Source organism: Urocitellus parryii, chromosome Y, assembly GCF_045843805.1.
Source record: "Urocitellus parryii isolate mUroPar1 chromosome Y, mUroPar1.hap1, whole genome shotgun sequence".
NCBI lineage: Eukaryota > Metazoa > Chordata > Mammalia > Rodentia > Sciuridae > Urocitellus > Urocitellus parryii.
The window spans coordinates 24862625-25006803 of record NC_135548.1 but is presented as its reverse complement, the minus strand read 5'-3'; the positions used below and the strand labels follow the sequence as shown (position 1 = coordinate 25006803).

The window sequence follows — 144179 nt, the reverse complement described above, 5'->3', positions numbered from 1 at the left end:
CTTGGAGTTGGGACAGCCCTCTCCAGTGGGTGCGGAGGGGGAGCTCGCCCCCCCCCACACCCAGGTTAGTGGGGCATTCCCTGCGGAGGCGGGAATGCCCTCTACTTGGGTGTGGAGGTGGAGCTCCCACTCCCAGAACACCCAGGTCAGAGGGGCCTCCCTCCTGGAAGGGGGAGTGCCCTCTCCCCTAGGTGCGGGGTGGGTGGTGGGAGCTACCCCCACCTGGACACCCAGCTTGGAGGGGCCTCCTCCACAGGGGTGAGTGCCCTCTCCCCTGGGTGTGGAGATTGGGATCTTCCCCCCAACACCCAGGTTAGAGGGGCCTCGCATCTGGAGGGGGGAGTGCCCTCTCCACTGGGTGCGGAGGTGGGAGCGCCCCCACACACCCAGGTTAGAGGGGCCTCCCCCATGGAGGGGGGAGTGCCCCCTCCCCTGGGTGCGGAGGGGGATCTTCACCCACACACACCCAGGTTAGATGGGCCTCGCCCCTTGAGTTGGGAGAGCCCTCTTCCCTAGGTGTGGAGGGGAGCTTCCCCCCCCCAAACCGAGGTTAGAGGGGCCTCCCCCCCAGGAGGGAATGCCCTCTCTCCTGGGTGCTGAGGTGGAGCTCCCACCCCCTCACACCCAGGTCGGAGGGGCCGCCCCCCTGAGGGTGGAGTGCCCTCTCCCCTAGGTGCGGAGTGGGAACAGGAGCTCCTACACCCAGCTTCCAGGGGCCTCCCCCAGGAGGGTTAAGGTTAGGGTTAGAGTGGGGAGTGCCCCTCTGCCGTGGGTGCACAAGGGAGCTCCCCCGGACACTCAGGTTAGAGGCGCCTCCCCCCTGGAGGGGGGAGTGCCCCTGTGCCCTGGGTGCGCTGGGGAACTCCCCCTGACACCCAGGATAGAGGGGCATCTCCAATAGAGGTGGGTGTGCCCCTCACCCTGGGTATGCTGGAGAGCTCTTCCTGACACCCAGGTTAGAGAGGCCGCATCCCTGGAGGGAGAAGTGCTCTCTATGCTGGGTGCGCTGGGGAGCTCCCCTGGACACCCAGGTTAGAGGGGCCTAGCCCCTGGAGGGGGGAGTGCCCTCTATCCTGGGTGCAGAGGAGGGATCTCTCCCCTACACACAGGTTAGATGGGCCTTGCCCCTGGAGAGGGGAGTGCCCTCTCCCCTGGGTGTGGAGGGGGGGAGCTCCCCTCCAACACCCAAGTTAGAGGGGCCTTCCCCTGGAGTCGGGAGAGCCCTCTCCCCTGGGTGCGGAGGGGGAGCTCCCCCACACACCCAGGTTAGTGGGGCATCCTTTCCAGAGGGGGGAATGCCCTCTACCTGTGTGCTGTGGAGGAGCTCCCACCCCCGCGACACCCAGGACAGAGGGGCCTCCTCCACAGACTGAGGAGTGCCCTCTCCCCTAGGTGCGGGGTGAGGGGCGGGAGCTCCCCCCCACCCTGACACCCAGGTTGTTGGGGCCTCTCCTGCGGAGGGGTGAGTGCCCTCTGCCCTGGGTGTGCGGTGCGGGGGGGGGGGGGGGGCTCACCTCCCCACTTTGACATCCAGTTTCCAGGGGCCTCCCCCAGGAGGGTTAGGGTTAGGGGGGGTGGCCCTCTGCCCTGGGTGCACTGGGGAGCTCCCCCGACCCCCATCTTAGAGGGGCCTCCCCCCTGGAGAACGGAGTGCCCCTCTGCCCTGGGTGCGCTGGGGAGCTACCCCTGACAGCCAGGTTAGAGGGGCCTCCCTCCTGGACGGTTGGGTGCCCTCTCCCCTGGGTGCGGAGGGGGCGAGCTCCCCCACCACACCCAGGTTAGGAGGGTCGCCCCCCTGGAAGGGGGAGTACCCTCTCCCCTGGGTGCAGTGCCAGGGAGTTCCTCCCCCCCGTCACCCAGGTTAGAGGGGCCTCCCCCCTGAAGCGGGGAGAGCCCTCTCCCCTGAGTGCACGGGTGAGCTCCCTCCACAAACCCAGTTAAGAGGGGCCTCCCCCATGGAGGGGGTAGTGCCCTCTCCCCTGTGTGCAGAGGGGAGAGCTTCCCCCCTGACACCCAAGTCAGAGGGGCCTCCCTATAAGGGGGAGTGCCCTCTCCCCTGGGTACCGGGAGGATGAGGAGGGAGTTCCCCTCACTCCGAAATCCAGGTCCCAGGGGCCTCCCCCTGGAAGGGGGAGTGCCTTCTCCCTTGGATATGGGGTGGTGGAGCTCCCCCCCACCCCCAACACCCAGGTCCGAGGGGCCTCCCTGCGGAGGAGGGAGTGCCCTCTCCCCTCTGTGCGAGGGGTGGTGGAGTTCTCGCCACCACCCCGACACCCAGGTCCCAAGGGCCTCAGTGCCCTCTCCCCTGGGGGCGCGGGGCGGGGGGCGGGGGGGAGCTCCCCCCTTCAACCAGACACCCAGGTCTGAGGGCTCTGCAGAGGAATTAGGGCCTGGAAGGTAGTCAACCAAGATGGGCTGTCCTCTCAGGCATTGTGCTGTCCCTGGGCCTGAGGATGGCAGGCTGGGCATGGCAGCAGCAAGTGTCAGGGGAGGCATAGTAGCCACAGTACAAAAGAGGCTGCAGGGCGCTCGGAGCCTTCCTGGCCCATGTTCCTCAGCTCCCACGGGAGGGACGGAAGGTGCTGGGTTGCTGCTGGTTGGAGCCTTCGAGGCCCACCGGGCTTTCCCTTGTTCCTCCTGCAGGCAGAGCTGCAGGCTGAGGCTTCTTGCTGGGAAGTGGCACCCTTCATGCTTGGTAGCAGGAGTCAGGGCACTCAGGCTGGGAAGGTGGGACGGGCCCAGAGCTGAGAGGGAGGCCCCTCCTCAGCCTTCTTCTGAAGTCCTGAGGCAGACTCTGGGGCAGATCTGGAGCTCCACCCCATGGTTGGCAGTGGCCCCTGAGGGGACTTCTACAGGTGAGGCTTTTAGCCCTATGTGGGCTGGGGAGTCCATGGATGTGAGGAATTCACTCTGCTGGACAGACACAGGTTCCAGAGGGCAGGAAACTTTTCTTCCCCTTGTATTCTCTAAAGATGTGTTTGTTGAAATATCATTGACGAATAATAGACTTCACATATTTAGGAGTGCGCAGTTTGGTAAATTTGATATATGTATATAACCATGATTTATTTTGCCACAATCATAGTGAACCCCACTCTTATTATCCCAAATATTTCTCTCCCCTTTCCTAATGCCTTGCTAAGCCCCCACTCCCCAGCCACCCACCCCAAAGCAACCACTGGTCTCTTCTCTGTTGCCATACATTATTTTGTATTTTCTAGTGCTTTACCTAAATGAAAGCCTACACCATGCAGACATTGTGTGTAAATTCTGTAACTTCACATGATAATTATGATATTTTTCCAAGTTGGCCAGCACCACACTCCATATGGTGGGGGTGGGAGCTGTGCTGATGGCTGGGGTTCCTGGAGGGGCCACAGTCTTCTGTCCCAAGGTAGTGAGAACCTGTGTGGTCCCCCTCCACCATCATTTGCACCTGTGGGTTCCCAGGTGGTTTTCAGAGCCCTGATAGCCTCATTCTTGGTGGCAGGTGTTTTAATAAAGTGCCCTGCATTGCAGTCCCCCCAGTCCAAAGCTACATCATGATTTTGTAGCTGGAAGAGCCCAGGATCAACCAGAGTGGAGTCCACTACTTTGCCTGAACGGCTTCTAAATTTCAGAGCTCTTAGGGGTTTTCCTGTTCCCTGAGCTTGGAATCATCAGCACAATCACATGAGAAGGGTAGCTCCTGGGGGATGAATCTGAAGACCCCAGGGTAACAGCCGCTCTGCTTAGGGAGGCCTCCTTACCTTCCTGGACACTCCTTACTGCCGCTGATGTACCCACTTTCTTTCCCTTTGAGGTTTTGGGAGATCCTGTTCCTGAGAGGGCTTCTTCCTTGCCTGGTGTCATCATGCTCTTTGGAAACCAATTCAGGGTCTTTCCACCTTTCCCTGACTGATATGTGGCTATGAGCTATGTCTTTTGGCTCACTCCATAAGAGGACAGTGTTCCTGCTGTTGTTGCCCAGGATTTGTGCTGTGCTACCATTTGTTTGTTTGCTTTGTTTATTTCACACTGGGATCAAACCCAGGGTCCTGTGTGTGCTAAGGGCATGCTCTACCACTGAGCCACACCCTCAGCAGCCCCCAATTCTTTTATTTGACTCTCCCTTACCTCTCTTGCTTTCCTAAAAAGGGGTTTGTGAGCTTGAGCCTGAGGTGGGTGTCCATTAGCTATGACCAGCTTTGGTGGGCCACACAGGCTCCCTGATATCTGAGGCGGTTGCATATGGAGGAGTGAGAGGAACCAAAAACAGAGTAGGAAAGCCTGGAGGTGGACACAGCCCACCTGCAGCAGAAGGGCATTGAAGTGAACCCCTCTGACCTGGGCATGGTTTTCACAGGTGAGAGGCCAGAGCCAGCTGGAGGCCACATGGCTCCCACCATCTGCAAATATGTGGAGAGCCAGCATTGTTGCACAGTGTCCCCCTTCTGAACAAGATGAGGACATGTGGCACTAACTTACAAAGGACTAGCATATGCCCCTAAAACGCCAAGCATGCTGTTTGTTTCCTCAATTGGAAAACCACATGCATTTGTCCTGCTGGCTCAGCAACCCAGGTGCCTACCTTTAGCCACTGGGGCCCTGGCTCTGGCCCCACCCAGCTTCCTAACTTGAGCCACCTGTTATCTTCTTAACCCTGCAGGTGTGGCACCATGGCCAGCTACCAAAAAGTTTTGTAACTCCTGCGCTACTGGAACTGGCATACCTGGTAGTTCATTGACCAACTGGTGGTTCAACTGACCAACTGGTAGTTCATTCTCATCTGCTCTGAGGTAAATGGCTGCTACCTCAGCAATGAACATAAGGAGGAGGTATGTATAGGGCTCCTACCCAGAAGAGCTAGCTGTGGTGGTAACAGAGGGCCCTGTCTCTTGGCCCTGATGTCTGTAGACACACTTTAGCACACTCATCATGGCAAATGAGGCTTACCCCAGGAGTGGTGGCCTTCTTCAGCCTGGCCTGATGTGGATAGACCTGTGCAGTCTGTACTGACAGGTTGGGCTGCTGCTCCATTCCACCATCTGCTGCATTCTGAGTGAGAGCCTGAGGAACCCTGGAGGGAGGTGATAGAGAGCAAGTGTCAGGGAATACCACAGGAAGGGACAAGGTTGTTGCTGAAGTTTTCACACATGAGACACAAGGACACTCTTCTATAAAGAACAGCAGCTGGTTAACTAAAGGATCCTTGTAGTGGTGTCAGGTCACTGGATCTGTTGGCAGTGAAGATGGGTCCTTGGACTGATGCAGGGACCCACCGCACACAGGACTAACAGTGCCCTAGCTGGCAGTGGTCACTGTCAGACCACAGCAGGGAGAGGACCACCCTGCTCTGAAGCCTTCATCAGCATCTTCTGTGGCTTTCTAGTTGCTCAAGGGCTCTGTGGTCTGGAGAATTGGATCCAGGGTTGTTATTAGCAACTGACATTCTTTACCATGAAAGGAAATAAAAGATTTTGAATTGTGTCATCTTTCCAGTTTCTAGGTTTGGGGGTAAGGCAGGGGAAATGTCTAAACCATCCACTTCCCAAGTGACTAGGACCTGAGGTTGCTTTGCCACTCTGCTCTCATGGATGGATTATTTTATAAAGTTAACTATAAAGGAATTATTAGAAAAGTGCTGTTTCTTGGACATGGAACAACATCAGATTTACAGGGGTTTCTAAGTGTTTTCTTTGTTTTGTTTTGTCTTTGTTTGTTTGTTTGTTGTTATTAGAAAAGTTCTGGGCTGGGGATGTGGCTCAAGTGGTCGCGCGCTCACCTGGCATGCATGCGGCCCGGGTTAGATCCTCAGCACCACATACAAACAAAGATGTTGTGTCTGCCGAAAACTAAAAAATAATTATTAAAAAATTCTCTCTCTCTCTCTCTCTCTCTCTCTCTCTCTCTCTCTCTCTCACACACACACACACTCTCTCTTTAAATAAAATAAAAAATAAAAAAATAGAAAAGTGCTGTTTCTTGGACATGGAACAACATCAGATTTACAGTGGTTTCTAACTTCTTACAAGGGCCCAGGGGCTACTCAGACTAGCCTTGTTCACAGCTGCTGATGCCCCTTTTCTCCTCTTGGAAACAGTCAGGATGCTCATCCCTAGTGATCCTTTCTTCCTGTCCACTGCAGGTAACATGATCCATGCTGCCAATCCTGTGGAACTTGCCAGCCACATGGCTGCCCAACCACAGTTTGTTCACCCTAAGCACTGCTTTTTTGTTTACCTGTCAGGCTACAACCTGCTCAGCCCTCAATCATTTACAAGAAGGACTTGGGAGGCACCTAGGTGCAAACATTAAGCATCACACAGAGCTTAGGCAGATATCCCTGTCCCACCTGGCTGGGAGCACAGCAGCACCATTCCCACTCCTCATCACACACACGGAAATGATTGCCTGCCCACAGCCACAGTGACTGAGCAATTTGTGACCATGCAAAGCTGTTCCTGACGCTTTCTAGTCTCTGAGGGTCAGGAGGAGTGTGCCAACCTAGGATAGCCAATGACAGGTGGGAAGCCTCAATCTGGGTGACCTCTCTGCAGCCCTGTTTGTCCTTTTTTCTCCCTTGACAGTCATCCTGAATCCTGTCACCATGGTGATTGTTGTTTGCATCTACTTCATGGTGTTTATGATCATCCTGGGGGTGTTTCAGATCTGGGCTGCACATCAGTGAACCTCATGGGACCAGGACACGTGGAAGGAGAATGAGGTGGATGGCGATGATTCTGCCTTGACCATCACCATGAACTCCAAAAGGAGGTAGGAGCAGAAAAGGCCCCAGGCTTCAGAGCACTGTAGGCCAGGCTCCTCCATGTCCATGTGCCTCCACCTTATGATCACACACCTTGGTGAGCTACGATCCTCAAATCCAGGGGGGTAATCTGAGGCCCAGTGAGGCCTTACTGAAGTTCTTACAACCCAGTAAGTGTTAAGTGCAGAGATGAGCTGGCTTCAGGCTGGTGCTCCTCCCACTCTATGCAGAGACAGTGCTCCAAGGAGGGAACTGAGCATCCCCATCCAGGAGCTCTCTGCATGCCTGGACTCCATGGAGAGGCCACTTCCAGGGAGGCCTAGGCCCCTGTCCCTGGAGAGTCTCCCTCACTGGGGGACAGCTCCCTTCTGCTGCTGCTCCTGGAAGGTGGACTTGACCATGAGCTGGACTCGCAGACCTATCAGTACTAGCACAGTGGTGAGGAGGAGGAGGAGGAAGAGCAGTGTGAGGCTGGAGAGGAGGAGGAGGAAGACATCATTATCGACCAGCGGGAGAGCTGTGAGGAGAAGGAGGGTGGCCCTGGGGAGAGCCAGAACTCCAATCAGCATCAGCAGCTGAAGTGGGAAAGCTCCACACTCAGCTACTGAGTGCAATCTGGACTCTTGCATCCCCACCTCAGAATGCTACCTGTCTCCCAGCCAGCGTGTACTCCATGTAAAAAATCTCTTCAGCCAGCAGGTCTGACGACCCCCATTGCTGATTATCCTTCCATTCCCAGTGTGTGGGACTGTAGGATCCCACCACCTGCCCACCCCTGCTGGATCTCTTTTTCCCAAAAGCCAGGAGCTGACTCTACCTCCCTGCCATGTCCTGCCAGCTTAGGGGCTTCAGCACTCCAGGCTCTTGCCATCCAGTGAGTTGCCCACCTCTTGCACCTCCAGAAAAGTTGCAGTGACTAGACTAGCTGACAAAGAGTAAAAATTGGTAATCGTTTTTTCTTTTTCTTTTTGAAGGTCTTTATTTTTTTTCCAAACTAGTGCTTTTACAAGTGGTAGAAGGGGGTTAATATGTAGATGATCAACTGACTTTTTAATGCTTTGTAAATACATTGTAATTCTGTGTCCTTTGTGCTAGTGTACTCAGGACTAGGATGCCAAATGCAGTGACTGCTTCTGTTCCCTCTCCCTAGGGAAACTAGGAGGAGAGGCCTATTCACTCTGGTCTAGGCATAAGGCTATGTAGATTTGGTGTGCTGTTTGGGAACAGAGTAGTGGTTTGTGTTTGAAGACTGGAAATGGGTCTTCATCTTTGGGGTTCTGCACACTTCTAGCGTCATGTTTGGGATGGGAGCTGTGGGGTCCCTGGCTTCTCGTGCACTCCTCTCAGGACCAGAAGCTTCCTTTTCTGTCACCCAGGCTTTGTGTTCCTGTACTGAGGCTTCATAAATGTACATTTTCCTGCTGGTTCATTGAAACTGAAAGCTGTGGTGCAGATCAGTTGACCACTTGGTTTGGGAGATCGCAGTGGTTTCCTGAGGGATCTGCACTCACAATGGAGGAAGGCAGAGTGCTACAATGTTCCAAAACAGTATGCATCTACCCCACCCCAACCCCTGTGGGTTGCTCCTGCAGAATGACCCTACATTGGGGTCAGATCCTCACTCCAGTAGCCAGGAGTCCTGCTGCTCTGATCCATGGGAAGGTCAAGGAGAGAAAGGAGTTGGGGATAGAGCCACAAAGAACTTTGCTCTTCATGTACATGTCAGATGCTAGACTGTAAACCTGGGGGTCAGCCTGCACACTGCCCCTGTGTCCTCACTGCCAGTCTTAAGGATGGCTGTGCTGTTGTGTGGCTGCCCATCCACATGCAGTCTGTGTGATGCCTTCTAGACAGTGGTAGAAGCTAAAAGAGAGGGATGTCTTTATATAGTCTGTAGTGCCTTGGTGTTCCTGCCCAAATGCATGCATTGATGCTAGGTGGGAAAGTGTGTAGACTACAGTAAAGTTCTGTTTCTAACTCCAGCTGGAGTGATACCTGTTTACTGCCTTTTTTAAACTTTGTTTTCCCTTGATTTCTTTTTTTTAAAGAGAGAGTGAGAGAGGAGAGAGAGAGAGAGAGAGAGAGAGAGAGAGAGAGAGAGAGAGAGAATTTTTAATATTTATTTCTTAGTTCTCAGTGGACACAACATTTTTGTTGGTATGTGGTGCTGAGGATCAAACCTGGGCCGCATGCATGCCAGACGAGCGCGCTACCGCCTGAGCCACATTCCCAGCCCCCCTTGATTTCTTTTTGAGCCAAGAACATAAGACCATAGAAAGGCTTTAATTTCTTTCCACTTGCCTTTCTGTCTTGTGACAAAAGACTGCAGACTCAACATACATCAGTGATATTTAACTTGCAACATGAAATAATTGAAAACAAATAGAAGCTGTACTCACTGGGCAACAGACCATACACCCAGAAATCGCTGAGGTTGTGCAAGGTCTGTAGCCCATGCCTTGAAGCATAATACATAAACATGTGTGTGGTTTTTCCATACTGTAAAGGAGGCAGGTGGCCTGATTAAATTCAGCATTTATTTGGGAACAAAAGTGACATCTCTGGCTACTGCAGATGATACAGGTGCTCTGGTGGCACAACAGCTATTGAAAATGCAGAGAGCTGACATCTGGCATTCCTTTTAAGCTGTGCACCTCTCGTGCTAAGGGCCAGAGTCTGCTGGCTCTGCTGAGTCTTGGGAGACACCTGAGAGATCAGCAGTGAGCCCAGAAGGTCCTGAATGAACTAACTGTGCATCAGGATTATCAGGAGCTTCTTCTTATTTTTTTGTTTACACTGCTAGAGATCAAACCCAGGGCCTCATGCATACTCAGCACATGCTCTATGACTGGGCTCTGGCCCCATCCCACTGTGGGTTTCTAAAAGCCCAAGTCCTAGATGCTTCACTACAGTGGGCTTCAGAAAGCTGAAAGAGTCACATGGTCCTGCAGTAGGGACAGTTTCTCTTGTGTAGCCCTTTGGGATTACTGAGGCTAAACTTGGACCATCTCAGAGTAAGTGCCCTCAGAGAGAAAGACCCTGCCTCACGTGGCCCAAGATTATTCCCAGATGGTTCCTCAAAGGTGAGCCCTGGGGGGACATCAAGCCCCATCCCTCCCTTAAACCTTCCAGAGCAGGCAGCCTATTCACACATCACCACACAGACCCTCTCTGACCTTTCACCAGGAGCTCTGCCAAGCTCATTTTTATACTACACATAGGGGAGGCAGGCTCCTCTGCAGCTGTAGAGGTTCAGTAAATAGAGTGGTATTATTTTCTTACCTGAAGGTGAAAGAGGTGAGGGCATCCTCTACCTGAGAGTCACTTTAGCAGTGAAGAGCAAGCATCCCTGTGGCTATGGGGTGCCCTGGCTTCTTTGGGAGCTTCCCAGGACTTGGTCAATGGAGAACACGCAGGGTGGGCCACACAGGTGGCAGAAGGTGATCTGGGGATTGAGGTGTCCTAAGTGGACAGGAGGCCAAGTAACTGCTAGGTGGAAAGCCTGGGAATAAGGCTTCCCCAAGAGGAAGTGAGTCTTTGCTGGGCAAGATCCACCAGCTGGAAGACCTGGAATGCCCATCCTAAGACAAGAGCAAGGTACAACCTCAAGGTGCCCAACTCACAGTGCTTGGACTCAGTGCAGCACCTGTCCTCTGCATTAGAAAGCATTTGCATTTATGGTATTTGGTTCTTTTTGTTATTTTTTACTTGTAGATGGAAAAATACCTTTATTTTAATTTATTTTTATGTGGTGCTGAAGATTAAAACCAGCGCTTCACACGTGCGAGGCAAGCACTCTAGTACTGAGCTTACAACCCCAGCCCTGGCTGTTTGGTTCTTTATTATAGTTTTTTTATACATGTATGACAGTGGAATATATTATAATTCTTATTACACAAATAAAACACAATTTTTCCTATCTCTTGTTTTATACAAAGTATATTTTCACAAATTTGTGTCTTTGTACATCTACTTTGGATAATAATGTCCATCACATTTCCCCATCATCTTGAAACATTTCCTGTGTGTCTAAATAACTAGTGTAAACAAAATGTAATTGTGTTGTTCTTTCCCATGAGGTGTAGTTCAGGTGTAGGCCCCATCTAGGACAACCAAGGGTAGCTGTCCTCAGACAGGTTTGTCAGCCTGTGGCAGCTCAGAGATGGCCACTATTGCCGGTTGTCTTTGGTCAGGTTGTGTGCCAGCCAGTTCAGTTTGGTCTTCCAGCTCTCCCTCAGGGCTTCATTGAACTTCACCCTGAAGTGCTTCAGCCCCTCCTCCTCCGTCTTCCCCAGCGCCAGGGTGTCCTGGGACAGAATCATCACAACTGCATCAATATTCAGGGATCCTGACCCTGCTGCATCTCAAACCCTTCTGCCTCCCTGTACTCCTGCCACCTTGGGTTGTTGAAATTCCTTCCTAAAAGAACTGCAAGCAGAGGGTCAGGCGGCCTCACCTTAGCTGAGAGAAGGGCAGGAGAAGCTTTAGGGAATACACCCCCTCCCACTCTGCCTCTCACTAACTGAAAAGACAGGAATGCGAAGTGTCTTGCAAACCTACAAGAGACTTTATCTCATGCATGAAAGACACTGAGGACACATGGTATGACCAAACAAGATCACAGTTCACCTGCAACTGGGCCAGAATAGGCCCAGGGAGTGCAATATTCTGGCCACTTCCCACCATACTGCACTGCTGGGCCTGGGATGGCATGAGGGCCGCCATCTGAGAGGTGAATCTCCTAGGTCCCTGAGCTGTTCGGGCAAGATGCACTCTGACCAGGATGAGCTCTGCCAAGCTCATTTTTTATACTATACATAGGGAAGGCAGGCTCCTCCACAGCTATAGACATTCAGGCAGGCCTTGTGAAGTTTGTGGTAGACCCTGGCCTCCAGTCTGGTGTGGTCCTGTGCTGGCATACCTTCAAATAGTGGATGTCTTTGGAGGAGCTTAGCTCAGGCAGGCCTGCTGCCTGCATCAGAGCAAAGAGTTGGAGGAAGAGGAGCCCATGGCGCCGCAGAATGCTGTACGCCTGTTCACAGTAGCCTCGAAACCTGCAGAGGTGGAGGAAATAGATAAATCCCTGGGTCCTCCCTGCCATCCCCAGCCCCAAACAAGCAGGGGTTCTGCATCCAGCCAGCACCTGCCCCTGAGTGTCTGCCCCTGGCCTGGACCTGCTCCTACACCTCCCATGGACCTCCTGTTTGCACTGCCCAACAGGGTACTCTTGGATTGGGGTGCACCTGCAGAGAAGGCAGCACCCCCAGGGTGGAGGCAGGAGTTAGCCTGAGGGCTATGTCCCCATCCCTGCCCCTGGCTGGACACTGTCCCCTCACTGGGGCCCTGGGCACCCTCACCTTTCAAATTTCTCATTATTACTAGTATTGCCCTGCTGAATCACGTGGACAAAGTCATGGGTGAGGATGAATGGGACTCGCTCACGGTTGATTCCAAACTTGGTCTTGAAATTCCCCAGAATGTGGCCAAAGTCAATGTGAAATAGCTGAGGGGAGGGAAGGGCAGGGAGAATAGGCTTCACAAAGAGAGGTTCCAGTTAGAGGAAGTCAGCAGGACTTGGGGCACTCTTCTGGGAGGTGTGGGTAGGTCAGAGAGGCCACTGGGCCAGGGATGTAAGACAAGCTCACTGGGCAGCTGAACACAGTGCCCCTTACCTGACCATTCTCACGGATCATGATGTTGTCACTGTGCTGGTCACCGATGCCCAGCACATATGTAGCCACACAGTAGCCAGCACAAGAGAGGGTGAAATCCTCAATGGCTCGATCCAGGGCTTCTCTGGGTCGGGAAGATTGAAAACCAGGGCTCCTTATATTTTCCATCCTCTTGAATCTGGCCTTGTGTTAATCAACAAGGAGGACATTATTCTGGAGCATAGGTCACCATGCCCAGCTTGAAATTGCCCCCTTCTTCCACACAATACCATTCAGAGAAGCCAAGGTCTATGTATTAGATGAAGAGAGGCTGCATAAAGAGGCACAACTGACAGCCAAGTCCCTAGGTGTGTGACTGGGCCCTTGGTAGAAGCTCTGGGCTCAGGCAATATCACAGATGCTAGCCATAGCACCAGCTATTTCAAACCACAGCAGAACCCACTCAAGCTACATATTTGTGACTAAACACAGTGGTGGTTTTAACGCCCAAAGAGTTGAGTAGCATAACACAGCCATGAAAAATGGACACCCAGGAACAGTCCTACCCAAAATCAGATGTGGGCCAGTGCTCAGCTGAGCCAAGCAGCCATGGAAACTGTCACAGGCCTTCCCTCACCTTTCACTCTATGGAGCCTCTCCCAGGAATAAGAAAGCCTACCTAGGGTTCTTGGACTTGAGCCAGTTGAGCAGGGCATCCTTGTTGAAGGCAGCCATGGCAGCCAGGTTGCTCTGGTTCAGCTGGATGTTGGCAATGGTGTCCGAGTGCTGCACCACCTCAATGAGGCCCATGCAGTCACCAGTGGGAAGGCAGCCATAGGGGGTCATCCTAGCACATGAGAAGAGGCACAGGCAGACACTATGGTTAAGGACATTCTCTGGGGCTACTGGAACCCCCTGGAAATTGAGGCACCCAACAAAACCACAGGGAACACTGCTCAAGTTCCTGAGGATGCCAGACGGGGTGTGGGGCTCTGGGGAAGGTGCCTCAGAGACACAGAACTGGCACCCAAGTTGCAGAGCACACCTTGGCTGGGCTCATGTTTGCTCTGAAGAGAATGAGTCAGCGGGCTTGGAAGAAGGTGGCACTGCTCCCCAAGGGGTAGGAAGCCAGGAAATAGGAGCTGAGCACCAGGAATGGCCTTACCCAAACCCCTCCAGCTCCCCTACCCCTCTTGTAAGAACAGCCGCTCTCACATCCAACAGGGAGGTGTCAGTTTAGACCAGGAACTCCTCCAGGAACAGGCTCTGAGGCCTGTTACAGACCCAAACAAACAGGTGATGGATAGAGGCCCCACCTTAGGTCCAGGCCCTCCTGCTTCCACAGGGCGTCCATGAGCTGGATCATCTGCAGAGTCAGCATGTCCTGGTGGAGGTCTGGAAGGGCAGGAGTTTCTAGTGGGTTATACACCCATGCAAGGCTCAGAGTAGCTCTGTCTTCTCAGGGAACCCCCTGGGGCCCTACCACAGAACAGTATGGGCCTAGGTGAGAAGGCCAAGGCCTCTCCATGTCCCCTGCCCAGCCTGGCTCACCATCCCCGTTCTTAAAGATGATGCCAACGCTGTCACCACTGCCTGCCTCCTCACTGCTGTACATGATCCACAGGGGTTTCATCTTGGAGTCCATGAAGGTGCACCTTTCCACACTGCAGGTAGAGGGCCGTGTTGGCCTGGGCGGTTGGGGGCTTAGGGCTGGGGAGGGGGCTTAGGGCCTGGCTCCAGGTGGGGCTAGGCCTGGGGCTCACCAGACGTCTGCCAGCATCGTGCTGGGGTCCAATGGGGACAGCAAGTGTGAAAGGGCTTCTAGATAAGTATCCTGGCGCATGTAGAAGTGCATCAGCTCCTTAGTTTGGGGCTTGGTGGTCTTCTGGGAGCTCACCTTCACAAAGTCGCTCAGGGCCTTCAGCTTGCTCAGTGCTTCTGCCTGGTGGGCAGAATGGAGTAGCAGCAGTGCACATGAGCCTGAGCCAGAACCAGGAGTATGACTGTGAAGGGGCCTGGAAGGGGAGCCTGCCTCAGGCACAGGCACTCTGAGGCTCACCTGCTTCATCAGCACCTTCATGTGGTGGGTGCTGCCCCTGAAATAGGCCTCCATGATGAGGCCAAAACGCAAGGCCATGGACGGCACATGCATCTCAGAGCTGGAGGGAGAAGATGGGGCTGAGAATGGCCAGGAGTGGCACATAGCCCCTCCCCAGCCCAGTAAACATGAGGTCAGCAGACCAGGAGACCCTCATCCCCCATGGCTTTTCTAGGTTCCCAAGGAATCAGCAGGGGTGCATCCAGCTACCGAAGATGCCAGAATAGGAAGTGGCCAATCTTTCGGTTGGCCAGAGCCCGGTCCAACAAGAATTGGGTCAGTTCGCAGTCCAGGTAGGACTTGTACTTGAGGACCTGCACCAGCTGCAGCAAGCACTGGAGAAGCTCGTCGTCTCTGTAGGGGAGGAAGGCTGGTTGAGTCTGGGGTTCTGAAACTCAGGACAGAGGTCTCCAGCTGGCAGGTGACTGGAAAGAGGGTGAGGCCAGCCTAGGCTCATCTCCACCCAGCACCCACTTCCAGGTTGCCAGGGCAAGATGTCTTAGTGAGGAGCTGGCAGCCTGTGGGCCTCAGTGCCCAGCTGGGACTCACGTCAGTTTCTGCAAGGACCTGATGGCAAAGGAGCCCACGTGGCAGTCAAGGAAGCTGAAGTCCAGCAGCTCCAGGGCATTCAGGACAGGAAGCTTGGGCCAGGAGCACAGCAGGTAGAGCATCTGGAGGACGCTTTGCAGTCAGGTGGTGGGGGGCCCACTGCTATCTCTCTACTCCAGCTGTGCCCCTGGTGCCCCTCTCCACCCACCTGGGCCACATCCTCGTGCTTGTTTCACTTGGTCACGAGCAGCAGGTGGGCCAGAGCCTCTGGGAAGTGCTCCTGCACTTCATGCCGCATCTTCCACACTAGGTCCTTCTCATGCTCATACAGCTCTCCCGACCCCCGCTGCTCCAGGATTCCCTGCAGCTGCAGCTTCTAAGGGGCACAGGCAGACTGAGGCCTCCAGCCCAGCTCCATGCCCCACCAGCACCCAGCTCACCTCCTCCTTGGTGGTAGGCCCATGCTCCCCGTGACGTCCCAGCTCTAGAATCTGCAACAAGTGTACCTGCTGTGAGCTCCCCAGGCCTGGGCCAGCACTGGCAGGGCTCTAGGCAGGGCGTCTGCACCTCAGCACTACTGCCAACCACTATTGCTGGTGGGAGCCCTTCAGTAGCATCTCCAGGCTCAGCCTGCCTCAAGCCAGTAGTACCTCTCCCATTGGCTGTGACAGCAAAATGTCATCAGACATCACCAACATCCCCTGGTGGGCCACATAGCTACTGGAATGCCTCAAATCAGCATGATGACCCAGCCCCCAGCAATGGGCAAAGCCTGGGGTGGCCAGGGACCCCGTCTGAGGAGCTCCAGGAAAGCTCCTGGTTAGCGCTCAGCTTCCAAGAAGGACCTCACTGACCTTCTCCAGGGCAGGGTAGTACACAGGGTGAGGGGCCACCTCGGGCAGGTAGATGACCAGGGTGACAGCACACTCTGTGTTGGGATTGCTATGCACGGTACCCATGGGGTTCAGCAGGTCTCCTTTCTCATCTGAAGGCAGGGAGAGATGTAGTTGTAGGGGAACCAGTTCTGGATGCCTTACCCTCCAAGAGCCTCTCCCTGCTGGGCCTGGGTCCACCTGGGACAGAGGGCCACATGTAGAGGCAGAGCTCTCCAGTCTTGAGCTGGTCCTTGTAGTCAAACAACATGAGATTGGCCCAGGCGATTGGGAAGTCCTGGAGAAGGATACTACAGATCAGAGCGAGCCTGTTGTTGTTCATATGAGAATGGAACCAGTCTCCAGGCCAACCAGGAGAGAAGATCCAGACTGCATGGAAGGTCTCCAAGTTAGACCCAGGAGGAGGGGAAGGATCCGCTACCGCTTTCCTATCAGAGTTTCAGTAATTAAGCCAGCAAGATCCCTTCCTGGCTGACTGCATCTTCACACCCAGCATCTAGAGACACTTGAGTAAGCCCACCAGTCCCATAGGTGGCCCAGGTCAAGGGGCAAGTCACATCCTGGGTCTAGTGACTTGGGGCCCAGCCACACTCTTCCCAGGCAGCCACTCACTCATCATTTCTGTCCCCCTGAGAACACTGTCCTTCCACCAAGGTAGCTGCCTCCAGGACCCCTAAGGACCACAGGTCTGGGCTAGATATTTCAAGTCAGGCAACTCATGAGCTGTTACTCAGGCAGCACAGGAGGCCAGACTAAGGAGCCAGACTAGGGCAGGCAGAGAGACTGGGGTCCGCAGGCTCTCCCAGGAACCTGTTCTCAGGGTGCCTGCCTGTGGGAGCAGGATGGCAAGAGGCCCCAGTAAGGGGTTTCACTGGGTGTCTGAGGCCTGGGCCTCTCCCAATCAGCACAACCCACCACCTTCTTGGGATTTTTCTTGCTAGAGTGCGCCTTCTTGGCCTTCTCCGTCACGGCATAGAGTGCAAAGCAGAGCCGGGCCATGCGCGGCAGGTCACAGATGTGGATGTCAAACTCCAGATGCTGCTTCCACATGGGCTCTGAGCACATGCTCACCTCCAAGCTGGACATCGTCTTGCACAGCATCTCATTGCCATGGAAGAGCCCGGCCTGCACCACCAGCTGGGGAAGGGGTACAGGGCATGGATGAGGGAGTGAAGGCCCCACCCCATCTAAAGTTCCAATCCTCTCCATGAAGGTCCCCATTTACACAGGGGTCCAAATCTACTTCTTGCATTGATGTTATATGAAAAGAAAACTCAAGTATATTCATCTTCTGGGGAAATTTTATACCCTTGCTAAAGATGGGACACTTGGCCAGCTGAGAACTGCCTTGTTCAGGTTGCTCTCTGCAGCAGTCTAGGTGGGTCAGGTGGGTGTGCAGAGCCCCCAGCTGGTCTTCTCTCTGCAGTGCAGATGGGGAGTTTGCGGTGACCCACATGACCAAAGTGCACCTCTTCTCCATGGGCACTGTGCACTGGGTGCCCCCCCCCATTTACAAGAGCTCTTGCAGCATCGACGTCACCTTCTTCCCCTTCCATCAGCAGAATTGTAAGATGAAGTCTGGCTCCTGGACCTATGACAAGGCCAAGATCGACCTGGAACTGATGGAGCAGACAGTGGACCTGAAGGACTACTGGGAGAGTGGCGAGTGGGCCATCATCAATGCCACGGGACCTACAACAGCAAGAAGTATGACTGCTGCGCCGAGATCTACCCTGACGTCACCTATGCCTTTGTCATCCGCCGGCTGCCGCTCTTCTACACCATCAACCTCATCATCCCATGCTTGCTCATCTCCTGCATCACCGTGCTGGTCTTCTACCTGCCCTCCGACTGCGGCGAGAAGGTCACGCTGTCCATCTCTGTGCTGCTCTCGCTGACCATCTTCCTGCTGCTCATCACTGAGATCATCCCATCCTTCTCGCTGGTCATCCCGCTCATCGGAGAGTACCTGCTCTTCACCATGATCTTGGTCACCCTCTCCATCGTCATCACCGTCTTCGTGCTCAACGTGCACCACCGCTCCTCCAGCACCCACAGCATGCCCCGCTGGGTGCTGGTGGCCCTGCTGGGACGTGTGCCCGGGTGGCTGCCAATGAACCAGCCTCCTTTGGAGCCACACGACTCCCCAGGCCTGAAACTCGGCCCATCTTGTTATTGGTTGGAGACCAACATGAATGCAGAGGAGAGAGAGGAGGCAGAGGAGGAGGAGGAAAAAGACAGATGGGTGTGTGAAGGCCTCCCAGCCCCCTCCATGGGTATCAACTATGGCCACAGACGCCTGCACCCACAGGCCTCAGGGCCCAGAGCCGAGGCTCCCTCTGGGGAGCCTGAGATCTTGCTGTCGCCTTGCTGTCGCCTTGCTGTCGCCTTGCATACAGAAAACCCTGGAAGGTGTGAACTATATTTCCGACCACCTTCGGTCTGAGGATGCCGACTCTTCCTGAGTGAGATCTGGGTGAGGGCCTCCCCTGGGTGACCCTACCAGCTTACCAGGGAACCCTCCCACATCAAGGTGGTAGCTAGACCAAGCTGGTCCCCTCCCTGAGGGCTGGCCTCACTCATTCATGGCTCCAAAGAGTCTGGAATCAATTGTGAGAGAACATTTAGCTGGCTCTTGGGACACTTGATGGCAGTAGGTCAAGAATGTCCCTGCTCATCCTAACTGGGAGACAGCGAGCAGAGAAGGGCATGCTTAGATGTGGACTCTGCAGTGCCATGCTTATGCCACTACCTACAGGAGTTGGCAGTGACGGAAGGTGGAGGGGGGCATTAGGAGAGCCTGGTGGCCTAGCCACCTCTGGCAGTGGCCTTCCTCTTTTATGCTAGATGGTCCCCTCTCCTCTTTGCTCATGAGGCCCTCTGTGAAGCTCATGAGTCAACCACAAACCCTGCAGATTCTTGGTTGTACGAGGCTGGGCCTCTCTGCAGCCTCTGCCTTATCTAGCGCTCAGCATCAGCATTCTCTTATCAACTTAGGGAAGGGTGAAAGGCTGGAAAGGATCACTGGATAGCCTTGATGAGTGAATGAGAAAATTAATCGTTAATTTGGGAGCAGCTAGGCATCCATCCCTGGCATGGGCTGGGAGTCCAAGCTGCACAAAGCCCACCCACCCCCTAACCTGCCCTGAGTCACACCTACCCCACCCACTACCTTCTCTGCACTGAAATCACTGCAGCCACTGGGAGTCCATCTCCTTAGATGGTTCCAGCACCTCTCTGTGTCCCTCTAGTCCCTTTGCCTGGAACCTGCTGAGCCCCGGCAGTGTGGACGGTAAGATAGGTGGGACACAGGAGAGGGTGGTATGGGGCTTGGGCCAGCTCTGTTTCTCCCTCCACCCCATCTCTGCACCTGTGCCAGTTTTAGCTTCCCCATTAGGTCTCAGGGGGCAGTTGTGGTTGTCCCTACAGGGTCTAAGCATGAGAGGAACACTTCTTGAGGCCTGGCCTCTGTCACTGTGAGCCGATTTCTCCTGAAGGTGAGAGAAGACTGGAAGTGTGTTGCCATGGTCATCGACAGGATCTTCCTCCGGCTCTTTATCATTGTCCGCTTCCTGGGAACCCTGGGGCTCCTTCTGCCTCCATTCCTGGCTGGAATGATCTGATGTCATGTCCCTTATGTTGGCTCCAAGGCAGTCCTACCAGCCAGCAATGACCACCGTTAACTGCAGCTGCCTCTAGAGTGCCCTCTGGGGCCAGCGCCATCTGCCTGTGATGCTTCTGGGGAGAGCACCAGCTCTGAAGGTCTTCCTGGAGCACTCACTGTGATGCTACTGCACCTAGTACTGGGAATCTACTGGACAGAAAGCCCAGTTTAGGAAGCAGAGGAGCTAGAAAAGGAGGAGGACCCTGCCCTGCAGAGGGGTGGGACTAGCACAAGGAGAAACAATATGGCCTTGAGGGAGGGGCACATGGGGGAAGGGGAGGCTGCCTCAGGGGTGGAGGGTCTATGAGCAATGGTCTAGATTTAAGAATGAGCCCAAAGTTCCTAGGGGAACCCCCAGGCCAGAGTTGGGGAGGCTGGTAGTGCAGGTTGGGCTCTTTAAACCAGGCTGAGAAGTAGTTCAGTGTGAGTTTGCAGGTCTTGGAGGTGTGTGGTGTAGTAGCCGAGGAACAAGGGACTTTACAGAAGGAGCAGGGAGCAAGTGTGGGGGCGCCAGTGGAACGAGGCCTTTCCCTCCATCCAAAGCACCTTCAGCACCCCCTGGGCTTCCCTGAGGCATCATGCCTCCCTCTTCCTTGTAAAGAGGTAGCCAGAACTGAGAGCTGCTGCTGTGGGTGCCGTGTGCCCATGAACCTGCAGTGAACAAACCGGGAAGACCATCCCTAGCTGTTCTTCCACAGTGCCCTGATCCCTGTAGTCTGCGGTCAGCACACCTCTCTAGAGTTGGGGATCTCTGCTTCAAGCTCCTTCAGTTTTGAACTCCTCCCAGCCAGGGACCCTTTAGTTTCTCCTCTCCCTAGGACCTAGCACAGCACAGGTTGAGGGGCACCGGCACTCTATGTTGTGTGTGGTGGAGGGGAAACACTGAACATTTTGGGCTCCATGCCTGCTGGGTGATGCCAGTGCCCTTGGGGTGTCCCTCCAGCCTGCCGTTCCTGTCCTCCCCAGAGCCACACCATGTCTGACCTGCTCTGGGCCATTCTGTGCAGCTTGTTCTTGCTCTGAGGAATGCGGAGCCTGGTGGGTCGAGCCTCTCATGAGCTCTGTCCAGCCCCTGAGGGCAGGACCTCAGTAGCCACCAGAAGTGTACACCAGGCTGTCCAGACAGTGTGGATCCCCAGGCAGGAAGCAGAGTAGGGCAAACTGCTGACTCCCCTCCATCTTGGGGTCCTGTCCTTCTGAACCTCCTCCTCCTCAGCACACAACACTCCTTCACACATCTGGAAAGACCTACCTACCTGTGACCCTGGCCCAGGCCTTACTCCTCAGTTCTCTCCTGAGACCCCCCCCCACTCCATGCCCTCTGGCCTCATTACTCCTCATTCTGTAGCCTCCACCCCCAACCCCCTGTCTCTCTGCCTAACTGAGGCTCCCAGAGTTGATCTCCTGCTGCAGGGACAGCATGGAGATCTGTGTTGTTCAAGTTTCCTGTCCATCCAACTTGCATGTGAGTAAAGTGGTTAAATAAAGCCAAGTCTGCTGCTCCTTCAGCTGTGTGACCCCCCACAGATCACCAGAGCCCAAGTGGTCTAGGTGCAGCTGAAAGAGATGCCACATGGATGAAACTGCCCTGGGTCCCTCCTGGAAAGCAGCCCCTGAGTCAGGTACCCTACTGTGCAGTTGGGACAAAGGGCTGGAGCACACCTGTCCCACTGCCAGGTGCTTTCCTTGGCCACGGCCCAGCGTCAATCAGCCCTTCATCTGCACCCAAAAGAACGCCATCCATCTCTTGCCTGGCTGTGGTTCATGGCCAGCCACCTCCCACAAAGGGCACATCAAGCCAACACCACAGTCCAACAAACCACAAAGCAAATGGTATGAGTTTAATTCAACCACAAATCTGATAGAAAGAAGGTAAAAGAAGGCTCAACACAAACACTTGAGAAAGGAAGGGATCAGATGAGAAAAGGGGGTGGGGAGAAGAGGAGGAGTAAGAAAAGGCAGGGAAGGTAAAGGAAGAAAGAGAGGAGGTTGCCAGGGAGAGAGCAGATTGTGGTCCAAAGTCCAGTCCTGGCCACTGTCTCTCTGCTCCTTCCCCTGATACTTGGTGTGATAACAGCACAGTGTCCTGTGCCAGAATTCCCAATCAGTTTGTTCCTGGACTGTGTCCCAGATTCCCCATCAGGAGGGAACCCAGCTGTCAGTCCAGACCAAACTCACATTAAATAAATTTGAATATACACTGTACAAGAAAGTCAGCCCATCCCCCAACTTACAAGCCTCCTGACCCCCCCCCCCAAATAAATCCCTTCTCTGGCCCCTCTGTGCATCAGGGGATCCCCGAGGGCTGAAGAGGAAGGAGAAGAAATAGCTTGGCTCCCATATGGGCCTACCATGTCCATGCATAAGCCATTTTGGCTGCTAGGGACACTACTGTGACCCCAATGAGGCTCCAGCACCCAGGTTGGGGTGGGAGGGGTAGCTGGCAGCGACAGTGACCTCTGAACCATATGTGTCACACCCACCCTGCATCCATATCCAGAGTCCCCTCCATCCAGCAGCAGCCTGAACAACACAGTCTGGGGTGGGGTGGGGAGGGGGTCCTGCAAAATGGTGAGGGAAGGACCCCTCCCCCAGGCCTTCCCTGAGAAGACCATGTGACCAAAGGCAAGGCAGGGGAGGTGCATGATGGGTGGGGGTGGAAGACACAGGCGGGTGGCCCCTATGCTAGGTCACTCTGCAGGCAGGTGGGCCAGATTGGCTAGGACCTTGGCCTGATCCATGGCATCCAGCGGGTTCTTGGAATCCACAGCCAGAGTGTGGGAGGCCGTGAGCATCTGTCGCTTACACTCCTCACTCAGGGAGGTCACAGCATTCTGCTGCGCCAGCCGCATTTTGTTGATGAGGTCTGCCAGGTCCTTGTTGAGCAGCTTCTGTATCCCCTCAATCTGTAGGGAAAGCACACAGAAAGGCGAGGTGCTTGGCTGTGGGGAAGGGTATTGGCTAAGGTAGTCAGAAATCTCTGGGGACAAGGTGGGTCTAGGCCTGGCTGAATCCAGCCCCCCATACAGATTGGAGTGGGCATCCCAACCCCTAGCCAATCATGTGAGCATGGCCTGACCCCACCCCATATGCCATCAGGTCGCAACAACCATTCACACCACCAGCATTCAGTTGAACGGCCAGGGTCCATGTCCCCATGCCATTTTGTAACTCTCTACTGTCAAATCAAGAGATCTGGGATTTTTTTTTTAACCACCACATGCCCAGAGCCTAGCACACTGAGCACATGAAACACAAGAGATGTTTGTTGAATGAGCGAGTGAGTACATGGTCATCCCTAGGATACAGAGCTATCACATCACACCTGACTTCTCCTCAAGAAATTTTCCCTAAAGCTGTCTAGGTCCCTGGTGGCCATCTCAGCCCTCTGGTGGTACCTGCCTAGATGGGGTGCCTCTGTGGGCTACTGCTGCCACCCAGAGGCAGGTTGAGAAATGTCCCAAGTGTCCCTGCTCTGCCTTGCCTTGAGCAGGCAGATGGTTAGGGTGGTGATGGGATGGGCCACATGCCACATGGATCATGTGGCAGATGGCTGACCATGAGAGGCAGAGAATCCCAGGGCTCCATGGGAGGCCCACATTTGATTTCCAGACAGACAATCAACAAATGTCCAGTGGCCCTGGATCAGCTTCTTACAGCTGCAGTAACAAATGACCACAAACCCAGCAGCTCCGAGCAGCACAGGTCATTCCTTTACAGTTCTGCAGGTCAGACTTCTGAGCGGGCCCAATGAGGCTAACCCCAGGGTGCAGACTGGACTGTGTTCTTTCTAGACGTGGGCAGGGTGTTCCCTGCCTTTCCCTGTGTTGAAGCTGCACCTTCCAGAAGCAGTGTCCCTCTGACTTTAGTTTCTGTCATCACAGCACTTCTCTGACCTTCCTCCCGCTGCCCATTAATAAGGACACAGGCCCACTTGGGTAATCCACATAATCTCCCCCTCTCAAGAGCCTCACACAGATCACATCCCCCCACCCCCTTTAGCCTTGTAAGATAATGAGTTCACAGGTCCCAGGGATCAGGCTAGGTCCCTGGTGGACACCACAGAGCTGTGTCAGCAGGACACTGTGATTCCCAGGGCTTCATTGACGGGATTTCAATGAGACATTCACCTTGACCTTGGTCCAGTGAGTAGATAAAGGATAAAGGATGGGGAGGGGAGGCAGGCGTACCCTCTTGCACATCCGCATTCAATGAGAATACATGGCAATCTGAGACCCGATAGGAAATTCACCCCAGAATCTGGCCAGGCTCCTGGGGGCCTCTCAGCCCTCTGGTTGTTGCTGCCCAGACATGCTGTGCAGTCTCCTGATGGACAGAAATGGGGCTGCCCAGGTGGCCCAGGGGCCTCTGCTAGAAATGCAACTAGGAACAGGTGGAGGTATGGGGAGAAGGGACAGATTCGACACCATCTAGGATAGGACACCTACCTCTGTCCTCGAAGATGATGGCAAGGAGGGCAAGAGATCATCCACACTCCCAATGAGCTTCCTCAGGGTCAGCCCCACGTTCTGAGGGGAGGAAGGCTCAGGGAAGCTGTTTCCACCTGCTGTTTTCTTTTCCAGAAAGCCCTGTTTGCTTTGGCCAGAGCACTTCTTGGGGGTTCCAGGAACCAACTTCCCTTTTACCATGGGTGACAGCCCCACCTCCTCGGGTCCTTTCTGCCTGGACTCTCACCTTCACCACCATCACATAGCCCTCAGGGGGCAGCTGGCAGAGCTCCTTCTTGAGATCCAGCACTGCCCGCACCAGCTCCATGACATTGAGGTACACCAGGTCATCGGTCCAGTCCAGGTTGGCTGTGGGCTGAATAGACTAAGGACAAGAAGCTGAGGGGGCTTGGGGGACCTGGGAGGACCCTGCTACCACTGCTGTTCTTTTGTGGGTAGGCAACTCAGCCACCAGCCCTCCAGGAAGGACTCTTTTGTGGAGAAATAGTGACATTTCCTGGGCCTGTATCCCTCCCTTCTGCCTCCAGGACAATGGCGGTCCAGCCAGGGAGCCTAATCACGTTCTGGTGATGGCCTCACCAGACCCACGGAACCATCACCTAGCCTTGGGGTCCAGGTTGGTCAGTGCCCATCAGGTCATTCTAATGGGCAGTGGACATCGAGAACCACTGTTCTAGAGCAAAGAATACCAGTGGCCACCCAGGCTACTGCAAGGACGGGGTGGAGGGGGTGCCAAAAGCTTAAGGGTGGCTCAAAAGAGACAGGGGCTACTAGTCTTCCCCCAGGGATGCACCTATGAGCTTTCCTCTGGGTCAGGCAGTGGGGACAGGAGCCTGGCTCTACCCCTGTTTCTACATGAACCAACTGAGGTAGCCTGAGGCAAGGTGCTTGTCTTAAAGACCATAGTATTCAGTCCTGGGAATCCCCACTCCAATTCATATCCAGCCTTGGGGGAGCCAACACCTACCTGTGCCCCCAGTCATGGGGGCTTCTCTGCGGGCCCTGTGAACTCCACTGCAACGGGAAGGACAGTGAGTGAGTAAGTGGGTAGAGGGTTCTCAGCAGCTGGTCTGTGCCTTCATACTCACTGATGATCAAGCAAAGCCCTCTCCTCCATTATCAGGAGACTCCACGGGTATTAGGCCCCAATCCCAGGAAGATGGCAGGGGAAGAGCATGCTGGCCTCTGTGGTTTTGTATAGAAAGAAAAAAAATCAAAGTCACAGCAGAGATGGGGTGACCTCATGGGAGTTCCAGCTCTGGCATGCTTCCTCCTTGATGGACACAGGCCCCAGTGACAGCAACACTCTGGCCTTGGCCACCCATGAAAAAGAAGCCTCACTCTCTACAGGCAATGGGGGTCCCTGGAGCCCCCACCCTGGTGTATCAGCTGCTCATGGGTAGATTTGTGGGGATGCTATAGTGATTTTTCTTGAGCATTTGGGGCTCAAGTAAATGAAATTCCAGCAGAGCCTTGCTATTCACGCCCACTTTGATGAACAAAGACACACACAGGCCCTGCGCAGTTGCTGGAAGGGAAAACACAGCATGGAAATCAGAACACCTGGTTCTGCTCACACCTCCGCCACCAAAGAGCCCTGCCACCCAAGACAGCACATCTGTATTCGCCGGTCTCAATTTTCATCTGCAGAATAAGAGGGTTAGCTCTGAAGTCACCTGGAACCAGAGAGCCTAGGCTCACCCCTGAGCCATGCTAATTAGCAGCTGGGTGTCACTGGGCAAGTTATCAACTAGCCGGTGTCTCAGTTGCATCCTTTGTAAAATGGAGACACACTGCCTGTCTCTGAGTTGCTACAATACAAATGAGTTAATATTTGTGACTTGGGCTGGTGCCTGGCTTGTGTTAAGTTCTTTGTGTCCATTGTCCTTGCTCTTATTATCATTATCATCAGCTCCTCCCCCTCCTTTCCCTGACTTCAGCACAAGCTTCGGGAGAGATCTCCTAGGCTTGGTCTCATTCATCCCTTGGGCTTGGAGAAGACCTAAGAAGTGGGGGAGGTGGGTGGAACTACTTAACCTTCCTCCACCACAGTGAGGAGTGCAAAGGCGAGAATCACCCACTATGCCAAATAAAGGCAGGCAGGAGATGGACCGAGAAGAGGATGGAGGAGGTGCGCAGAGCAGGGAGCAGCTCTCCACTGTAAGCTGACCCCCTTTGCACATGCCACATTAAAAACAAGGCAAATAGATGGTTCTTAACATTGCAGGCATAATCTGCTGCCCCCTGAAAGGCAGTAAACAAAGATGGGGTACCACAGAGACCCAGGTGGGGACTCCTCTAGAAAGGGTAGGAACACTCACTGTAGCCCGTCTCCTTCTCTGGGGTCTACAAGGAAAGAAGGAAAGAGAACAGTCACTTCTACAGCTCTGGGACCACCCACTGCCCCACCTCCCTCACCCTGCTCCACAGTGTGATTAGAGACTATGGCCATGGGGTGGGAGGGTCCCAAGATGGGCAGCCCCAAGGAGGAGACAGGCAGGCCCAGGGACTGGTGATTCCTGGGGCAACAAGGCCTTCCCAGGCCGTGGCTCTAAAAAGAGGCCTCTCCAGGTGACTTACCAATGGAGACTTATCATTCATGTAAACCATAGGGTCCTGCAGAGGAGACCAAAGGCAACAACTTAGGGTTCTGGAACTGAACACCAGAATGCACGGCATGTGTTTGTCCCAGTTAGTGGAAGGCAAACAGGGCATGGGGAGAGCAAGGAAACCCCGGGCTCCATGCAGGCTCACCAAGGACTTATCCTCCTGTCTCAGCCACTGGGAATCTTCCAGCCTCTGCTTCTGCTGCTTGTCCAAGATCTGCCACATCTTGATCTTCTCAGCCTCCCACAGCTGCTGGGCCTCTTCTCTGCTGCTGGGTCGGATGAAGTCCTCCTCCTGGGAGGACAGTGAGAGAAAGGAGAGATGCAATGAGCCCTATCCCAGGCTTGGAGGAGGGACGGTCCCCAGAAGAGCCTCAGGGGAACCACAAGCTTCGGCCTTGCAGCCACTTTTTTCTAGCTTGTTCTTAGCCCAGCAGCCCTATATGCAGACAGTTATTATCAGGTGTCAGCCTCACACATGGCCCTGGTGGCAGCAGGAATGATGAACCCAAGCACACACTGCTAAACATGCACCATACTCAAGATGCAACGTGAACTGTCAATGACATTTTAACATTATATTTTCTCGGTTGGCATTGGTGATGTTGCTGTCATTTAATAGATTTAGAAATGCAAAGCCAGCCTCTGGAAGCCCTTTGTTTTTTTTTTTCTCCATCTAAGTGCCATGTGGCAGTCCTGGAAGCTTCATGGGATACAGGTGCGGCCTCCAGCTCTCTGGCATGTAGTCCCACTCAGCTTTGTTAAGGTAGCCACCAGGGTTATCTAACCACAGGCCAGGAGTGCAGGAGCTACGAGGCAAGATGAAGAATGAAATTTTAAAAAGCAAAGCTCTGCAGATCTCAAGGCTGGTGCTTCCTGTCCCCAGCTTTATTAACCTCACCCCATTTTCACTCACCTGTGGGACTGTGGACCTACAGACCGAGCTGCTCAGTGGAAAGTGCAGGTGTTTTCCTATTTTTCCTCCCTCTTTTTATGGTTCGATTGTGTAATTATCTATTTAGTCCCTCCAACTACTCTGTTTTCCTCCTGCTGTACAGTGACCCCCTTAGCATCTGGGATGGAGGGAGAGTGCCAGGGGCATCCTTTTGAGTACTCCCCGGGGAGCCGTTGCCAGTGGCAGGACTCAGCCATGACAAGCACTCAGCCACAGGCACTCTAGCTCCTGCTATAGTCTGAACATGGTCCTCACAGTTCATGTGTTGGCTGTTTAATCTCCTGCACAACAGCGTGGGAGGTGGGGACTTTAAGAGACCACTAGGCCACAAGGGCTCTGCCTTCATGAATGGGTCAGTGCCACCAACGCAGGGGTGGGCTAGTTAGCACAGGAGGGGAGACTGACAGAATCACGAGTTAGGCCTCCTTCCCTCATTTTCCCATACTGTTTTTCATCACATGGGTGATGCCTCTGCCAAGCTATGACACAGCAGGAAAACCCTCACCAGCTGTGGCCCTTGATGTTGGACTTCCTAGCCTCCAGAACTGTAAGAGACGGATCTCTGTTCATCATACATCACCCAGTCTCCAGTGTCCTGTTACAGCAGCACAAAATGAACTAAAACAGTTCCTTTCCTTCAAAGTGGCCAGTGCACACACAAATCATGTAAAGAAAATTCTAGAAAAACTCTATACACTTTTAGAAAACTACAATCCCTACCAAGCCTCTCAAAATAGTTTTCCCAGTACGCCCTATAAAATAAACTTGAATATTACACTATAGTCTAAAAACAGCTGTATTGGAACAGTTTACCTAGAGTTCATTTAGCTTCAGTTACCAATCTTGATTTCTAATAATATCTTCCTTACAAGTTAGCATTTTTGCTAAAATATTCCTTATTCAATGATCTATTCAGTACATACTCATTAAGCAATACTATGAAGCAGGCATAGAACTGGGTTCTGGGAGAATAGTAATTTTAAAATAGGAGATGTTCCTTTTCTCATGGGGATCAGTAAACAACAGTTAGGCCAGTGTTGGGGCCAGACAATCAATCCTTTATTTCAAGGAAATTTCCTTGTAGGATGCAAAGCAGCCTCTGGCCTCCACCCTCTAGGTACCTGCAACCCTCCCCACTGGGACAAACATGTCTCCAGACATTGCCAAGTGTCCCCACAGAAGCAAAACACCTCAGCTGAGGATCACTGAGCTAGACCTTTTTAAAAGAAAACAGATTTCAGAATGTAAGGGTATTTTACAACCCTGAGATTGCTGAATATATGATCTACTTCACAGAGACAGAGTGCTATGGTTTGGGCATTGTTTGCCCCCCCAGAGGTTCATATGCTGGATGGAGGCTGGGTTCCATGTGGCAGTGCCAAGGTGTTGGAACCTCCAAATGAAATGGGGCCAGGTGGGACATAACTAGGCTGCAGTGGTGCCACTCTTACAAATGGTTTAATGCTCACTCATGGGAGTGGGCCAGGTGTGGAAGGAGTGCATTAACTCTTGAGAGAGGGGACTGCTATGAAAAATGTATCCCTCTTGGGATCTTGTTTTCTGTATTGCCATGTGAGCTCTCCTTCCTATATGTGCTCCCACCGAGATGCCATCCATCAGACTGTGATGTAGCCAGAAGGCTTTCACCAGAGCTAAGCACTGGTAAGTGTCTTATTCTTGGATCTCTGAAACTATGAGCTAAACAAACCCCTCTTCTCTATAAAGTATCCAGCCTCGGGCATTTTGTTATAGCCACACAAAAAGGAATAAGTACTCATTAAGTAATTGAAACTTAGATCTGATACTCCAAAATGAACAAATTTTAAGGCCACAAATATCCTTGGTTAAGTGTCAATACCTGTTAACACAATGGTATGGCTGCCCCAGGCTATTGACAAATAGTGATAAAAAGGAACTAAGTGCCTGAGGTTCTATATACAGAGATAAGAATATCTAGGTGTAAGAAAAAAAAAATACATAGACTGAGAAAGATTCAATGCAGAAAATATCATTTACTGGAGTCCAGAAAATACTGTATAATTTTACAAATGCCACCAGTTTCATGCTTTGTATGTTCCAACTTAATCTTAGCAAAAACTTTAACGAACCAATATTAGAAGACTCAACAGAACGAGTCTTTCAATTTCATAGTAGGACCAAAAGAAAAAAAATGAGAGCCTTTACAACCTTGAATCTCTAGGCTGGTTTTTCTGAAATACACTCTAGGTATTCTTCCCAGGTCATGGACAGTTAACACTCCCTTTGTCTTTTAAAATGACATTCATGAGCCACGACACCTGCCAGCCTCGTCCCCCCCCATTATATACCCTTCCCTGCTCAAACACCACCCCACTTTCCCCTGCCTCTTCCATCCCTACATTCCAGGTTCTTCCAGTCCAAATTTTCTCCATCCTTCAGGGCCCAGCTGAAAGCCAGCAGCAGGCAGGAGTCACTCTCCCCTCTGAACACCTGCTTTGTGGCCCCCACAGCTTTCTAGCTCACATTGAGCCTGATCTTGACCTGCTCCTTCTGACTGACTGTAAGCGTCTTGAAAGCAAAAACACGTGTTCCTCCTTCAGCACCCTGGAAAGCGCCCATGAGTGCACAGGCGCACTGTGGCCTGTGGAACTTCAGTACTGACTTGCGAAGACTCCGGGAAGGAGATGCTGCTATCCTGACTCTGCGGCATCCCACAGGCTCCCAGATGAGCCAGGCCATGGGGCCAGTCAGGAGGAAAATTGTTGTTACCATCTCTGAGTGTTCCTTTAATGTTTCCAAATGCCTTGCAGGGACCTCGTCAGCACTTCGCCTGGGGGAGAATTTTCTCAGTGTTTCTGATCTATATTTTTAATTTTTTTTGTTTGATTAAAGAAGTGCTCATTATGTTCTTGCAGACAAATTTTTTCTTGGCAATTACTTCTAAACCTCTGACACAAAAGGTCTTTTTTTCCTGCGGCACAGTCTGTCTTTATGGAACGGAACAAAATCCTCCCAGTGGAGCAGGGCTTAGACAAAGGCCACGCAGCCCCTCACATATACAAAACAGCTTCTTTCTAAAAGCACAATTTTTAAAATAAAGCTCCCTAAAACTTAATTAATTATGGATAGATAGTCGAGGGCAGAAGGGTAGAGAAACTGCATACTGCCTAAATTATAGTACATGCTTAGAACCATAGTTTTATTACTGTTAAGCATATGAAAAGACAGAAATTGTTCAAATTAATGTGAGAGAGAAAAACGAGGTAAGTTGGGGAAAATGTATTTCACAACAGATCTCGCTGTCTGGAATTTGAAGCTACCATGGGCATTCAAATTTTTACTAAACAAAGAATAAGAGTACAGATATATGTCAATATACTTGCCCAAAATTTCCAAATCTGTTATGATAAACACATATTCCCTTGCCCCCAAATTTTTAGAGACATATATCTTGAGCCTGAAATATCAGACATATATACAAGTTAGAGCTCAAATAATGAGTTTAGCCTGTTTTGTAACCCAGTTTGGTAAAATATGTCAAGATTTCATGGCAACAAATGGCAAGAGGTCATTGCATTAAAGGAGTTGATTGGTGGCAAGTGAGCATCTGCTTTCAAGCAAAGATGGTTTTGCTACATAAGATCTGACAATCAACAGATATTCCACAAAGCACTCAGTGTCTCACAGTCACTGATGACATAGGGATCACTGGGGAGGTGGCTTAGCCCCCTCTCTAGCAGTTCATGAGCCTGTAACCACAATACGCCCTAAGCTCCTTCCCACCCAGCAACACCTTTACAAAAGCAGCAGCAGCAGAAGCAGCTGCCAGGAAGCCTTTCTTTACTCTGATGGAGGAGAGATTTAGCAATCAGGCAGGATGGCAGAGTGGGGCAGAACCTCCAGGGTCTTTTATTCTCCAGCACCATCAGGCCTGGCTGCACTCCACCCACCAGCCTCCACAGTACTGCACTGCACCTTGCCTCTGGGGCTCAGAAAAGGAAGAGAATTTTACATCATTTGCCACAGCACCAGTGTGGACAAGGGCAGTTCCAGCTGGTGTCCAGCTGGTGTCCCCTGGAGCAGAGCCTAACTTCATCCCAACTTTGATATATTTGCAAAGGGAAGAGTCACAGAATACCTCGATGACTTGACTGGCACAGAGAAGCATGGAGGGCACCCCCTGAGGCTGAGGATGTGGGGTTCCTAGTATCCCAGGCCACCTCCCTCCAGCAGCCTCCTCAGTCTGGGCTGGGACTCAGCATTCAGTGCTCTCTTATCCACATGCTGTGGCGCTTGAAGACATTGTGCCAGTGGAGAGGTGGGGTATGCAGCAAGTTAACGGGAGCTGGAGAGCGTAGGGGAGCTGGACACAGACCCTTAGGAACCTTTTAAGGAGAAGCAAACAAGCACAAGGCACAGGACAAGGCAAGGGGGTAGACAATCAGCTGCTACAAACAGGAGCACAAAGAAGTGATACAAGACCATCATGGGGGACACAGACTTGCTCTCTCAGAGTTGCTGAAGAATGGGTGTGGCATTTCCTTGGCCCTGTTGGAGACACCTGGTAGAGCATCATGGCCTCTCATCTGCCTAACACTCCCCAAGTGATATTCTGCACACACAGGGTCCATGCAGGCTGCTATTGACTCCTCCCTCGGGCCCTTTTCCAAACAGTTATGTTTCATAGTCATGTTACAAACTGACAGATATGATTAGTCCATAAATAAGTAAATTCTCACACACATAGTTGTCCTTCCATATTCAAGGGGGATTCATTCCCGTACACCCTGTAGGTACCCCAAATCTGCAGATGCTCCAGTTCCTTGAGCAAACTGGCATGGTATTTGCATGTAATGTACATATATCTCCCAGTATGCTTTAAATCATCTCTAGATTGCTTTTGCCATCTAATGTAATGCAAGTGCTACACAAATAGCTGGCATACAGTAATTTTAGGGGAATGGCAAGAAAAAAGTCTGTACATATCCAGTATAGATGAGATTTTTTTCCTATGTTAATATTTTTGATTCCTGGTTGGTTGAATCCATAGATACAGAACACATGAATATGGAAAGCCAACTGTGTGTGTGTATGTGTGTATGTGTAATTTTCAATAATTATATATAGTTATATATAAAATTTAAATAACATCACTATTTTAATTATGTTTAGTTTTTAAGGACATTGCTTCCACCTTCTGAATCAAAGCATTTTATTTTCACATAAAGGATTTATCTGGGGCTGAAGATGTGGCTCAAGTGGTGGCGCACTCGCCTGACATGCATGCGGCCTGGGTTCGATCCTCAGCACCACATACAAACAAAGATGTCGCGTCCACTGAAAACTAGAAAATAAATATTAAAAAATTCTCTCTCTCTCTCTCTCTCTCTCTCTCTCTCTCTCTCTCTCTCTCTTTAAAAAAAGAATTTATCTGTTGGTTCTTGGTTGGGCTTACTCAGGCATGGGGCATTTCCTTGGGAGGAGATACACAAACCTGGGTCACAGCCCCCTGTAAGGAGCATCAGTAAACTGATAGTGTTGCTATTGGTTGAGATATGCCAGTTCTTGCTGAGAGCCATAGCTAAGTAAGAATGACACATGACATGACCCAGGTCATTTGCAGTGACATTGCATGAAAGGTGACCTTGCTCAAGGACCAGGGTGGATCCAGGTTTAGGGTGTATCCTGCTGGGATTAGGGAGTATCCTCCTCCTTGGGTTTAGGGCAGTTCCAGGTTTAAGGTGTACCCTGCTGGGAATAGGGCATATCCTGCTGCCTCAGGTGCAGGATTCAGAGAGTTTTTTGGGATACAGAGCCCAGTGGAGGTGTGGATTTTCCCCAGAACATGCTTGTAGGGTGCGGGTGTGAGTTCGGGAATAAATAATGGCTATTTGAATCTACAAGGCTGTGAGTGGCTCATGATTTTGTGCCCAGCCAGACTGCAGCAAGTTCTGAATGGCAAGTCTGATGGGGGATGAAAGACAAGGACAGAGAGGAAGCTGGGCTCCCTCTTACCCAGACACAAGAGAAGGACTCAGGACAGGGGCGTTCTGAGTCAGGGACCTACAGCCTTGGTGAGAGACATGGTTGGTGGTGACAGAGGTGGAGAAGGCTCAGATGGAACCCTTCTCCATCCACTGGCTACCCAGGTCCTGGCCAGGACCTTTGCAGGGAGCCTAAGGGATCCACTCTATTCTCTGGAGACATCATTCATCCCCAGTTCCTTGGGATTACTTCTCAGAGGCTCTGCTCAGGGTAGGAGGCCAGAGAAGTCTTGGACATGGGGAAAGCACTACAAGCAGACACTGCAGACAGAGTAGGCTGCAGGAAGGTCTGCTTAGCTGAGGACAGTCTGGCAGGACTGAGTTGCTATTCTTTTGATGTGAGTTCAAATTCATATCAAAGAGCCAAAATAAGAAACAAAGAAAAGTCAACCCAGCTATCTTCATTGTCTTAGCAGATGGTTGCTACTCCTTAATGGCTCAGGAATGGAATTTCAAGAAACACCTGTCAAGGGATGGGCCTGGCCATTCCAAGCCCCCTGGTTACACATTTACCTGGAACTGTAGCTTGGGAGCAAGCAGGTTGGTTTGTGGAGGGGGTCTAAATAGCAAGAGGTCATTGGGCCAGCTGGGCTGGAAAAGAGGATATAGAGCAGTGTCAGTTGCATCTCTCCCATTAATGAATGGATTGGCCCACTAAGGGGAGCATCAGGTTGAATGTTGCTCAGCCTTATTCACAATGAAGGAGCAATAATGGACAAGGTTGTCATTAAAATAGTTTTGCATCCACTTCTGAGCACCAATTACATGCTGAGAGATGGGAAGTCACAGGGGCTGGTCTCTACCACCTGGGCTATGGCTAATTGGTGGGTTAATGACCTCTGTGTGTGCAGCCTCCCTTTATGTGGGAGTGCCTGAGAAACCAGCCATGGATAGCCACATTCATAGCAGGAGTTCACTGAGGGTTCAGGGACTCACAGAAACTTCATGGATATAAAAGCTGCATTGGGCTCTAGGGAAAGGGTAGCACATGCCTGGCAGGAGGAACAATGAGAAAAAACCTTGGTCCAGATTTGCCGGGGTCCTGCCCTGGCGGGGTCCAGGGAGTCCTGAAGGATGAATGGCGTCGGCGAAAAGATGAGACTGGAGTCGTTCCATTCGAGCAATCTCCAGAGAGAGAGCTAATGAAGCTTTCTTTGGGTCACCTTTTATTACAATTTTTCTCATCATTATAGATTCAGAATACGTCATTGTATATAGAGCAATGATTATATAATTTAAAACTTTGCCAAGACATGACAGTTCCTTAACCATGATTGGGGGTACAAACAATGTGACATTAATTTACATTTTTCCAGGATATGTCAAATGCCCCTAGGTTCAATACCTGGTACAAAAAAAAAAAAAGAGTTACAGTGGAGCTAGGGGTCTAGCTTAGCTCTAGAGCAGGTACTTAGCATATGAGAAGCCTAGGGTTCAATCCCTAAAACCAAAAAAGAAAGAGAATAGAGTGATAATTTTTATGTTGTGTATATTTGACAACACTATAAAATATTGACTTAAAATACAAATGCAAGAACATGCTGTCAAACACATTTACCACCAACAATACAGAGCACTCCCAGGGAAAAACACAAGCTTACCAAAAGAATTATTTTAATCACATGAGCAATCATCAATAGGGAGAGCCAAGCAGATTTTCTCTTGGCACTACTTGGTTCTCACTGGCACTAGTCAGGAGCCCCCTGACATCTGGGTGGGACACCAGGAGGATTTCCAGCCTGGGTAATCTGCCTGAAGCTTTTGGCTACAAGGCCACTCTGCTGCCACCATGCTGACCTGCTAGCCAAACCTAGCAGCATCCTCTACTTTCTGGATTTCTCACGGTGCATGCAGTAAGTTTCATATCCCTGCCATATGGTTCTGGAGTTAAGAGGGTCAGGAGGGTCAGCTGGGCCCTCACTTTGCTTGCCTGGGCAGCGCTCCTCTTCCCTCTTCTTTCCCATCCTGTGTTGGTGCAGAACAACCCCATGAGGATTTCTACACCCATATTTCCAAAGAGGCAGTGGAATCCAAGCCCACTCTACTTACAGCTTTCTCGGCAGTCTGTTCACTGGGATTTCTGCGGAAAAGGTTAAAGTCATAAGACCCTACCTACTTATTCCCACTGTCTTTTCCTCGTTTTACTCAAAAAAACCCTGAATTTTGACATTTTTTTTCTAATTAATTCCTCTTTTTTAAAGAGTCCTAATCCCACCCCACTTCCCCCCAGTCATGGGTAGATACTTTGAGCTGATTATAGAGAAGTTCATATAAATAGAAATGCAAATAAGAGCATGTTGAGAGCTGGGGTTGTGGCTCAGCGGTAGAACACTTGCCTAGCACATGCAAGACCCTGAGTTCGATCCTCAGCACCACATAAAAATAAATAAATAAAGGTATTGTGTCTAGCTACAATATATATATATAATTTTTTTTAAAAGAGCATGTTGATATATTCTTTTAAACTAAGTGAAATAGATTGATTTGGGCAATAAGGGAATATAATTACTTGGGTAACTGAATAGCCTAGAATTCTAAGTCAGGCCTTATACACTTGCTAAAATCATGGGATCAGGACCCAGTTTCTTTATTTCTCAATTCTACTTCCTTATTGTTGGTTCTATTCTTGGCCCTTCCAAGATGACTGGCAGAAGCTGCTGGGCCCATGTGCTTCTTTGTTCACATGAAGGAAAGAAGAGCAAAGCACTTCTCTGCCCCCAAATGTTAACGTCCTGAATTCAGTCTGGGTGAACCTGTGCTTCCCTGATCCAGTCATTATGGTGACTGGGATAGTGTTTATTTGCTTAACAGAAACACTGTACCTCGTATTAATATTCAGTCTCTAAATCAGAAGAGGGGAGCATCAGGTTTTCCTGAAGCACATGGATCATGGGAATAAATATGAGAAACCATTACCAAGAAAAGGTGGAATGAGTGTTGGTTGGTTTCTGATATGTAGCAGATAAGATAGGATTTGACATGCTGATCAACAAGCATTCATTGAATACAACACTAAAAAATAAAAAATACAATCAGAAATAATTTATTCCTGGCAACTCTTTCTCTTAGTCTATACCTTTCTATTGAGATCATTTTCTCTGGGAAGTTTTATTTTAAGGGACTTCCTAGCACCTGCACTTGGTGCATCCAAATTTGCTCCTGGAAGTCCACTCATATTTGATAATGAAAATACAAACATAAGGCAAGGGGAGGGGGTGTTGAATTATAGCCTGCTTTCTGTTACTATAACAAAATACTTGAGATGAGAAAGTTAAAAAGAGGAGAGGTTTATTCTGACACCGTTTTAGAAGTTTCAGTTCATGGCCAATTGACCCCATTGCTTTTTGAGTCTGTGGTGAGCAGTATATCATGGTGGGAGCACATGGTAGAGCAAAAACATTTACCTCATGACAGCAGATGAAAGAAATGAAGAGGCAGGAGCTGAATACCACTATCTCCTTCAATGTCATGCCTCTAGTGACTGGAAAACCTCCCACAAGATCCCACCTCTTAAGGTTTCTATTATCTTCCAAGGGCTCCAAACTGAGTACTGATCCTCTAAAATATGGGCTTTGGGGAGATATTTGAGATCCAAATTATAGCAGGGGCTATCTTTCCATGAGGACAGAATCACCAGATCTAGGCTCTTTGGAAGTACTGGGGTATAAATAGTTCACTCTGGCTTCCTGCTTTTGCTCTTCTGCCCCTTCACTTCATTACCGCCCCCCTCTTTCACTCTGTAGTGCTGGGGATCAAACCTGGGGCCTGCACATGCTCGTCCAGTACTGTACCATTGAGCTACACCCCCAGTCCCTCTTCACCCAACTAGCCTGCCACCAAATTTCCTAAATGCATTACAATTTTCTCTCTCAGTTAACCTTCAAAGAATTCTCATTGTAAAACTAAAGAGGTAATTGCTCATGCTGGTTATTTAATACTATATGTAATAATAATCAATGTGATAAAAATTAGAGTGAACTCCGCTGCAGCCACAAGGTAGTTTATGAACCACTTTAATGATCTTTAAGAGATGGAGACAGGCAGACTGGCAGTCTGCCCACACAGCAGGTGGTGTTGGGCACAGGCTCCTGACTAAGGATGAAAAGCCTAAGTTCTATTGTTAGCTCTGCTGCTAGGTCACTGTGTGAGCTTGAACAAACCAATTAACCTCCCCTGGAACTACCATTTCCTCAACTTTAAAGCAGCACTTTTAAACTTGATGTTCTCTAAGCTCTTTTCACTTCCAGTATTCTAAGATTTTCTAAGGAATTGATTTTGCCTTTAACAGTTCACAAATGAAAAGTTATCAGTAAAAAGAGTTTTTATTTTTTCTAGAACAAGAAAGATTGGCAGGAGATACTCCTTCAGGCTATATGAGGTTAAAGAAGAGATGTAAGTACACACAGGTAAGGGGCTACAGAGTGATCTGGATCTTTAAGGACAAGATCCTGATAGATCCTGTTCAAGGAAAAAAATTCAATAAATACTCATCAAAACATGATAGCGAATACTTCATTTAGGATCATTGTGATTGGTAACAAGCCATGAGATTTTTTGGGGGGTGGGGGGTATTGGGGATTGAATTCCAGGGCACTCTACCACTGAGCCACATCCCCAGCCCTATTTTGTATTTTATTTCGAGACAGGGTCTCACTGAATTGCTTAGTGCCTCGCTTTTGCTGAGGCTGGTTTTGAACTCAAGATTCTCCTGCCTCAGCCTCCCCAGTTATTGGGATTACAGGCGTGTGCTACCGCGCCAGGCAAGCAATGAGATTTTGCAGTGGTGGAGAGAGATTGGGCTCAACTCCAAAGGCAGATAAATTACCCAGGCTGGCCTCTAACTTGCAATTCTCCTTCGTCAACCTCCCTAGTAGCTGGGATTATGGGCATACACCACTGTGCCCAGTTGCAATTATTTCAATAGATCTTTCATCAGTTAAAATATCAATGTTAGTATTTTAATGTCATCTCTTTATATTGTATGTTTTAAAATATTAGATGCAACTGTTTTGCAGCTTTGGAAATAAGTTAAAAATGATGTTTGCAATTCTATTCAGTTTCTAGAAATAACTGCATCAAGATATATAATAGTATTGTTTAGTTTTAAAACATGTTTTCTGTGATTCTAACAGTGTATGTTTACTATAGAAAATTTGGAATGAGCACAAAAATATAAAGAAAATAAAAATTATCTATAATTCCAATACCTTAAGATATATAATGATGATCTGACCACCTCTCAGAGGCCCCACCTCTTGAAACTATCACAGTAGGGATTGAGTTTCATCATAGGAATTGGGAGTGGGGCACAAACATTCAGACCTTGGTGTTATATACTGTTCCCATATGTACGTACTCTAACAGAGGGACCATGATTATTCTTTTGATCTCTAAGTAAGAATGTCAATTCAGATTCTAGGACCTATGGTCCTTGAAGTGTTTAGGTATTCCCATGTTCCCAGTGGACAGTTATCTGAGTAAATGGCTTTAGGTATAAAGGTTCTGAAACAATCTGGGGAAATACTGAGGAAATTGATACTATGCACATTCATCATGGTATTTCAAGTCCATCTTCATGGGAACCTGTCTTTCTTTGAGTTCATGGTTTTAGATCTAAAAACAGATTCATGTTTGGAAACTTGTCAAGGAATCATTATTTTAATTGAGGAGACTGCTTCACTCTCCTGGTTATAAATCCTAGAATTCATCAAATGGTACAAAATGAGTAGTATCCTCATTAACTGCCCATTTATTTTTCCCTCAGGATCATCATATTAATTATCTTCATATTATTTTCTGTGGTTCTCTTTTTCCTCACTGCACCTGGGACTTTATAATAATTGTCCAACTTGACTTCTGACAGTTAATAACCACTACTTGGCCTTGATCACTTTAGGACCCTGTTATCCCTATTGCTATCAGTGAAACTCATTCTTCCATGGCTTCTTTTACCATCAGTTCTGGCCTACAGTCATCATCTTAGAGATACTGGTGCCCCAACAATAGCACATCTTTTTCTTTTTCTTTTTTTTTAACCATAGTGCTGGGAACTGAACTCAAGGCCTCATGCATGTTAGGCAAGCACTCTACCACTAAACTATGTCCCCAGTCCAGCATAACGGTGCATTTCTAATGGCCTTGAAATATCGTGTAAATAATGGCCTTATGTAAACTAGTCATCTGGTGGGGTTTCCATCTTTATAAAGTAAATATTCTTCAGCATAATCAAATTCCTGATCCTTTAAATTTATTCTTCTACTCTCTGCCATGGCAATGGTGACATTTTAGCCTCACTTGATATGGGTCATCAATTTTTTCATGCTTCTGGAACCCATTCACACTAACTGTTGGGGGTCTTGATATGGTTTTAGATCCTTAGTACTGGGAGGGTGTTTCCGAATATACTTCTCCCTTATCCAATCTGATGTTCCTTTCATTATCATTAAGCACTCTCAAAATTTAATTCTATACATTTTTTTTTCCAGTTTATGCTGGCTGGGTATTAAAGATCTTTTGGGATATAGGTCCTTTCCTGAATGACAATATCCAGCATATTGAGACTTAACACTAGTTAAGGCCTACGGAAAGAGAGAACCTGTGAGCAAATCTTGAGGGCAAAGAGGAGACACTTATTATTTTAATGAAGAGACATGTCTGAATCATCTCTGAGTAATGGGGGACCATTTCTGGAAATGTCCTCATCTGATTGTCAAGCCCCATTCTTTCCTCAACTAAGACCCTGCTCTTAGCTTAATATACCTGTCTTGACTGGAGTTTAGCTCACTCTGACTGAATTTATTCTTTGGCTTATTATGGACTCCTACTTCAGGAGATTTTTTTCTCTTCTTTTTTGTGAGGTACTAAGTAGTCACTTTGAGCTTTCAGTTGGAGATTAATCACTCTCAGCTTTTCATTAACTTATTTCCAGTCCATTCATCCAGCTAAACAATAATCTTAATCACCATGAGCTATTACAATAAAATGCCATAGACATGGGCTGGGGCTGGGGCTCAGTGGTACAGTGCTTGCCTCATGCATGTGAGGCACTGGGTTCAATCCTCAGCACCACTTAAAAATAAATACATTTAAAAAAAGATATTGTATCCATTTAAAACTAAAAAAAATATATTTTTTTAAATGCCATAGACAGGGCTGGGGTTGTAGCTCAACGGCAGAGGGCTCACCTTACGCATGCTAGACCCTGGGTTCAATCCTCAGCACCACATAAAAATAAATAAATAAAATAAAGGTATTGTGTCCAACTACAACTAAAAAATAAATATTTTTAAAAAACGCCTTAGACAGATTGCTTAACAAAGCGAAATTTTTCACAGTTTCAGGGTCTGAGAAATGCAAAATCAGGGTGCTGGCTCATTTGGTTCCTGGTTAAGGCTCTTTTCCTGGATTGCAGACCACCATCTTCTTGCTTTGTTCTCTCACATTCTTTCCTCAGTGTGTTCACAAAGAGACACAGCTCTCTTCCTCTTTCTGTATGGCCATGAATCCCATTATATTAGGGTTCACTGCTACAATCTAATTTAACCTGAATTATCTCCTAAAAGCCCTATATCCCAGTACAATCACATTTTTAGTCCAGAGAAATACCCAATTCCATTGTTCTTATAATTTTCACTTTCCCTATATGTACCATTCCACTGGTGTACCAATCCCATTAACCACCCATAAAAATTTTAACACTTAGGCTGTAACCCTGTGATAGGAGCCCTCAATGTCAGGTAGGCATCTAATGGTCATATGCAAAACCCCATCTTATTGCTTGCTCCTTCAGACCTTATTCTTGCCCTCAACAGTTATAGGTTGGGTTTCCTGGGAAGGTGATGACAAGACATGAACAGGTAGGGTATTTGGAGAGTGCCCTTTGGATTAAACGCTTGTAGGAGAGTGGGAAAGAAAAAAGGATTGGGGAGAGAGATTGTGCAGGTCCCATAGGGAGTTTTGGAGGTTCAAACTGACTATTATAGTTGTCCCAAGTTGAGCAAGTTGGCCAGTCTCTTATATTCCCACTTTGATCCACAATCGATATGTGGACCAGGCTGGGAGAGGACCTTAGCAAAGGTGACAGTCTGCAAATGCAACAGTTCTAAAGGCACCAAAGACTCAGTCAACAGCAGGCTCAATAGCTGGGACAAATCCTTATTCGAAGGGGGATGGTGGTAGCATATCACCATGTTCATGAAACATTTAAATCTCTTATTGTTTTTGTTTTCATATCAGGGAGAAAACTTCCACTCCCATGAGGAAAAAAAAATGGTAAGAGCTTAATCCCTTACTTTCTAGAGAAGTAGGAATAATTTCACTAACAGTTGAGATCAGAAGAAGGAACCAAATTTGAAACACTAAGCCCATTCTGGGCTTTTTGTTTCTGTCTCACTTTGTTTCTCTCTGTTTTTTTTTTTCCCTCTTGTCTGTAGGATTTAACAAATTTTCTGTTTTATGTGGCAGACCCAAAATCTATGAAGTTGTCCAGTTCTTCTTTTGACTGGGTGATATATCTGCTTGTGGGTAACAAGTACATTTGCTAAACCTTACCTCTTTGTTTAATTGGCTTTATGCAATGTAATTTTTTATAAATTTTATTTATTATAAAAAATTCAAACATGATCAAAAGCAGAAAGAATAAATCAAGGAATGCTGCTTATATTTAATACCCAATTAAGCAAATATCAGTATTTTAAAATATTTTTTAGTTTTAGGTGGACACAATATCTCTATTTTACATTTATGAGGTTCTGAGCATCGAGCCCAGTGCCTCATGCATGCTAGGTGAGTACTCTGCCACTGAGCCACAACCCTAGCCCCCTTTATTTTATTTGTATGTGGTGCTGAGGATTGAACCTAGTGGCTTCCACACGTGAGGCGAGCACTCTACCACTGAGAGGATTTTTTTAAAATATTTTTTTATTCGTTGATGGACACAATACCTTTATTTTATTTGTTTATTTTTATGTGGGCTGGGAATCGAACTCAGTGCCTCACACATGCTAGGCAAGTGCTCTACCACTGAGCAACAACCCCAGCCCAATATCAGGATTTTTATACAAGCCAATATTTTGATTTCTATCTGTCAGATTTTTAAAAATCTTATTTTTCATTTGTTTCCATACTTGGGAATGGAGGAAAATTATATTATCTTAAATACAAACACAAAACAAAACACCCTGAGAAACTTCACATGAAATCTGGATTTGTGACAGCTCTTTGGGTGATTAAAAAAAAAAAAAAGAGGTCTGGCAACACTGGCTAGGGTAGCGACTATCAGCTGGCTCTGAGAAGCACCTGCTGGTTTTAGAGGGGTGTGAGCTCTCCTCTTTGAGATCTTAGTGTCCACCCCTCCCAGTGTGGTGGCCTAGTGCCAGTTCACCATTCATCACAGAGCTTAAATTGTTGCTTTTATTATGTCTGTCCTTCTCCAAACTTTTGTATGTTACCTCTCCGGCTTTGTAGACAGCTATTTTAGTTTACCTCAAGACCAGATCAGGTGATGCATAATCACAATGTCTAAGTGTTTGCAGCAGCTTTACTATAAGACAAAGCTGGAATACAAACATCCATCAGTAGGTACACTGACAAACTGTAGTATGATCATACAAAGGAGTACCATAGCAGTACTGGAAAGGAATGAATGTTTAATACAACATGGATGAAACTCAAAATAATTATATTGAGTAGAGAAACAATACAAAAAAGCAAAACCAAACCAGACCTAATACATGTTGTACTTACTAATCCATTTTTTTTAATTCTAGAAAATTCAATTAACCTATAATAACAGAAAGCAGATCAGTAGACAGACAGTGGATGAGTGATTGCCTGAGATGAATAAAGGAAGAGAAATGGTTTACAAAGGCCAATGAGGCAACTTTTAGAGATGACATATTTGTCATCTTGATTGTGGTAATAGTTTAATGGGTATACATACATGTTACAGCTCATCAAATTATAAACTTTAATTATATGTAATTTATTGTGTTAATCCTATATCAATAAAATTGTACTAAAAACAAAATAACAAATGTCTGTCATAAATGGCAATAGCTACTCAATATACGTCTACCTAAGTGTCATTGACAGAGGGTATTTATATTTAATTTTATTTATTGATTGTTTACATTGATTTAGAAGGAAAGGTCTGCAATTCTGATCCTGATAACTTATTATATTTTCTTTCCTAGGAACACTAAGATTAAAGAGAAAGCCTAAAAGCTTTTGGAAACAGATAACAGTGGCTGCCTCTGAGGAGAATTAAGAACAAGAGTAAAGATATGGGCAAGTGTTTTAGTCATTTTTTTTTTTTTTTTTTTTTTTTGCTGCTGTGACTAAAAGACCCAACAAGAACAATTAGAGGAGGAAAAGTTTATTTGGGGACGTACAGTTTCGGAGGTCTCAGTCTGTAGATGGTCAATTCCATTCCTCATGTATGTATACCTGTTAAACCATTACCACAATCAAGATGAAGGCTCTCGTAATTCAATCATTTCACCTCTAAGCCTTCTTGCACTGTCTCACAGGTTTGAGCTTTTGGGGGACACCTAACATCTAAACCATAACAGCAAGTAACTTTTTATTGTTTCAATAGGTCATTAATATGCATGTGATATTTATAAGAAAAGTTCTTTTTACAAAATAAACCTGGTTATAAAATATATGCAATGAAAGATCATAGGAAAATCATTTAGATATGTTTCCATAAAATATTTTACCCAGAGATGATTTACATTGGGTGGAAGGGTAAACATCTGATAATGATGAGGAATTAAGAAACTAATCATCTATTAAATCCAGGAAAACAGGTTGAACATTCCTGCTGTCAAGCTCAGAGAGGGTTGTTGGAATGCTTTTGTTGTAATTGTTCATCCTCTCATTTATCATACGGTACACAGTAACAGATTTATTTTATTGTTTGTTAACACTTTTTAATCCAGGGCTTGTGTATGAGGCCCTGAGTTCCACACCCAGCACTGCAAGCAAGCAAACAACAATAAAATCAATCCATACTTTCATTCAGTTTCACTGAGTACTAGACAATGCCTTGGGACTTCTGAATGAAAGTAGATTCAAACTTAGTTATACTGACCAACTAAACTTAATGTTTCTTTTTTTCTGTGATACTGGGAGTTGAACCCAGGAGAAATCTACTTCTGAGCTACATCCCCAGCCCTTTTTAATTTTTATTTTGTGACAGGGCTGTGCTAAGCTGTCTTTGTTTCTTTGGTCTAAATATTCAGTAGCTGCATCTGGAACTATATCTGCAAAAGAGTAGTGGAAAGGAAGGATAATTCATAAAAATATTTCTTTAAAATGCCTTTATGTGAAAACCCGCCGCGGCCCCCAGCTCGCGCCTCAGCTCCCTCCCCTTTCCGGGCAGGCCAGTCAGCAAGGCAGTGAGCACCGCGGCCAGCAGAGGGCGGTCCGGACCCAAGTCTGCAGCGGCGCCATTGGCGTGTGGAAAATGCCACGAGATGGCGGGTTAGGATTGCAGTTCCTTTGAAGGCGCGGCCCCCGCTCCCGAATCCCCGGCGACCACCCCATAACAACCCCCCCACATCGGGAATAACACACCGGAGACTTCTGGGGGGAAACTAGGTCGATGGCCGGCAGCGCCCGGATGGGCAGCTGAGGTGAGTGCGGGCCGCGGCGGCGGGGGGCGGGAAAGAGGGGGAATGCGGCGGCAGCGGCGCGGGGGCTGGAAGCTCCGATCCAGGATGGAGGCCGGTGAGAGCTAGAGAGCTCCAGCGGGGAGCGGGCGGGCCCGGCGCGGGCCCCGCGCTGGGGAGGGAGGCCGCGGGGGCCTGTGCGGGCGCGGCGGTTGCGGGCCGTCCGAGCTCCCGGGTAGGCGGCTGTGGGCGCGGCGGGCACCCCAGCGCTCCGTCTCTGCCCACCCCTCCCGCTGGCCCCGAAAATTGTGCCCCCGCCTGCCCGGGCCCTATGGCGACAGGCGCGGAAGTCTGTGGCTCGCTCGGGCCCTCCGCCCCCGGTCCAGGCTCTCGGGGGACTCGCCCGCGCCCGGCAGGGCCGGGCCGAGGCGGGCTGGCGCGAATGCCTTCCGCCGCCCTGCGTTTCTGCGGTGTTTTAGCGGCGGCTTCACATAACGACGAGCTCGCCTACGCGGAGGGGCCTGGGGGTCGCTGGGCTCGGCTGCTGGCCCTGGCCTCTTGTTGGCGGGGTGGGGCAAAGGCTGTTGACTGGGGGTGATCGGGCGTCGAAGCCGGGCTTTCCCGCTATCTACCTTCCCCGCCCCCGACGGGGGCGGCCTCCAGGCCGGAGCACTGCCCCGCTAGTTTGCCAATCTCCCGGGAGATGAGGCCAATAAAAGTTGTTTAACCTCCTTTCTCGGGGTGGGGGCGGGGTGAAGAGCTGGGAAACTGGAGAGCCATCAAAAGTGTTTATGTGGGGTAATGATAAATATTTTTCATTGACAAATGTCTTTTTATATAAAGTATATGCTTGAGAATTGATGATTAGAAATAACCTTTCTTCTTTGGTTATCACAACTAATATTTCTGTTTTGTAGTACTTATATTGACTTCCAAATGCTCCTTAGGAGTGCAGGATTGCCAGAGAATTAAACCTAGGAGCAGTTAATCAGTTTCCTGAACTTTCCTAATTTGTGAGCCCATTAGTATCACAGGAATTTTTTTGTGGCACCTCTAGGCCAAAAGAAATGCAATGGTTCCTTTTATAAAATAGTTATATCCAAACTAGTTATTTATGTCCTCACAACTTAATAGCTGCTGTTAAGAAAAGTGATATGTATATAATTGAGATAAAATAAAAATTATGTTACTCTTATATAACCATAATTAATAATGTATGTGTGTACCTATTGGACACCCAATCTTTGTATTTTATTTCCCGAACTATTGGAGGTCATTTCCTGGGCCAGTATCATAAAAGTGTTTCCCCTTTCAGACTTCCATGTCTTACATTAAAAGTTTTGATCCATTTTGACTTGATTTTGGTGCTAGTCATTTGTTTGTTGACCATTTGTATTTCTTATTTTGAGAAGTGTCTGTTCAGTTCTCTTGCCCATTTATTGATTTGGGTTATTTGTGGTTTTGGTGTTAAAAGTTTGTTACTGGGAGAGATGAGTATCCAATTTTAGTCTTCTGCATGTAGATACGCAGTTTTCCAGACACCATTAATTGAAGAGGCTTTTTCTACCCCTCCAACATGTGTTTTGGCACTATGTCAAGAATTAGATGGATGGAGAGATGTGGGTTTATTTCCAGGTCCTTTATTTTGTTCCACTTGTTTATAGCAGTTGTTTTATTTTTTTAATCCTCAGGGAGAGTATAATCTTTTTAAAATTTTTTTTACTTTGTTCTAATTAGTTGTACATGATAGTAGAATGGATTTTAACACATTGTACACAAATGGAGCACAATGTCTCCTTCCTCTGGCTGTACGTGGTGCAGAGTTACGCTGGTAATGTACTAATACACGTTTGTAGGATAATCTAGTTCCACCATCCTTCATCTCCACAACCCCTCCTCCAACTCCCTTCTACACAATCTGAAGTTTCTTCATACTTCCCCACACACTCCCCCCTATTTTGATCAGCATCTACTTATCAGAGAAAAATTTAACCTTTGGTTTTTTGGGTTTGTATGCCATTTTTTTTCCTCCAAGATTACACTGTTTTTGTTACTGTGGCTATATAGTATATTTTGAAATCTAATATTATGATGCATCCAGCATTGCTCACTTTGCTATGTATTGCTTTGGCTATTCAGCATTTTTTGTATTTCCAAATGAAATTTAGGCTTGCTTTTTTCTAGTTCTATGAAGAATGTTCTTGACATTTTGGTGAAAATTGCATTGAATCTTTAGATTGCATTTAGTAATGACTATTTTAACAGTATTTAATTCTCCCAGTCCCTATGCACAGGTATTTTCATCATCTAGGGTTAGCCTCATTTTTTTTTTCCTTTGTGAGGGTATTGTAAATGGGATTGTTTTCCTGATTTTTTTCCTCAGTGAGTTCATTATTGTTTATAGAACAGGTACTGACTTTTGTAAGTTGATTTCCTTTTTTAAAAATTTTTTTTTAGTTGTTGATGGACCTTTATTTTATTCATTTATTTATATATGGTGCTGAGAATAGAACCCAGTACCTCACATATGTGAGGAAAGCACTCTACCATTGAGCCATGATCCCAGCCCCTGTAAGTTGATTTTCTATCTTAATACTTCGCTGAATATTTTTATAAATTGAAAGTCTTTGGATTTAGTTTTTGGGATATTCTTAGAATTATATTATGCAAACATAATTTGGCTTCCTCTTTTCCTATTTGTATTTCTTTTATATTTGTATTTTATTTGATTTATTTTACTAAAATATTAATTACTATATTGAATTAAAGTATGAGAGTGAACACCCTTTTTTTTGGTCCTGATTTTATAGGAAATGCTTTCAGTTTTTCCCCATTTCATATGATGTCAGTTATGGGTTTGTCAATATAGCCTTTTATGTTAAAGTATGATCTTTCTGTACCTAATTTTTTCAGGGCCTTTTGTCATGAAGGGATGTTGAATTTTATCAACGGTCTTTGTTGCATCCATTGAGACAATTATGCAGATTTTATCCTTGATTCTCTTTGTTTATTTTATTCTCTTTATGTTCTGTATTATGTTTATTGATTTATATATGTTGTACATATAATATATGTTATATATACATGTATATATAATATATATGTTATATATTAAATACTTGAATTCCTGAAATAAAGCCAAATTGATCATGGTGTATGACCTTTTTAATGTGTTACTGAATTCTATTTGCAAGTGATTTTAGCTAGCATATTTTCATCTGTGTTCGTCAAGGATGTTAGTTTATAATTTTCTTTTTTAGTTGTGTGCTTATGAGGTTTCAGTAGCAGGTTAACACTACCTTGTAGAATAAGTTTGGCATTGTGGAATGAGTTTGGAAGGGTTTCTTCCCTTTTTTTATGTAATATTTGAGCAGTGTTGGTATTAGTTCTTCTTTAAAAGTCTAATAAAATACAGCAGTAAATCTGTCTGGTCCTTGGCTTTTCTTTGTTGAGAGACTTCAATCTCATTGCTTGTTGCTGATCTTTTTAATTTTTAAAATATTCTCCTGGTTCAATTTTGAGTGTTATGTGTGTTTAGAAATTTGTCTTTCTAGATTTTCCAGTTTAATAACATAGTTTAAATAATAATTCATAATAATCAGTATTGACTTCAGTGATGTTGTGATTTGTTTTTGTTTTTGTTTTTTTTTTTTTTGAGAGAGAGAGAGAGAGAGAGAGAGAGAGAGAGAGAGAGAATTTTTTATATTTATCTTTTAGTTTTCGGCAGATACAACATTTTTGTTTGTATGTGGTGCTGAGGATAGAACCCGGGCCGCATGCATGCCAGGCTAGCGCACTACCGCTTGAGCCACATCCCCAGCCCTGTAATTTGTTTTACAACTTTTTTGTTGTAATTTCTCCTTTTTCACTAATAATTTTATTTATTTGGGTCCTTTCTCTCTTTTCTTTCATTATTTTGCTAAGGATTTTTCAGTTTTTTTTATCTTTTATAGAATCAACTCTTTTTTTATTCATTGATCTTTTGTATTGTACTCTTGGCCTCTATTTAATTTATTTCTGCTCTGATCTTCATCACTTCTTTCCTTCTATGGATTTTGGAGCGTTTTTCCCTCCCACCTTGTTTCTCTGAGACCTTGAGATGCATCATTAGGTTATTAGAGGTTTCTCTGTGCATTGCAGACTTTCCTCTATTAACTGCTTTTCCTGAATCATAGATTCTGATAACGTTGTGTTTTCATTTTCATTTTATTCTAGGAATTTAAAAATTTCCACCAGATGAGAAACTGATGCCCCTCCTATTTTCTTCTGTGACCACTCTTCATTCAAAGTTTATTCTCTTTCTCTGTGTTGTATAATTTCTATAGTTTCTTGCTGTGTGTTAACAATTTCATTCCATTATGATTTGATAAGGTGCAAGAAAATATTTCAATTTTTTTTTTTAAATTTTTTCCCTCCGATTCTGAGGATCAAACCCAGGAACACTCTACCCCTTAGCTGTGTCCCCAGATCTTTTGTTGTATTTTGTTGTATTTCTGTATGTGTTGTCCAGGCAGTCCTCAAACTCCCAATCCTGCCACAGCCTCCCAAGTAGCTGGTAGTACACATCTATGCACTGCTCCTAGCTTTGAATTTGTTAAGACTTGTTCTGTAGCCTAAAATATGTTCTACTTTGGGGAAACCTTTCATCTTTTGATGAAAACAATGTGTATTCTGTTAGAATTGTGTTGATTATTCTATAGATGTTTGTAAGTTCAGTTTAACTCTGATGTTTATTTGTTGATTTTTTTTGTCTTTATTGATTAGCTGTCTTTTGGTGAGAGTAGGGTATTAAAATCACCCATCAATATTCTTGGGACTTATATCTCCCATTATGTGCAGTAATGGCTTTTTAATGTAAAATAGGATGCTCTTATGTTCATTGCACATAGATTTGCAACCATTATATCTTCCTAATTAATGGATTATTATCTTTATTAATATGAAATGACCTTCTTTGTCTCTTTACCAAGTTTGGCTGTATTCCGTTTCATCAGATATGAATATAAGTACTCCTCTTGCTTTTTTCATTCCATCTTCTTCGAACATCATTTTCCATCTTTTCACTTTCAGTGAAGTTAGTAAGGTTACTTTTTTTTTTTTTTTTACAAGCATCATATTACTGGGTCTATTTTAAAAATCAGGCATCCAGTCTGCATCTTTTCATTGGAGAGTTAAGATCATTGATATTCAAGGTTATTTTTGAAAGTTCCTGTGATTTTGTTGTTGTTCCTTGGATTACTTTGAAGATTCTACATTTATTTGTTTTTCCCTTATTCATCTTAGTCATTAATGTTTGATTTTATCGTAGTTCTTATTTGCTTATCTTCTAGTGAGGTTTAATTCTTCACTGTGTTCTCATGATTGCTTTTATCTCTCTTTTCTGGATTTAGGATTCCTTTAAGTATCTTCTGTAATGCTGCTGTAGTGATCATTCATTTCTTTAGTTTATACTTGGAAAGTTTTTATTTTTCCTTTGATTCTGAAGGAAAACTTTGCTGGATATAGTTGTTCAGTCTGCATTTATTTTCTTTTCAGGATTAAAATACATAATTCCATGCCCTCCTGGCCTGTAGAATTTCTGCTGTGAAATCTGTTACACTTTTATATCTGCCATAATTTATATATGACTTAGCATTTTTCTCTTGCAGCTTTTAATACTCTTTCTTTGTTCTGTATTTTTGGCAGATTAACTATTTGTCATACAGAGGTTTTATTTTTTTCTTAAGATGTCTCTTTGGGATTCTAAATCTTCTATAGCTGGATATCTATTTCTTTCCCAATATTTAGGGAATTGTCTGCTATTATTTTACTGAATAAGTTTTGTGTACCTTTGCATTGTAACTCATCTCCATTGTCTCTTCTGATATGTTTGATCTTTTAATGATGTCCCAAACGTCTTGTATATTTATTTTTTTTTCCTTTTTATTGCTGTTGGAATGTGATACTTCATCAACCTTGTCTTCAAGCTTTGGTGATATTTTTTCCACTTGAACTAAGCTGTTGGTGAGGCTATCTACTGAGATTTTTATTTGACTTACTGAGCTTTTCGTTTCCAAGATTTGTTTGGTTCTTTTTCAGAATCTCTCTCTTATTGAAGGGCTTTTTCATTTCCTGCATTGTTTTTCTTTATTCATTCAACTATTTATTTTATCATCTTTGAATTAGTTGATTATTTTTAAAAGTTGGTTCTTTGGCTTTTCATCCCCTTTGTTATCTTTGGAATCACTTTCTAGATAGTCAGGAGCTTTTAGAGGAACCATGTTTTATTGTTTTCTTATTTCTTGTATTTCTCTGTTAAAATTTTTGCATTTGTTGGGAAGCATATCTCTTCCATCATGATGTGAGGGTCTTTTAGTAAACAGACTTTTTTTTTGCTGATGTACTGACGAGTATTAGTTTGTATTGGAATGTTGTACTTAGCTCCAAATGGACTTGGTGGTATAATTTCTTTGTGATTTCTCTGTGTTTAGTGGATTTTGACACAGTTGTACCTTGATAGAGACTCAGGCTTGATTTTTTTTGTAGGTTTCAGGAGAGTAGGATCCGTTTAGTAGTTCATGCAGGTGTGATGTTGACAGTGGAGTATTAGAGATGTACACTCTGATTACTACCCTAGTGTTGTCCACAGTGTGCAGTCTAAAAGGTTCTATGAGAGTGACTTAAGGAAAAAAGATCCTTTGAAGGTCCTCTTTCTCTACACTTATCATCTAGTTCATTAGATATTTAGATTTTTAAAAATGTCTGAAGAAGTTTGAAGTTCCTATATAAGAGGTGTGGTATCCAAAAGAGTTGTTATTTATGGGTGCTATTATTATACTGCTTGTCCAGGAGAGGGACTTTAGATTCTTGTAACCCTGCCAGATTATTCTGGTTTAAGATATTTTTCTCATACATTCTTTTGCCATGGTTTGAATGAGACTAAGTTTTCCCTAGAGTAGGTTGTGGTTTCTCTCAACAGGCGTGGTGGTGTAGCTTAGTGGCAAAATACCTGCCAGGTACTTGAGTTGCCAAACATGAATTCTCAGAATAACTTAGAAGAAAACAAATAACAGTAACAACAACATAAAACACAGTAAAAACTAAGTAAAAGAAACATTAGGGAAGTGTAAAAAATAATATAGAATTGATTAAAATGTTAAAAGTTGATAAAGGTAAAATTAATAAAACAATAATAGTGAAGAAGGAGAGACAGGGAGGAAAGAACAAAGAAAAATTTCAAACAAAGGAGAAAAATACATAAATCCAATTAAGGCATAGAAGAAAACAGCTGTAAACAAAAATGAGAAATAAAATTAATAATAGAAGTTAAAATACATGGGGGAGAAGAAGCCAAAAGTTCCTTCTAGCCTGGTACTTGAGTTGAAGATTCTTTCCACAGCTTATGTGTGTCTCATATAAAACCTGTTGTTTCCTGTCAGCTCACATTAAACAAATTGAGTGGTATTCAAGCTGTGCTTTGTGTTTCTTACCAGGCAGGGTCAGGGAATGTTGTCTGTGCCAGCATTGTATTCTCTCCACAATTTTTTGGTATGTGCAACCAGGTGTGTGGTGTATGTTGGAGCCTCCACAAACCCTTCTTGCTTTTAGCAGTTTTGTTATAGATTTATATGACAAAACATATAAATCTATGAACATGAATGATATTATGCATAACTTATTGGCTTTTGTAACACTGTAGTCAATACAATTTATGTGTATATAAATATGAATGGTTAATCATTTAAAAATCTAATTTTAATTCTTTTAATTGTTTAATTTTTTGAATGTCATTTTACTTATCCAGGGTGCTATGAAACAATAACTAACAAAATAGGGGTTGGTAAAATAAATACAATAAGTGTATTACATATTTATCTGTGAGAACTATTTCAAATTGATAAGATTATTCATAACCCAAAGAAGTTTAACTTCAATGGACTGATGTTAAATTAGGGTTTTTTTGTTTTGTTTTTTGTTTGTTTGTTTGTTTTAATTTGGGTGATTTTAGGAATGCCTGCCAGAGACAGATTTTATTTGTGATAATTAGAAATTTAATTCAGATTTCTTTTTTTTTTGTTTTAAAGAGAGAAGAGAGGGGGAGAGAGAGAGAGAGAGAGAGAGAGAGAGAGAGAGAGAGAGAGAGAGAGAGAATTTTAATATTTATTTTTTAGTTCTCGGCGGGTGGACACAACATCTTTGTTTTGTATGTGGTGCTGAGGATCGAACCCAGGCCGCACGCATGCCAGGCAAGCGCGCTACCGCTTGAGCCACATCCCCAGCCCAAGATTTCCTCTTTAATTTTTAAAAATCTTTGCAAAATTAAGCTTATATTTTAGTGAGTAAACTGTCTTCAAGATTATTTTTATCATTAAAAAGATAGTCATAATACAAAGTAAATACAGTCACAATACAAAACTTTCCCATCTTTTTTTAATATTTATTTTTTAGTGATAGGTGGACATAATATCTTTTATTTTAATGTGGTGCTGAGGATCAAACCCATTGCTTCACACATGCTAGGCGAGTGCTCTACCACTGAGCTCCAGCCCCAGCCCTCCCATCTTTTTTAAGAATTGTGTGTTTGGAACAAAATCTTTTAAAATATTTTTTTCTTATTCCTCTTGGATATAGGGAATTTATTATTTATACTTGATAAATTGATATTGATAAATTCAGCATCCTGTAAATGAAGTACCAAGTATGCACCAAGTAACTAAATAACTAAAATGTGCTTGAATATGATTCTATTTAAAAAGATAAGGCAGATTTCAGTTTTACAGTATCAATTTTCCAAATAGTAAATTAAATTTAATGTGCCAATATAGTTATTTCATTTGTGTGTTTTTTGTTTTGTTTTGTTTTGAGGTACTGGGAATTCAACCCTTGGTTAATCTACACCTGAACTACATCTCTAGACCTTTGAAAAATGTATCAATCTCATTTTATTTATTTATTTATTTACTTGCTTATTTATTTATGGATGGTACAAGTGGTTGAACCCAGGGGCAGTATACCATGTAGCTATATCCCTGACCCTTTTTATTTTTAGACTTTTAGTTTAAGACAGGCTCTCTCTAAGTTGCCCAGTCTTACCTTGAACTTGCTGTCCTCCTGTCTCAAACTTCCCATTAACTAGGATTGCAGGCATGTGCTACTAAGCCCAGCACCGCCCTCCCCCCACCTTTTTTTCTTTTTAATACTTTGAGACAGGGTCTTACTAAGCTTACCAAACTGGCCTTAAACTTGTCATTCTCTTTCCTTAACTTGAGTAGCTGGAACTTTTACTGGCCCATTACTCTAAATGAAGGGCACACTTTTTTGACTTCTAGAAACTATTCTATTGTTATGTGATCTTTCTTTAAAAAAAATATATAGTACATTTTTGGGGCTGGGGTTGTGGCTAAGTAGTAGAGCTCTTGCCTAGCGTGTGTGAGGCTCTGGGTTTGATCCTCAGCACCACATAAAAATAAATAAATACAACAAAGGTATTGTGTCCAACTACAACTAAAATAAATAAATAAATATTTACAAATATATAGTATATTTTAAAGACTCTTCCCTCTTTTTATTTTTTCATTTTTTAAAAGCATAAGACAATAGGATTTATTCAAGTGGAGAGAAAAGAGATCACTTGTAAGGTGAGAGGGACCCTATAGGAGTTGCTCTTTTCTTAAATGTGATTTGAATTGGAGTTGATAATTACTGACAAGAAGTTTGTCAGATTATAATTATTTTTGGATTTATTCTAAAGTCTTAATTTTGCAATTTTTTAAAACTTGAATTTAAAAAGTCATGTTTAATTATTCTCTGTATTCCAGATTGATTTTTGAATTACATTTTAGTTTATTTAAATTATGTTGATTTTTAATGCAAGTTTTCAGCTAAACTACATTTGTTTTTCCTTATCAGTACCAGTGGTAAAATTTACATGACCATATTTCAGGTAAAATCAACTAACGAAGAGAGAAGTATTATGAAGGAATAAGATGAAAAAGTAAATTTTTATTTCTTGATAATTATGTAGAGCTTAGGAGTTTCTCATGTTCAGAGAAAACAGGTATGGATTATATCAAGGGACATTTTAATTTACTGAAGAACATTCTGATGATAAAGAATATCAGAAATAGCCACAAGAGAAATATGATCTCTATAGTTGGAGATTTTTAAGACAAAGGCAGGTAGCTGTATGTCTAGATATAACTAGTGTATGTTTAATTAGTCTCTTCTAGTACAAACTTAATGTTTTTTGTCTTTGTCTTCTCCTTCCCCAACACTCTTTCTCTGTACTTATCATCTAGTTCATTAGATATTCAGATTTTTAAAAAATGTCTGAAAAAGTTTGAAGTTCCTATGTAAGAGGTTTCTTTAGAATATATGGTATAAGAATTTGAGGAGGAAAGAGAAAAACTATATTTTTTTTAATTTTTCAAACAATGATCAGATTAAATTTTATGTTTAGCATGAGATAGATAAAGAATAACTGTAAAATCTGTTGTTTCACAGGTACTGTGAGAATAGAGATGTTTCGAAATATGCAGAATGCAGAAATCATCAGAAAAATGACTGAAGAATTTGATGAGGTATAGCATTCCAATATTTATGAAGATTTCCTACTTATACTTTTAAATTGTTAACGTTGATTATTTCAAGTTTTGTTTTGATTTGGTGTTTACTGTAAGAGAAGATATATATTACTTACTTATATTAAATATCAATCCATGCTACTAATTACAAAATTAATAGCTTTGGGGATTTGATTACATAGTGTGGAGGTAGCATTAAATAATGTCTGATGATTGATAAGGATAAGAAAATTAATATTATGAAGTAGAAGTTCATTCTTGACTTTTATTCTTGAAAACTTTCTCAAATTCCCAAATTTATAAATGCATCTCCAACACTTTTCTTCTGTGGAATGCTAGTCCCATTAAATGCTTTAGAGGAAAAAAGGTTCAGAGGTCAAAGAAATCTGAACAGGGTTCCATATTATACCTTTCTTAGTATCAAAGCACATTTTAGTTTTTAAGATTCCTAGTGAGGAAAAATCAGCTTAACTTTATTTGATTCAGAATTTTCCAGTTATTTGAAACAGAACGTTTACTGCCATCCTATGTCTACTTGTGTGTATATGTGAAACTTAAAACTTCTGTTTTGGACATTCTACTTCAGGGTATTCTAATTTTCATTTAGAATACATGTTTTGTTTTTTTCTTCATAATCCCGTTTCCTATTTTCAGTGAAATATTGTCTCAAACAGTTTTTACATGGATTGTAAATGCTGAAACATTTTCAGTTTTATTTTTATATTTATGCTTTGGGGCACTGCTAATTGCAGTTTTAATATTCTTCCTTTTGATTTAAATATGATTTCTATTTTCTGGCAGATGTTCCTTTTTCTTGACTTTCAAAGATTGCTTTTTTCCCCCCTCTTGAGTGTAAGCTTAGCCCTTTTTTTTGTTATTGTTACTAATTTTCAGTTGAATGAAGTAGTACAAACCCACCATAAAACAAATACACTCAAACATACATAACATCTTGGATGTCTTTCTCATCAGTTGTTCACCTTCTCTAAAGCAAGCTCAGACCAAAAATATTTTTTTTTAAAGAGAGAGTGAGGGGGAGAGAGAGAGAGAGAGAGAGAGAGAGAGAGAGAGAGAGAGAGAGAGAGAGAGAGAGAACACTTTAATATTTATTTTTTAGTTATCAGTGGACACAACATCTTTGTTTGTATGTGGTGCTGAGGATTGAACCCGGGCCGCACACATGCCAGGCGAGCGCGCTACCACTTGAGCCACATCCCCAGCCCCAGACCAAAATATTTTACATGTGATTCTTTACAGAAACATTCTGCTAGTGTCTTTTCAACTATATTAGTACCATGTTAGGAACTTTACATTATGCTTCATTCTTATGTATATCCATAATTCCTTGTTCTCGATTTTGTAATCCCAAAAGCATTTGACATTGTAAAGTTTTTTGGTTTTTTTTCCCACTTAGGTAAGGTTATTTACAGTTTTGATTTCTGTCAGCCAGTGTGAGTATATGTTTTACTTAATTCTTGACTTGGTACTAGTCAGATTTCTTTCTTACAAATTCCTGAGATAAACCTACGAAAAGGAAAGTTTTGGAAGTTTCAGTCCATGATCTGCTGACCCTGTTATGTTTGGGGCTGTGGTATGGCAGCAGTGCATGGCAAAAGCATTCATCTCATGTTGGGAGCAAAATAAAGAGGAAGAGGCTCACTTTCCCTTTAGGGGCATGCCTCCAGGGACCTAAGAGCTCTGTCTAGGCCCCACCTCTTAAAAGATTCTACATCCTCCCAACAATACCAGTCTGGGAAACAAGCCTTTAAAACAGGAACATTTAGGAGACATTGCAAATACAAACTGTAGCAAATATTCCTGGAAATATTTAATTAGAAGGGCATGCCACAGATTCTGTTTGGATTGTGTTGGACTGTAAGGCATTTGAACTTACATGAAGTTAACTTTCTAAAACTAACAAACCTGGATTTTAATATATTACTGTTGGGCTTCTTTTCATCAAAAAATAAACTGGTTATTTCAAGAGCTTGTATGTGCCAAACAGTAGGTAACAAAATCAAGTTAAGGTGTAATTGGGAAGTTGCTTCATCAGCTGCCAGAATGATTGTACTACACTAGACTTGTATCAAAGGTGATTCAGATCTCAAATTAAAATGTATTGTGTATCTTGGACCTTAAGAATATTAACACTTGATGAAAAGATTATTACAAGTTTTTGAGATAATAGTTCCCAACCTTTGTTGCATATTGGTGTTATCTGGGTATCTTTAAAAAGTACTGGTACCTGTCTCTGCCACATCCCCAGATATTCTGATTAATTTGTAAAGTGCGTGATCTGGGCATGAGAATTTTTAAAAGTTCATCAGGATTCTAACAAGACATCAAAGTTTGAAATTACTGGTTTAAGGTAAATAAAAAGAAGAAAGCCAAGAATTAAATTATTAAAACCCTTCACGTGTGAAAACAGTTAGAGGGGGAAACAAATGAATATATTGTAAAAATGAATGTGATAACAAGAAATTGTTACTTTTGTTTATTTATTTTTGGTAGTTGGTATTGAACGTGGGGGCACTCTAGCACTGAGCTATATCCCCAGCCCATTTTATTTCTTAATTTTGAGACAGGGAGTGTCTTACTACATTGACAAGGCTGTCCTCAAACTTCTGATTCTCCTACTTCAGCCTCCCATAAATTTCTGAAATTACAGACCTGCACCACATCCAGCTCAAGGAAAAAATCATTACTTTTGTACTAAGTTTAAACAACTAGGAGAAGATGAGAAATTCATGGAAATAAAGGTCATGATATGCCAATACGGTCATATATTCAGAATATATTAAAAGGTAGTTAACTGTTACCAAAAGTGATAATCAATACGTAGCAAATAAAATTACTTTAAAAGAATTTATTTCATTCCTCCAAATATTTTTTTCAACATTTGAGATAGTGATCTAATCAAAGATTGCTTTTTTTTAAAAAAAATCATTTAAATCTTTTTCCTTTTTGGTTGTACAACTGTTTGGTTACACTAGGAATGTGTTCATTTAGAGCAGAATTATTTATTAGATTATCTTCTAAGGCCATCTATTTTATCTTCAGTAATTTTAGGAAAATATTATTCTTTTTTTTACTCTGTATATTCCCAAGAACTTGGGTTTAAATACTTGTATATTACTAGATATATCATATTTGATTTTTTTTCCCTTCAAAATACTTTTTTTGGTCATTTATTCCCCAGGGAATATGGGAGGTTATTTTTGGTACATCATATTTTATAGTAATGTTTTTTAAAAGATCTGAACTGTTAAATTCGAACTGTTAAATTCAAGCAGTGGTTCTCAAAAGAATAGTCATTATTAAAATATTATTGAAATAAATATATTATAGCAAAGTCAGGTGAAGGTGATCACCTAATCAAATACAGATAGATTTTACAGGAAGTGGTCTAAAAATCTATGTTATTGCCTGAGAAGTACACTAATGTTCCTATTCTTTATTACAAATAGTTTGTTAATAAACTTTTTTAAGCCCTACAAACTTGCACATAGCCAAAGTGCTAAGTAATTATATCAACCTAATTTAGAAATAAATTAATTCCCAGAGCATTCTATGGCTCTTCAGTTTATAGCAAAGTATATTTGGTTCTTCTTGGAATCAGCCGTTGGAAGCTAAGGCAAAATATAATATTTGTTTTCCAGATTATTAGCACTATATTCATATATATAAACTTTTAGGTATGTTTTACCAAAATCAGCTAATATAGTTTTCATATATTTAAGTATGCCTTGTACATAAGGAAACATTTGTAACACATTTAATATATTCATTTAGTCCCTTTAATTCTTTTTATAAATTGTAAGATTATGTGGTGATTTTCTTTTTTTTTTTCTGTTCATTTATTTTTTTTAATGTGGTGCTGAGGATTGAACCCAGTGCCACAACCCCAGCCCAGCTTCTCACATTCTTGAGGCAACGTGAGAAGCTGCCATCCCTCTCTGCTGATTCTGATTCTCTCCAGATTCTCTCAGCATCAGCTGTCCCCTGGCTGGGGGCAGAGCTTTGGTTTAACCCCAGTGGGGTTCCTTTCTTCCTCTGTGGTGATTTTCTATAATTATTACAAGTTACCCTGCAGCTTTTTTCTCTTCTCATTTGTTATCATATGTACTTACCTAATTTTTTTTTTATTTAAAGTAAGTATGGAACTTCCATATTTTTATTTATATGAACAGTTATTTAATCAAAGGGTTAAAATGTTAATAAGTATAAAAGTGGTTAAATAGCACACAACCTCAAAAATGTAAAAGAAATGCTGCAGAGTGTAGAAGAAAGGTCAAATTATTTGCATTCTCAAATACAGTCTCTTAAATTTTTTTATTTATACATTCTATCAAGAAAGCATTTTTCAGCCTTCGAACCATCTAATAGTGAAAATTTGGGATAAAGTTAATTTGACATATAAAGTTTCTCTCCCCTCTTTGCCCTGTTGCCTACATTCTTCTCAAAGAGTAGCTAGATTTCTTATGGGAAGTATGCTTAAGTAACTGGTAATTATTTCACATTTTTCCCTTTTAGTTGTGATCTATGTCTAATTTTAAAGTATCTAGTAATTTGAAATAAATAGATGAAAGGATTTATTTTCTTTCCACTCTTGGTAAGTAGAAGACTGAGTGTGTAATCCTCATGTATTGTAATAAGGTATAGTTTGCAGCATATATTGTTATTCATAGAATTAAGTGTATCTATTATTGTATTAATATTATTCACATAAAAGTAATCTTTGAAGGTCAATGAAGACAAAAGGGATATTTTACATACTTTTTAAATTAAATATTTTATTTAAATGCCATAATTACATGTGTTTCAAAATATTACAGTCGTATCAGTGCAACCACATGCCATATTATTCACTTGTTGATTACAAATATTTAAGGTTTAGTTTCTGTTTTTTTCTCTGTGTTTAGTACTTTTGTATTTTGTGGGGAGATACAGAGTATAGACTATAAAAATCATTGAACTTACATACGTAATTTATAGTAAGTGAATATATTAGTAAGGAGTGCCATTTCTACCATCTACCGTCTTCAGTATTGAACTCATTACTCTTTCCCTTGGGATACTTGAAATATAATTTGTGTCTACCACAATGATCTGAAACTTAGACCCAATGTGGGAATACTCAGCAATAATACCTTAACATGTTTAATAGTTATGAAACATGCAAAATCCAGTGAGACATGAAAGGATGATTTAACTATGTAGGGTGTGAGGTCTTTACAAACTAGATTTTGCTTTCTTTCTATTATTATTATTATTATTATTATTATTATTATTATTATTTTGTAGAATCAGGAATTGGACCCAGGGCCTCACACATGCCTGACAAGCACTCTACCACTGAGCTATATCCCCAACCCTGAATATAGATATTTAAAGATGAATAAAAATTCACCTGAAAAACCTGGAAGGAGTTTAATGAGGAGAGTTTAGAGTGCTTGAGGGGAAACAAAAATGAAGCTGAATCAAATCATTAATAGTCTTGTGTACCACACTCAGGAGATTGGCCTTGATGTTAATAAATTAGCCATACTGTAAACATTGTTGTTCTCCTAAGTATACTAGACAGTGTTGTAGGTAAGTGCTAAAGAGTCAAAGATGGGAAAGCTATGTGATTTGAACATTATAAAAATCTTGTGGCGTTGACTTTTCAGTATTCTTAATTGGTATAACTGTGTTTGTATAGGACAAATTAAATCAAACTTCCTCTTATTTTAGAAGTATATAGTTTTACCACAATCAATCGAATTAATCTTTATGGATACTTTTTATTGGTAAATATACAATAAAATTTCAAAACAAAAGTTCAGACAGTGTGTTTTATTAGGCCCTTCAAATTTTGTTGTGTAAAAATATTTTTTCACTAGAGCTTCCCAAGGGTGAATAGAATATTATTTTGTTTCCTTAACACATGGTTCTTTTGCATTCTAACTTTTTGAGGCAGAATTAAAGTGAAAACTGGTTTATGTAAATTCAACAGATGTGGTTTTACATCTTAAACTATGACTATTTTATTGTAATAATTTAGGAAACAGCACTCTAGAATTTGGAATTTCTTCTTGCGATTTCAGGAACATGGTATCCTCAAAGATGTTAATGTGTATAATTCCAAAATGTTTTTAATATGCCCGTTTTTCATATGAGTCACTTGATATATGCAAAGCAATATATATAACATTTGTGTAGGATATGTGAGTATGTCCTTGACAAATTGAAGAACTCATTTATTGCCAATACTACCAAAATGATCAGTGGACTCCTCTAGTTTATCCCAAAGGTATCAGTATCCCAATTTTTATTGTTGTTGGCTCCCCCCCCAATAAATCTAATGATAGATTGTTTCCCACTCTAAATGAAAGGTTTGTCAAGATTCATGAATGAGAGTAAAAGAAAAACGTTTGGTAGTATCTCATTTAACTAATTGATAACAGTCTTGGGCAAGACATTTAAAAGGTATGATATTGGCATTCATTGTTGCTTTGATTTTATATATTTATTTATTTTTTAATTTTTAATTTTAATTTGTTATGTATTACAGTTCATATTACACATATAGAGCACAATTTTTCATATCTCTGGTTCTGTACAAAGTATATTCACACCATTCGTGTCTTCATGCATGTACTTAGGGTAATGATGTCCATCTCATTCCACCATCTTTTTTACCCCCTTGTTCCCTTCTTTCTCTTTCCTCTATCTAGGGTTCGTCTAATCTTACCATGCTGCCCCTTCCAATCTCACAATGAATCAGCCTCATTATATCAGAGAAAACATTTAGCTTTTTTTTTTTTTTTTTTTTTTTTTTTTGGCAAGCTTCACTTAGCATTATATTCTCCAACTCCATCCATTTACCTGCAAATACCATGATTTTGTTCTCTTTTATTGTTGAGTAATTTCCATTGTGTATATACACCACATTTTCATTATCCATTCGTCTACTGAAGGGGGGCGTCTAGGTTGGTTCCAGAGTTTAGTTATTGTGAATTGTGCTGCAATTATATTGATGTGGTTGTGTCCCAGTAGTATGCTGTTTTGAAGTCCTTTTGGTATAGACCGAGCAATAGGATAGCTGGCTCTAGAGGTTTTCCAAGGAATCTCCATACTGCTTTCCATATTGGCTGCACCATTTTGCAGCCCCACCAGCAATGTATGAATGTGCCTTTTTCCCCACATCCTTGCCAACACTTATTATTGTTTGTATTCTTAATAGTTGCCATTCTGACTGGAGTAAGATGAAATCTGAAGTTTAGTTTTGATTTCATTTCTCTAATTGCTAGCGATGTTGAACTTTTTTATATATTTCTTGATTGATTGTATATCACCTTCTGAGAAGTGTCTGTTCAGTTCCTCAGCCCGTTTATTGATTGGAGGATTATTATTATTATTATTATTATTATTAGTTGTTGTTGTTGTTTAGCTTTTTGAGTTCTTTATATACTCTAGAGGTTAGTGCTCTATCTGATATGCAAGTGATAAAAATTTGCTCCCAAGCTGTAGGCTCTCTGTTCATCTCACTGATTGCTTCTTTTGCATTTTTGTTTGAATCCATCCCATTTATTAATTCTTGATTTTAATTCTTGCACTATAGGGAGTTTTATTTAAGGAAGTAGGGGACTAATCCAATATGATGGAGATTGGGGCCTACTTTTTCTTCATTTAGATGCAGGGTATCTGATTAAATTACTAGTTCCTTGATCCACTTTGAATTGAGTTTTTTGCATGGTGAGAGAGAGGGGTTTAATTTTATTTTGTTGTGTATGGATTTCCAGTTTTCCTAGCAGCATACCATTTGTTGAATAGGCTATCTTTTCTCCAGTATATGTTTTTGGCGCCTTTGTCTAATATAAGATAACTGTAATTATGTGGGTTAGTCTGTGTGTCCTCTATTCTGTACTATTGGTCTACCAGTCTATTTTGGTGCCAATACCATGCTGTTTTTGTTACTGTTGCTCTGTAATACAGAAGTTCTGGTATAGTGATGCCACTTGCTTCACTCTTTTTTCTAAGGATTGCTTTAGCTATTCTGGGTCTTTTATTTTTCCAGATGAATTTCATGACTGCTTTTTCTATTTCTATGAGGAATATCATTGAGATTTTAAATATAATGCTTTTGTTAGTATGGTCATTTTAACAATATTAATTCTGCCTATCCAAGAACAAGGGGGATCTTTCCATCTTCTAAGGTCTTCTTTAATTTATTTCTTTAGTGTACTGTGAGAGGATTTGTCACTGATATACAGAAATGCCTTTGATTTATGAGTGTTGATTTTGTATCCTGTTAATTTGCTGAATTCATTTACTAGTTCCTTAGTCTGCGGCTAAGGAAACAAATCACCAAAGTTGATGATTAAAGAATGAACATGGATAAAATATTTTTAGATATCCCTATCATCATTTTTAGAATCATATTGAAAATAGTATTCTTGTGGTGACTTATTCATTTGATCAATAAATATTTGAATGTCTTTTACATTCAAAGCATTGAGGATATAACACTTGAATGCACTAGACACAAACCCCTGCCCTCGCAAAATTTTCATTTTTGCTAAGAGGAGAAAGCCAAAGAATAAACACCTAGGCAAAATACTGTAGTATGATAGATGGCAATAAATACTGTGCAGAAAAATAAAATCAGTAAGAGATTGGCCCAAAAGGGATGATTTAACATAGTACATTCAAGAACACCTCTCAAGAGTGTGACACTGAGCAAAGACTTGAAGAAGATGATGGCTCTCATTAAACTCATATCTGAAGGAAGAGAAAACAAGGGCAAAGACCCTGAAATGGAAACATACCTAGTGTATTTAAAAGATCATAAAGAAGCTAGTGTGACTAAAACATACTAATTGACATTACTGTATTTAATTGTTATGTCTTTAGGACATTTTGAAACTATAAAAAAATTTCTCAACTTTTTCTTTCTTTAGGTGGTATTAACTTTTTTTAGTATATATTTTTTCATTGTCGATGGATCTTTATTTATGTGGTACTGAGAATTGAACCCAGTGCCTCACACATGTGAAGCAAGCACTCTTCCACTGAACTATAATCCTAGCCTGACATTAACTTTTTTTACAGCATTAAACTAGTTGTCTTGTAAAGCATCCCACATTTTTTGTTTCCCAGATTTTTTTTCTTTCTGTATTATTTAACATGTTCCTATGTCCCTTTTGTTCTTTCATTGAACGTCATGTCTAAGGACCTCCTTAGATTAGATTTTTTTCAAGGAAATTCATTGGTGAAATTTTGTGTGCAGTATATACCAGGGTATTGATTAGCAGAGCTAAAATTGAGCCTTGTTTAAGGTGAATTGCATCTCTTTGTAAAATTACATTTTTTTTTTGCAATTGCCAAATAATGGTTTGACAACCATTGAAAATTGGCCAAATTATGCTTTCAGTGTTCATTAATAATCTGTTCCTAAAACTTTGGGTTTATTTTAAATCTTGAAATCAGTGTGGCCTGAAGTCTGGAAATTGGATATTCTACATAAAATGTTTTGAATTAAAGTGTGTCCCATCTATTCTTATGGGACAGAGTAATTGGGCATTCCTAAACAAAACTTAGTCCTCCTATTGAAAGAATTCCTCCATGCAAGACACTTCGCTGGGGAGAGTTCCACTTTATTACAAAAGGCTGTGGGCTTATATAGATTTAAGGAGAGATGGCAGGGCTTAGGTAAATGACGGCTCACTCGTTTATTGGTAAGTTCCTCCAGATGTCAGTTCCGGAGCCCACGAAATTAGTTCTTATTGGGGCTAAGGTTTCCTGTCAGAGAGATTTTAAATTGATGCCAGCGTGAGAGTTCACACTGGCGGGAACTTTTCGCACCAGTGAAAAAAAGGGAAAATAGGAAGAGAAGGTCCTTAGGCGCCATGTTGGCGGTTTTTTTTTTTTTTTTTTTTTTTTTTTTTTTTTTTCCTGGGGTGCGGCTGCCATTATACTTTTTCCCAACACCTATCAGATGTCAGGAACAATGAATTTTTTTTTTATTTTCTGTTGTGGAAAATCCACCAGTCAACCAAACCAAAAACATAAAACTTATTTTTGTCTGTCATTTAAACTAGTAATTTTATTTTTGCACTATTTCAGTGTTTATCACATTCCTTCCATTATCTTCCTCACCATTGCTACTATCTTAAATTTTTGCTCCATCTCTCATTTTGTTTATGAATGTGTTAGAATGGTAAGTCTCCTTAGCTCTTTTTTCTGTTCCTTTGCCTAATGACTGACTATTCTCTACAGTGCAATCAGTTATTTCTTTATAAAGCTAGTTACTCAGTTGGTCAAAATCATTCATCAGCCACCCACTGCCTCGAGAATGAAGTTTAACTTCCTTAGTTTCCTTTATGAGTCACTATGCTCCTGCCCTTATTTTGTTATTTTAATACTAGAAATTCTATTTTAGTTTATGAAACAATGTAGCTCTATGGTCCCATTAGTATGACTTTGCTAATTGTATTGCTTACAATTCTTGTTCCTCTTGCCCATGCCCATTTCATCTGTAGAGAATTGACAATACTTTCTACGTTCTATTACTTTTAACAACTCCTGTCGTGTGTCATGTGCACATGCACGCGCATGTATACATATTCTTCATTAAAGTAGAAATTCTTTGAAAGAAAAGATATTTGTTGTACTCATATTTTTTATGTCCAGGACCTGATATAGGAGCATGTTTGTTGTTCAATAAATTATTATTTAGATAATTGGTAGATGATTGGGGAGGTAAGTTGTTTGTGCTCTATAAACAAGTGTTCACAAATCACTGTTTTAAGTAATAGTAGTACAGTAGTCCTTTCTTATTTGGGGGAAAATGTTCTAAGAACTATAGTAGATGCCTGAAATCAATAATGGTACCAAACTTCTATGTATATATGTGCCTCACTTTACAATGGGATTGTATCCTACTGGCTTCATAATGAGCTGAAAGTATCATAAATTGAAAAATTTGATATGCTCAACACACCCAAGCCTTTGACTTCATATATAGCATAGTAACACAGTACACTGTAGAGTAACATTTGCTAACTTTTTTTTTTTAAATGTTACTAGGGATTGAACTTTACCACTGGGAACTGAACTTTAAAGGGGGGGGGGTACTTTACCACTGAGCTATATCCCTATTCCTTTTCAAATTTTTAAATCTTGAGACAATGTCTCATTAAGGTGCCAAATTTGGCTGTCCTCAAACTTGCAAGCCTCCTGCATCAGCCTCCCAAGCCTGTAGGCGTAGGAAATCACGCCCAGCTCAGTTTTTTACCCTTATAATTAAATGTCCACTGTACAGCTTTGTGAGAGAAAATTATACTGTATGTCATAAGTATAGGAAAATATCAGAATTCAAATTCCAAAATTCAAAATGATTGCAAATGAATGCATGTCATTTTCTCATTATCATAAAATCTAAAAGTCGTAAAGGGACCATCTGTACTTCAAAGTTTTTTTTTTCCAGTACACACATGATAAATTAGGTCTAATTTATAAATTAGGTATAGTAAGAGACTGATAATAATAACAAATAATAAAGTAATTATACAAAAATACCATAATAAAAGTTATGTGAATGTGGTCTGTCTTTCCTCTTCACTGCCATGAGGCAGATCTTGAATACAATATGGATATTCTAGATAAATGGATGACTTATGTGTTGGGTAGTGGGATGGTGTAATATTTCATCACACTACTCACAGCAACAATTTAAAACTTAAGAATTGTTTGTTTCTGTAATTTCCCATTAATATTTTCAGACGGAGGTTTACCAAGGTTGACTAAAACTGTGGAAAGCAAACCCACAGATTTGGGTAGGGGATACTGTGTATCTCTGGGTAAATGTGTTGAAATTAGATAGCTAAAAGCATGTCACTAAAAATAGGACAGCATTATCCATTAGCTGGTTTTAAGAGCAATTCTCTTGGATTTGTTCCTAGAGAATGTTTTATCTTATTAGATGTCTATAGTTTGTGACCAAATTTAGTTCTCAAATATCTGTAAGGAGACTATTCTTTGCTATTTTAAATTCTGATAGATCATTGTTGGTTGTTATTAAAAAATCACATGCTTAAAATTGAGCAGTCAGTTCTTTCTACCTCTACTAATTGCATACATTCAACCATGCAGTGGACCTCTTCGGAGATTATCCTTTTCTGAAGCTCTAAATCTAATTTTGTTGCTGACTCTTTAAACTTGGCACTGTTTTCTTGTTTATTTGTTTGTTCTTTCTTACCCTATCAGGGCTCCTTTGAAACATCTGCTTCATAAGTAGGTTGTCTCTCTCGTTGACAACAGAACTTCATTTGCCCCTCTGTTGAAAGAAAAATCACCAGACAAACCTCTGTCCTCCAGATTTCCTTTAGTAAACCAAGTGAAGCACAGTGTATGGACTTTACAATACCAGAACCAGAAAACTAAACTCTAGGATCTAGAACAAATTCTTCATTTTTCTACAGGTCTTATTTCTCTTATTATGCCTATTAGTAATCACCAGTGCATGGATATAAACTTCTTAATGTGCAAAGTATATACCATATATTTTAATGTACAATATATTATATTTTGTGACTCAGATTTTCTACCTGTATTTTCTGAACATACTTCAATGAATTGCTTTTTTTCTAGACTTTTTTTTGTTAACTGGTTTTGGTGAGGACATGGGAATTTAATTGCATATTTTACAGACTATATCACTTTCCATCTTCTCTGGAACAGATTCAGTCTGTTTCTGCATTTTACAGAGCAAAATGGCTTTTTGTTTCACAGATAATAGCTGTCATGATTTTTCTACCCCTTTCTTTGATTTGAATGTTCCCTCCTCGTCTCCTTGCTATTCATATATTTGTGATTTGAGACTGCAGGTATTTTCTGGATTCTTTGAAGATGAAAAATCTTTTCTCCTTCCTATTTTGCTTCAAATTTAAAGGGATAAAGGGATTAGTTAAATCTTTTTTTTTAAATAGTTTTTTAGTTGTAGATGGATACGATACTTTTATTTGCTTGCTTATTTGTTTGTTTGTTTGTTTTTTATGTGGGTGCTGGGGATTGAACCCAGTGCCTCATCGATGCTAGGCAAGTGCTCTACCCTGAGCCACAACCCCAGTCCCAATTAGTTAAATCTTTATCATTTGAAAATGATGAAGTTTATCATAGCCCCCTTTTAACCTAAGCTTTTTATAGTAAGGCTTATGCAAAATTAAGTATTATCAACCCTCTCTTAATAATCTAATGTGTCCCATTATCAAACATTTTTAGACACTAGATATAGTAACATGTGCCTATAGTCCCCTCCCCACTTTGGAAGATCACTTGAACCTATGAGTTTTAGACCAGCCAGGGCAGTGTAGTGTTTTTTTTTTTTTTTTCTGTTTTCCTACTCATCTACTGGTTTTCTTCTATTTGGTCCTGAAATACTTTTACACAGTATTTTTTTTAATTTTTTATTTGTTTTAATTAGTTATACATGATAGTGGAATACATTTATGCACTTTGATATCTATAGATGGGATATAATTTCTCATTTTTCTGAATGTTCATGTTATAGAATCATATTGGTCATGCAGTCGCATACATACATAAAGTAATAATGACTGTTTCATTCCATTATCTTTCCTATCCCTAAATCCCCTTTCCTCCCCTTTTTTCACTTCCCTCTACCTAGTCTAAGGTAACATTCTTCTTCTCTTATTGTGAATTAGCATCTTTATATTAGAGAAAACATTTGGCCTGTGGTTTTTTTCCGATTGGCTTATTTTGCTTAGCATGATATTCTCCAACTCCATCTATTTACTAGCAAATGTCATAATTTCATTCTTCTTTAAAGCTGAATAATATCACATTGAGTATATATACCCCCCTTTTAATCCATTCATCTATTGAAGGACACCTAGGTTGGTTCCATAGTTTAGCTATTGAGAATTGAGCTTCTTTAAACATAGAGTGGCTGCATTACTATAATATGTTGATTTTAAGTCCTTTGGGTATAAACCGAGGAGTGGGATAGCTGGGTCAAATGGTGGCTCCTTTCCAAGTTATCTGAGGAATCTCCATACTACTTTCCATAGTGGTTGCACCAATTTGCAGTTCCATCCCAGTATTTTTAATATTCTTCACACAATATCTATCTCTTTTCCTTTCATTATTTATTATAATAACATCCTTCTTTATACCCTCAATTTCTTGCCTCTGTCTCCCTTCGTCATACTCCCTAGAAAACCCTGTATCACCACATGCACCACACTTGCATCAGAGTACCTGAAAGTGACTGGGGAGGAAACCTAACTATAATGGCTGGATTTTCTGTTAATCTGTCAATGGAACCTTTTTAATGCTGCCTAGTAAACCCTATGATATTTCATTTTAGAGTTATTTGCACTTCCTTACAAGGTTATGCCTTACCTCAAAACTATAAAACCTCCTGTCTTATCTTCACCCTTAGTTGATTATCTTGTTCTTTAATGGAAACAATCAGAAGAGGATTATTCAAGGGTTAAACCTACCTGTCTGGCTACAATAGTTGTAATATCTATACATTCTGTCTTTTCTCTTACTACAATGTCCTCTAAGGCCAGTCCTTATATTTGTACAATGAATCTAATCCCTGTTCACTTTAGAACATTGTTTTTCAGATTGTTCTGTCTCTCTTTTCTGACTTCAATTTGTCCCCTGGGATTAGATAAGTCTTATCATTATGCTAACATGCTGTAATGGGTCCCATCTTTTAGAAATCCTTTGCATTTATCTGGATTCCTTCCAAATAACAAAACCATTTAGAAATATAGTTACCTATTTACATGCACACACACACAACCCCAATACATACATACTTAAGTAAATTGACTCTATGCAATTATGAGCTGGCAAATTGAAATCTATAGAAAAGCCAGCCAACAAGTTGGAAACTCAGTCAGGAATTATACTGCATTGAATCAGATCTGTAAGGCAGGCCAGAAGCTCAGTATTTTATGCTGCAGATGTCAGAAATTTCTTTTGAGAAGTTTGTTTTTTCTTTTAAACCTGCATCTAGTTGTGTTGGCCCACTCACATTAAATCTCCTTTGTTTAAAATCAGCTGAATTTAGATATTAATCATATCTACAAAATACCTTCAAGGTAATAAGTCGATTAGTGTTTAATTAAATATCTGACCAAGGTAATCTAGCAAAAATTGACATATAAGACTGATTACCACAAATCCCTTGTTTCGTCATGCCCCTCAGCTACATTCTCATCGCTCCTTTTCTATGCCACAAATCACAAAGAATGATTTATATATACTATTTTACTCAGTATCCTCATAACTCTCTTTGTACCTACTCCTGTCAGGTTTCTGTTTCTACCACTGCACTGCCTGTGTTGTTGCCTGGTTAGCAGTTACCTTCTCTGATTGGTAGATCCCCCCCCTTTTATTAAGGTGCATTATAATATACATAACAGTAGGATTTTTTGTTACATGTTCATGCACGATTGCCAGTATCTCTTTCCCTTTCCTTTTCCTTCCCCTGGTCCGTTTCCGGTGTTTACTGGTCTCCTTTCTAATTTCATACAATCTCCACCACATTTTTTTTCTTCTTCTTTTTTTCACAAGCATCTACATAAAGGAGAAAACATCAGACTTCCTGAGTTTGACTTATTTCACTCAACATGATGTCCTCCAGTTTCATTCATTTACCACCAGATTACATTATTTCATTTAGTCCCTGAATAAAACTCCATTGTGTATATATACACATTTTCTTTCTCCATTCATCTGCTTTTATTCTGGTTGTATAATTTGGCTATGTGAATTATGCTGCTATAAACAAGGGTATGCATATCTTGCTGTAGTATGATGACTTTAATTCTTTGGCATAAAAATCAAGAAGTGGTATTGCTGGAACATAGGGTGGTTTCATTCCTAGTCTTTTTTTTTTAATTATTCATTTTTAGTTCCATATAATATTAGGATATATTTTGGCATTAATCACAAAAAATGGAATATAACTTGCTTTAATTTATCCCCTGGTACTTTTCCCCTTGACCTTTTCCCCCTCTTTTTGTTCCCCTCCCTATCTCCTACTGATCCATCTGTAATTTATAGTTTTTTTTTTAATTAGTGTCTTATAGATATACTTGATGTTGGGATTCACTGTGGTATATTCATGTATGTATACATACGAAAGTTCAGTGGATTCATTCCACTGTTCTTCCCTTTTCCTATCCTTCTTTCCTTTGATTTTTTGAGACTGGCTTATTTCACTTAGCACGATAGTCTCTATTTTCATCATTTGCTGGCAAATGCCATAATTTCATTCTCTATGGCTAGTACTCCATTGCATGTATGTATATGTGTGTGTGTACATATATATATATATATATATATGATTTTTCTTGAGCCCTGTTGAAGGGCTCCTAGGTTGGTTCCATAGCTTGACTATTGAAATTGTGCTGCTATAAACATTGATGTGGCTGTATTCCTGATGTATGCTGGTTTTAAATCTTTTAGATATACATCAAAAAGTGAATAGCTGGGTCATACGGTGGTTCTATTCCATAGTCTTTGAGGAAACTTCATACTGATTTCCATAGTGGTTATACTAATTTACAGTGTTACCAAGAGTGTAAAAGTATTCATTTCCCCACACATCTTTTCCATTTGTTTTTGTTTTTTTTTTAATTCTTGATGGCTGCCATTCTAATTTGAACAAGATGAAATCTCAATGTATTTTTGATTTGCATTTCCTCATTGCTATATTTGTTGGCCATTTGTACTACTTCTTTTAAGAAGTGTCTGTTAGCAGCCTGCAGCAGGGCCCCGGAGATCCAGGCCAACTGATTCGCGTGGCCTGCCCTGCGGCTACAGAAGGCGTGGCGCCTCAGTGAAGCCATTAATTAGCAAGCAGGGAGGTTAGGGAAGGCCATTAGGTGGAATCCCACCAGCCAAGCCCACACGGACCCTTGGGCCAAGCACGGATCTCAGAAGGGGAAGGAAGCGGTACAGTCCCATCCCCCACAGCGGACACTCCACCGAGGCAGTCAGCGGCCACCATCCGGGAAAGCTGAAGGATACACCGCCACTCTCCTTCAGAGTGCAACATCAAAACAGGTCGGTGTCATTCAGCTCACCCCCCAGACAGTGGGAATTCGCATAAAATCTCTCCTAAGCTTGCCGGGAGAGGGAGTATCAAGCTGAGCCTCCATAAAGACTAGGGGGAAACCAGAGACACCTGACCTCCAACCCCTCCTCCCAGTAGCAGCCAAAACGAAACCTGGCTAGCCAGCGCTGGGGGAGGGGCAAGCAGAAAAAATCAAAGTGATAGAGTGCCAGGGATCCCAGCAGCCTGCAGCAGGGCCCCGGAGATCCAGGCCAACTGATTCGCGTGGCCTGCCCTGCGGCTACAGAAGGCGTGGCGCCTCAGTGAAGCCATTAATTAGCAAGCAGGGAGGTTAGGGAAGGCCATTAGGTGGAATCCCACCAGCCAACCCCACACGGACCCTTGGGCCGAGCACGGGATCTCAGAAGGGGAAGGAAGCGGTACAGTCCCATCCCCCACAGCGGACACTCCCCCGAGGCAGTCAGCAGCCACCATCCGGGAAAGCTGAAGAATACACCACCACTCTCCAACAGCTTGCAACATCAAAACAGCCAGCAGCAGGACCCCGGAGATCCAGGCCAACTGATTCGTGCGGCCTGCCCCGCTGCTACAGAAGGCGTGGCGCCTCAGAGAAGCCATTAATTAGCAAGCAGGGAGGTTAGGGACTGCCATTAGGTGGAATCCCGCCAGCCAAGCCCACCGCCCACGCCCGGAACAGGCCCAGCGACCGGCCAGCATTGTAGTCATGACACCCCAGTTGGAATAGGGACAGAGCAGAGCCGCCTTCCACTCCCGGAACAGGCCCAGAGAGCCGCCAGCGTGGTAGACACGTCACCCCAATTGACGCCGCCCGCATCTGCAAGGGAGACTTTTCAAGTATACAAGAGCAACATAAATAAATAGGGGGTAAATTTCAAAACACAACAGTTGCACCAAGCAGAAAGAAACGCGAGCAGTATGAAAAGACAAGGAAAGAAAGGACCACAAGCAATGCAGGTCAACTCAACTTTAGAAGAGGTAATAGCTGCAACAGATGGAATATCAGATAAAGAGTTCAGGATATATATGCTTCAGATGATCTGGAGTCTCAAGGAAGACATGAGACAGCAAAATCAGACAATGAAAGATCACATTGACAAACAAATCCAGGAAGTAAAAGATCAATTTCACAGGGAGATAGAGGTAATAAAAAACAAACAAATTGAAATTCTAGAAATGCAGGAAACAATAAACCAACTTAAAAACTCAATTGAGAATACTACCAGCAGAGTAGATCACTTAGAAGAGAGAACATTAGACAATGAAGACAAAGTATTTCAACTGGAAAAGAACATAGACAGCTCAGCAAGTCTGCTAAGAAAACATGAGCAGAACATCCAAGAATTATGGGACAATATCAAAAGACCAAATTTAAGAGTCATTGGGATACAGGAAGGCACAGAGCTCCATTCCAATGGAATAAACAGTCTATTCAGTGAAATAATACGAGAAAACTTCCCAGAATTGAAGATTGAGACAGAATCCCAAATCCTAGAAGCCTACAGGACGCCGAATGTGCAAAATCATAAGAGATCCACACCTAGACACATTATAATGAAGATGTCCAACATACAGAATAAGGAGAGAATTTTAAAAGCTGCAAGAGAAAGAAAGCAGATTACATTTAGGGGTAAACCAATCAGGATAACAGCTGATCTATCAACACAGACTCTGAAAGCTAGAAGATCCTGGAATAACATATTTCAAACACTGAAAGACAATGGGCTCCAACCAAGAATCGTGTATCCGGCGAAATTAAGCTTCAGGTTAGAAGATGAAATTAAAACCTTCCACAATAAACAAAAGTTAAAAGAATTCGCAGCTAGAAAACCATCTCTTCAAAAAATCCTTGGCAAAACATTACAGGAAGAGGAAATGGAAAATAACATTGAAAACCAACAATGGGAGGTAGGACAGTAAAGGGGGGAAATTAGTCAAAGAGGATAACAAATTAGGTTTAGTAACATCAATAAACAAATATGGATAGAAGAACAAACCATATCTCAATAATAACCCTAAATGTTAATGGCTTAAACTCACCAATTAAGAGACACAGGCTAGTAGAATGGATCAAAAAACAAGACCCAACAATATGCTGTCTACAGGAGACACATTTGATAGGAAAAGATATACATAGACTGAAGGTGAAAGGTTGGGAAAAATCATATCACTCATATGGACCGCGGAAACAAGCAGGAGTGTCCATACTCATATCTAATAAAATAGACTTCAAGCCAAAGCTAATCAAAAGGGATATAGAAGGACACTTCATACTGCTCAAGGGAACCATACACCAACAAGATATAACAATCATAAATATATATATGCCCCAAATAATGGTGCAGCTGTATTCATCAAGCAAACTCTTCTCAAGTTCAAGAGTCTAATAGACCAACATACAATAATCATGGGAGACTTCAACACACCTCTCTCACCACTGGACAGATCTTCCAAACAAAAGTTAAATAAGGAAACTATAGAACTCAATAACACAATTAACAACCTAGACTTAATTGACATATATAGACTATACCACCCAACATCAAGTAGCTACACTTTTTTCTCAGCAGCACATGGAACCTTCTCAAAAATAGACCATATACTATGTCACAGGGCAACTCTTAGACAATACAAAGGGGTAGAGATAATACCATGCATCTTATCTGATCATAATGGAATGAAACTGAAAATCAATGATAAAAGAAGAAAGGAAAAAGAAAGCATCACCTGGAGAATGAACAATAGGTTGCTGAGTGATCAATGGGTTTTAGAAGACATCAAGGAGGAAATTAAAAAATTCCTAGAGTTAAATGAAAACACAGACACAACATATCGGAATCTATGGGACACATTGAAAGCAGTTCTAAGAGGAAAATTCATTGCTTGGAGTTCATTCCTCAAAAAAAGAAAAAACCAACAAATAAATGATCTCATACTTCATCTCAAAATCTTAGAAAAAGAAGAGCAAAACAACAGCAAAAGAAGTAGAAGGCAAGAAATAATTAAAATCAGAGCTGAAATTAATGAAATTGAAACAAAAGAAACAATTGAAAAAATTGACAAAACTAAAAGCTGGTTCTTTGAAAAAATAAATAAAATTGACAGACCCTTAGCCATGCTAACGAAGAGAAGAAGAGAGAGAACCCAAATTACTAGCATACGGGATGAAAAAGGCAATATCACAACAGACACTTCAGAAATACAGAAGATAATCAGAAATTACTTTGAATCCTTATACTCCAATAAAATAGAAGATAGTGAAGGCATAGATAAATTACTTGAGTCCTATGATCTTCCCAGATTGAGCCAGGAGGATATAGACAACCTAAACAGACCAATAACAATAGAGGAAATACAAGAAACCATCAAAAGACTACCAACTATGAAAAGCCCAGGACTGGATGGGTATACAGCAGAGTTTTACAAAACCTTTAAAGAGGAACTAACACCAATACTTTTCAAGCTATTTCAGGAAATAGAAAAAGAGGGAGAACTTCCAAATTCATTCTACGAGGCCAACATCACCCTGATTCCGAAACCAGACAAAGACACATCAAAGAAGGAAAACTACAGACCAATATCTCTAATGAACCTTGACGCAAAAATCCTCAATAAAATTCTGGCGAATCGGATTCAAATACATATCAAAAAAAATATACATCATGATCAAGTAGGATTCATCCCTGGGATGCAAGGCTGGTTTAATATACGGAAATCAATAAATGTTATTCACCACATCAATAGACTTAAAAATAAGAACCATATGATCATCTCAATAGATGCAGAAAAAGCATTCGACAAAGTACAGCATCCCTTTATGTTCAAAACGCTAGAAAAATTAGGGATAACAGGATCATACCTCAACATTGTAAAAGCAATCTATGATAAGCCACAGGCCAGCATCATTCTGAATGGAGAAAAAATGAAGGCATTCCCTCTAAGATCTTTTACAAGACAGGGATGCCCTCTCTCACCACTTCTGTTCAACATAGTCCTCGAAACACTGGCCAGAGCAATTAGACAGTCAAAAGAAATTAAAGGCATAAAAATAGGAAAAGAAGAACTTAAATTATCACTATTTGCAGATGATATGATTCTATACCTAGCAGACCCAAAAGGGTCTACAAAGAAGCTATTAGAGCTAATAAATGAATTCAGCAAAGTGGCAGGATATAAGATCAACACGCATAAATCAAAGGCATTCCTGTATATCAGCGACAAATCCTCTGAAACGGAAATGAGGACAACTACTCCATTCACAATATCCCCCCCAAAAATAAAATACTTGGGAATCAACCTAACAAAAGAGGTGAAAGATTTATACAATGAAAATTACAGAACCCTAAAGAAAGACATAGAAGAAGACCTTAGAAGATGGAAAAACATACCCTGCTCATGGATAGGCAGAACTAACATCATCAAAATGGCGATATTACCAAAAGTTCTCTATAAGTTCAATGCAATGCCAATCAAAATCCCAACAGCATATCTTGTAGAAATAGATAAAAGAATCATGAAATTCATATGGAATAATAAAAGACCCAGAATAGCAAAAACAATACTAAGCAGGAAGTGTGAATCAGGTGGTATAGCAATACCAGACTTCAAACTATACTACAGAGCAATAGTAACAAAAACAGCATGGTACTGGTACCAAAACAGGCGGGTGGACCAATGGTACAGAATAGAGGACACAGTAACCAATCCACAAAACTACAACTATCTTATATTTGATAAAGGGGCTAAAAGCATGCAATGGAGGAAGGATAGCATCTTCAACAAATGGTGCTGGGAAAACTGGAAATCCATTTGCACCAAAATGAATCTGAATCCCTATCTCTCGCCGTGCACAAAAGTTAACTCAAAATGGATCAAGGAGCTTGATATTAAATCAGAGACACGGCATCTGATAGAAGAAAAAGTTGGTTATGATCTACCCGCTGTGGGATCGGGCTCCAAATTCCTCAATAGGACACCCATAGCGCTAGAGTTAACAAATAGAATCAACAAATGGGACTTACTCAAACTAAAAAGTTTTTTCTCAGCAAAAGAAACAATAAGAGAGATAAACAGGGAGCCTACATCCTGGGAACAAATCTTTACTCCACACACTTCAGATAGAGCCCTAATAACCAGAATATACAAAGAACTCAAAAAATTAGACAATAAGATAACAAATAACCCAATCAATAAATGGGCCAAGGACCTGAACAGACACTTCTCAGAGGAGGACATACAATCAATCAACAAGTACATGAAAAAATGCTCACCATCGCTAGCAGTCAGAGAAATGCAAATCAAAACTACCCTAAGATACCATCTCACTCCAGTAAGACTGGCAGCCATTAGGAAGTCAAACAACAATAAGTGCTGGAGAGGATGCGGGGAAAAGGGCACTCTTGTTCATTGCTGGTGGGACTGCAAATTGGTGCAGCCAATTTGGAAAGCAGTATGGAGATTTCTTGGAAAGCTGGGAATGGAACCACCATTTGACCCAGCTATTCCCCTTCTCGGTCTATTCCCTAAAGCCCTAACAAGAGCATGCTACAGGGACACTGCTACATCGATGTTCATAGCAGCTCAATTCACGATAGCAAGACTGTGGAACCAGCCTAGATGCCCTTCAATAGATGAATGGATAAAAAAAAAAATGTGGCATTTATACACTATGGAGTATTACTCTGCATTAAAAAATGACAAAATCATAGAATTTGGAGGGAAATGGATGGCATTAGAGCAGATTATGCTAAGTGAAGCTAGTCAATCTTTAAAAAACAAATACCAAATGACTCCTTTGATATAAGGGGTGTAAACAAGGACAGGGTAGGGACGAAGAGCTTGAGAAGAATATTTACAGTAAACAGGGATGAGAGGTGGGAGGGAAAGGGAGTGAGAAGGGAAATTGCATGGAAATGGAAGGCGATCCTCAGGGTTATACAAAATGTCATATAAGAGGAAAGGAGGGGTAAGACAAGAGAATACAAATGGAAGACATGATTTACAGTAGAAGGGGTAGAGAGAGAAAAGGGGAGGGGAGGGGAGGGGAGGGGAGGGGAGGGGGGATAGTAGACAATAGGACAGACAGCAGAATACATCAGACACTAGAAAGGCAATATGTCAATCAATGGAAGGGTAACTGATGTGATACAGCAATTTGTATACGGGGTAAAAGCGGGAGTTCATAATCCACTTGAATCAAACCGTGTAATATGATGTATTAAGAACTATGTAATGTTATGAACGACCAATAAAAAAAATAAGAAAAAAAAAAGATGAATGGAGTTCAAAATGCATGCTATGGATGGATGTACCAGTAGGAGTCCTATTTGGGGTGAGGCTATTTCGGAAGTTCCAATTTGGGAGCATATTCATCTTTGTGAACTATTCCTACCCTGACTCTGGTTCAGGCTGCAGTATCCTTGATCACAGTGGCATGGAATATCACTGATATCCACCAGCCTTACACCAAATTTCCTGGCCAACAGCCTCTGACCTCCAGGATAATGTTCTGAGATCCTGTAACTACTGAGCAAGGCACTTGGGAGCAAAGCAGACCCGATCTTTCAGTGTCAACAGTTCCATTCTCTCCATCTGGAGCTAGTCTAAAGGTTGATTATATTTGAATATTTTAGCATCATATTAAATTGGCACAAATCATTTTGATTTGTGGTTTTAATACTCTGGCAGCTATTATTTACTCCTTGCATTTCCCCCTTTTAGTTGTATTCTTTTAAACTAAAAAGATGCAGAGGGGTCTAACCCTACAGTGTAGAAAGTAGCAACATAATTATTGTTAATCTATTTCTTCCTGCCATCAACTGTTTATTTTTTCTATCAAAAAGTACTTTACATATTCTTTGCCTTGTTGTCATTTTGATACATTGTATGCAAAGCTCTTTCTACTGTGTGGCATTGTTGGTCCTTCAATATCTTAGATTTGTTTAGATTTGCTCATCTGATGAATCTGCTTATCATATGTCATTTGAAATAATAAGTTATTGCATGCATCCATTGCATTTTTAAAAATTCTCATTAGCAGGAAATTTTCAAATTTAATCTTCTTGTTTGAAAGAAATTCAGGATCTTCTACAACACAGCCTTAGACAGAATAGTAAATTTATTTGACTCATCTAACATAAAAGCTAAGAATAGATATTCTGTCTTCAGTTGCAGCTATTACCTGGTTTCTTTTAATTTATTTTTCAGGTCTGCTGAGTAATTATCAGACTCAGGTGGTCATTAAAGACAGACTGCCATCACCTCATATGCAAGTCTGTTAAAAAAAGATTATTGCTTTCTTATCAGTTTGAACAAGATCTTGTGCATGACTTGCACCAGCACAAGTGCTGTTCCCAGTTATAAGTATCATGTAAATTACTGGAGTTTTTTTTTTTTTTTTTTTTTTTGTGTGTGTGTGTGTGTCCTGCTAGGGATTGAACCCAGGGCCTTGTGCATTCAAGACAAGCACTCTACAAACTGAGATGTGTCCTCAGCCCTATATTACTGGACCTCATTCTGATATCCAGTACAAAGGATTTATATTGCAAGCTGTTATAGCTTTCCTCATTGAGGATGTGTGATTTCCAGTGGTGAACCAATCATTTGATTGGCCATAAATCTAGAATTAGACTGAAACTGCTTCAACAAAGATCTGACCCATAGTGACCCATATTTCTGGAATATCACGGGCCATTTTTATATCCTGATATTCTTTTTTTGTTGTTCATCTTACTATGATCCTATGCTTTTGCATTGACTATATTATAACTGTGTTTGTAATATTAATGATAATTATAAGCTATCTCTTGGTTGCTTTTATGGTTTAGATACAAAGTGTCCTCCAGAAGCTCAAGTGTGAGATAATGCAATGAAGTTCAGTGGTGAAATGACTAGATTATGAGAACTGAAGCCTAAGAGTGAATTAATCCACTGATATGGATTAACTTCTTGGTAACTCCTGGAGGATAAGGCATGGATGGAGGATGTAGGTCACTGGGGGCATGCTTTTAGGGTTTCTATTTTTATCATCAATAGAAATTGATGAACGGTCCTCTCTCTTCTCTCTCTCTCTCTCTCTCTCTCTCTCTCTCTCTCTCTCTCTCTCTCCTTCCTGATTGTCATACCTGAGCCATTTTCCTCCATCACACGCTTCCACCATGATATTCTGCCTACTTTGGTCTCAGAGCTATGGAGTCAGCTGACTCTGGACCAAACCTCTGTAATCATGAGTCAAAATAAACTTTTCCTCTTGTAAATTGTTCTTGTCAGGTCTTTTGCTTTCAGCCAGGCAAAAGCTAACAGAGTTGTTGAAAATGGTCAACTTGTTTGTTTTACCATGATATATTCTATGTGGGTCTGAAAAGTCTTGGATTGAGATTTCTGGAGTCAGATTTCAGTTCCCTCAGGTAATTTCCCTAAGTATGTGTTCTGTCCCCTCACCCGCCCCCCATAAAAAAGGACACAGAATGACTGGGATTAAGTTATTAATTGAAATAGTAAAGGTAAAGGTTGAATGTGGGGTGTATTATGGTCCTGCCTAGATTTTATACCATATTTCCAGATAACTATTTCTCTACTTGAATGTATGAATTCTTAATTTCTCTGCAACTATAGATGTCTAATGTACAAATCTTTATCAGGTCAACAAGTATAATCAGATATCAGTGATTGAGTGATGTTCCAATTTTTTTCTAGTATATTTTCTGTTTTCTATTTTTATAAGTTAAATTTTCTTTGTGATGTATGTCAGCTTTGTGATCTTTAAAAAACTTTTTGTTTTTAACAGAGGATTCTCTTTCTAGGTTGAAACATGGCTGATCAAGTCATAGCAGAACAGAGCAAGTACTGTTTTTTGTTTGTTTGCTTGTTTTGGGTACCAGGGATTGAACTCACCTCAGGGGCACTCAACCGCTGAGCCACCTCCCCAGCCCTATTTCGTATTTTATTTAGAGACAGGGTCTCACTGAGTTGTTTAGCACCTCTCCTTTGCTGAGGCTGGCTTTGAACTAGGGATCTTACTGCCTCAACTTCCCAGAGTCACTGGGAGGATTACAGGTGTGTGCTACAGTGCCCAGCCCAAATACTGGTGTTTGAGACCCTCCAATTGTAAGAGCTGAGATGAACCTTTTACTAGAGAGTATCTCAGGATTTGGTGAGTAGATGTCCTTTATTTTTCACAAAACATCAGGGCCCTGAAATATTTCTTTCTGAAAACAGATGATTGACTCCAATTTACAATTTTAAGGACTTTGATAGTTGTCTAAAAAAGTGTCTTCCTCTTCCTGAAGATTGATAGGAAGGAGAACACCAAATGTTGCTCATGGATGGTCCACATAGAAGTAAAGGTAGATGAACACCCATCTGTGGACACTCTTGCCTTTTTAAGATCCAGTTTCTTGCAAGGAGATAATGTAGCCCATGGGTCACCAGTATACATGCAGCACAACTTTTGTGTTGTTTTTATTTGTGAAAAATGAACCGAGGTCATGTTTTGTTATGGAATACATATTCAGAGAATAATATGTTAGTGCGTAGGCTACTTATGGGATCTTACCAAAAATTATCAGTTGTTACCACCAAAGATAAGAATATCAGCAAAAAAACTAAAACTTACAGAATACTGTATTTTAATAAAGCTGTCTCAAATGCACAACATAATTGGATACATCCTTCTGAATTTTAAGGGCCATGGGGGGGCATATTCTCTCATTTTTATAGATAAAAATACCAAACACAAGAAAGGTTAAAGGTTTTGTTCAAGTTAACCCAGAGAGACTGGCTTAATTGGGAACAAAATCTGATTATTTTTATTTCTTGTCCAATGTCCTATTCACCACATTGTCTCTTCAAACATGTGAAATGACATCCTTACTGATGAATCCAATGCCTACCTAAGGGGGAAGGGAAAGTAAGAAATTCTTTTCAAATGTGCAACAATCATTAGCTGACATGAATATTGGCACGCCACATCCTTTCTTTGTTGTTTAAACTTTCAGAAGAGGATTTTCACCACATTGAACTGAGAGAAATCAGATTTACGTTCATAGGACTGTGATTTCATTCATGTTTCCAAAAGCGTGGTGAGCTTTGCACAAAACAATTTTCCATCTTTTAAGTCCTGCTAATCCACTTTAAGCTTAGGCAAGAGTCACACACATCCCCTCAGCCTCTGTGATCACACACAAACCACCTCTGCTAATCTCCTCAAAGGGGATTTTCCTTTGCACAGGCAGACTGCACAGCATGGGACAGACAGTGAGTGCCTTGCAAATCCTCCCAGGTTCATTTATAATTCAGCTTTTATCCTAAGACTATAGCATGAAAGATCTCTTCCCAACAATCCGGGGCCCTTGCACTATGGCTCTGATTCTCTCCCTAGCTTTTTAATAACTGATGAAGTTGAGGATGCAGTCTTTACACAAGGAGTGGCCCTCATTCTCACCATGTACTTGCAAATGGAAATAGAAAACTACCCTGATATTGAGCCCATTGGGTTTCCAGGTATCTGAGGATCTTGTTGGCTGGGTTTTCTTTGCTTGGTAAATGATAAAAAGATAATAATAACTCTCTCTTGTGTGTCTGAATGCAATTTCCATCTTAGATCAGGCATTTGAGTATCTTAACCATGATTATCACCTAGTACATAATGAATGGCATTGTGAGTAGGTTTGAGTGCTTGGGCAAAATAAAAACACAATTTTTCTTTAATAATGAGACAGAAATCTACAACTGAGGGGAATTGCAAATCCTGGCTTGACATATTTTCTCTTAAAACAAACAACCTACACATTTACATACATTCTAGGAAAAACAAAGAAATAGGTTTCATCAGCAAATTCAACAGCATGAACATAAACACTTATTTTTCTATAAGGATTATAATGATAAGCTGTAACTACGTGTCCTAATTCCTCAAACTTATAGTTCAGTAGATTGATTTTCATGGTCTCAGGTGTTAAAACTTTGGAAAAGTTTATTCTTTGGCGACACCATTGTGATTCAGTGAAACATTCCACCGGATTCCCTTCTGTTCAGATGGTAGCTCAGTAGAGCATGCTCTTGTTAGCAGAGTGATGGCACATCACTTTGTTGTTATTTGCAAAATTCATAGGTTTCTAATTTTAATTTACTGCATCTGCTGAGAATTGATACTCGAAATGTTGAAAAATTAGGCAGAAGCTCACTGAACATTCTTTCTCGAGGACCTAAAAACCACACCATTACAACCTCTTATTTCTCTAAACAAAATTATTCAGAAAAAGTCTTAGCAAGGTGGGAAAATTTGCATAAGCATTTTTGAACTGGGAAATGCACATATTCTCAGGTTAGTTTTGTGTTTTAGATCATAGAGTGCCTGTCCTAATAACTACAACTAAGTGAAAGAAAGAAAATTAATTTATCTTTTTAAGTTATTTATTGAAATATTTTTTTAAAAAGACTTCCTTCTTCCTTCCTTTTTTCCCTCTCTTCCTTTGTATCTAATAACTCTACAAAAGGGGAATTAATCGGACCCTCTACCTCTGCAAAAAAATGAAACATTAAATAATAACTATGTGATCCCATATAATCTTAAACCATCCTCTTCCTGACAAGATTTCTGATAAAGAAGGGGAAATATAGAAATACAGATTTTTTTTGAAACCTTCAGTAAGTGACACCAAGCACCACCTTTTCTTTAAGCCAGGGATTTTCCAGATTGTAGAAGGAAAAATTGCTGGCTTGCACCTCACATTTCTGCCACTCTCTTTCTGGTTCCTGTGTGGTCTTGCCTTTGACCAAAAGAATGGACATTGTTTTAGTTAGGTTTTCATTGCTGTGACCAAAACAGCCAACAAGAAAACCTCAGAGAAGGAAAAGCTTATTTTGGCTCCTGATTTCAGAGGTTCAGTCTATATATGGCCAACTTATAGTGCTGGGTCACAGGTGAGGCAGCCCATCATGCTGGAAGGCTGTGACAGAGGAAATCAACCCAGGATGAGGTACCAGGAAGCACAACACATAAACCCCAAAGGCATGCCTTCAATGGACTACATACACACTCCAGCCAGAGCCTACCTGCCTACAGTTACCACCCAGTTAATCCACATCAGTGGATTAGTCCATGCCACTGATTAATCTAATAATCTAACCATTTCCACTTCTGAAATTTCTTGCATTGTCTCACACATGAACTTCTGGGGGGGCACCTCCTATTTTAACCATAACAGATATGATATCTTCTGAATCCCCTCGTAGTCCTGTGCAGTTTTTTGATTTTCAAAAGTAAAACTAGTCTCAGGAAAATAAACATGTCCCGCTTTTAACAGGTGCTTTGTAGTAAGCGGCCCAGTGATTTTCCTTCATTATCAATTCTCCTTGCTGCCCGCACCGACCTGACCCTCCTTTTTCCAGGAGGCACAGAAATAATGAGATACATAATGACTTTGCTATTCTTTGCCATCTTCTTGCTTTATAAAACATTACTTACATCAGCAAATTGCTCAGTGGAAAGAGAGATGTGTGGGAAAGAATGGGAGGCAGAATGATATCAAAAGCTCAGTTATCACTTCTGTGAGCCAGAATAACGGATACTAGCGTAGGCCAGTTACTTTTGTGATGTTTGGTGTAGTAAATATCGCTAGGGTTGCATAGAGCAGGGAGTGCATCTTTTGATGAAAAAGGAGCACCTCTGGTTTTTCACATACCATATCCTTGGAAAACCAGGGCAGATTAGTTCAGTTATATCATCAGTGAGAAAAGCCAAGAGACTAGGAAGGGTGGCATATGCTTTGCCTCTGTTCTTAGTTCAGTTGCTGATAATTCTCCTGGGATAGGAAATTAATCTCTTGATTTTGATTCTGTCTGTCTGGCTGCATCCCCTCACATCTGTATTCTAAACTTCAAGCTCCATTAGTATGTAGAATACTAAGTAGAGTCCTGATGAAGGTTTATTTGGCACAGCGTTCATCCTGTTATGCACAAGTGCATAGAATTAAAATAATAATTTCTAGTTGATTTCATGCTTCCGTAGCTTAATGGTCTCCGGTGCTCCGAGTAGATCCATTATACATATTTTGTACAGAAAAGATGCACTGAAGGAAGAAAATGTCAGCTTTTGAATAAAACTGTGTCCAAATTTATTCCAAGAGGAAATTGAAAATAAAATTGGAAATGTGACTTTTAAAAGGATTTACTACTCTCTCTTTTCTGGGTAATTTGATACCATGGTATTCATAATGATCAGCGAAGTACTAAGGACAATTTGGGGCTCATCTCTACTCCAACCTGACATCTCCTGTATTTTCTTTTAAGTGCACTGAATGTAATTAGCCAACAGCTTGGGGCTTGATTAAAATGTCACATTTTATGAATTTATGGTCATCTTCTGTACCTTCCTGAAAGGGGAAGACTCAGAATTTGACTTGACCTACATGTTGATAAAGGTAAGCATTCATTAAAGAAAAGGGAATGGTAGTCCCTGCTGGCATGTAGGAATCTGTCTCCTTATAATGGACACATAAAATGGTTGATAAAAATCACACTTGGATATGATTTGGTGGATCTTGATGGTTAATTTCAAAAACAGAATCCATAAAATACATCCTCCTAATTATTAAAACTTAATAATAATAATACAATCAATGTTAAGATGAGAGTCGGACTTCTGATGGCTATGAATTTCCTCATAAGGAAGTTGGAGGATTTCACTGGCCCAGGTTTTCACTCATCCCTGAACCCTTGCTCTTTGCCATGAAAGTGTGCAAGGCTTCCCAAAGCAGTTGAAGTGTTTTTTCCACCTCTCAAACTTCAACTCTGCTATGGCACTTGATTTGGCCTGTGGAAGGTGGTGGAGGGACAGTGGCCAGTTCTGAACCTAGGCCTGTGGAGAGTTTATCTGCTTCTACTGGCTCCTCTGCCATGACATGAAAAGATGTTCCCCCAGGAAATAGTCGCCCTCACCTGGAGCAGACCTAGGTAAGACTCAAGCTCAGTCAGATGTGTAGCATATGGTGCTTACCAGAACAATCTCTCTCCCTACAGCAGCCACCTGCCAATCAGCTAGCTGATCAATAAAAATATGAACAATACATTTTTATCATTGTCTTTATGAAGAATACATTTTTATCATCGTCTTTGGGATTTGGTAGTTGTAGATTGGACAACTATGCTTGAATGATCTAGAAATGTAGAAAAAGAATATTTTGCACCAACTAAATAGCACTGTCCATAGGTAACTATTCTATTACCCAGCAGAAACAATAAAATTACTGATTTTGGGGTAAAAGCTTTAACAAGTTAGTAGATTTATTTTTGAAGTAATGAATTTAAAACCTACAGGTGTTGGGGTGATGGGAGCCAAAATTCTCTGTGTCAAATGATTTTTTTTCTCTCTTTTTGAGAATAAAGTAGTCATGAGCTATGAGTTATTTGTCAGATGGAGAAACAGAACAGTTTATTCATTGAACACAGAACAACTTCATGATTTTCTTCTATCTGAATCATACTGTGTTGGTCAAGGCTCTCATTTGGAGATAACAGAATCCATTCTTAGTCAATTAAGCATTGAGTGATTCATTCAGAGACTTACACAGCCAGTGGAATCATGGGAAAAACTAAGGAAATAAACTCCATTCTGAGCTTCCTTCCAGGAACGAATCTCCAAGCTCTTTGCAATACAAGGCCACTGAGCCCATAGATGGAAGTGCTGCCCCTGCTGTGGGTTATAGAACCACTCAGCCCAAATTTGAGCCACACAAGTAACACTTTGCCTTCCTTCCCACACAACTCAACTTTGGATCAGTCTCCATGAGGCATCTAATTCACAGAACACAAAGCTCCAAGAGGTCAGTAGATACTGTGGGAGGCCCACTGGTGCCTAAGTGTGCCCAGCGCTGGCTCAGGCATTGGAAGAATGGCAGGACAGACAACAGGGACCCCTGTCCTCAGGGACCTTACATACGCTGTTCCTGTGCAGTGGAAACTGAATGGAATACATAAGCTACATTGTGCTGACTCTATGAACCATGAAGTCAGGGAAAAGCATTGAGAAGTGGGAACAGCAAGGTCCTGGGGAATGGGGAGAGCTGGACTGAAGTTCCCTGGGCACAGCAAGGAGGCTCCTATGAAATGAAAAATGGGGCTTGAGAGCAGAACTCAAGGATCTCTGCAAGGTCACAGGGCCAGACTGTGTAGAGCATGGGAAGGACCATGTCTTTAACCCTGAGTGAAGTAGAAGATGAAGGGTTTGAACTGCCCTTCTTTCCTACTTAAAAAAATAAAAAAAATCTGAATCAAGGTGAAATACACACAATATAAAATCAATCATTTTGAAGTGAATAGTTCAATGCTATTTAGTATATTCCACCTGCATTGAATTTCAATATATTTTCATCACCCCAAAGACAACCCGGTCCCATGAAGAAATCTTCATTCTTTCCCTCTCTCCACCAGTCTCTGGCAAACCCCAATATGTTTTCTGTCTCTACAAGCCTCCTTATTCTGGTTATATCATTTAAACAGAATAGGACACGTGATGTTTTGCATATAACTTCCTTCCCTAAGCATAAAGTTTTCAAAGTTCATTCACATTATAGCTTGTACCAGCATTTCACTCTGTTTATGGGTGAATACTATGTACAATAATGGTATGTGCACAACACATTTTCTTATGCAGTCATCTCTTGACATATTCGTTGTTTAAACCTTTTGGAAATAGTGAATAATATTGCTCTTTCCAGTACACTGTTTATTTGTGCACAAGAATCTTTCCTTAGTACCCATTTTTAAATTATTTTCTGTGTACATCCAGCTACCCATCATATGTTGCAGCAGATCTCAGGCACTACATATATGATATGCAAATCTGGTTTATACATTTTTTCAGGAAGACTAGTGCTGAACATAGCAATTTCAATTTGGGATAAAGTGACTCTATAAGCAGGTAACTGCCCAATTTCATATATATTTTGAAAAAGCATTTATTATGAAGAGAAGACATACTCCTTACCATATGCTTATTCACATTGGCTCATAAGATTAAAGATAGTAATGGGGACTTGTAAGTTGGAGAATGGATCAACATCTAGATTGAAAGAATAAGAAGAATTAGAAATGAAGAAAATTCATAGGATTTCATATAATCCCTTAGAAAGGTGGAGTGGAAATAAGAAAGACGGATTGGGTGAGGTTACTTAGAGCTCCTCACATTTGCAGTTATCTACACTGTGGAGTTTAGAAAGTCAGAAGAATTTGGGCTTTGATAGTCATTTTTTTACTGAATCAATTCTGAAACCCTACTGGCTACATCAATCTGTCATGTGGGTTCTTCACTAGTGCTCCATGAAACACCAGGAATTATGTACAAAACCTATATGTGTGGATGCATGTTTATCCTTAATGATGGTCCATTCAATTCATGCTATCTCCCAGTGGGCTTCAGGCACCAAGATAAGAATTGCAAGTTGTGAAATTTAGAGAATGGAGAATTTACTTGTGTTTGGAATTTTTGAGGGAAACCTCATGGAGTGACTTACTAAGTACAATAAAGACAGGTGATGAGAGAGATCTGCAGGAGAGAAATATCTGAGTCTGTCTTTTCTTTTTTTTTTTGCATTGTAAGGTTTTATTTTTCTTTCTATTAATTAATTAATTAATTTAAATTAGGTCTATGTCACAGCAGAATGCATTTTGATTCATTGTACACAATTGCATCACAACTCTTCATGTCTCTGGTTGTACATGATGTAGTGTCGCACCCTGTGTGCAGTCATATATACCTAGGGTAATGATGTCCATCTCTTTCCACCATCTTTCCTGCTCCTTCCCCATCACTCTCTCCCCTTTGACCCATCAAAGTTCCTCCATTTTCCCACGCTCCCCACTCCCCATTATGGATCAGCGTATTCACTTATCAGAGAGAACATTCAGCCTTTGGTTTTTGGGGATTGGCTAATTTCGCTTAGCACGATATTCTCCAACTCCATCCATTTACTGAGAGTTAGGGCAAAAAGAAGTGCTGAATAATTCATCAATTTCCATAGGAGAGGTACCTCAGACAGGAACTCATTTGTTCCTTTTTCAACAGATTGAATATCAACAAATTCAACTGACATAATCAGATGTTACTAAGTGTCAAGATTGTTGCAGACCTGACACATCCATTCCTAGAACCATCAGCCACATATGGTTTAGACCCTTGAAAAACAGCCAGTGCCATACATAGAAATGATACTATTTTAGAGACTCATGCTATATGGAGGCATACAGTAAGTATCTAATGACATCACTTTAAAGTTTTGACTTTTGCTATTTTTTGAAACTTCTAGAAAACTTTATATATGAGACTTTCATTATATTTCTATTGGGAGTACTCTTCTAGAAACCAACAAAAATCCTGTGTTTTGGACCTGACATTCTAGTGGGATAAGCTGGACAGTGAACCATCAATATCGTATGTGAATGTTTTCATAGATGGACAGTGATGAATGGGATGGGAATTGGGAGAAACAGGGCAGCATCAGGTATGATGGGGTGGTACAGGACAGTTCTCAATATGAGGCTGAGGGCAGGTGGCTTTAAGAAATTTGGACAAGAATGACATTTGGAGGAAGAATGTTGCAGGCAGTAAAAAACACAGGGAAAAGAATTTATTGTGGATGTCTGTGAACGTCTAGAGCGTTCGGGTCCTTGGGTAAGGGTCGCGAAATAACCAGGACACAGGGGATGCAGAGCCAAGGCAGCAATTGCAACTGCATGCTGAGGTTTATTTGCAAGTTCCTTTTATATTCTTCTTCTAACAAAGCAAGCAATTCTTCAGTAACACTTCACCCACATTGCCCAAATATCATGCCTCAGCAGATACACAGAGCTAAATTCAGATTGTTCATGTTTATTTGATAAGTACCCTCCCAAAGTTCTTTGTAGACATTATCTAATCCCCTGAGGATGTATTTGCTTCTTTAGAATGTACTGTTCCCAGGTCAAGTATGCAGGAAGCTTCTTCCTCTTGGCCAAACCATGCAGAACTTGTGACTTGCGATAAGGGGAAGAGAACTTTTCCTCCTCCTAGCTGAGGTTTGCCTCAGCTGACCTAAATCACAGCCACAGCTCTTGCAAAATGTCAGGCCTGAGGGAACTAAACTCTGCAAACTCAAACCCCAACAGACGTCCCCCTGACTTGCTTGAAGAGTAACAAAGAGACCTCAGGATTGGAGCAGAGAGGGATTTAAGAGACGGTCACAGAGCAGGGTGAGTGGGGCACACCTGTAATCCCAGCTGCTCTGGAGGCTGAGGCAGGAGGAACATGAGTTCAAAGTCAGCCTCAGCCATAGCGAGGCGCTAAGCAGCTCAGTGAGACCCTGTCTCTAAATAAAATACAAAATAGGGCTTTGGATGTGGCTCAGTGATTGAGTGCTCCTGAGTTCAATCCTGGTACGAGAGAGAGAGAGAGAGAGAGAGAGAGAGAGAGAGAGAGAGAGAGAGAGAGAGAGAGAGAGAGAGAGTCATAGAGACTGAGATCTGGAGGCAGGAGTTGTGGGACATTTGACATTTCAGATGGAGATTGCCGAGTTGAAGACTTGATGTAAAATGGGGACCCTGTGGAGGACTTTGGGAAGAGGAATAGCCCAATTTGACTTACATTTCAAATGGATTGCCCTGGCTGGTACATTGTAGCTGAGCTGATCATAGAGACACAAAGATGGCAACAGAGACCACAAACATATTGCCCCAGCAATCCAGGTGGGAGATGCAGGTAGCCCAGACCCCAGGCTGGTGGTCTAGGTACCAAGAAAAGTTCAGATCTCCAATCCATGCAACTCACCAGCAAAATCCTTGCAAACCTTAGGACAAACCAGAGAGACAAACCTGCCAAAATACATAGAACTTATTTCTTGGTCTGCTCATGGACAGATTTGAGCTCTGATCTCTCTCTCTCTGTCTCGTTCTCTCTCTCTCTTTTTCAACACACACTTTTGAGTTATTTATATGTCACTTAAACAAGCTCCAGGCTTTATCTCGAAAACAATTATCCTTAGGAGTGAGGAGCTTTGCATATTCGATTATCAGATACACATTTCCTGTTCCATGTCTTTCTGGAAATTCTATTTTCTACTGAACCTCAGATGGATGGTAATAATGAATGTTTGTTCAAGAGCAGCTGGTCCCAGATTGTTATCCTGTCGTGAACATATTTTATTTATTGGTCTTTGTTTTTTTAACCTGTTTTGGTAGCCTTTCCTCTTCTCTAAGCATTCTGTGCAAAATAGAAATGTGTTCACTTTCAAGTTTCTCTTGCTGAATTAAGTACAATTGTATTTTTACAAAAGCCCTTGTGCCACTTGCTGCATATCATTGCTGATTTAAATAAGAACCTAAAAATTGAAGGGAAAAAAAATCCAACATTTCGTAATGTGTCGGGGCACATGTTCCTCTTTTTAAAATGCCTTTGTGCAGAGAGCCTTTAAAGTTGACTTTGTACGGGGGTGGGGGTGTGTTCTTTCAAAAGAATTAATCTGTGTTAGATTTGAAAGGCAAAGGGGAAGAATGAAAGGAAGAGCCCTCCCTGTAAAGTGCCCCACAGCTTCTTGTCCTAAGAGAAAATGATTCTCTTTAAAAAAAATCTGGGTAGTAATATTTTGTTTATAGTCCTTTTAGTTGGGTGTCATACTTTATCTTTCTTTTTTTTTTTTTTTTTTGAACCTGGGATCGAACCCAGAGATGCTTTTACCACTGAGCAATATCCCTAGCCCTTGTAATTTTTTTATTTTGAGACAGGGTCTCACTAAGTTGCTTAGGGCCTAAGTTGCTGAGGCTGGGTTTGAACTGTGATCTTCCGGCCTCAGCCTCTGGAGCTGCTAGGGTTACAGGCATGCCTGGCTAAACTTTATCTTATAATTAATTATATTATCTTATAATAATACTATCCAGACCTTAGGAAATACCACCAAATAGATGAATAAACTAGTCCAACCTGTTCTTGCCTCTGGATGCTTGCCTTTAAGTTGGTAATACTATCGAGTCTGGCGACAGACAAATCTAAACTCTGATCCGAACTAATCTATTAATCTACTAATTTTAGAACCCTGATCAGTAATCAGTATTTCCAAGTGTTGGCCTTCTTGATCATAGAGCTTGGAAAACTTACCTCATCGTGTTGCTTGAGCACAAAGGGGAAGTACTAACAGTGTGTTGGTGTGTTTGCTTTCAATTGCTGCTGGCCGATGCCAGTCTTCAACACCTGTCTTATTCTGCAGTTGTGTAGGTCAGAAGTTCAGATGGGCTCATGGTGTGCTCTGCTCACAGCCTCATGAGGCTAAAATGCAAGGTGGCAGACTTTGGCCTGCCAGGGCCCTTGTTTAGAACTTCTAGAAAAGGCTCTGTCTCCAGACTCCAGTTCCTATGGTCTGATACTGATTAGGTATTCCCAGCTTCCAAAGGCCGCCTGCATGCCCTGGCTTGGAGCACTGTTCATCATCTAAGGCAGGAACAACTTATTGAATCTTTCTTATGCTTAGATCTACTCTGACTTCTCTTTGGTAGATTCTCCCCAACCTTCCCTTCCAGGGAGAGCTTTGGTAGCTACAGTGGGTCATCTGTGCCATCTGGGCTCCTATTGCCATTAAAGAGTCAACCGATGATAAACCTCTGCCCATGTACATTTTGACAGGAAACATCTTCATGGAGGTAATGCCAGGGAGCAAGGGTCACAGAGGTAAGCACACACTGCTTAAAACAGAGTGGATGCTGAATGTTGGTTGTTTACAGAAACAAAAGACCTGACAAGAACAATTAGAGAAGGAAAAGTTAAAAAAAAAAGTTTATTTGGGAGCACACAGTTTCAGAGATCTCAGTCCATAGATGGCCGACTCCATTCCTCGAGGTTCGAGGTGAGGCAGAACATCATGACGGAGGAGCGTGGAGGAGGAAAACAACTGAGAACATGGCCCCAGGAAGCAGACATAGAGCGCTCCTCACCACTACAAAATATGTACCCCAAAGACAGACCCTCAGGGACCCTCCTCCTCCAACCATACCCTACCTGCCTACAGTTACCCCCCCAGTTAAGCCATGTCATTGGCTTAATGCACTGATTAGGTTAAGGCTCTCATAACCCCAAATTTCACCTCTAAACTCTCTTTCATGGTCTCACACATGAGCTTGCACACCCCCCATCTAAACATCATAACATACCTCCTTGAACGATGTGTGGGTTGATATGTTCTAAATGAATTTGCTATCCTGAAGTCAATTCCAAGGGGTGTTTCTCTGGCTCTGCTAGGATGTCTTGTTGTGACACCTGCGATATCAGAGTATTTCAATGACATCTTTATTCACCTGAAACTGGAACCTCAAATCAGCAAGGGAGTATTAATCCTACTACTTCTTTTGAGGATTATAGGACTGGGAGCCATGTGGATTTGGTGATTAGACAGCTTCCTGCTTACAGTTAAGGAAACCCCAAGGTTACCAATGCATGGATCAATGTTACAGGTGACACTTGCATGGCGGCTGCAATTTTAGCTGTATAGAGTGAAGAAAGATAGAGGATTTGGGGAAGAATGTGGCTGTTTCATTGGAGAGAAAAGGACATCCCAAGGAGACTCCTTGAGGAGAGGTGAAAATGGAGGATTCTGAGCATTATGCACTGTGGGAAGAAGGAGTGGCATACCTATAATACCTGTAATCTAAACTGTGATGTTTAGCACTGTTTGCAAGGACAAGCTGCCCTTGGAATAAAATAGAATAAATGCACCAAAGGAAAGTCGTGATGGAGAGATAACTCCTGAAGCCTTTCTCAATCTTGGCACTGTTGACATGTTGCCCGGGATGAATCTTTGCTGCCCTGGGTATCTTAGGATGTTCAACATCATCGCTTATCTCTACCCACTAGATGCTGGCAGTACACCTGCCACTCTTCAGCTAGGACTTCTAGCAATATCTCCAGATATTGCCAAAGGTCCCCTGAGGGCAACATCAGCCCTGCTTAAGAACGATGCTCTAGACCAGTGGTCCACACACCTGAGTGCTTCATCGGAGTCCCCTGGAGAAACAAAGATTCTATATGAAACACTGAAGTTCCAGTAATATGTCTTGGGAACTGCTACAGGATTTGTGGTCCAAAAAAAGTTCTCTAATAAGGCATTTGCTGCTCTGGTTCTAGGGACTACACATTGATAATGCTTTCAGCTGCCAACACCTGCTGTCCTCCATGAAGGATTTCTCTGGCCCAGGTATAAACAGTCTCCCCTGAGGCACATATAAGATACCAGGGAATAAATGACCTTAGGAGCAGTAGTTAGCCAATGGAGAGGGGAGTTGGTGAAGGTCCCTTGCCTCTTGTGTAGATGAAAGTGAGCACACTCTTCACAGTCTCCCAGGGGTCCAGGCAGGATGAACCTTTGTGGAGATAGAGAAATAACCTGTTCATGAACTAGCTGCTGCAGGCTTCCTTCCCATCTCTCTCTCATTTTCCCTCCTCTGTAGATGATTTCTGGGAGCACCTCCTAAATGAAGAACCTGCACCCAGATCCTGACCTCATGGTCATCTTCTGAGAAAACCCAAATTAAGGCACACATTGTAACTAAATTTTCCAGATTTTAATTTAAATTAAAAAAAAAAAAAACTGATGGTTTTACCCCCACCCCCTTGTTTTTGGTACTAGAGATTTAACCTAGGGATGCTCTACCAGTGAGCTACATTTCCAGTTATATAAATTCACACACACACACACACACACACACACACACACACACACACACATATATATATGTATTTTTTTAAAATTTTGAGACAGAGTCTCAACTAAGTTGCTTAGGGCCTCACTAAGTTACTAAAGCTGGCCTGGAACCTTCAATTTTCCTGCCTCAGATTCCTGAGTTGCTGAGATTCAGGTGTGTACCATAGCACCCAGCTAGTTCTGAGTTATTTACCAGGATCAAATCTCCCTTCTTTGCCTTGAGACATCGGTCAGCAGGGTAGGGACACTCATTTGTCACAGGTATGAGTGGAAGGTACAACCTGCTGGCATCAATTGGGTAGAGACCGGGGATGCTGCTAAACATCCTACAAGGATAAGACAGACCCTGCAGCAGAGAATTACCTGGTCCCAAATGCCAGGGTTGAGAAGCCAAGATCTGGCCTGAATGATCCCAAAAAGCCACGTTCCCAGAAGTATGTAAGTGTCCTTTCTGGAATGACAAGCTATTTCATGGCCATATTGTTGACGTCCAAGCTCAGGGACTGAGAAGATTCTGACACTGGGGCCACTCATCTGCCTCAGAAATCATGAACCCATTTGTGTTATGGCATTTTTTTTATATCCTCTGGAGTATTCCTGGACTAAGTTGGACAAGACCTTTGGACTCTTTAAAAAAATAATCTTTCCAGAAATAAATGTTTGATTTTCAGTGGATAAAATTTTGTTAAGGAAAAAAAAAATGCTGGTAATGGGTAATTGTGCTTTGAAAAGCCTACCTTTATTGTCTTTCTCTTATTTCTGTCCATAAGGAAAGCAACCAAGGGTTTGTTGTTTGTGCTGAAGGGCAGCCAAGGTCAATGTCTGACACAATGGTACACGCCTGTCAGGAATGTCCAGATAAGTGAAGAGGGTGATCAGTTAACTATTCCCATAGAAATATCAGATTAATTTTGGGCAGAAGATTGAATTGCCATTACATAGCTGAAATTGTTATATTTGGATAACTCCTTTCAGGTATTCTCCGCTGCTCCTATTGTTATGATTAAAAGCTGTTTCTGGATAGTTGACACAGAGGGTGTTTTTCTTAATTTTTTGAAATGCTGAATGCTAACAAACATGTTCAAATCAATCAATGCAAAAAATTGACCTTGATAAAAGTGTGATAAAGGGTCACTAAAAGTAGAAAAGTATCACCATATAGCAAGAAGAACTCCTTTTTAAAAACACATATTTGAGATAAAATAGCTAGCTTGTGGGTCACAGATTTGGAAAGGAGAGGAAATGTTAAGAATAGGAGAAGGAGGTTGATTTAAATACATTCTTTATAACAGCAACTTCTCAGAATCTTTTAAATATAAGTGATCATCTCAGTTTTTGAACTTGATAAAGTATTCTTTCCAAAAATTCTACTTTTTTTTTTTTTTAAAGTTCTAGCTATTTCTCAAAAATCTGACATCCACAATTGAAGACCTAAACTTTGGTTTAGTATGTTTGTTTTTACATGACAAAGCATGAGATATAACTGGTAAATTAGCATGAAATATAACTGGTAAATTAGCTATAGGTAAGTTCCACTTGCAATTATTACTCAAAGAAAAGGGCATATTAATTCTGGGTTGTGGAGGGAAACAGAAGGTCATTTTCCATCTTAGTACTTGATTCAGCTGAATTCTTGCTTATAAAAATCTAGTTGTAATACAATCACTACTTTCAAACTCACAGACGATTTTTGCTGCCATATGGGAAATCATTTTTCTGTAAAATAGTAAAGCAAGAAATGCGCATGTGTGTAAATTTCTGTGTGCAAGAATGAGAGACTAAGAGATATTGGGTGGGGAACAGATGATGGATAAGAGAGGGAGGTTTGGGGTATCTAATTATAGAGAAATGTTTTTTTTTTAGAGAATACATTTCAGGAAAATCATTTAAATTATGGATTTTACTCCATGGACAATGTCACCTTTTGGCTGTTAAAATGTAAATTAAATTGGGATAATTATGTATCCAATATCATCCAGGCTATTTCATGGCCATATTGTTGTGAGTTACTTGCTCCTTACTTGAACAAAAATTTCTAATATCAATATTTTCTGAAACTTCAATTTAGAAAGAAAATAAAATGTCATATTCTCAGAGATTAAAAAATAAAAAAAGCTCTAAACCCTTCAATTTTGGTATGACATGTAATTGTTTGCTTCCTTTGATCCTCAATGAGGATCCCAAGCTATAACGGACAGACTTTTCCCACAAATCTGCTTTGAAACAGGAAGACGATTCTATTTATAATTCCAGGCAATTTGTAATACACAGTACTGTTCTAGGGGATAATTATACATCTAACTTAAGGATGTGTATACAGTTCATGAAGGCAACACAGCATGGATTTAAATTGTTTTGGAGCACAGAATGAAAATTAAAAACCAATCCAGACTAAAAATGAATTTATATTCTTATGTCATTAGATGAGGTCAGCTTGTAGGCTTTGGTTATTAATAAACGGAATCCAATTTAATTTATTACCTCTTGAATGCTACTTTGGGATTCAGCATGACTCTGTCTGCCCAGAATAGATTGATCAAAACAAATGGAAACTCTGCCTCATATAACAATTAGATCCTTCAATGAGTAGTGGAAATTCCAGCGTCCTAAAGGGAAGATCGATCAGAATACTTTGTGTTATGGTTTGAACTTGGGATGTCCCCAGATTCTCTGGTGTTGAAGTCTTGGTCCCCAGAGCAGCAGGGCTCAGAGGTGGTGCATTAGGGGAAGTGATTGGATCATGAGGGTTCTGACCTCATCAGGAGATTGAGGCATTGATACCTGAATAGACTTCTGGAATGTGGTGGAAAATATAGGTGCTGTGGCATGGTTGGAGGAGTTAGCTTACTAGGGTCTGCTCTGAAAGAATATTTCTTGTTCTGGGCTCCTTACTTTCCCCACCTCCACCCACTGGTTGCCACAAGCTGAACAGCTTTCCTTGGCCATGTCCTTCTGGCCTTGAAGCCAGCCGACCATGAATGGAAAACTTCTGAAACCATGAGCCAACACAAGTTCTTCCTCCTTTTAGTTGTGTATGTGCGGTATTTTGGTCATAGCAACCAATATCGAACATACTCCAATTACACACTTGGATTAGAAGTACGTCTGTCTCCAAATAACTAGGATATCTGAGGCAAACCAGCCAGGAAGGAGCACTGCCGTCTGCAACATGTCCTGCAAAGTCTGACTTAACACAGGGTTACCTTGTTGAACTTGTCATCAGATTCGGTACTCAAGGGTGTTCTAAAATACGAGTAGTCAGGAATCTTACATTAGCAGGGACACACCAAATAGGATCCCGCTACCTGAAAGACTGACTGTCCACTTATAAGTATTCAAAGTCTATTAGGAAACAGGAGATGCTGACGCTAAGAAAATGCTTTGAATACTAACTAAAACAAAGGGCACACATGTAAGGGAATGCTGTTGTTTTGATTATTATTATCCATTAGATGCTGCCCTGAGTGGAACCAGTTTGGGGCAAGACAAACTGCCAACTTGATTGTGTAATAACAAATTCAATAAAGTGAAAGTCCAGTAGGAATGTGTGGAAAAAATACTTGTCCACCCAGAATTCAGTTTCCAAAGTAGATGTCGTTGTTGTTGACTTTCTGGTTTGTGAAACTGTATTTAATGCAGAAACCCTTGTGGAGTTGTTTTGGATTGGTGGCTAAGAATTATTTCATGATTTCCTTTGAAGGTACTTGTGAGGCCAAAGATAATGGCTAATGAAGAAACTGAGGGCTCCTAAGGGCAAGGGAGAAATTAAGGTGATTATGGAGTCAGCGGCTGCATTTTGAGTAAGAAATCATCGCAGGTCAATTTCCTCCATCTCTGAAAGCCCTGTCTGTTGGTGGCTTTATATGAAAGAAGCCAGATGAATTCAAGAGAATGTGATTATCCAGGAAGCTGGCTAAAATGGAATCAAGTAAGAATTATTTTTATGCCTTACCATCGTCTCTATTAAAAAGAATAGCCAAGGCTCTCCCAGAGCCGAGCGTTTGGAGAGTAATAGAACATTCTGTGGTTTTGCTTTGATGTCTTGCACTTTGCTTGTTTTAGATTTAAATACAGGTAGAATTTTTGACACCTCAAGCCAAATTTCTGATGCTATTGTTCCATGAGTGGGACAGGAAGACTGAGATAAAAGTATAGCTCGTTCCTTTTTCAGTGAGAAGGATAAAACTATGAACCCTTCTGGCTACTAGACATCATGGGGCTTCATTTTTATTTCACTCCTTTGGCTTATGGAAAGAAAAGAAAAGTACAAAAAAAAAAAGAAGCACCAAATAATATACTTATATTTCCTTTTTGATTTTCTGCTTTTGGGAAAAAGGATGAGGGTATTAAACTCATATTTGGACTGTAGATTTTTCTATTTTTCATACAAAACTATCCTAACTTATTTTGGGGTAATAAAGTGAATAAGGTTAGGATAAAAAGTGGAAAGCATTTTCCAATCATACAATTTTCTTTTAAAACAAAGACAACCCTGTGTGGGATGTGGAGTCCTCTCTTCGTGATCAGAAACCCAACTATTGAACAGGAAATAATTTGAAGGGATGAAAATGTTCTTGCTGGGCACAGTGGTGCGTGCCTATAATCCCAGAGGCTTGGGAGGTTAAGATAGGAGGATAGTCAAGTTCAAAGCCTGCCTCAGCAATGGCAAGGTTCTAAGCAACTCAATAAGACCCTGTGTCTAAATAAAATACAAAATAGGGCTGGGGATGTGGCTCAGTGGCCAAGTGCCCCTGAGTTCAATCCCTGGTATTCCCCCCACCAAAAAAAGAAAAATAAAATAAAATGTTCTTATTGCCTCGAATTGTACTTCTTGCTCCCTCTCTATCAGAGAAACTATGTTTGCTCAATTCTATTTTTTTAGTGGGGGGAGATTGAACTAAGGGGTGCTTTACCACTGGACCACGTCCACGGTGCTTCTTATTTTGAGACAGGGTCTGGCTAAATTACCTAGAGACCCCCTGAGTTGCTGAGGCTGGCTTTGAATTTAGGATCCTCTTGCCTTTGCTCCATTCTAAAACAAAGCCTGTGAGTCTTTCAGATAGAAGTTAGAGATGAAAGAGAAAGCCATTAGAGTCAAACCTGTTCCTGGGTATAATGTGGATCAAGCCATTGTTTAGATAAGCCCCAAAGGAGATAGACCATGTAATTCAACAGCTTTTCTAGGAAAAGGACTCCATTGATCTATGTTTAAGTATGCTAAACCAGTCGTGGTCAATTCAGACCATAAACATCGAGTTGAACTAAAGCAAAGTTAACTGATGTTTTAATTTTAAAGGAAATTACAAAGGTTCGTGGTATATTTTTATGGATACCTCATGCACAATTACAGCAGGCGTGACTGGCCAGGGTGGATTATATTTTACACATAATTAGTCCAGGCACATCCTTGGGCCTCTGAGAAGAGGTCAATGTGGCTAGTTCTGTAGACACTCTCAGTGCTTTGGGTACACTCATTTAAAAAAGGGATAGGTAATTGCCTTTTTTTTTTTTTTTAGGAGTAAAGTAGTTTTTGTAAAAATATTGAGTAAATAAATAGATATCTTCCAAAGCTATATGTTATCTTAAGCAATTTATGTCCTTATTGATTTTTTTTCCTGTAATAAGAAAGTTAATGGTTGAAATTGTATGTAGTTGCTATACAAACACATAAAAGTCCATTTCTCTTGAAGAGGAAGCATACGATTAATCTGTTTTTTTAACCTAGTTTATTATGAGAATGTCTGCAGAATGTAATAATAGAGATCTGTAGTCCTAATAATTTTTATCTCTGTTTTTTTTAGTAGAATTTAGTAGAATTGTTTTGAACTTGAGGAAAAAAATAAGTTTATCATCTATAAAATATGCTTCTAAAATTCTCAGCATCATTTGTATTATTTCACATTTTATGGAGTTCATTAACGTTCTATCCAAACACATTTTAAATATATGAGTCTTTTATTACTTTTATATAATGCTTTTATTTAAAATGAAAATAAGATTAACTTAAGGTGGCAAATGTACCATTGTTCCAGAATATATTAGCATATTTTATTTTTATATCATGTAATATTCAGCTTGAATTTGCATGTGCATGTGTCTCTATTTCTGTTAATATGTAGATTTATTTCATATAAGCTGCTCCTAGAGTCTTCATCAATTAATACTAAGTGGATTTTTAATGTCCCTGATCAGTGGATATTAATCTAAGTTTCCAAACCAGGGTCACAAAACCAAATAGCTGTAGGAGTCAGCCAGCCACTGGAAACCGGTGAAAACAGCCAGGTAGAAGACGGTGAAGGGGAATTTCTACAGTGAGGCCTCTGCCCTTTGCAAGCCCCCAGGTGATCGTCCCCAGGTGAGTACGGAAGTGCACAATGTTTATACAATCTTTTCTTGATTCCTAAAAGAGAATTCAGAATTCTGAGTAGCTGATGTGAAATGTATTGGCATATAAATCCAGAAAACCAAAGTACTGTAATTTTTAAAGAATAACCACAAAAGGTCAAAATCATCTGCAGTTTTCATGTGGTTCAGCTGCTGTCATGTTGTATAGCTTACTTACCTCCAGAGGAAATGACAGCCTTGGGAATAGAACATCATGAGATGTTGTTGCTTGTTGGTCTAACTAGAAAGTACTGGAATTTACATTTTATTTGTTTTTCTTTTCTTTTATGGATGCAGAAAGTAATATTTGACTGATTGACTGAAATTCACACCATATATCATTAGTCTTAAAAGAATGAATCCCCTCTTGCTATTTTAAAGTGAATTATGATCTTGGATCTAGTGATTAAAATTGTATGTTGAGATGAATGGAGGCCCAGGAGGGGAAGAATCATTGAGGAATAATGAAGTGGTTTGGATTTGGGCTCTAGGGGTTGCTGATTGAATTATGCAGAGAAACTTTGGCAGTTGGGCTGTGTAGAGAGTTGGGGCAGAAAGTGATTATCAGGGAACAAGTTGAGAGCAGAGAGGTTGAGATATGGCTGGAGGAAGAAAAATGGGGTGAGAGAAGAATTGATTAACAAGGGCATGGGATTTTGCTATTGTGAGTTGAAAGTAACTTCCTTTCTGACTTCTAATTACACTTTCAATAAAAACCCACATTTTTTATGCAATACTTTCAGTAATGGGTATGTGTGGGTAACTGTTTATTGAATATCATTGCTGTTTGCTCTTAAATACATATTAGAACATCTTCCTTATGGCCTCATGGAAAAAAAAAAAAAAAAACAGGCAGCCGGAACATGACCAGTCATGTCACAGCCAGCTTGGATTATATTGATGTCATGGAATCCTTATGATTCGCTTGTTTTATTTAATGAAACACAATTTAGGAAGCAAATCATTTTGAAATGAGAAGTATTGAGAGGCAATTTGAGAGGTTTTGTGGGCATTTGGGTATAGAGGACAGAGGGAAAGAAAAGCAAACAGGGAGTGGTGGAGCATACCATGGGGCCCAGTCCAGGGAGGCCCCAAGCCCGCAGTCCTGGGTTGAGGTGGCATCCACTACTAGAACATCTTTTTTGCTTCCGTTTCATGATTTTTGAAATACACATTCCTTTCAGCCTGCCTGATAATAGAGTCATGAAACATGATGGGCGGAATCCCAGCCTTTACAGGGGAGACTGTACTCCATCCACCTCCCTTCACTACCTGGCCAGGAGGAGCACCTGTGTCTCAGCCACAGATGGCGGGTGGGCTGGTGGTAGTGATGGATCAGTGGAGCCAAGGATTGGGCTGCCCTGGATCATTAAGGGCTAGAGCAAAGCCTTTGTTAAAGGTGATATTTGAAAGCAGCCTCCGTGGCATTTTAGGAAGCATAATAAATTCTGACTTGTAGTCTCAGATTTGATAGGAAACACTGTAATTACTATTTTTTTAAGTACCTGGGCATCACAGAGCAAGTCACATCTCTTATTCATTTTTTTAAAATGGCTATTATTTTATTTCCTATATATTTATTGATAAATCATATGTGTACATAATGTTCTGTGTGGGTCCATGGACACAATGTAACAATGTAATTTGGCCAGGATCATTCCCCAGTATTATCACTTTTCCTTTCCTCCTCCCAACCCGACCCCTGGTCCCTTTCCTCTCCTCTGCTGATCTCCCTTTGATTTTCACGAGATTTCACCTCATCAACACTTTTCCTTTTTTCCTCCCTAGCTTCCACATATGAGAGAAAACATGACCCTTGACCTTCTGACTCTGGCTTATTTCTCTTAACACAAAGCTCTCGAGTTTCACCCAGTTTTCTGCAAATGCCATCATTTCATTCTTCTTTGTGACTGAATAAAACTCATGGTGGATATAGTCCATGTTTTCTTTATCCGTCCACCTGTTCATGGACATTGAAGCTGGTTCTGTAGTGTGGCTATTGGGCATTAAAATCACATCACTTCTCATGCTCAATCCTAGGGCTGAAAACACCCAAATATACTGTTTTTCTGGCCCCAGATAAAGAATTTGGAAGATTCACTGGAGAGGTTTTGGACATTTGATTAATTACTGGGAATCAGTGGAGGAAGGCCTATGCCTAAGAGTAGGGAGCATATATGGGGTGGGTGGCATGCCCACTACACAGGTGGATTTATGAGTACATTCTTTAATTCACAACCAAGGCCACCCTTCTTAGATTCTTACCTAGAGATTGGAAACAGGGGAAGGGCCATCTGCCCTTTCCATCTTATCACATCTGAATCTCACTGCAAGCCTTCCTAGGCACTGACTAGAGCTTAACCCCACAAGAGTTGTTTTCCCATAAGTGTACATCATAGTTTTCTTGTATTTTTAAAGCATGATTTTTTTTCTTTCATAAAAATAAAAGAATGTGATGATTAAGAAAGACTTTGATATATGATCTGAAAATATCTTGTTAGAATGAGCACTACAAAGAATAATGTCACCTTTCAGCACTTAAAGGAATTTTTACAAGAGAATGTTAAAGATCTAGTAAAAATTTAGTTCACAATAAAAATAATAATCCACAATAAGTATGTTTCCATGAAGATAATACAATTATCAAAGGAATCAAATGAAGTAAAGCAAATTCTAAAATAGTTAATATTAATAACTTCTATTATTAATATTTATTAATAATTATTATTAATAATAAAATAGTTAATGATATTTAACAAATTGTATGAGACATATACATATATGAACTATGTCTATATTATATATATATATAAAATCTAAATATGCATCCTTCCAACAAAATACTTGATAACTTTTAAGAACAAAATTAAATTTGAAACAAACTAAGTGTGCGCTTTGGAAAAGTAAATCAAGAATTTGCAAAAATGGTTCACAGATTCCCCATATATCCTTCACTTGGCTTCTTCAAATCTTATCCTACATAGAGAACCATTTATCAAAAGCAGGAAATTAATACTGATTTGATTCTAGGAATTAATTTTCAAATCTTACTCGATTTTCTCCATTGTTCCATTAATTTATTATTTCTTGTCTGGGATTCAACTCAAGGATCTTATATTGCCAGAGATTTCGCTTCTCCTTCATCACCAATGATACCGGACCATTATCTTTCTTTCTTTGTTCCTTTTCCTTTTCAGAACATTGGCCAGTTGAAGTGTATTTTCCCCCATTTGTTGGTGGCTGAGGTTTGCTGGCATTCAGCTGAGGTTCTACTGGCTCAGAGGCTGCCATATCCCTCCCAATGTTTCCTAGGAGCAAGTTCATTAAGTCAATATATCTCCTTACTGCTCTTTTAATTTTGATCTCTTGATCAAGGTCACTTGGATTAATAACCAGATTAAATAAATGATAAAAGCCTGTTTCAGCCTTCTTTTTTAAAAATATTTTTAGGGTCAGAGAAGGTAGTGGGGAGGGTGGAGACAACCTGTCACAAAGAAACCCACTAATTTGTACAATCAGTAGGTGCCAATAATTACAAAAAAAAATGGGTGCATATAAAGGAAAGCATTCACTAAAAAATTTGTTGCAGTGCATTAGCTGGCTTTTTAGTAATAGCCAAAATACCCAACAAGAGCAAGGTGGAAGAGGAGAAGTTTAATTTGCTCTGGGCCTTAGTTGAGACTGACCATCATGGTAGCAGTACATAGTAGAGGTAAGCTGCTCATCTCCTGAAAGCCAGGAAACAGAGATAGCAAGGAACTAGGAACAAAATATATAATCCCAAGGAATGCCCCCAGTCACCTACTTTCTCCCGTTACACCTCAATTGCCTACAGCTGCATCCAGTAATCCATTCATAGAATGGATCCATTGAATGGATGAATCCACTGGTTAGTTTATAGCTTTCATAATCTAACCATGAGCTTTAGCGGGGACACCTTATATTCAAACCATAACAGCAGTACATACTGCTCCTAATTAGATGCTACCATAAATTAAGATAATCGTATAGTAATGAAACCTCACTAGATTATAGCTTCTCATAATCACAAGTTAAATTTTAATAATAGTTATATAAAATAAAATGCGCATTCTTCTGTCATTATGATTTTTTTGTTATTATTCATTTGGATATGGAAAGTAATGTCCGTGACACTAGGAAGAAGTCCAAATTTAATTTATATGGTCTGAGTTAGTAACGGAATACTGCAACATGTGAGGAATATTTTCAGAGAAATTTCCCTCATTGCTGCTGCTGAAGATGTATTTTGAACTAAGATATCCATTTTACTGCTGAAATGTGACTTTTAGCTAGCGATTCCTTTGGTATGTTCTAACAAATCTATAAAAATTAAATGACATTTTCCCCTCTCTTCTTTGATCCTACAGGATCCTCAGATGATTTCCCACAAAAATCATAAGGGAAGTGCTGAGAAATTTTGCTAGGATATGGGTAGAGTGGACCCTGAAAATGTTTCTATGCTTCTAATTTGAACTGTTCCAAAGGCTTGATAGGGCTGTGTCCAGCTCCCCAGGGAGAGCATCTCCCCATCTTGCAATTGCAGGGACGGGACGGTGCCTATGATATAGAGAAAGGAAAAACTAAAACATAAGTGATTTTAAAAAATAATAATCCATGTCCATTCTAAGGCTTGGCCTTTCCAGGTATGACTAGAAAGAAATTGAAATATATTTTTATAACCTCTCAACTCCCAAATTGTCAGAGTTTTTTTTTTCTGTACATCACATAATAATTAGTTAGAAATCATGGATTCCTGATGTAAAACTCCTTCTGTTTAAGGACAGTGAGGTTGGATTTTTTTTTTTTTTAATCAAAACTCTCAGACAACCTGCAAACCAGCAGTGGTCTAGCATGCTTCTAAGTCTCACCATGCTAAAAGGGCCAGTACTTGCACCTTGGTATGTGTCTCTACACTGAGTACATTGTCCATGCATACTGAGACCAAGGAATTTTGGGACACATAAGACAAATGTCTCTAGCAGTTTGCAAAGCAATTTCATATAACCATACCATGAAGATGATCACATCATCCCTTATAGCAACAATCAAAGATACCCCTATTGCTATTTTTATATAGGAGCAAACAGAATTTATAATGAGAAAGTGATTTGGTAAAAATTATAAAGTATTTAATATTAATAGCAATCATGGAGACTTGAATCCAGGTTTTCTAACATAAATTTCTACCATCTTTTCATTATCCTGCCTATGTGGAATTGTTACTGTCAGGTTACAGCCTAGGATTCTGAAGATTATTTTGATTTTAGACCTCTTTAAGTGCAGATGACATATAGACATGGATTATAATATATTAAATTGACATCTCAGTCTTCAGATGAGCCACTCATTTATACCTACTCTTCAGAAACTCTTTGGAGCTGCAGATACAGATGCCCAAATATTCGTTTAATATCTTCACTTGCATATTTCAAAGACAACTCAAATTTTCTATGCCTAAAAGCCATCAACCCAAGTCCTCGTCCCTGCCACACACGGAGAGCTTTCTCTCTCCCTGTGTGCCATCACAACCCACTCCAGTCCCAAATTCTAGAAACGAGGAGTTAATGTGGATACCTGTCTCTCCCCAGCCACAGCCAACAGCTTAAGAGTCTTGACAGTTAGAATTCCTAAGGTTTTACTTCTAAACTGCTCTCTTTGCATATCTCCATTTCTATCACCCTAACTCAATCTTCATGGCTGGGACCTGGGCCAGAGAGAGCTTCCTGTTTGGAACTCTAGCGCCCGTTTTGGCCTCACTCTAACATATTTTCCACTGAGGGGCTGGAGGATTTCTTTTTTAATGCAAGTTTGATGATGCTTAAAATATTCCATTGGCTTTTCATTATTCTTTGGATAGAGATCAAATCCTTACCATGCCTTATAAAACCCTGAATGGTTGGGCAACTGCCTAATTTTTCATCACCTCCTACCAATCCCAAACAAATGCAGAATTCCAAGGTCACCTCCCGGCAACAGAGGCTGCCCTTCAGCCTCCCTGGCTTTCTTCTCCTGTTGGAGGTTAGACTCCATTTCAGCTCAGGCTGTTAGTTAAACCTGCTCTTCTGCTTGGCGTGTTCTCCTTCCTCACCACTTAATGATCCTGTTTTTTTATATACCTATTACACCTTATTATTTTTTTCTTGGATTCTGGAATAATTGTACCATCTTCAAGGGAGTCTTCCCTGTCCTCTCAGACCTAGTCAGGTCTTCCCTCTCATAATCTGATGGACCTTGACCTTGTTCTACTATACTTAGTTACAATTACCATTCACTTATGTGAGCCCTTGTTGAATGTCTGTCTCCACCTCTCCAGGAAGATCCCATAAAATAAAAAATGTAATTTGTTCTGCTCAGCCTACCCCCTACCATTTAACATGGCACTTGAGAACTGGTCACATTTGATGGAAGGATGGATGAATATCAATAGCTCTTTTCCACTGTGATGGGGAAACCCATGGTCCAGTGCAGAAGGACAGAGCACTTCTATAGTTGGGCCAAGCCTGGTAAAATATTGACATCAGGAAGTGAATATAGCTGGGCACAGTAGGGTACACCTGTCATCCCAGCAGCTCAGGAGGCTGTGGTAGGAGGATCACAAGTTCAAAGCCAGCCTCAGCAACTTATTGTGCCCTAAGCAACTTAGTGAGACCCTGTCTCTAAAACAAATATTAAAAAGAGCTGGGGATGTGGTTCAGACGTTAACTTCCCTTGGTTCGATCTATGGTACAAAAGAAAAAAAGTGAATATAAAACACTAGAGTGTTATTATAATCCAGTAGGAAGCAAGAATCAAGACTCATAAGTAGATATTCATGAATAACGCAAGGCGAGGCTATACACACACTGGGCTGAGTTTCAAATCCAGGTGTGACAGTGAGATTGAGAAGCTACTTTCATTGTGCCTGGTCAATCTCCTATGTCTTTTTTTTTTTTTTTCTTTAGTAATAACCCATAGTCTTTTTCCTTTGGGGAACTACTCCTTCTATATTGTAGGTTGTTTTGGAAGCATAAGAGAATAAAGTAGATGGACATTCCCCGTCTAAGACCATGTCACCTCTCTCAGGATTTTAATCCTAATTTACATGACCCGAGCACTAAAATTAGGATGTAATTCATTCCTGGGATTATGTGTTGGAGTCACAGACAATCAGTTCTGCTATGCTAGACACCAGGGATGCTCTGGTTCTTGTCCTTTCTAAGACAGATCTTTCCATTTTTCCTTGATTATTCTACATTCTTCCAAAAAAGGCCTTTACCTAGTCATCTTTCTTTTCCTCCCTCCCTCCATCTTTCCTCCCTCCCCTCCTTTCTCTTATGTTTCTAGGTTTAAGATACCCATTGTTAGTTTCTATTGCTTATAAAAATATGCCTTTATAGTCACTGTGGGATCAAGTCTGTGAATATCCATTTTGGATTAATATCTTAGCTTTAAGTGACTAAAGAAGATAATGAAAATATAAATGATAAATTTGAAATCCGTGCCATATAAGGTTTTATATATATGTCTATACGAACATATCTATATCTGCATAGGGCTTGTAGCTCTAAGGGGAAATTATATTCATTAAAAAAAAACTAACAAACTGAATTTAAACTTTTCTGACATGTAGACACATTTTCTGTTTATATTTTAAATGAGGTCATGTCCAATGATGTGTCTAGGAACACTGACAGAAGTGCTGGGACAGCTCAAAGGCATAAAACTTGAAAGGAAAAAAGGTCAAGCTCCCTTTGTGATGCTCGAGGGCATGGGAAGAAAGGAGTGGGGGTCACCTCGGGCTCAGACTGTGGCCCCGACCATGTGGAAAGTTGAATCCCCTTTTGTTTTAAATTCCCTTTTCAACTTAAGGATGGAATGTCCAAATAATTCCATTTACTTATCAATCGTCTGTGGGCGTTTTGAAAAGCCATCTGTGTGTGCAGTCACTTTATCCATAGCTCCAGAAGTCACGTTCATTTCGTGGAAGAGAAAGAGTCCAGAGAACAAAGTGGTGCTCTCATTACAGCAGATGACCCTTATTAATAAGCATCTGAAGAGGACCACACAACAGAAATTGCTGGTTTAAATGAACAGTACCCTGTCTCCAACACAAAGACTTCCAGGAACTTATAGACAAATCAATGCACCTCAATTACTGTACTCTTGGCGGAAGTTTTTTGTTAATCCTATGGAAAAGATATTATCAGAATGTAACCATTATGATTGTTTGCTGTTTGCTTAAAACTGGCTGAAAAATGACAGATTTAATCGATTTGACTTTCTTCCCCTGCGTTGAAAGCTTTCCACTCTACAGGAATATTTGAAAACCCGTTCTATAGCTGATATTATACTTGATGCAAAGATTTCTGGGCCGAAGTCTATGTCATCAGTTGCTTCAAATTTAGCTCAGTTTGAAGAAATACAACAGATATACCCAATATTATTCTTTTGACTGCAAGAAACAGGAAATTTGACTCTGTGCTTGGTAAATGTTGGAAAATTCAACAGATTAAAAAAAAAAAAAGAGTGATGTTTCAGACCAATTCCCATTTTTTCTTTCTGCCAAACTTAGGGTGTTGTCTTTTCACAGAATTGTACATTCATAGTGTCAAGGTGGCTGCAGCAGCTCCAGCATTGCCCAAGCACAACAACATTCCAGAGCTAGGAGTGAGGCAGTCAGGGGCCATCACTCCCCGCCCCCTTTTTCAATTTTTGAAAGTAAGAAAAATCACTCTGACATATTTCAGCAGAGCTTCTTCATTTATCACTGTTTAGATTGGAATCCTATGACCGTTCCCATAGGAATTATTAGCAATGGCCATGGAAATACCAACTTTCACATTAAAATCTACCCTCAGGTGTTGGGAAGGGAGGGGAGGGACCCAACATCAATTGAAACACAGAACTACCTGATATTTTTTACTTTACTTTTTTTTTTTTTTTCAGTGCTAGGGATTAAACCCAGAGCCTTGCTCATTCTAGGCAAGTGCTCTGCCACTGAGCTATACTCCCAGTCTAGCCACATAAGTCTTTTTTTTTTCTGTACTGAGAATTATATCTAGGGACATTTTACTTCTGAGCTATATACCCAGTCCTTTTATTTATTTATTTATTTTATTTTGAGAGAGGGCCTCACTAAGTCTCTGAGGCTGGCCTTGAACTTGCAACCCTCCTGCCTCAGCCTCCCAAGCTTCTGGGATTACAGGTTTGCACCACCACCATGCCCAGATGCTTACCTAATTCTTGAACCAGTTTTAACAAAGAAGCAGGTCAGGAGATAGACCTGTATAGACAACCAGAAGTCTCCAACACATTGTAATTCAACAGGATGAGAGCTTTAAAAGACATCTGTACATGATCCTATGAATTTTTGTAAAATAATCTGAGAATATATCTTTTGTGTGTGTGTATTTGATTAGTGCTGTCTCTGAATTCAGTCCAAATTTACAGAAGGCCGAACAAATCTAAAATCCTGGCCAGGATTTTATCAAAGCATCATTCTCTCATTAACAAAATTCAGCACAGAAAAGAACAGTGGATAAAGGCAAAATAGAGTCTCCTGCTCTGCTGTCTATATTCTTGTGGTCTCTTGGCCACCTCTAAATCCTTACCTTGTGAGTGTTACTGTGCAACTTAAAAGAGATAGATGTATAAATGCAATTTGTGAATTTTAAAGTTCTTAAATTAACTACTGTGAATTTTAATAACAATATATTTTTAATACTGTACATATCAGACTTTTCTCTCTGTCCATTGACAATTTAGCCAATATCAGGTAAGGCCAACCCATATTATGGTCTCCTCTTGTCAGCTAATGCTATGTAATAGATTCACAGAGCTCCCTGCACTCCATTCCATTATAATTTTCAGGAAATCAAAACCGTTAAAAAGAGAACGGAATCAAAGTGACTTTTCAACTGGAGCAAACTATTGCATCTAAATTGTAGATTAACAGTGTCATGCTCCACAGCCAGGACTGTGAATCTCTGCTGCAGTATGATACCTCTAAAAAATTAGAAAGCACTTTTCAGGTAATTATGCACTTTGCTGTGCTTTGCCTGGTGCAAACTTGAAGTTTGGGAATTTAATTTTTTTTTTCTAGCAGGTATTAACTGCAAGGTTTAGACAATAAATGATGATCAAGGAAATTCTTATGGGGAGACCTGCGGCCATCTGTTATGTGTTCAATCATGCAGCTCCTCAGAATACCATTTATTTACCTTTTTTTTTTCTTTCCCCAAGAGCCAGAATTTTCTACTGAGATGTTCTCATTTCTTTCATGCCTTTGATCAACATTGTTAAAGAGGCGAGGAGTATGCACACATGAACTGGCTGCTCACCGTAGTTGTATAAAAATAGTGCCACTAATTTATCCACAAAGTAAGCAAATCTCATTGCTCTTGGAAAAGAATTTTTTTAAAAATCTTAGACACAACAACTTTTCCAGGGTATTTAAAACCTGGGAAGGTAAATGTGAGGAACCTGATTTTGTAGGATATTCGATTTTACCACCCAGGTATTATCCTAGAAATTAGCTTAATCCTTCAAGTGGTCCCTGATCCCAATGAATAAAATCCAGAAACCTTCATTGGTGAAACAGCTTGTGAGGGTCGTCGTTGGGCATGGAGTCCACATCCTCTAGACATTCCTGTCAGCTGAAAGTTCAAAAGTAAGAAATAAATTTCCCATCGAGGAATAAGGCCATCTTACCTTATAGAACAGATAATAGATTTGTAAATCCCCCCAGAGTTCAGATAATAGAATGCATTAACACAGACCCGAACTTTATGAATTAAAAGATGCTGTGGCAATGGTGGTGTTCATTTTCAGAAGTCCATAAAAATAAAATGAGAGAACAGATCCAAGCAGTGCAGATATACTTGCAAAAAAAGGAAAAAAAAAGGAAACAATAAAGAAGGACTAGTGGCTTCCTGAAAGGATAATTAACTATCAACTGTTCAAATAAATGTATGTTTTATTTTGTATGTTGTCAAATTTTGTTGCATCTTACATTGGAATTGTTCAATTACATTACTGTGATCCTTCTAATTATGCACCACGTAGAACATTCTGGATTTACCAATCAATCCTTTGTTAATGAGAATCAGCAACTCAGTTAGGGAGGGAGCAGTGACACAGAGAGACCTTACTTTGAACAAGAGTGGATGTGCCAAGATAACTTGGAGGATTTTTCTGTGTGGTTACCTGTCTTTTCTGGGGTAGCAACTTGCTGGACATTTCCTTTTCTCGCTGCCTTTGAATTTCTATAGGATATGTTTTCTGAAATAAAACCCCACTCAATACCACTGTCACCTTATAAATGTGCAGATCTGCTTTGTCATTTTGTGGTCCTTTTTTTTAGTACCAGGGATTAAACTCAGGGCAGTCGATCACTGAGTCCCATCCCCAGCCCTATTTTGTATTTTATTTAGAGACAAGGTGTCCTGAGTTGCTTAGTGCCTTGCTGTGGCTGAGGCTGGCTTTGAACACGAGATCCTCCTGCCTCATCCTCTGGAGCTGCGGGGATTGTGTTCCTTTTTTAAACCTAAAATATCTGTCTGTCCACTTCTCTGTCTCCTGCCCAAATCATATCCAGCATCGCCCCAATTGCACACCAGGACAACCGGAGCATCTACCACACCAGTAACTCGTCTGTCCTGTTCTCTTGTTCATTCTGGACCCAGTCAGGTGTCACTCTCTGTCCAAGTTGTGTTTGTAACTCAGATCTCTCATTCCTGCTGTCTCAGGGGCCCTATGGGACCCCCACCTTGGTGGACTCATGCTGCAGGCACATATCCTTCTCCCTAAGCTGGTGACTCCTGAAGGTTCTCACGTGGCAGTATCTGAGGACGGGGACAAGAATATTAGGTGTCTTTTACCAAGTGCTTAAAAAGTTTAGCATCGTTCAGTTTCTAGTGATCTCGCTGAATAGGCTTGTCTAGAAGGAATCTATAAAAAATCTGTGTTGGCTCCAAGCATGGCTGCATAGACATTGAGACACTTTATTACAATTCTTTCTGGACCCTTTTCTGCACTCGGCTTCCCCTGTGTTCCCGTCACCCGTAGGCAGTCTCTCTGTGCGTGGTGATTCCCCACAGCCCGGGGCATGCATCTCCACTAGTTCCAAAATAGAGACTCGCTGCTAAGAATGGCCAGGTCTGATGGACTAGCTTACCCCTCGACTGTGGTGTCGTTCAGCCTCCGACTAACCATAGGGTCAGACAGGGAGGATGAGCATATCTTCAAAGAAATGGAGATCCTCCTGCAAAAGAGCATGAACAGAGGCTCCGACATCCACACACAGATTTACAGCCTCTCACTGCCAACCATTCCAGTCGCTCTTGTGGTTACTAGCTCCTTGCAAGCTTTAACCAGCCTTGGGAGGGTGCAGCTGACACTATTTCAACCTGGATCTGTTTCAGTGTCTCAGTTCCTGCCTCTAGGCTTCTCTGGCTCTAGGTACCAGTCACATCCAGGAAGATGAATGATGCTGAAATATGAGAAACCCAAAGGTGGGAAGGAGCAGGTCCCACTTGATTCACCCTTGATCCACAGGGGACAAGACCTAAGGGCTACACTCCTTTGCCTTCTGTCCCCAAAGCTTCTGCAGAATTATTAAACCTTCTCAGGACTGGATTCTGACACCTGCCTTCCTGGCACTCCTTCATTCCTGGTACTCGTTCTTCCACTAGAATAGCTACATGCCAGTATCAACCTCTATATCTGCTTTGGAAAAAAGCCAAGCTATGACCACCTGTACCAGAATTGGCCGTAGAAAATAGCTCCTCTAGATGACTCTTGCAGGTGACTCATGCATGGCCAAGAGGAGTGGATTTTAAGGCCAAGAAGAGGAGTGGATTTTAAGCAAGGAAGATGGGCAATCATGCAAATCTATTTCAGACAGATCAAGTGCAAAATCACAATTAAGTATATCCTTGTGCATTTGAAATCACATCCTATGGCCAGTTTCTTCTAGAAGGGTCAATAATTCTATTGGCTAGAATTTCATATAAGTGCAATAATTGAAGTTAATTAAAACCAAATAGAATAGAAAATTTTGCTCCCACAATTGAAACTAGACACATTGCAAATATCCAGTTGCTACATGAGACTAGTGGCTACTATTCTTGACAACAAAGAGTTATATTGGGTTTATGATCACTTCTATCATCTGAGAAAGTTCTGGTACACATCACAGAGAAACCAATAGCATGCATTAGTAGATACTTTATGATGGAAAATAGATGGTTTTGCTTGTAGGAGCAATCTTTTAAGAACGAGAGACAGGAATCATTTAATCATTTATGGGCTGAAACTTAATCATTGAGCTGCATAAGCTTAGTCATTAAGTTTGCTGAATCATTGATTTGGTCATCAAATCAATAAATACATATTGACACTTCACTGTAGTAGGCACTGTCATTGACTGAGGGATAGGATATAGTAGTTGTCCCAAACTCATAATCCCATGTTGTTCAGAGAGACTCAAGGCTGCTAAGAGATCCATAGTAGCACTGGATCAAATGTAAAATTACACCTGAGTTATGAAATGAATTACAGTATTCCATTTGGAGGTAGCAATTTTTCCTAAAGGGTCAGGGGATTCTTTTCCATGGAGATGAGATAATAATCTAAAGGTCAATGAGGGACTTTTCTAGATAAAGGAGAAAGATATGGTAGGAGGATTGGAGAAGACTATTTTATGCAGAGAACACAAGATGTATGGTCTCTGCAGAATGAGCTTCCCAAGGACAGTCAGAAGTCTAAAAGAGGACTATCCCTGGTCAGATTTTTTTTACCTGAATCTTATAGAAGTTGGTCTCAGCAGTACAAATAGAGTTTAAATTGAGCACATTATTCAGGTTAGTAAGATGTGTTTGAATTTTAAGTAAAAATTAGGATCCTGGATATTAGGACTTTACATATTCCTAAGTCACGGGGTGCTGAGGCTCCAGGGTAGCTGATAGGTGAACAGGATCGCATGTGTTGCTGATCCATGAATGATTTGAAGACATAGGTGCTCCTAAGCCGTAAAATATCTGTCACCTTCTCGAGGCTTTTTCTCATTGTGTTCACCTCTTCACCATCTTGGCCCAAATCAGTCTTCCCATAAAAGATAATCCGGTTCCAAGTCCTGTTAAATTACTATGATCATCAATGAGGAAATAACCCAAGTGGAACATAGGCTGGAGTGGAAAAACACATTTATACTAATAATACGAAAGCTGCAGTGTGAAATTAGGGAATAATGCTAGAATTACTGCACTTAACCTTTCATTCTTCGTAGTAGAAAGTCAGGAAGACATGGTGTACTACAAACCCATCCACTCAGCGTTTCCAAGGCTGCTCAGGCAGAGAAAGTGCAGCTCTGGTAAAAAAAAAAAAAAAAAAAAAAAAGGACAGGTGACATTGGGACTGATTCAGAGCAGAGGCAAAACTGTATTGCATCTGTTGCTGGCAAAGCATTCTTTTAGGGCATAAAGAGGTTTTCTGATGCTCCGTCCTTGGGATTAAATTAACATGACACTGTCGGGTCGCTTTTGGAATGGGCAGTACCTCCTTTCTGCTGGCAGAAGAGCACAATTGTCATGACCAATATTAAGACTGAGATTCAAGGGACACAGCCACACCACCTTTTTCCTGTTGCTGTGAACATGACTTGTTTGTCCTAATGAAAATATGCTAAACAGGAATTTCAGACCTGGGAGACACCTCATCTTTACAAACCCTGCACTCTAATGCTTGATTCCCCCTTCAATAGCTCCATCAGTATCTGTGCCCTATTCCAAAATTCCATTGCTACCATGGAAAGCATCACTATTGTGATGAATGGTAAATGTGAGTAAATGAGTAGCCTACAAATAAGCACTCTGACACTTATTTAGACAGGGCATGAGCAAAATATATGTTTTGCTTTCAGCCTACAATATTTTACAAACATTCATGAATATTATGATGTCATAGTTTGGGGTGTTCTCTCTCTCTCTCTCATGACCCCTTCTGGTTCATGCTCACACCCCTCTCCTCCCTCTTTCCTGTATTACCTGTGTCAACATGGAAATCATGTGCCAGTGATGTAGAATACAGCATCCTCATTTAATTGCAAGCTGCTGTGTTTTAGATATTTGTGACTCTCCAACATTCATGTTGACACTTATCCCCTAAGAGCTGGGCCCTTAACTGTGAGAAGTAAATTTGTGTTTTTTGACAGTTCCCCAGTCTGTGGGAATTTGCTACAGCAGAACAAATGCTGTGGCATATTTGCATATTTGTGTGTGTGTGTGTGTGTGTGTGTGTGTGTGTGTGTGTGTGTAAAGTCAAGTTTCTGAGGGGCAATACATGTCAATTTATTGCCACATACTCAGTGTAGGGAATTAATCACTAATGCAAAATAAAAACATTCTCAGGCACACGATGATCAAAGATATGAATTTTCACTGAATAATCTGTTTAAAGTATATTTCATAAGGAAGAGATGAGTAGCATGAAAGAATGAAAAGGAAAGAAAATGGGAAATGTCCGAGTAAATAGAAGCAAACATTTTTTACGTAAAACAATGAGAATGTCAAATTTCATGGATTTAACTATTCAAGATTGTGCCAAATTTTTATTAGTTAATTAGAACTGAAGGATAATGAAAATAATATCAAAATTTGCAATGTAACTAAAGCATTATCTAGGTGACAATTACTACTTAAATGCTTTCATTAGCAGTGGAAAATGCTGACATTAATGAACTAGACATCCACCCTAATAGAAAAGAACAAATGAACAATTCCAGGAAAGTCCTAAAGAGTACAAATTATGAGAAGTAAAAGGAAATGTAGAGAAGAGATGCAAAACCAAATTTGTTCTTTTTAAATGCTTAGTACAATGAGAAAGCTTTGTGTGATACGCAGTGGCACACACCTGTAAACCCAGCAGCTCAGGAGACAGACGCAGGAGGATCACGCGTTCAAACCCAGACTCACCATTAGCAAGGTGCTAAGCAACTCAGTGAGACCCTGTCTCTAACAAAATACAAAAAAAATAGGGCTAGAATGCAGAAGATTCTCACCATTCCATTTCTGTGCTTTTCCAATTCATCTCCCAAATCCCTGAGAATCACTGATCTTCTATTTCTAGAGTTTTGCCTTTTCCAAACAGTTGGCTCATACCAATTGACCTCTTGCTTTAAGCTATATGCACTGAGGTTTCTTCTATGGTCTTTCCGTTTTGAGAGCTCATTTCATTTTCTGACAATATTTCATTGTGGGATTTACAATAGTTTGGTTATCTGTTTACCTGTGGAAGGATATCTCGTTTTTTTCAAGTTAGTATAGGGAAATTGGGGATAAATCTTCTGTGAATAAAATATACAGGTTTGTATGTGGACATCAGCTTTGAACAAACTGGATAAATATTAGGAGCACAATTCCTATAAGTCATGTTAGGGATATGTTTAACTTTGTAATAAATTCTCAGGCTTTCTTCCAAGTGCCTGCATAGGTTTGTATTCCCAGAAACACAGAATGAGAAATTCTCTTGCTTCCTGTCCTTGCCAGTATTTGGTAGTAACATCATTTCTTTTTATTTTAGCCACACTGATAGGTGTGTACTGATTTTAATTTGCACTTCCCTAATAGCACAAAGAAATGCTAACTGTCTTTTGAAGTGCTTATTTGCCGTCTTTATACCCACTTCTCTGAAGTATTTGTTCATGTCTTTTGCTCATTTTCTAATTGGATTTTTTAATACTGATTTTGGGACTTCTTCATCTGTTGTAAATGTCAGTCCTGTGTCAAGGATAATTTTCTACTGTGTGATTTTGTGCATGTTTTATAATTGTGCATTTCACATGTAGGTCAATAATCCATTTTGAGTTAATTTTTATAAAGTTGGAAGGTCTGAGTCTAGATTCATTTTGTTTGTGTTACTTCCCCCCATGGATTTCAAATCATTTCAGCAGCATTTGTTGAAAAGGTCACCTTTCTTCATTTAATTGTCTTTTACCTTCTTGTCAAAGATCAGTTAACTCTATTAGTGAGGATTTAATTCTGGGCTATCTTTCTCTGTTCTATTGAAGAGTAATTAGAAGCAAACATTTAATACTTAAGTGTGTACCCATTATTTCACCAATTATTTGACCGTCTATCCACCAATTATTTCACCAGTACCACACTGGGTTGACAGTAAGGCATGAAGCTGGGTACTGTCGGCTCTTCTACTTTGATCTTCTGTTTTGTGTTTGCTATCCTGAGTCTTTTAACTTGCAATATGAGCTCTGTCACTCTGTCAATATCACTCTGTCAATATGAGAAAAAAATCACTTGCTGGAACTTCAAACAGGATTGAATTGAACCTTTTTGTAGTTAGGAAGAATTGGCATCCTAATATCATTAAGTCTTATCTATGAACATGGAATATGTCTCCATAAACAGTCATATGTCACTTAGGGATGGGGAAAAGTCCTGAGAAATGTGTCTTTAGGCATTTCTTTTTAAATTGTGTGAACATCATAGAACACACATTGACAAACCAGGACACTTGTGATGTTGCCAGGGGTTACAATCTTACAGGTCCACCATTATACATAGGGTCTGTCATTGATTGAAAGGTCTTTATGCAGTGTTTGTGCTAACCTCTGTACTTTCTTTCATCAGAGTTTTGAAGTTTACCTCATATAGATCCTACATGTTTCCCGGATTATATCTAAGTCTTTTATGTGGGGGTATTACTATAAGTGGTACTTTTTAAATTGCAAGTTTCTTTGCTAATGTAGAGGAAAGCAGCTGACTTTTGTAGATTAACTTGCAATGCTTCAGTCTGAACTATAATAGTTTACTAATCCCAGGAGTTTTAGTTTTATTTTTCAATTCTTTGGAATTTTTTTTCTACGTAGATGTTTATGTGAAACACAGATAATATTGTCTTATTTCTCCCTTTCCAAACTGTGTACATTGTACTTCCTTTTTTTGACCTGTTGCATTAGCTGGGACATCTAGTGAGGCTGAAGAGGAATTCTGAGAGGGAATACATTCGCCTTGTTGATCCTCCTGTGGAGATGTTCCTTGTTATCAAGTGTGAAGCTAGCTGTAGATGGTTTGTAGGTATTCTTTAATAAGTTCAGGAATTTCTACTCTATTTCTAGTTTGTTGGAAATTTTAAAAAAGAAGTCATAAATTGACATTGAATTTTCTTAATGGCTTTTCTGTTTTGATTAATAAGATTATATGATTTTTTTTCTTCAGTAGTCTGCTGATATGAAAGATGACATTGATTGATCTGTGAGTATTGAATCAACTTGTATTCCTGAAATAAATTCTGCTTGGTCATGGTATATGATTCCTTTTTTATACTGTTGAATTCAATTTACCAATATTTTTCTCAGTTTATATGTGTTTGTTGCTGTAACATTTTGTTTTGAACATCACAAATGCACCAGATGAGCCATTCATCTTAAGACATCTGTACCATAACTAAAAAGCACTGTACTCATGTTCATAATAAATTTCTGACAAACTAAAACTCATGAATGATATTGTTCTCTAATAATAAAATACTTCATCATCAATTCAAAGTAATTCTTAAATAAAAAGATCAAAATCTCCCTTCCTTTTCTTATATTTAAACCAAAATGTTAAAAAAATACTCATTTTTCACCTAGAAAGAACACTTATGTTAACCAGTTTAAAATAAAACCCAGCATGCCTTGAAACAGGGGAAAGCAAGAAAAAATATTTAATTGAGCAATTTGGTATCTATATTCATCAGAAATATTGGTCTCTAGTTTTCCTTTCTTGGAATGTCTTTATCTGGTTTTAGTAATAGAATAATGCTGGGCTTATAAAATGAACTAGGAATTGTTCTCTTTTCTTTTCGTTAGTGTTATTAGGGCATAGCTTTATTTATCTCTTGCCTTTCAATCCCTCTGTCTTTGCATTTAAAGTGGGTTTCTCCTAGACAATATACAGTAAAGTCCTGCATTTATGCTTTATAATTTTATCACAAAAGAAACATCACAGATATTTTTAGGGGAATTTTACCAAGTATTCAAGGAGGGTATAATTACATGTCTTAGTAAGCTTTGGTGTCAGGGTGACCAAAAGACCTGATGATCAATATAGAGGAGAGAAAGCTTATTGGGGGCTCACAATTTCAGGAGTTCAATCTATGTATGGCTACTCCATAGCTCTGGGCCCAAGGTGAGACAGAGCATCATAGCAGAAGAGTGTGAAGGAGGAAAGCAGTTAAGGACATGGCCATCAGGAGCAGGGACAAAATATATACCCCAAAGTAATGGCCCCAGTAACCTACCTCCTCCAGGCACCTACCTCCTCCTACCTGCCTTCAGTTACAGTCCAGTTAATCCATATCAGTGGATTAATGCACTGATTAGGTTAAGGCTGTCATAACTAAATCATTGTGACTCTGAATGTTCTTTCATTGTCTCACATATGAACTTTTGAAGGACACCTCATATTCAGAACATAACATTCCAGTTTTCCCAAATGTATTCACAGAATAATAAATGAAGCAGGAGTTCTACTCCTTTTAGAAAGTGGTATAATCTTGATAAACCAAAGCAATTAAAATAAATAACAAAAAACTATATATGAGGAGGAAAAAATGTCAGGAATTTAATTCTGTAGTGTAGATACAAAGACAACTGAGTTCAGAAGCATATCAAAAGTCATACATCTTGATCATTTAAATTTCACATAGAAATGCAAGATTAATTCAGAATTATATAATTCACCACATTTCCATGACAAAAAAGAAGAAAAATAAGAAAATCATATCAATAGATTTTTTTAAGGTAACAGCCACTATGGATAAATATCTTTAAAATTACAAATATAAGAGGATTTTTAAAAAATGTTTTTTAGTTGTTGATGGATCTTTATTTTATTTATTTGTCTGTGGTGCTGAGAATTGAACCCAGTGCATCACACATGCTAGGCAACTGAGTTACCACTGAGCCAAAACCCCAGCACCCAAAGAGGATTTCTTAATGAAGGAATCTACAATAAGTATTTTATCAGGAGAAACATAAAGCATTCTTGTTAAAAATCACAAAGAAGGTAAAAATGCACAGTGCCAACGTTGACATTCACTGTGAGATGTAGGTAAAGGCAGCACAATCCATTAAGAAAAAGAAATTAATTGGTAAGAATTTAAAAGGGAGATACCAATCTGCCATTATTATTTTGCAGACTGTATTATGGCAGAACATAGAGCATGCTTCTCATTGCTCAGTATGAAGTTAATATACACAATCCAATTGTATCATTTTATATGAGCAATTCATAGACAAAATAGTTTTGAGTTATTGGCCCAATAACAACAAAAATAAAAATAACGTACTTTGAAATAAAATAAAACATAGAAAATTTGAATAAATAACTTTTTAAACTTTTTAAAAATTATTTTAAAAACTCTTATGTGGAGGCACATATCATAGTCAATGCCTCTAAGACTTGAGAAAGGTATTAATTTTCCTGGAATTTCTTTGGATAGTCAAATAACTTTCAGTAAATCCCAAGAATTCTAATTTATTTGGAAGCCAGAAAGCTTGACAGAAGTAATTATGATGAGATGGAGGTAAAGACTTAAGAGAAGACAAGGATAGTCATGACATAATGATTGATGGAGCAAAGACGCAGTGCTTTTAAGTCTGTAAGCACCTTAATGTTGGAGCACCCAGTATTATAAAACAAACACTCTTAGACATAAAAAGTGAGACAGGCTCCAACACAGTAACTGTGGTTTATCATCCTACTCTCATCAATGGAGGAATCATCCAGATAAAACAATAATAACATTAACAACAAAATAATAGTGAAACTATGGGCACACCAAATAGACTTAACAGGTATTTACAGAGCATTCCATCCAACAGCTATGGAAAATATGTTCTTTCCATCAGCACATGGAACTTTCCCTAGAATGGACCACCTGTGAGGCTGCCAAACATGTCAACAAATTTAAAAGTAAAAATGAAAGCATGTCATGTATATTTTCTCATCACAATGGACAAAACCTAGAAGTCAAGGACAAGAAATTTTAGAAATGAAACAACACTCTTTTAAATTGAACAATCTTTGAATAAATCAAAAGGGAAATTAAAACATTTCTCAAAACAAATAAAAATGGAAGCAAAACATACCAAATCTCATGGGATATAGCAAAGGCAGAACACTAATGGTTAATTTGAATTGCCAACTTCATTGGATTAACAAATGCCTAAGATTAAGAGGCTTCTGGATGTGTCAATGTGGATGTATCTAAGAATGATTGGCATGTGGGATAGCCAAAAGAAGTGGAGATCCTCCCTAAGCATGGGTGCCACCATCCAATAGGATAATGGCTTGGATGGAATAAAAGTTGGAGGAACAAGGAAGCAGCAGCAGATACAAGGTCCATTCTTTTTGAACAGTTCCTTAATTGCCACTGGGATCTCATAAGGATACCAGACTCTCGCTCTTTCACTCTTCCAAAGCAGACTCTGCTAGTGATTCTCTAAAGAGTTCCCAGAAGCCTTTAGTCTTGGACTAGGGTAGCACCATTAATCCCTCTTGTTCTGAGGTATCAGCCTCTTGGACTACACAGCTACTGATTTTTACAGCTCTCCAGCTTGCAGATGACCATTGTGGACTATCCAGCTTCTAGTCATTTAAATCAACCTAATAACTCCCCCCACCACCACCTTCTTCTATTTTTTTTGGTTTTAGTTGGACACAATACCTTTATTTTATTTATTTTTTATTTTTTTATGTGGTGCTGAGGATTGAACCTAGCACCTCCTGCACATGCTAGGCAAGTGCTCTACCACTGATCCACAAACCCAGCCCTAAATCCCTTTTTTATAATCATACTTCCTGTTGGTTGTGTTCCTCTAGAGAACTCTAATACAAGTACTGAGAGGGAAGATTGTAGCAATAAGTGCCTACATCAAAAATAGATTCCAATGAACAATGAAGCATGTCAATGCTTTCTAAAAGCAAGAATAAAGCAAACTTGAATTTGGGAGAGAAATGGATAAAGAGGAGAGCAGAAAGAAATGAACTAGAGCCTCAGAAATCAAAACAAGACAAAAATCCAGAAGATCATTGACAAAAAGACCTGGTGTTTTGAAAACAGAAACAATACCAACCAATCTTTAGCTAGACTAACCAAAGGGAAAAAAAGGAGAAACCTTAAATAAATAAAATCAGAATTGAAAAGGAAACACCATAAACAATAGCATAGAAATACAAAGCATCATTGAGAATTATTATGAAAAGCCATGTGCTAACAAATGGGAAGACATAAAATAAATATAAAAATTTCTGCACACATGGGCCTACCAAAATTAAACCATGAGGACATAAAAAGAAACGTGAATGGACCAATAGCAAATAATGAGATTTAATCAGCAATAATATTTTTAACAAAGTCTTGCAACAAAGGAAAGTCCAGGACCAGATGGCTTCACTGCTAAATTTTACCAGAATTTTAAGGAACTAATGCCAGTTCCTCTCTAATTATTTCAAATAATTGAAAGGGAGGGAACCCTTCCAAACATATTCTATGAGACCATCATGACGCTGTTACAAAACCCAACAAGAATACAGTGAAAAGAGGAATAGCACAAAATCCTGGTGCAAATTTTCTCAACAAAACAGCAGCAAATCTAGTTTAACATCACATCAAAAAGATCATTCTCCATGATCAGATGCGTTTCATCCCAGAGATATAAGAATGTTTTAAGATATGCAAATCAATAAGTGTCATACATCATGTTGACAGGCAGAAGGATCACAGGATCACCTCAATCCATGCAGAAACAGAGTTGGATGAAACTGAATATCTTTCCAGGGTAGAAATCCTGAACAAGTTGAGATCATGCCTTGAAAGATTATGCCTCAACACGACAAAGGCCTTCTCTGAAGATCCCACAGCTAACATCGCAAGGAGTGGGAAAAACTCAACGCCTTTCCTCAAAGATGAGGAACAAAAAGAGAATGTCCACTCTCTCTCTACCCTGAATTGATATTATGGAGGCTTCAGGAGGGAAATTTGGCAAGAAAAAGGAAGAAAAGGTACACAGGTATGATGGAGGGTGTTGAATGGTCCCTGTTTACAGATGGTATGATTCTATAAGAACCTGAAGAACCCACGGAAAGACTGTTAGAATTGATAAACAAGTTCTTTAATAAAGTAGCAGATACAAAATTAACATGCAAAAAAGTAGCTTTTCTGTACAATGAATACAAATTGATGAGAAAGGATTAAAAAAAAGCAATCTCATTTACAATAGCTAAACACGAGAGAGAGAGAGAGAGAGAGAGAGAGAGAGAGAGAGAGAGAGAGAGAGAGAGAGAAACCTAGAAATAGACTTAACCAAGGAAATGGAAAGCCTCTACAATAAAAATTACAAAAACACTTAGGAAGGTAATTGAGAAGACATAGAAAATTGGAAAGACCTCCCATGTTCACGGATTGGAAGAACTGTTATTGTTAATATATGTATGCTACCTAAGTGATCTATACATTCATGGAAGCCCCTATTAAAATATCAAAGATATTCTTCACAGCATTAGCCCAAACAATCCTGGGAGCACAGAAGATCCCATGTAGCCAAAAAAATCTTGAGTGAAAAGAAGAAGCTGCAGGCATCACAATGTATAAATTCTAGCCATAGTCCAGAGCCATAGTAGCCTCAGTGGCCGGATATCAGCAGACAGACACAGAGCACACAAGAACAAATCCAAGATCTGAGAAATAAAGCCACGTAGGTGAAGCCAGGTAAACCTTGACATGGGCACCAAGAGGTGTCCTTGGAGGACGGACAGCCTCTTCTGTAAACAGTGCCATGCCAATTGGAAATCCACACTGAAACCTGACTCCTAGTTCTCCTCCTGCACAAATCGGACTTAAGACCTGAAACTCGGAATCTACGAGGAGAACATGTAAGGGGAAAACTCCTAGAGACTGGTTCTGGCAAGGATATTCTGGATAGGACTCCAAATCACAGGAAAGAAAGGCACAACTAACAAATGGGATTACATCACACTAAAAACCTGCACAAAAAAGGAGACAATCAATAGAGGGAGGAGACAGCCTACAGAATGAAAGAGAGAATGTTTGCCTAGCATCCATCTGACAGAGAGATAATGTCCAGAATCTATAATGAACTAAAACTAAATAAGTTAATAACAACAAAAACTTAGCAACAACAAACACTCCACAAAAATGTAATCTAGTTAACACCTGGGCATATTATCTGAACAGGCACTTTCCAAAAGGAGAAATGCATGTAACAAGCAAATATTTGAAAAAAAAAATTCAAAATCATTAGCCATCTGGTAAAGGCGAATACAAACCACAATGAGGTACCATCTTATTTCAGTTAGAATGGTTGTTAGAAGATGAACAATAAAACAAATAACAAATACTGATGGAGATATGGAGAAAAGGGAACTCTTGTACATTGTTGGGCAGAATATAAAATAATTATGGGGAATATTATGGAGGTTCCTGAAAAAACAAATAGATCTACCATATGATCTAGCAAAGCCACTTCTGGGTATATATCCAAGGGAAATGAAATCAGCATATCAAACTGATGCCTGTGCGGCCATGTTTATTGGGACCCTATTCACAGTGTGGAATCAACCTAGGTGCCCATCAACAGATTGAGAGGTGAAGGAAATGAGACCTGTATGCCCTATAGGGTATTATTCAGCCATAAAGAATGAAATCCTGCCATTTTCAGCAAGATAGATGGAATTGGAGGACAAGAAATGAAATCAGCCAGATCTGGAAAAACAAGTACTACCTATTCTTTTTCCTGTGTGGAGGCTTAAAGAAGAGAATTTGAAAGAATAATGATTATAAAGAGATGGAGAAATGTACCCGGGGTGGAGAGTAGAAAAAGGGAGTTTGCATTTGATCAGCACCCACTATATGCATGTTTGGAAATGTCACCCTGAATCCCATATATTTATTACTTAAAATGATTAGCATATATTAGTTGTACATAATATATCTTCTAATTTTCATCACATGGGCCATCCAAGTAAGATCTGGCTGGATTTTGACTCTATCATGAGGTTGATAGCCAAGTTTGGTAGTTTCCTTGAAGATATGAATATTTGTTGAACAGAAATATTTGGCCAGAAATAGTTTCTGAATATACTTAATTGACCTTTGTGTTTGGTCTTTCAACCAGTGTTAGACTTTCCCGTTATTGACTTCCCAGGTAGACAAGAGCTATATCTGAAAATGTATGGAATATATATATATATATATATATATATATATATATATATATATATATATATATATATATATATATAACTGTAATGTCATTATCATACCTATCAAAGTTAGTAACAATGTTTGAACAGTAAGGGGGAAAATGCTCAAAAAACTGATTAGCTTTAACAGATAAAGAGAATTGCAAAACTCCTGTAAATACCTACAGCTCAGAATTACAGGATAATAGTGCTTGTATAGGTCATGATACTTGTTACTTTCCACCCCTATTCTTCTGTCAAATTTCCATTTTCACAAGAAGATGGTTTCTTTCCTTTTGGAAATTAACATCTATTTGTCCCAAATGGATGTCAGAGCCTGTGGTATGGACACATGAGTAGGGGGCCAACCAGGCAGGAGCAAGAATGGAGATGTCCCTGGACAGTAGGCATGTGCCTACTATGATGGTAAAAGCTACAAGAAAGAACTTGCTATATATTCCACAAATCACCTAGCAATTGAGAATATGTCAATCAGTAGTCAGATACGATTTTCTTTCATATCACATTTCACCTTTTGTCTTTTGCCATTTATATGCCTTACCATCATGGACATGGGAATGAATGTTAAACTTCAATTAAAACGATTTTCCTGCAGATCATTTAAGCTAATGAAAATGCTGCCTGCATTAGTCTTGAAAGCACTTACAGACTAAAATGCAAAGCACTTTTGTATGTTGTGATTTATGGGTTTTTTTTTCTACAATGATTACCACTCCCAGTTATTTGCAGTGAAGCTAGTCTTGGAAGAAGGATACTTGACAATAATTTTAACAACTTTACTTTTAAATTCATGTATCAATCAAAATGCTTCATTTGGATAAGGATTTTTTTTTTTGTAAAGAAGACATCGTTCTGATTAATCTCCATTTTTTTCTTTAAAAAATTTGTGCAGGTACATTTGAATACTTTATACTCATATTATGCAATATTATCAATATTTTTGAAGTGCGCTCAAGTTATTTTCATACATATGTGAAGTACCTTCCACAAACTCACCAATTATTGGGGTAAATTTTTTTAAAAAAAAAACTTTATTTAAAAGATTTTTTTTAACTGAATTACCATCATACTTTTTTAAGAATCATGTCCAAACGCTTCACAGGATTTATTACATGATAAATTAATTCTTTATCCATGTTAAAGCTCAATATTTCACAATTCTTATTAAAGTAACTCAAGTTGTTTTCTAATATGTTCCAGATTCTTTTAAAGCTGTCCTTTGGTTTTGTGAACCAGTGTTTAATTCAATAGAGTCCCTTCTTAATTAAAACACTAGTCATCATGTAAAATATTGTCTTTCTTTGCCTCTTTGAAATCTGGAGTGATACTGATTGCTTTAGGCTATTGTGGTTTCAATACTCACTTCTTCTGCTGACAACCAAAGACCCTGTGGAGAGCAGAGAATTAAATTTGCCTCTGAATTTCCCTCAAATCCTCAAGTCCAATGAGTCTTCCTTCCTTAGAACTTATTTAATTTTATGGATCTATCATTGAATTACTCAATTGCTAATTGATCCTTCTGTATGCATTGGCCAATCATCTGTACAAGGTCAAGATTCCTGTTTATTTTGGATATTGGATAGATTTAGTTGGATGTACAACATCTCATTTCTCAAAATTCAAAGACTGTTTCTAAGAAAATCTTGAGAAATGGAGAATTATACTTGACTTGAATCTTGAACCTCTGGATATTCAATTTATGCTATCTCTCAAAGACAAATTAACACTGACTTCAATTACCTTCACCATGTATTTTTAAAATTCAATTATAATAAATACATTGTCTTTTACAGTAGTTTTTAAAGAAACCCCAGTGAGTATAAAAGTTCTACAAAGGGAATCAGTAAACCTGGTATACTGTCTCTGTTAAAATAAACCACATGGGCATTTGAGATCTTAAATAAATTCTGATTTCTCGCAAAAAATGTTATACTTCAGTCATGTCCTGAAGATCAGATATTAAATAAAACACAATTGAGAAAGCAGCAAAATATAAATAAAGCAGAACAAACCTTTCAATCAGGCAAAACCCAGTGCAGTCACTTCTTGAGTAAATGTCTGGGCAAAGGAGAGGTTTATTCTGTCTAAAAAAAAAAAAAAAAAAAAAAATTGGCCTCCTGCCTGAGCTAGCAGAGCAGGTCACTGAGCATCTGAATGCTGCCTTTGGCTGACATATCAAGCATTAAATAAGAAAGAAAGAAACAGCTTAATCAACCTTAGCTGAACCTTCTCTAGACACTAAGATAACTCCCTACGAACTCTGCCCTCCTTGCATACCTCAAGGATATTTCCTGAGAGGAAACTACATCCTGAGCAGAGACTGGGTGCTGAAATATGGACCTGAGAGAGTTGCTGTGTATATTAGTCGGCTTTCCTTCCCTGTAAAAAAACACCCGAGATAATCAATTTGAGAAATAATGTAGTCTGAATCTAACACATGGCTTAAATTTCCTGTGCTTGAATTTTAACTTTGAAGGTAAAAAGTGATGATCAACTTAAAGCTTACTTGTTGTTAGGTCAGTGCTTAGTATCAGTAGGAATGTCACAGATCAGTAGTGTACATCAGCATTTAGCGGATTCCAAAATCCTGGTAATTCCAAATATTATGCAGTCGATTTTGGGTTCTCTTTTAGGTACTCAAGATTGAACCTGGGGATGCTTAGCCACTGAGCTACATCCTCAGCCTTCTTTATTATTATTATTATTATTATTATTATTATTATTATTATTATTATTATTTTGAGATAGGGTGTTGCTAAGTTGCTTAGGGCCTCACTAAGTTGCTGAGACTGGCTTTGAACTTGAGATCCTCCTGCCTCAGCCTCCCAAGTTGCTGGGATTAGAGTTGTGTACCACCACACCTGCCTTGATTTTTCTTACACATTTCTCTTATAAATTACTTCGCTTAAAGTAAAATTGCATGGGTTGAAGGTTTTACTACTAAAGCTTAGTACTTGTTGTTAGTGGGGAGTTAGGGTAGAAAGTGTGAAATTGAACCCAAAAGGTGCAAATCTCCCTTTTCTTAGGGTAGGGATGCTGGGTTGTTAGAATTCCTAGCCACATACAGTGTGGACAAAGGACCTCAAGTCAACAGCTGTATTTCTGGTTTAACCACTCAATTACTGCATGAATATTCCCCTCCTCACTTTTCCCTTCTGCTTCTGTTCCTTAATTTCTCTTCACGATAGATTCAATATATTTGTTTTAGATGGGTGCTATCACAAATGAACATAATCTTGCTGACTTAAAAATGTTCACATCTTTGCTTTACAGTGTTGGAGGTCAGAATCTAAAATAAATTTCCATTGAACCTACGGGAGAATCCTATTCTTTTTCTCGTCCAGGTTCACCACAGTGTTTCTCGGCTTTGGGTCCTTCTCCATCTTCTGCTGCAAGTTGTGGCCATGAAGCATCCCACTGTAGTCTCCACATTGCCTGTCTCCTCTACAGGCTGAGCCCCCTGCTGACATTGCTATCAGTCTTTTCCCCTCTCTCTCTCCTTTTCCCCTTCTTTTTTTACTTTATAGTGGTAAATATAATGTAAGTTCTCCTCCTCCTCCTCCTCCTCCTCCTCCTCCTCCTTCTTCTTCTTCTTCTTCTTTTGGTACCAGGGATCAAACTCACAGGCACTCAACCATTGAGCCACATCCCCAGTCCTATTTTGTATTTTATTTAGAGACAGGTTCTCACTGAATTGGTTAGTGCCTCGCTTTTGCTGAGGCTGGCTTTGAACTCGCCATCCTCCTGCCTCAGCCTCCCAAGCTGAGCCACTGATATGACAGGTGTGTGCCATGGCACCCAGCTTGTTATTATTTTTTTTGCATGTTTTAAGTTCAGTACAGTGTGTTTTATTCTGTTTACAGTGTTGCACGGCAGATCTCTGAAGCTCATTGATCTTATGCAACTGTAACTTTATGCTTATGGGTTAGTAACTCCCCATTCTCTCTTATACCCAGATTCTAGAAACTATCATGCCATCCTTTGACTCTGTGAATGTGACTATTTTAGCTACTTCATGTAAGAAGAGTTCTACTGTATCTCTTTCTGTGAATGAACAGTGTCCTCATGTTTGTGTACAGTAGAAGTTTCTTCTTTCAGGCTGATGTATGTGTGTCTGTGTGTGCATGCGTTTTATGTGAAAGACCCCATGGCAGATTTATGCTTTACAACATTTTCTGCCCTGGGTTTTTTTTCACTCACTTGATCACCCCTTTGCTATGCAGATACTTTTTAGACAGATGCAGTCCCACCTGTTGAGGATTGCTTGTGCTATCTGTGTCCTATCCTTGGAGTCATTGCCAAGGTCAGTGTTATGAAGTTTTCCTTATGTTTTCATCTGGGAGTTTTACAATTTTAGGTCTGACCTTTAAGTCTTCAATCTATTCTCACTTAGCATCTGTGTGTGGTGAGAGAGAAGAGTTCAAGCATAGTATTTTGCATATATATGTCCAGCTTTTTTTTTTGCATGTAGTTTTTCATAGCATTGTATATTGTAGATGGCTACAATACCTCTATTTTATTTATTTACATTTATGTGGTGCTGAGGATCAAACTCAGTGCCTCACACATGCTAAACAAGTGCTCTACCACTGAGCCACAACCCCAGCCCTACAGTACCATTTGTTGAAGAGGCTGTGTCTTCTTCCCCATCGGGTATTTGTGTACTTTTGTGGAAGATCAGTGGATCCTATGTGCATTGATTTATTTATGTGATCTCTTTTCATTTTCCTATGTCTATAGTTCTGTCTTGGTGCCCAAAATGTACTGTTTGTATTGCTGTAGCTTTGTAATATATTCTGAAAAAAACATTGCTGTGATGCCTCTGACTTCATTCTTTCTCAAGCCTGATTTGGTCACTTGTGATCTTTTGTGCCTCTTATAAATATTAGAAGTGTTCTTTTCTATTTTTATAAAAAAATTGTCATAGGGATTTTGATGGTGATAGTATCGAATTTCTTCATCATTGGTGATAGTATTGATGTTGATAATATTGAATTTTTTCATTATTTAAAAAACACTAAGCACCCTAATTCATGGACACAGGATGCTTTTCCAAAAGTTTAAGTCTTTAATTTCTCTCATCAACCTTTGGTAGTTTTAAGCCACATGCCTTTCACCTCCTCAGTTATAATCTGAGGTGTTTTATTCTTTATGGTGCTTTAATAAATAGAGTCGTTTTATTAATTCCTCTTGGGTATTTTTTGTTTATTTGTGCATAAAAACGTGTGATTTTTGTGTCTTGCTTTTGTATCTTGTAACTTGTCTGAAATCCTTCAGTTCTAAGAGTTTTTAAGAGGAATCTTAAAGGTGTTCAATATGCAAGATGTTGTCATCTGCAAACAAGGAAAACTTCCTATTTTTTTTTTTTCAATTTGGATGTGTTTAATTTCTTCTGGCTCCAGTGGAGATTTCCAGCACTATGTTGAACAAAAGTAAGAAGAGAGAACCCCCTGGCCTTATTCTAGATTTTAGAGGAAAAACTCAGCTTCATGATGCATTAATTGCTAGCTATGGGTACTTTATGGTGGCCTTTATTGGGTCGAGATATTTTCTTTCTATTACTCACTTGTTGAGGGTTTTATCATTAAAGGGCACTGTATTTTGTCAACGACTGATGCCTGCATTTCATGAGACATTTCCCTCTAATCCTTTCTTCTATTAAGGTGGCACATCACACTAAGCAACTTGCCACGTGGAACCATCTTGATCCCAGGGACATCCTATTTGATCAGAGTATATGACACTTTTCATGTCACAATGAACTTGGCCTCCTAGCATTTTGTTGAGAATTTTTGTATCTCTTTCATCAGGGATTTAGGTTTCAGGTGTTTTTTTTTTTTTTTTTTTGTGTGTGTGTGTGTGTGTGTGTGTGTGTATTTTGGTATGTGTGGCATCTTTGGCTTTCAGGTAAAAATAATGCTGGCCCGTAAAATTGATTTGGAAGGGATGACTCCTCTTCATCTCTTAAAAGAGATAGAGAATAGTTAGCTTCATTTCTTCTCTTAATGTTTGGTAGCATTCACCAATGAAGTCATCTGTTCCTGGAATTCTCATTGTTGAAAGATGTTTTTTCCTTTGTTTGATTACCGATTCCATAGTCATATTAATGACAAGTCTATTTAGATATTTGTTTCTTTGTGATCTAGTTTTGCCAGGGTTGCTTCTAGAAGTTCATTCACTCTTCCTAGTTTATTATTCTGGTTGGTATATAGTTATCCGTGGTAAGTGTGAAGACATTTGTGATATGCTTTAAGGGCAATTGGGGTAATCCATGAACCTCCTCACCTCAAGATTCTCAACTTAATCCTATCTTCAAAGTCCCCGTGAAGAATAAGGTGCCATTCACTCATTCCAGGGATCAGAGTTTGAATAAACAGGGAGTCATTTTTCAACCTAACATACCATGCTATGCTATTTTCTCTCAAGATTATATTCATTAAAAGTGATATTTGGGGGCTGGGGTTATGGCTCAGTGGTAGAGTGCTTGCCTCGCATGTGTGAGGCCCTGGTTTTGATCCTCAGCACCACTTCAAATAAATAAATATGAAGATATATAAAAAATTGACATTAATACAGTTACTTTCCTAAATCATAAAAATGGAATTGATCATAAAGATATAGAAAACTCTAAGCACTGAAAGCCCTGAAAGAGGGTGGGAACAACTAGAAAGAGAGAGGGAAGCAATTTCAGAGCCCTTGTTCCTTCCCACCCAGACATGTCTCCATTCTCTCTCACCCAGGGTCTGTCCTCTCGTCTCTGCAGTCCGGTCCTCTCTATTTTCCTGGTCCACAGATTCCAACATTCCTGAGCTTTGTTCACAGGTAAGAAATGTGACTGCTGAGAAACTGCCATGCATTTCTGAAGCCAAAAGTCAACAACTATAAGAAGGAAGCTGCTGTATAGTTCAGTGCAAGCAACCCGGCTTGGACTAGTCCACCGTGGCACTGCAACATGGTTCTCCTGGCTAAGACTGCCTGTATTCATTCATTGATATTGACCAGGGGAACTTGGTGGGCAGCAAATAGAAAGGTGGTCAGGTGGTTCCTGGACACGCCTCTCCCTAGGTGTCCTTTTCTTATGCAACTTCACTCCTACAAAAACCAATCCCTCCTTGGGGGATGAGGTGGGACACAAAAAGTAGTGTGATAACAGAATTTTGCATAAAATGCCTCTTTTTAAAAAACTTTAGTTATATGCTGCAGTCTGGCTGGGCACAAATCATGAGCCACTGAATCAGGAACAAACTTTATTTCTGAACTCCACAAGCACGCTCCACACACACTCCCCGGGAACTCCCTGGAATCCCACTCAGCTCCTCCAGGAACCATCCACCGGAAATTGCTCCTCTGACACTTCCCCAACCAATGTGAACTCTTCAGGAATCCCCGAAAGAGCTCAACTGGAACTCAACGGGAACTTCCTCTGCAAGAACTCAAAAGTCATCATCTTAATGGCTCGATGGTGTCACATCTCAACCACTACTTCTGGCAAAAATGCCATGCCATGCGTCATCCCAACTCGGCTGTGGCCCTCAGCAGTTATACATGGACACAATACCTTCATTTTATTTATTTATGTCTATGTAGCACTGAGGATCGAACCCAGTGACTTACACATGCTAGGCAAACACTCACCACTGAGCCACAATTGCTTCTTTATAGAAATGCTTTACTTATGAAATAAGTAAGCATTATTACCTTTTGTCTGTAGTTGAGAACATGAAAATCCAAAACAGTTACAGGGCTTCTGAAAGTTGACTAGCGTGGGTCTTCTAATAATAAAAATAGTATTCCTTTCTTCAAGTGACTGCATAGAGTTGAAAAGATACTAAACTAAGAGTTAGAGGACCTGGGTTTATGGTTTATGTCTGCTATTTAAAACTCTCTCTGGCTCTCTTTATGTCCTCTAAAGTGGAATAAAAATTCCTTAACCCCAAGTGTCATTCTTTCAGGTTCAAATGACCATAATTTAGTAAAAGTCTCTGTACAATTAATAATTTTTAAAATCCTAAAGAAATGCCAGGTCACCTGTCTCTGATTAGTTTTGATACCATTTCCGTAATTCAAATGGTGCTATTGCTAAATGAATTGCAGTAGAGTCTGTCTTGGGTTCTGCCTCGCATGTGCAAACTTAAATCAGAGCAAGAGTTTCAACTCGAGTGCCAGCGATGGAGGCAAGCGCGTCTACTTGTCAGTAGAGGAGAGCATTTTCCAGGAACAAGGCTCTTGGCTGCTGAGGTGGGCAGGGAAGGATCCAAGAGATGTCAAGTTCTGGATGAGACCCAGAGCAGCCTGCCTGCTTACACGAATAGACACTCATATCCTCTCAAGTTCAATTTCCTCAGTGATGCTGTTCTAGCAGGGGGCTGGGGGGAGTTTACCTCTCCCTGTAACAGGACCCCCGGCAGCAATGAGCTGAGAGAAAAAAACGGGCATGGGGACAGGTGGCTGAGAGCCAGCATCTTAGGCACTATCATGAGAAGATGATGCAGATAATGTTTCATTAACAGGTCCAGAATGCACAATTCTATGCTTAATGGGAATTTTAAAATGGCATGGGGCTATTTCTCTACCAGACAGATCAACATTAGCCACATTGCTTGATGATAATGTTTCCCTGCTGCTCTCTTTGTAGCATATGCACATTGGATAGATAAGCTCAGAAGTTTGAGAATAACCTTGAATGAGGGACTAAGGAATATATTTTATTCTTTGTACGCTTGTGGGCAATGTTTTATAAAATAATAAAAGATTAAAATGACTGCAAGACATGGAAATTTATCCTCTAGGATTGAAAGTAAGTAGCACTACCAGTAGCTTTTAAAAAGCATTTTGTTACATGTTTCTTTTGAATTTTTCATATACATTTGTATAACTCTTTTTTTTTCTTTCAAGAGTAACTATAATTGGTATTTAATTAAATATACCCAGGGATGTTTTCTTCTCTGTTGAAGTTGAGCTAGTTCAAATCACATGCATTTTTTTCCCAAGGAAAGAAGTCCTAGAGTTAAGTTTTGAAGATTTTCTAAAGTTATTTCTTAAATTGGTAACTAAATATAGCAAGAACAGCTCCAGTTAAAATTACGTACAGGACCAAGGATATAGCTCAGTGGTAGAGTGTGTGCTCAGCATGCATGAGACCCTGAGCTTGATTCCCAGGACTTCCAAAAAGAAAAAGACACAGAAAAGGAAATATGCACAAACATTACTAACAATTGTGTTTTTTAAAAGTTGAAACTTGAAAACCAAATAGGCAAGGCAATTAATAATGTCTATTCACTCATAGTAGTAGGGGAAAAAATCTTTAGATCATTTAGATATTTTAAAATATGTGGCCCCCCAAAAAAACATTTAAAATTTTAATTACCTGTGACATTTTGAAAACAATGTACTGAAATAACCAATTTGCTCATTTGCTCTTCGTTGTGTTGCTTTGTTCTCTTATAGATGGTAATATTTTTTTAAAAAGTATGTGTTAAAGCTCTTTAGAGAGCCAAACAGCTCGTTCCATGTGGCTAGGATGGGGATGTCAAATCCTTTGGCTTATCCTGTCTCCATTTAAGAATTATGTGTAGAGCCTCCTTGGAATTCCACATCACAAGAGGAAAGGGTGCTCCACCCTATTTCTCCTGCTGTTTAGAGAAAAAAGTCTGGACAGTCTATGCAAGAGAACTCTGAGAGGGCCCAGAGGTGAAGAGAAGAAAGCTGGCTGCCCCTGAGAGTCCAGCAACGACCACCCAGCGAGTTTCCTGCGACATTTGAAGCCTCCAGTATATATCAGTCTGTGTGATAGAGAAGTCCCCAGCCTGAAACTCCCAACAGTGTGTCCAAAGCCTAAAGTACACCCAGAAAGGTATCCCTCTCTTGCCAAGAGACCAGGCAGTTGTGAAAGGCTCAACCCACCCCACTGCGGGTAGCACCAGTGCCCACCCTATGTGCTGGGTGAAGAGCCCAACTGCATGCAGAGCCTCCCCCGCTGACACTACTGTTGCCTTTCTGCACCTTTGTGCCTCTTTGTCTCAACCGGATACTGTGTAGCCCATCCAGTAAGGTTTTTCTTTTAATTCCTATGTTCATCAATTCTCTAATAGTTTTTTTTTATATTATTATTAAATAAATCGGTGCTTTTCAAAACATCCCGCTCTTACTTGAAAGCTTCTTCTATTGCGATGGTCAGTTAAATGGATTTCCTGTGCATGGTGATTTTTGTCTGACAGCTTGTCTTCAGTGAGAGCTGATCGTAGGTTTCCCATGCCTGGGACGTGAAGGCATGCATACTTTGGGCTCTCTAAGGTGCCCGTCGTTGGGTTTGGTTTCAATTTTCAGGCAGTTAGAGTTCAGGCAGATCACCTTGGCTGAATAAGGATTTCACTGATTCAAGATTGTTGGGTACCACTTCAACCCTGAGGACTCTCAACTGTGGCTGGCTTTGAGGGGTAGTATTTATCTTCTCAGTGTAGTCAGATGGGCAAATTATACCTTGACTTTTGAACAGCCGGGCTATTTGCTTTCTCTTCCTCCTTTCCTTCCCCCTCCTCCCTCTATGCCTTCCTCTCTCCTTCCTCCCTCACTTTTTCCTATTTTTTTTCATTTCTTTTTTATGTACATTGAATACATTTCCATCTTGTTCTGATGCCTTCTGTGCTCAGCATGTGCTTATCTTTTAGGACAATGTCTAGAATGTATTTTCGTTAATATGGTTTTGGATTATTCAGTTTTACTTTTATTACACAATATTCTATTCAAATGCAAATTTTTACAACACTTTATAATGTCATCAGGCAAAAATTAACTTTTTAAACCCATCATATCACTGAAGAACCAAAACTTGTAACCTAAATGAAATCACCTTTGTGCTCACTCTGAGTGACGTCTCTTTGCATCCCCTCCGTCTTTGATTTCTTCAGAAATGATATGTACAGAGTATTCATTTGAGCTTTTGACATTAAGAGATACTTTTTAAAGAAGTCCAAAAGCTTTCAATTCTCTTTTAAAACTGGACGTCAGCTGAGGCAATCTCACCTTTCCTTATAAAGGGTTTCCACCTTATCAGAACGTTCTCTATGTTTTTGTTCTCCTTACATTATGAAGCTATCATTTATTTAGAAATTAAAAAAAATAACTACTTTTAAAGTGCTTCCAAGTTGCTCCATGAAAACTGGTTATTTATAAGCTCTTTAAGGGGTGTGATTAGACTGTTCCTGATATTAATGTGAGTAGAGCAACTGTAAAGGGGACATATATTCCACATCCATTAGGACCTGAATGGTTTTCTCAGTCAATTTTTTTTAACTCTCACCGTTGCTGTGGCAACCAGCTACACACATGAAAAACTTAAGGACACTCTAGCTATAGCTAGCATTTCTCTTTCTTTCTTCCCTGGGAGCTTCCTGTCTGACCTTACAGTAAAGTCTACAAGAAACTAATCAATCATTCTGAAGCATTCAAAGTCAGGGAGTGGGAGGTTGCTGACATTCCCCAGGATGACCTTTGACCAGTGGGGAATGGCAGCCAATAGACAAGTACCATCTTTTTCTGTCCCTTGCATAGATGACTGTGAGGCACACTTTATATTACTCGTGGGGATGACCCCATTGAACACAGGTTGTACATAGCAACTCACTTTTTCCATATCCCACTCCTCTTTTTGAGATCACTTCCCACAACAAATGATCTTTACACAAGCCCTTGCCTTTCGCTCCAATTTTAAGGAGATGACAGTGGGACTCATGTTAATAAGCTACTCATAATGAATAAGTTTTGCATTCACTAAAGTATTTTAAATGTCAAAGACTCTGACTATTTTGATAGATGATTTATGAGTAGAAACTCTAGGGGATGGATTGACTCTGGGTGTTGAAATCAGCTGCTATGGCAATTATCTTAATACCAGTTAATATATTGATGTGTGTGTGCACGCGCACATTGTCTTTATGCAAAGTCATCAGTAAAGCTACTGAGGTAAATTACTATCGGTGTAGATCTTTATTGAAATAATATCTATTATCATCTGCTGTATTCTATGTTAACAGAAGTAAATGATGTAAAAGACATTGTCTCACCTTTGATAATTTTATTCTTGAATGGAAATAATAGCCAATAAGCTAGGAATTCTAATAAAGTGAGAAAATTATTCTTGTAAGGGTATGGGATGTTTTGGTATCACTAAGCAAACACACACATGGGCATTGGTAAGGGATACTTTGGTAGAGTCATGAAAGGCTACAATCATCAGACCAAACAATTGGAGTGCACTGTGTGTTGATAGGTGTTCTGGTTTGAGTATGAGCCATCTCCCCAAAGTTCCTGGATTAATGCAGGAATATTCAGAAGTGAAAAAGATCAGATGATGAGAGCTATAACTCATCAGTCCATTCTAACTAGAATGGACTGGCCGGGTGGTAACTGTAGGCAGGTGTAGGCTTGGTTGGAGGAGGTGGGTCCTTAGAGGGTGCCCTGGAAGGATTTATCTTCCTTATGGCCTCTTCCACCTTCCCTTCTCTATGCTTTCCAGCTGCCATGAGCTGAGATCTTCCATCCACTATGCCCTTCCACCATGATGTTCTGACTCATCTGGGTCCCATAGCAATGGAGTTGGCCCATCATGGTCTAAATCTCTGAAATTTCGAGACAAAATAAGCTTCCTCGCTTCTAAGTCATTCTTGTCAACTATTTTGGCCACATCTGACCAACACAGCCAATGATGTTTTTCTTGTATTTTACTATCAGTACCCTTATCAGGTGGAATCTATTTACATCCCCATTGACAGATGTAGAAAGTGAGAATTTAGTTCAAAGACTTCCCCAACTATGAGTAAGGACTGGTCAAGTGGAAGAAGGGGGATGGAATAAAGGATCTAAGTTGGGACTGTACAAAGACACTGAGGTTTGAGAAAACCTGTTCTTTGGAGGAAACAAATAACACTGTTTTAAGATTAGAAATCAGGGGCACTAGGAGATGAGGGTCGTGAGCAGCCATGAGCCAGACCACAAAAGGCCAGGCATGTGATCATAAGTATGTTGAAAGATACAGCCTCTGAAAGATATCCAACAGCAGGGGACCTGTGCAGGTTTGTGTTTCATAGATTATGGACACACAAGACTGTACAAGATGCCGTGCTGATGATGTCTTGCCCATGTTGGTCTCTTTTTATCCTTAGACCTAAAGGCATACTCTGTATGTCCTTTGTCATGCTGGGCTTGGAATGCTATAAACTGTATTTCTACTTTTCTGTATGATTTCTTCATTAGGTTTGCTGGTCCAGGAAGGGAGACAGGCAGGCTGGAGGAGTAGGAGGGGTTTGTTTCTTCCTGCTTCATTCTGTTCAGTGGTATTGTCTCCAGGAGAGCCGGGCACCACAGCACCAACAGTAGCTGTCCCTAATGTTTGACACAGCTCTCTAAACCTTGCTCTGTGTGACAAAAGCTGAAATTAAGACAGAGGTAGCCAATTTACTCCAGTCAGAATGGCAGCTATCAAGAACACAAACAACAATAATTGTTGGTGAGGATGTGGGGAAAAAGGCACACTTATACACTGCTGATGGGACTGCAAATTGGTGCAGCCAATCTTGAAAGCAGTATGGAGATTCCTTGGAAAACTGGGAATGGAACCACCATTTGACCCAGCTATCCCACTCCTTGGTTTATACCCAAAGGACTTAAAAATAGCACACTACAGGGACACAGCCACATCAATGTTCATAGCAGCACAATTCAAAATAGCTGAACTGTGGAACCAATTCAGATACCCTTCAGTAGATGAATGGATAGGGAAACTGTGGCATATTATACAAAATGGAACATTACTCGGCATTAAAAAAGAATAAAATCATGGCATTTGCAGATAAATGGATGGAGTTGGAGAATATAATGCTAAGTAAAGCAAGCCAATCCCCAAAACCAAAAGCCAAATGTTTTCTTTGATATGAGGATGCTGACTCACAATGGCGATTGGTGGGGGGGGGGCATGGGAGAAATGGAAGAACTTCAGATAGAGCAAAGGGGAGGGAGGAGAAGGGAGGGGGCAGTGGGGTTGGAATGACAGGTAGTCATCATTACCCTAAGTACATGTATGAAGACACAAATGGTGTGCAAATACTTTGTGTACAACCAGTGATTTGAAAAATTGTGCTCTATGTGTGTAATATGAAATGAATTGTGTTCTGCCATCATGTACAACAAATTAGAATAAATAAATAATTTAATAAAGAAAGTGTAAAATTAACAAAAAGAGGCAGCAGATACGCCAATGTGAATGTTTTTAACAAAAAAATTATATTATTATGAAAATTAACTGAATTTGTTACAAGGCAATAACCAGCTTCTCACCTAAGTTTATGGTGTTTGAGTAACTAGACATACATATATGATGTTGACTCATTCATTCATCATGCATATTTAAAAGTATTTAAAAGTATTTATTACAATTAAAGGTATTTATTGCAGACTTCAATGTACAGAGCACAGAGGCTGTGTGGATACAGCCATGAATAGACAAAAAGAATTCCTTCTCTTGCTCAGGCCATGCTATAGCGCAGAGAGACGCAGTAAATCAGCAAACAGCTTTACAGATAAAATACAGATACCCTGATAGAGAATGTGTGTGAAGTCAATGACAGAAGGGAACAGGGCAAAAATGTAAACCTCTTTAGAATGTGTTCACCTGGAAGTTATCAAAAATGTGAATAGATCCCTAGGATACTTGTGATTTACTTCATCAGAAGTTGGAAGGGATTTGGGTTCAGGGTTGATCCTGCGGCTCAGTGAGGTTGTCAATCTGCAGACTGTGGCTAACTTTCTCTTTCACCATTTTTTATTATATTGGCTATTGATCATCCTGTTTGTCCACTTAGGGCTACACAATGACATCCACTTGTGTTCACCATACATCTCATGCCAGGGTGGTTAGCACTTGAAAAGGCAGGGGCCAAGATCCTGATGGGAATCTTAGCCATTGTGGGCAGAACACACTGCACGAGTTAAAGAATGAGGGATGGGTGCGAGTTTGTGTTTGCATTCTGTATGTGTCCTTTGGCAAAAAATGAGTGTACATACAGGACTATATTAAAATTTTTTTCCCCAACGTGCCAATGATTTTTGTGATTTTCAGAGTTTGCTTTTAGACAAACAACATTAGCTTGACAATTTTTCTCTGAAAGACTGTAAGAGTTGCTGAATCACAAAGAATCAGAGGTATTAATAAGCTTTCACACACAGGATTATAGCACTGTTAGTGTGATGAGCTTTAGACATGTGCTAAGGAAATTGGAAAAAAGAACCCAAGTCGGACAATTCACTTCCACATGAGAACTAGCCACGGTGGGACTATGGAGGGCCCCAGGAAGATGCCCTTCATATCCTGGTGATCTGGATAACCTTTCGTTTGTAGATTAATAGCTTTTTTTAACATACTATCTTTCTGGAAATGGGTATAATTAAACTTGTTACTCAAGGGTACTGTATGATTTAATCACTTACTATTAAGTAAAGCTCTCTGAGATCCTTAAGCAAAGGGTCTTATGCAGATGCAGAATACCATTATCAGGACACAATTTTAGCTTCTCACTGAGGGTTAAGAAATGACATTGCAGAGACCCTTCTTCTATCCACTGAAATTTACCCTGTAAAAAAATGATACTATTTATAAAGCAAGGCAACGTACATTAAGCAAGTTGTAAGGATGTCTAATTATGTTATCAGTTGAGACATTAATAAAAAAAATACCACTCAACATTTGTTTCTGGCCGTTAAATAATTATGGTAAGACTTTTTAGAGATGTAATTAATTTATTTTGACATAGCCTCATGCACACCTTTTCTTTAACAGTGATTCATTTTACAGTAGTAATGGGGGAATATGGAACACATCAAATTCCTAAGTCCTTGGGAGTGTATTAACTTTTGTACACAGACCTCTAAATAAAATTTATTTCCCTGTATGTATATTTCAGGAACATAAAACTGTCTGTAAAAGTCAAAATTTGTACATTTAAAAGCAAAGGCTATCGTCTGTTTTAATAAAAATGTTAGAATAGTCTAACTAATATGTATTTGTTGGAAGCACTTGAAAGAAACCTCACCAGAGATGGAAAATTCCCACCCAAGATCAAAGACTGTGGTAAAAGAAAGAAAAACTGGTCAATGGCAAGGATCCCTTCCTCCCACCCACACACCATTGCTTCCCAGCATTCATAACGATGGCTACAGGCTTTGAAAGCTTAATAAGCAAGAGTACACCCATATCTTATGCCTATGGTGAATAAGTATCTTTATATACACAGATGATTGCAAATGTATCATTTCCAACCTCTGTTTGGAGAGAAAAATATAACTTTTTCCCTGGCAATTTGAAAAGCTGCATTGGGTAGTGTTGTATAGTGAATTACAATAAAAAGTTGAAGTACAAAAACATATCTCTTACTAATTCCTTCCTGAACCATGCTGTTTCTCAGCGAGCGTCTGACATTTATGTATCTGTGGTACACAGACACTCTACAGGGCTAGACATGGGAGAAAAACATGCCCAGTAGGTGTGCACCTGTATTCTCCTTTCTGTTTTAACAGAGAAGTGGCACAGTAAGGGTGTGTCTTGCAGTAATCAAGAATACACACTTACCTCAGGGTTGTTCAGAAGAATGGTCCTCATAGAGTATATCAGCCCTGACATCTTTGATTTCTTTATGTTAGAGATTTTGGTAAAGGGAATATGGCATTAGCTATTATTATGAACTCAATTTTTGCTCAGAGAGATTTATAATGATCTCAGGTACAAAGCACTATCTAGGCACTGGGGAGTTAGCAAATTATATGCTTGTGCTCAGAGAGTTTGCACTGTGTGTGTGT

The 144179-nt window shown here is 41.0% G+C and overlaps 1 protein-coding gene, 1 long non-coding RNA gene and 1 pseudogene across 2 annotated transcripts; 2 read left to right on the top strand and 1 right to left on the bottom strand.

Annotated features, from left to right (window-relative positions):
• Nucleotides 1-10917: 10917 nt before the first annotated feature.
• On the bottom strand, nucleotides 10918-17160 carry LOC113189226 (phosphatidylinositol 4,5-bisphosphate 3-kinase catalytic subunit delta isoform). Its single transcript, XM_077794131.1, is given in 16 exon segments — nucleotides 10918-11055; nucleotides 11670-11802; nucleotides 12106-12251; nucleotides 12421-12544; nucleotides 13079-13246; nucleotides 13716-13794; nucleotides 13951-14063; nucleotides 14163-14341; nucleotides 14459-14558; nucleotides 14708-14851; nucleotides 15047-15168; nucleotides 15255-15422; nucleotides 15487-15537; nucleotides 15901-16031; nucleotides 16120-16216; nucleotides 16855-17160. Coding segments are annotated over 16 exon segments (2199 nt in total).
• A 209-nt stretch (nucleotides 17161-17369) lies between these two features.
• LOC144251117 (neuronal acetylcholine receptor subunit alpha-2-like) lies at nucleotides 17370-19562 on the top strand (annotated as a pseudogene).
• A 25687-nt stretch (nucleotides 19563-45249) lies between these two features.
• On the top strand, nucleotides 45250-105334 carry LOC144250923 (uncharacterized). The gene is made up of 5 exons (XR_013342608.1): nucleotides 45250-45295; nucleotides 55754-55830; nucleotides 99368-99595; nucleotides 101888-102022; nucleotides 105249-105334. It is a non-coding gene; the product is annotated as an uncharacterized LOC144250923 (long non-coding RNA).
• Nucleotides 105335-144179: the final 38845 nt, after the last annotated feature.